The 144,179-nt window shown below is 39.3% G+C and overlaps 5 protein-coding genes and 1 long non-coding RNA gene across 6 annotated transcripts; 1 reads left to right on the top strand and 5 right to left on the bottom strand.

Annotated features, from left to right (window-relative positions):
• Window positions 1-27,540: 27,540 nt before the first annotated feature.
• On the bottom strand, window positions 27,541-39,786 carry MMP27 (matrix metallopeptidase 27). Its single transcript, XM_037504355.2, has 10 exons — window positions 39,671-39,786; window positions 38,588-38,826; window positions 37,002-37,150; window positions 36,787-36,915; window positions 32,266-32,427; window positions 31,969-32,089; window positions 30,627-30,757; window positions 29,679-29,838; window positions 28,803-28,906; window positions 27,541-27,862 (listed from the first exon to the last, which is right to left on the bottom strand). The coding sequence occupies exons 1-10, from the start codon at window positions 39,770-39,772 to the stop codon at window positions 27,621-27,623; spliced, it is 1,539 nt and encodes a 512-aa protein (XP_037360252.1). The 5' UTR covers window positions 39,773-39,786; the 3' UTR covers window positions 27,541-27,620.
• Window positions 39,787-46,862: 7,076 nt separating this feature from the next.
• MMP8 (matrix metallopeptidase 8) lies at window positions 46,863-57,675 on the bottom strand. Its single transcript, XM_037505717.1, has 10 exons — window positions 57,556-57,675; window positions 55,717-55,961; window positions 54,803-54,951; window positions 54,589-54,714; window positions 51,534-51,695; window positions 49,533-49,650; window positions 48,694-48,827; window positions 47,998-48,151; window positions 47,161-47,264; window positions 46,863-47,021 (listed from the first exon to the last, which is right to left on the bottom strand). The coding sequence occupies exons 1-10, from the start codon at window positions 57,664-57,666 to the stop codon at window positions 46,912-46,914; spliced, it is 1,413 nt and encodes a 470-aa protein (XP_037361614.1). The 5' UTR covers window positions 57,667-57,675; the 3' UTR covers window positions 46,863-46,911.
• On the top strand, window positions 55,664-119,147 carry LOC129145479 (uncharacterized). The gene is made up of 3 exons (XR_008551099.1): window positions 55,664-55,727; window positions 57,594-57,729; window positions 118,339-119,147. It is a non-coding gene; the product is annotated as an uncharacterized LOC129145479 (long non-coding RNA).
• On the bottom strand, window positions 74,628-81,381 carry MMP1 (matrix metallopeptidase 1). The gene is made up of 10 exons (XM_037505716.2): window positions 81,201-81,381; window positions 80,259-80,503; window positions 80,023-80,171; window positions 79,663-79,788; window positions 78,768-78,923; window positions 78,519-78,636; window positions 77,773-77,906; window positions 75,821-75,983; window positions 75,354-75,457; window positions 74,628-75,174 (listed from the first exon to the last, which is right to left on the bottom strand). The coding sequence occupies exons 1-10, from the start codon at window positions 81,297-81,299 to the stop codon at window positions 75,071-75,073; spliced, it is 1,398 nt and encodes a 465-aa protein (XP_037361613.1). The 5' UTR covers window positions 81,300-81,381; the 3' UTR covers window positions 74,628-75,070.
• On the bottom strand, window positions 104,734-114,118 carry MMP10 (matrix metallopeptidase 10). Its single transcript, XM_037505718.1, has 10 exons — window positions 114,014-114,118; window positions 113,018-113,262; window positions 112,775-112,923; window positions 112,537-112,662; window positions 110,824-110,988; window positions 110,493-110,637; window positions 108,660-108,793; window positions 108,224-108,383; window positions 107,045-107,148; window positions 104,734-104,834 (listed from the first exon to the last, which is right to left on the bottom strand). Exons 1-10 carry the CDS (start codon window positions 114,116-114,118, stop codon window positions 104,734-104,736), a joined length of 1,434 nt encoding a protein of 477 aa, XP_037361615.1.
• A 4,423-nt stretch (window positions 119,148-123,570) lies between the features above and the next one.
• MMP12 (matrix metallopeptidase 12) lies at window positions 123,571-134,350 on the bottom strand. The gene is made up of 10 exons (XM_037504354.2): window positions 134,216-134,350; window positions 132,383-132,630; window positions 131,647-131,795; window positions 131,441-131,566; window positions 127,991-128,152; window positions 127,416-127,539; window positions 126,303-126,436; window positions 125,491-125,650; window positions 124,674-124,777; window positions 123,571-123,795 (listed from the first exon to the last, which is right to left on the bottom strand). The coding sequence occupies exons 1-10, from the start codon at window positions 134,318-134,320 to the stop codon at window positions 123,707-123,709; spliced, it is 1,401 nt and encodes a 466-aa protein (XP_037360251.1). The 5' UTR covers window positions 134,321-134,350; the 3' UTR covers window positions 123,571-123,706.
• Between the last annotated feature and the right edge of the window lie 9,829 nt (window positions 134,351-144,179).

The raw sequence follows: 144,179 nt of genomic DNA, 5'->3' as shown, positions 1-144,179 counted from the left end.
GGAGAACTTGGGAAGTTTCTCGCAAGCAAGGGGATACAAGAGCTCTCTGTTGTAACTGTGAAGTATCTGACATTCCTATGGTGGTTTCATGTAGGTAGTGGAATTGAATTTGGAGTTAGGGAAAGCCTGAGACTGGAGGCATAAATTTGGGAGGCATTAAATATAGGTGACAGCTGGGGGAAATAAATCCTCTAGTTCAGAAGCTTCTAGACATTATGCCACGTGTCCACCTTGTCTACAAACACTATGGCCTAGGTGGTTTGGATTCAGTTAGCCCTGAGTCTATTGGTGGACTGGGTATTTTTCTTTCTTTTTTTTTTTTTGGTGGGACCCTCGCCGGTGGCCGGGGAACTAACCGGCGCTGCAGAGACTGCAGGCAGCCTCGCAGCCCAGTGCTCAACTGCTGTGCCACCAGGGAGGCCCCTGGGAATCTTCTAGTCTCCAGTGGCCATAAAAGGGGATATGTGGGAGGCTTTCCAGCAGGAAACTAAATCCAGCATTTTCATTGGACATGATGATAGTACAGAAACCAAAACAAAATCCTTCAATTTGGTTTTGGGTGGGTAGGGCCTTTTTCCTTTGAGTTAGTTATGAAGGCAGAAGGCAGAACACTGGAAGCTATTAGTCAACTGAACATTTTTGTGTGAGGAGACAAAGGGAGCTGGGTCATTTGGTGGCAGAACCATGAACCGTGATTTCTATGAGGGAGAACAGCGTGGAATGCAGTGAAGCTTTTACTGTGAACAGAATTTTAACAAACACTTTAGATAATTTTTTTCTAAAAGCCTTTCAGTTTTATTGTTCATTTAATTTTATTGTTTGTTGTTCATAGTGTGCCCATTATATTTAGTGTTTCAGTCCAAAGAATAAAAAGGTTTTAAATATCCTGAAATCCTGCAAATGCAGTCATTATAGAAGCTTCAGACACAGGATTCTAAGAGAATTGAGAAGTCACTAAATATAAAGACTTGCATTTTCAGATAATGAAAATGATGAATGAAGTACCATGTGGATAGCAGTGATTTAAAAGAAGTGTATAAATAAAGTCTAGTTGTCCTTAACCACATAATCACAGTAATTCAGGAACACACAATAAAACAACCACAGTGCTTCCTGCTCAGCATTTCCAGCAATTTAAAATGTACTTTGACAGTAAAGTGGCAGCCTACAAAGTTAATATACAAAAATACATGGCTTTTTCTATTGGCAAATAACAAACTGTGAGGAAAACATTCCCATTTATAATTATACCGAACAAAATTAAATACCTTGGAATAAATTTAACAAAACACTGAAAACTACAATGGATTGGAAGAATAAATGTTGTTAAAATGGCCATCTTATCAAAAGCAAAATACAGATTTAATGCAATCCCTATCAAAATCCTAACAGCATTCTTCACAGAAATAGGCCGTGAAATCTATTTGGAACAGTAGAAGTTCTCAAGTAGTAAAACACTCCTGAGAAAAAAGAACAAAAATAAAAGTTTCACCAACTTCAAACTATACTGAAAACCAAAGGTAATTAAAATACATGGTATTGGAAGAAATACCAACACACAGATCAGTGGCACAAAATTGAGAACCTGGAAATAAAAGCACACATATATGGACAACTAATCTACACAATGAGTCAAGAGATTACAATGGAACTGCAAAAGCATCTTCAATGGTGCTAAGAAGACTGGACTGCCACATGCAAAAGAATGAAAACTAGACCACTGTTTAACCCCATGCACAAAAATTAGCTCAAAATGGATTAATGACTTGCATATATGACATGGAAACATAAAACACTAGGAAGAAAACATAGGCCATATGCTCCCTGACATCAGCCTTAGAGATTTATTTGGAGATTTGACTCCAAGGGCAAGGGAAACAAAAGCAGAAAGCAACAAATGGGAGAACATCAAACTAAAAAGCTTCTGCACAAGAAAAGCAAATATCAAAGTGAAAAAACATCTTGCTGGATGGGAGAAAATATTTACACACATCCAACAAGAGATTAATATCTAAACTATACAAGAACTCATATAACCCAGTCATAAAAAATCAACCCTGGGCCTCCCCTGGTGGCGCAGTGGTTGAGCGCTGGGCTGCAAAGCTGCCCGCAGCCTCTGCAGTGCCGGTTCGATCCCCGACCTCTGGCAAGGGTCCCACATGGCGCGCAGACCTCTCCTGCCGCGCCCACTGCTCCCCTCAGCAGTGTACTTCGTCACTCTGCCTGTTCTGCTCCCCACTCTGGCTCTGGTGAATTCTCTTACCCTTCTGCGCTTCTGACTGTACCCAGTGCTTGTATAAATAAATAAATCTTTTTTTTTTTTTTAAAAAAAGACAGTAGTTTAGTAAGCAGTTTTAAAAACACCTACTGTTTGGACAACTTTTTATGCATGGTGATAGGAAATTTCAGTTAATTAAGTTACTAATTTCTTTGATTACTTGCATATGTAGGCAAGATAAGTAGTACTACAGTATGGCTGTGTGATCTTGGGCAAGTTCATTAACTTTTCTAAGTTTTAGTTTCTTCATTTATGAGATAAGATATTAAAATTTACTATATACTATGTTATGTGTACTAAATGAAATGGTGTGTGTAAATGCTTGACACAATTCCTGGACTATAGAAAGCACTGGATAAATGTTTATTATTATATTGCATTATATATTATGTGTATTATTGCATGCAATTATAGTTCAATATAAGATAATGTATATACAAAGCCTCTTACTATCACTCCCCTGCGAATCAGATCCCATCAAACATGCTTAGAACTGCTAAATAAATGTGTGATATTTAATGAATGGTTATGAGTATCTTCTGTTTCTTTTCTGTTTCATGCTTTTCTCCTTCAGATATTTTAAACATATCCTAAATTAACCTACTCAACCCCTGCCCAACCTCTTCACAATTGAAAAAAACTTTCTCTTTGAGGAAACAGTGCTCACAGTGGACTTCTTCCCTCCCCCTCCCTTCCTGCCTTCTTTCCTTCTTCTTCTTCTTATTGTTTTGTTTTGTTTTTCTGGTCATCCTACAGTTCCTAGAATGTTGCTTAGGAAAGGTTTTTTTTTTTTTTTTTTTACCAGCAAGTGTTGCAAGAACAGCTGATTGAAGTTCACAAATATCACACTATTCACTTACCAAATGGCTACATGCCCACCGCCAGTGATATTGTACTAACATGACCCAGCTTTGTCTTTCAGGAGCTCACTCTCTGGTCTAAGACAAAGTCTAACAGAGCAATTAGAAAACTGGGCTTAGAATGGATGTACGGTGCCCATGCTGTGGGATTATCACAGAGGTCAGGGAGCTCTACTTGGTTGTGATGGGCTGGGCAGCAGAGAACAGGGAAAAGGAAAGAGAGAAGGCACCTTAGCAGTTGGGACACTGTGAGGATGGTCTGGTTTTGTGCAGGAATATGAGAAGCAAGCATCCCTGCAGAGCCAGCAAATTGGCTGAAGAGAAGAGGCTGGTGGGACCAGATCTCAGTGTGTATTCTGTACCCCAATAAGTGCCTGACTTATATATGTCTTGTAGACATATATGAGGACTTTTGACCCATCTGCTCTTTCAACTCTAACTTCCTGCCTTTTCTTTTTTAACATACTTTGCTTTATTTACTTTTTCTATTGATTCAAAAAATGGAATCTTATCGAACTTTGATTATACAGTAGAATCCCCATACCTTACCTTACATACTTCTTCCATCTGGATGCTCATCTGTATCCTTTATCATACACTCTTGTAAAAACAAAACAAAACAAAACACACAACACAAAACAACCAGTAATCCAGTTAAAAAAAAAAAAAAGTGGAATATTGGCTTACACCAAAACGTACATTCCTGAGAAACTGGAGCCCACGGAGAACAGAAAGAAGCTGCTGGCATATTCCATTGTCTCCCACATCGAAGTCTGAGTCTACAGCTCATTATTGGGTTCTCCCTAGGCAGGATGGTTTCTTTTGAGTCATTCAGGTGAATTTTCGCTTTTTACCATCTGTCATCTTTTTTTTTTCTCTCCTCAAATGAGAAGTGTCTAGATTTTATTCACATGTCTCATTTTCTTTATTGCTGCTTTAAAAGAAAATTTCTGATCTTTAAATATGATTATTTTATTATGATAGTGAGAAAAGCAATCACTTGAGCAGATTTATTTACCATAAGGTAGTGTTTCTCTCCCATAGATACTGCAAAAACTATGCATTGGACATGAGCTACAATTAAACATTCATTTAATAGGTTCCCTTCCTTCCTTCCTTCCTTCCTTCCTTTCTTCCTTCCTTCCTTCCTGTTGGAGATTGAAGTCAAGAGAAATTTTATCTTTGTTAATACTTTTGTTTTTCATTTTGTCATTGCAGTTGGTTTCGTTTAGCTCAGAACTGGTCAGTCTGGCACATTTTATGTTAGACTCATTTCACAGTCTTTTCTATAGTTTTTAAAAGAGGTATTCCTCTTTCCTTGGCACATTGAATTTTAAAAAGATTCTGGCAGATGTCATTTAAAATTAAGTTTTCCCACTTCCCTACTCCCAAGTTTTATTAAAGAGAAATGAGTGAAAAGTGAAATGAGAAAGAAAGGATACCATAAGTGATTTCTGGATAGTGTTATTTCACACATTAATTATCACTCACAGTATTAATTGGGAAAGCAAACAACTGTGTTTGCAGATTATTAACACTTTTTTTTTTCTCCAGGAAGTTTTAGTATTTTGGTAAAAGAAGCAGAGATTAGCAGCATCCACAAGCAGTGGAAATAAGAGTGGTCACCTTGTGGGGTCTTCATCTCAAGGTCAAACTTACAGTGCTGGACATTGCACCACAACTTAGAAAGGGGGCAGAATGAGTTGAAGCATTTGTATTGGTTGCTGCCCAAGACATAATCCCCAAATCAAAGCTATTCTGTACCTCCATCTGGTCATTACCCTATTATAATTTCATTCTGTCTCTTTGATGTTCATCTTAACCTGATTTCATCTGAGTAAAACTGTAGCACCGAGGCCGCAGGGAGCTCAGCTCCCTAACAGTTGACTTTTCCTGGGGTATTTTGCATCTTCTAACTATATTTGACCCTTAAATTGTGAGGTCACATTTTCACTGACTCCACAAAATAATCTTACATCCAAACTGGCAGCCTGCATGGAGTTATCCTTCAACTTTGGTTCATAGCCTTATTCTTTCTCTCGTTTGGCATTATCTATTTTTGTAGCTTTGCTGTTTATCTCCACAGGGCTGAGTTCATACAGTTACATGTTTTCATAAGAAGGATACCAGGATGTAATAATACTATAAAGGAGATGCGTAACATTTGTGGTGACTATACTTTTCCATGTCTTAAATAAGAATTTATTAGATAGCATTTTTATATAACTCCATGTCAGAACTCATCTCATTTTATTTATTTATATTTATTTATATTTATTTATTTATGCATACAAGAGCTGGGGTACAGGCCAGAGATGCAGGGGGGATGAGAGAATACACCAGAGACAAAGCGGGAAGAACAGGCAGACAGATCGAAATACACTGCTGAGGGCAGCAGCGGGCAAGATAGGAGAGGTCTGCTTCACCATGTGGGTTTCTCTCTGCCTGGCCGGGGATGGAACTCGTGCTGCAGAGGCTGCAGAATGCTTCATAGTGTGGTGCTTAACCCCTTGCATCATTTTATTTGGTCTATTTATTATATATTTTCTTTACCCTGGACTAGATTATGAGTTCTCTAAAAGCAGAAATCATCATTCACCATCTTTGATTTCCATCTCCATCAGCTCTAATTAATATGAACTTCAGAGAGCAGTTCAATAAATATTAGTTATATCAAATAAATTATAACAGCTGCAAAATATTGACTTGGAACTAGACTCATGTTCTGATTTCAGAAATGTTTGCTTTTTTCTTTTCCTTGAGAACCCATGGTCATTTTTTTTAAAAGTTAATTTGCAGTTTGAAGCTGTTTAGGTGAAAACTACAAGAAGCAGCAGCAAAAGAGACGAAGCAGGCACTTTCGGATATTATAATTACACCTAAGGTTTGTTTTTATTATAGTTCTTCAGGTTTAATCATGCTCTTGATTCCATGAAATGTCATAGAATCACAGGACCGAGGAAGTCTCAAAAGGTCTTTTGGTCTCTGTCTCTAAGGAGATAGGAGTTTAAAATTTTGCAAACATTTGCTTACTCTGTAGTTTTCTTTTAAAATATCCAGGAAGGGAAGGACACATAAAGGTTCAAATATTTATTTTTGGAATAAATGATGCATGCGTGTGTGCAAGTGCACGTATTTTTGGTATTTTTATTGCGGTAGCAATGGTTTGCAACACTGTGTATGATTTGGGGGTACAGGTTCATACTTTTCAGATATATGTTACCACACCATGGCCACCACCAAAAGCTGCCCAATTTCCTCCACTGCAGTCCACTGATCCTCTCCTCCTTCCACCCAACCCCGCCCCTTCCTCAATTCAACAGTTGGATTTCTAGGTTTGTTTTGGTTTTGCGTTTCTGTTCCTTTGTTTTGTTTCTCTACAGTGGAATAAATAGTACATTATTTAAGCCTTTTTTTGGTTATGGTTCAACTATCTGATACATTGTCATCAGTAGTTCTTCCTTTTCTTGCCACTTATGGGAGTTTTCTTTTTCTGATCTCTTTTTTTCTTTTTAAATCCCTCACTTCTGTACTCTATAGAACAACTTAGCAATCAGTTTTTGTTTCTTGAGCATGCAACTACAAAATGTGGGCAATGCTCACCTTTGCCAGTAGTGGTTAATCAAGACGTTTATTCCAGGGAAAATAAAGTGCTTTTCTTATAGGGATTAGGTGATTGAGATTTTGCTTCATCTCACTCCATTTTCATGTAATCTTAAATATAATCTTAAATAAATGGCACCATTCCTTTATTTATTTGTTTGTTTGTTTATTTATTTCAACACAGAGCTTCCTTCTCAGAAATACAGTGCAATCTTGTTTCCTCTCATTTTCATCCTTTGCTCAGGTCAACATCCATAGTGTAGGTTGATTACAGGGTCCTGAAAAAGGCCAGATTGCTTCAACTGTAGCATTCATGGTGGGCAGTGCTGGTGACTCAATCCCTGCCACCATTTTTAATGCAACTGATATTACTGTCATCATCATCATTGTTTTAAAATCTTCATTTGTTTCCTTTCAGATATCTAGGTTTTCCATCATAGTTATTTTGTTCTGCTCTTAGACTCAGTAGAATAAGGCTTTTCTTTTTTTTTCTTCAACGTGAAGGGATTCTAATAACATGAATGGTGGTTGTCTAATTTTCTTCCAACACTTCAAGGCATATTGATTGTACTAATTGTGATCATTTGGTTGCAGACTTCCTGGCCTGCTATCTTGATAAAGAGTTTTGATAAATATGATGCTAGCAGTACCATTGAGTGTGCTAAGAAGCAGCATGGGAGGGGAAGTCTTCCCAGAGGAGGGGAACTATCGCTTGTGGCCTAAAGCATGAGGTCCAGATGAGGAGGACAAGATGGTAGAGGAAGAAGTTTCCAGAAAAGTAGAACATCAGTTGCAGAAGGGTGAAGGTGGAAGAGCACATGGCTGTGCTCAGGTAGAACAGTGCACATCCAGCAAGGCTTACACATCACATACAAGGCTGATGGGTAAAGAATGAAGATAAGACAACATATAGACTTTTGTCATATCAGTCTTGTAAGTCATTTGAGAAGGCTAGAGAGTGATGAAGAACCCCTTAAAGGTCTTCAGAAAGGGAATGGAGTTATTGATTGTTTTTCACTGGGCTTCCTGTGATCTTGGTGTGAAAGTTGGAGGCATTGAGATTCCACTACTGAACATAGCAATCACCTAACAAAGAGATGATGGTGCACTGAACTGAGGAGGGAAAAAAGTTAGATGAGCTTGAAAAATATAAGAAAGTAATGGACAAATTAGATGAAATATGTCACTACTCATATTTGCAACTAAAATTATACAGTAACACTTAACCCTCACCAGTGGAATTAGAGGTTGTGGCAAACTCTTGGAGCAGAAAGTCCTTGATTTATTTGTCATTTTGATTCTGAACAAGCACTGTCTTAAAGAAGGGTGATCATACAGGTCATGAGATTTCTGCCATTCATGTACAATTGACTCTTAAACACATGAGGGTGAGGGGCATTGACCCCCCCCCATGTACTTACCCCACATATGACTTTTTGACTCCCCCAAAACTTAACTATTGATAGCCTGATGTTGACCAGAAGTATTACCATAGCATAAATAATTGATTAACACATATTTTTAAGCTATATATTATTTACTGTATTATTATAACAAAATAAGCTAAAGAAAAGAAAATGTTATTAAGAAAACCATAAGGGAGGGAAAATACATTTACAGTACTCTGTTTATCATTACTATAAGTTTATGTTGTCTTCTTATTCATGGGTGAATGGTCATGGTTCATTCAAGGTCTAAAGTTCTGTAAGAACTTATATTTGGGTTCCTTGACTATTGTAGCTCCCAAGTTTGTTCTAAAGTCTCACAAATAATTCATAAGTGGCTCTAAATATTTCCCTTCCTATCGAATTCATCAGAATTCCTTTTCATGCTTGCAACTAAATACAGTGTCCTGAATGATAGTAACAACTTGGTTAATTTTATTAAAAATACAAGTAATAGATAAATTGAAGGATATTGTGGAGAAAGAATAAAAATATGAAGAGGTAAAAAAAATTGGAGAAAAATGATAAGAAAATAAAAGGTTAAATTAAAAAAAAAAAAACACTAATATCCAATTAAGAAGAGGTCCAGAAAAGGAGAACTGAGAAAATAGAGATGAAGAAATTATCAAAGAAATAGTATAGAAAATTTTCTTTCTTTTGAAGATTGAGAGTTTCTAAACTGAAAGGGCCTACTAACAATTACCTAGATAACAAATGCAAGAAGGTCCACATGAAGGTGTATTACCTTGAAATTTGGAAAAACATAGAGGAAAAGAGAATAAATCCAGGTCAAAAACCTAAGGACTTATGATTCAAATGGCCAGATTAGGGTCTAGAAGCTCTGGAAGATAATGTGGAGTGTCTTGAAAATTCCAAGGTTAAAAAAAAAATTACATTATATTTTTATTTTTTATTTATTTATTTTTTTAAAGATTTATTTATTTATTTATACAAGATTGATTGATTGATTTATACAAGCACTGGGTACAGTCAAAAGCACGGGAGGGTGAGAGAATTCACCAGAGCCAGAGCGGGGAGCAGAGCAGGCAGAAGGACCGAGGTACACTGCTGAGGGGAGCAGCGGGTGGCAGGAGAGGTCTGCGCGCCATGCGGGACCCTCCTCGGGTGGCTGGGAGCAGCCGGGGATCGAACCGGCGCTGCAGAGGCTGCGGGCAGCTTCACAACCCAGCGCTCAACCGCTGCGCCACCGGGGAGGCCCTACATTATATTTTTAGACCCAACCTATCTATCAATGAATATACAGATCAAGAAGTCAAAAATGAATTCCCACTATACCTTTTCTAAGGAAGTTACTGGAAAAAATTGTTCAATAAATGGGTAGGGTGAAAACAAGAAAGAGAAAAACATGGTGTCCAGAAGTCAGGAAGCTAGCTATACAGAAAAGAAATGAAGGGATGCTTCAGGATAAACAGCTGAGATCAGGACTGGAGATTTGGGATGGACAGGGAGGAAAATAAAACTAAATTAAAGGGTTGCATAATATTTGACTTGGATAATTATTGATAGACACATATCAAACTACGTGGAGCATTTGAAAAGACTTGGAATGGGTGTAGAAAACAAAGAATGAAAAAACAAAGCAATAAGTAACTTTTAAGAAGAAAAGAAAGTTGTATGTCAATGGAAGTTTAATTACCATAAATTACTTTGAGAATTAGATGATATTATTTACGTACTCAAAAATGTGACCCTGTTGACTTTGTTAAAAAATTTGTGGTATTAGTAAAGAGGGAATGTGAGAAGTAAAGGTGTGCAGGGTTGGGAGTATGACAAAGCTAAAGTCCATCTTAACAAAAGTCAGGAAATGTATAACATAGATAAACCAAGAAATAAATGCATAAGGACATTATTCAGGGAAATAAAGTTGAATATCAGAAGACACGATTAAATATGTTGCAGTAGATTTTTTTTTTTACACTGTACCACTCCAGACAGCAGTGGAATGGTTCTTCCAGGTCAATCTTTTTGCCTTGCCTAGTAGGTGAAGTCCTTATAAACATATCCTTAGCTCTAAACGTTAGAACTTAACATTGGAACTAAACATTCCAATAAAGTTTGTGTTCTTCCTCTCAGACAACTGTATAGCTAACAAAGTACTTTCACATAGATTGTTTTATTTTACCCACATTCTGAGCTGAGCTTGTGTATTTAGTATTTATTACATGCTAGTCACTCTAAAATATACTGACCATAGTCTTTCTAGGTGGGTATTATTATACCATTTATTGATGGAAAAACAAACTCAGAGAAATAAGCTTGCAAATGTCCATGAGTCAGTTGGTAAATAGCAGAACCAGAAGTGGAACTCAAACCTCTTGCAGGATACACTCAATGTTGCAGGACAAACATTGCAACTACCTTTAGGTTTCCAAACTTTGGAGCAAATTCCAGTCCTTTAGCCAAATACTTGGAATGTTGTTCAGTAGTTTTGACTCTTAAACTTCTACCTTTCTCTCTCTCTCTCTCTCTCTCTCTCTCTCTCTCTCTCTCTCTTCTCTCTTCCTCCCTCCTTCCCCCCAACCTCCACCTCCTTTATGTCTTTGAAACCTTACAAGTTTTCCTATTTGGTCAACCACATAATTTAATAGTCTTGCAATCACAATTATTTTTCTTCTGAGATCCAGTTTTCTTCCTCTTAGAAAGATCTGTATATATACCTGGAAAATAAATTCCCTGCAGTGATTCTGCTGACAGCAGCTGAGTGAGTATAACTGAAGGGTTTATAGAGCCTAACCTTATATTAACAAAGAATCAAGGAGAATAAATGTTCAGACAACCTTTCTTCATATTTTAGGACTCTGTCTTTGCCATATTATACCGAAAGCATTTGAATCCTTACTAGAAAGTTATGTTTTAAGATAGAAACCTGGTTATTATATCTAATTGTCTGTCTCTCTCACCTCTAGGTCTTCCAGTCAATTAATACCCAAGTCTTTTTTTTTTCTTCCTTACTTTTTATGCAAGCAAAATCTATAACAATACATTAAATTAAAACTGTTTTTTTTTTTCCTTTTAAAACATTCCTTTCCCAGACATATACTTCAATATCAAGCAGTAATCTAGGGGACAAGGAGGTAACATATGACTTTTCTCTTTTACGTATTTTATAATAAGAAAAAAAAGGTTACATAAGTATATTTTGCCTCAAACCATGCTTTTTAAAATGGTGATGACTATATCCATAGAAATAGAGATGTCATAGGCTATACTGAATCCATAATATTTTGATGTTAAACAAACATGTTATAACAGACATATAATGAACAAAGACATATAATGAAATGGATAGCAAAATTCAAATGAATTTTTTAAGAAAAAGCAGTTAATTTCAGAGGTACTTATGTTTGAAAATCAGGTTTCTGCCTCACGTGTAACTACTTCTCTGGCTATATACATTCTTTCCTTAGTGTACATTAGAAAAAAAATGTTTGATAAGCACTGAGGGTAAGCAGGAGCTGAAGTAATATCTGATAAGGCTGTTCGCAAGATGGTTTCTACCCTGACAGAAGGAGGAGTGATGAGCTCCGGGATTCCTATTACGTCTAAGTTCATAAAATCAGGCAGCACCTTGGAAAAAAGCAAGGAGGAACTTAAGAGTTCTAGATTCGAGGTGATTCCACCTCAAGGAAGATCATTTTCTAGCATTTATTCATATAGCAACTTATTTCTTTGCCATGTAGGATCAGGTCATCAATTAAATGATGCTTTCCGGGGGCAAAGTGCCCCTCCCCCAGTTGCTGCCAGAAGTTCAGCATGTTCCCTCACTGTCTAGGACACAGGTCAGCTCTCTAGTTATGCTCATGGAGGTCACGCCTGATATTAAGTCTCATATTCTTAACTCAGATCTATTTGGTTTTCCAGCCTTAACCCATCTTTTGCATCCCTGGAACCAGGTTTCCAAGGCTGCTCTCCAGTGAAGTCACACAGGGCACGTGCCAGTCTCACAGCAACATGGTTTGAGCGCAGTTGTGATGTGTAGTCAACCAGGGAAGCCTATTTGCAACTCAGTTCTTCAGGCTTTTATTGGGGCTGGTGACATGCTGCCTCTGTGGCCTCTGCCCAGTATGCATTCAAATTCCATGCTTTCAGGAGGAAAACAAGTGGTCAGTGTAATCCTTATTGTTTTTCACGGATAGTTTAGGCACAGGTAGCTAATTTTACCCATTATTTGTGGGAACTCTTCCAAAATCTAGGTTTCAAGGTTTCAAGGTCTGCCTTGCAAGCAGAGCTTTTGAGGAATGGCAGTGAAAGTTGCTATGTTAATTTTTTTCGGTACAGTGGTCTTCTAGACAATTTTTGAAGAAAGAGGTCTAATCTTGCTAGTGGTGAAAGGATGTCTGGACCTTCTTAGGTAGTTTTTGGAGTGAGCATAACTACTCTTCCATTCTTTCCTAAAGCAGAAAGATCAGGAATAATTACAGCAGGAGAATGAAGATTTTTTTTTTTTAATCCTTTAAATGGGACCAAATAAGTAGAGACTTGTCCACATGAGCATCACAGCTGGGCTCAAGAAAATAGCCCTAAAAGAGATGCCTCACCATAACCCAGCATCTGCCTTAAGTATGTGTTGGAGCAGGAAAATATACACGTGCAAAAGCCACAGTAAGCACTTAGAGGCACCCTGCTGGCTTACTGACTGGCTAAATGCTGATTTCAGGTTTAATACACAGTCATCACATTAAACAGTGTTTACTTGCCAGGATTGTCTTGTGTCTGCTGGTGCAGTGCCTTGCTGCCCTTCCCCTCCTCACCTGAAGGCCCCAGAGAGTCCTCTCCATGTCCCTGGGTCTACAATGTGTCTGCTCAGGTGCCCTCACTCCACTATCAGGAGGGTTGCCTCAGTTTCCTTCCTCTATTACCTATTAGTGTCTCAGGAAAACCGGACACTGCAGATTATCTAGTAAGGGAGCATTGGTGGAAGAAAGAAGTTGGTGGAGAATCACCTCTGAAAAGTTGAGTTCTAGATGGGGAATTGGTGAGAGGGCATCCTGGTGCCGCTTAATCTATGCTTTTTTTTTCTAACTTTTTTTTAAAGATTTATTTATTTTCATGCATACAAGAACTGGGGTACAGGCCAGAGGTGCGGATGGTGAGAGGATTCACCAGAGGCAGAGTGGGGAGCAGAACAGGCAGACTGAATGAAATACACTGCTGAGTGAGCAGCGGGCAGGGCGAGACAGGAAAGGGCTGCTGTGCCATGTGGGTTGCTCCCTGGCCAGGGATTGAACTCGTGCTGCAGTGGCTGCGGATACCTTCATAGTGCTGTGCTTAACCCCTTGCGCCACCAGGGAGGCCCTCTCTCTAACTTTTCACCATAATAAAGCATAGACTCTTTTTTTTTTTAAATAATAAATTTTATTTTTATATTCCCCCATACAATTGCAAACCCCCCATTCTGACCCCATCCCTCCCCTCCCGCCCCCCACCCCCCAAAAAGTGTCTCTGGTTCATAGTTTTTGTTGATTTTGATTTTCACTTTCTTATAGTTATTCATTTTCCTGGTCCCTTATTTAAGTTTTCTAGATTCCTGCTATGAGTGAGACCATCCGGTATTTTTCTTTTTCTTTTTGGCTTATTTCGCTGAGCATGATCCCTTCCAGCGCCATCCATCTTGCTGCAAATTGCATGTGTTTATCTTTTTTGAATGCTGAGTAATATTCCATGGTATATATATACCACATCTTCTTGATCCAGTCATCTATTCTTGGGCATTTGGGCTGTTTCCAAAGCTTAGCTATTGTAAATAGTGCTGCTATAAACACAGGGGTGCAGGTGTTCTTTGGAATGGATGTTTCTGTGTCATTTGGGTAAATACCTAGGAGTGGAATTGCTGGATCATATGGAAGCTCTAAAAGCATAGACTCTTAGCAGTCAGGGAACAGGATGGCATATCTTCTTATGCCTGAATAGCATTCCAGGCAGTTGCCCAAATTAGCATATAAATCAAAGCCCACCTATTCCTGGAATAAACAAACTTTAAAGTCCTTTTTATTTATAACTACGTACTTAATTTTCATCTCCATTCTCACAGATTGTAAAACCAACTAGTAGTTTTGTTTTGTGATGTGAACATTCCCAAATTATCTTTGTTAAGCAAAGTAAAAAAGAAAAATGTGATAAAGTGAAAATTTTCATTTGACAAATATTATAATGTACATGCTGTAGGGAATAAACATTGCCCCTGTTCTTCTGGAATTACATTGTGGAGCAGGGCGCTAGTAAGTAAATACACAAAAGAGAGGGCCATACAAATATCTGTGGGAAAGTGTACAGGAAGATGAGACAGTAAGTACAAAGTCTCTGGCAGAAGCAAACTTGGGTTAGTTGAGTGAATACTTCTGTGGAAAGGTACATGTTGTAAATGGCTCTTCTGGACTATCACATACCCTTTTCTCCCTCACTGAATTTGTTCAAAGGGCTCAGAGTTCCTTAGTTACTAGGTGGACAAATTCTCTCTGAGGGAGCACCTTGTTGGTTGGTGTGGTTCTAGGTTTGATTTGTAATGTGAAGGTGAGTCTTGGAGAAGCCTGGGGCTTTCACTTGTTTTGAACTCAAACACTGGGTGAGGAATGGCCATCTAGTGGCAAGAGAGGAAACACATAGGTAGTTGGGGAAGTGGGGGCGAAATCTTCAGCCTTCCATCCTTGGCTATAAAGTTATTCTGGAAATCTGTTCATTTCCCACTCTCACAAAGATCCAAGGGAGCCAAACAATTAACCCAAACTTTTTGTTTTCTGATAGAACACATGGTTTCTTTAACATCTACTTGGCATGTTACACATTTGCACATTTAATCTTTAATTGGGGGACATTTTGGTAGTTTTCACTTTTGGCCTATTACAAATAAAACTCTTATGAACAATCATTTATGTGAACATAACTTTTCATTTTTCTGCCATGTATAAATACCCAGGAGTATAATTGCTGAGTTGTAAACGTATATACTTTGTTTTTTAAAAAAACTACCAAACTCATTTCCCAGGCCCCATTATACATTCCTACTGGCAATGTACAAGCTGCCACTTTCTCCACATTGCCAACATGTATTGTCACTAATTTTCATTTTAGCTGTCATAGTGCAGTAATATCTCAGTTTGTCCTTCATTTGCTAATGACTACACTGAATATCTTTCCTGTGCTTATTTGCTGTCCACATATCCTCCTCTGAGAATTGTCTCTTCATATCTTTTGCCAAATCTAAAAATCTTTTAGATTTTTTTAAAATTTTTTTTTTATAGAGGCATGTTATTTATTTATTTATTTGTTTGTTTGTTTATACATGCACTGGGTACAGTCAGAAGCGCAGGAGGGTGAGAGAATTCACCAGAGCCAGAGCAGGGAGCAGAGCAGGCAGAAGGACCGAAGTACACTGCTGAGGGGAGCAGCGGGCGGCAGGAGAGATCTGCGCACCATGTGGGACCCTCCTCCGGTGGCCAGGGAGCAGGTGGGGATCGAACCAGCGCCGCAGAGGCCGCGGGCAGCTTCGCAACCCAGCGCTCAACCACTGTGCCACCGGGGAGGTCCTCTAATTAGATTTTTTTTTAATGAAGTCTTTTTTCAGATATGTGGTTTGCAGATATTTTCTCCCAGTCTATACCTTGTTTCTTCATTCTCTTTTAAGGGGCAAAAGTTTTTAATTTTGATGACGTTCTTAACGATTTTTTTGGTAACAGACTAGTTATGTTATTCTTATAATGGTTGCATTTTATTTATTTATTTAGTTTAGTCAGTTATTTAGTTTGGATATATAACAACTATATATAGCATAATAATATAATAACCAGTGTATATTTAGTTATTTTCATAATAGTGAAAAAGACACTGTAATATTTCTGTGAATATTCAACTTTATGCAAGTGTGCAAGTATATCTTTTTTTAATTTTATTTTTATATTCCCCATACAATTGCAGCCCCCTTATTTTGACCCCAATCTCTCCTTTCCCCGCCCCCCCCATAGTGTGTCTCTGGTTCATAGTTGTTTTGTTGATTTTGATTTTTTCTTTTTTATAGCTATTCTTTTTCCTGGTCCCTTATTTAGGTTTTCTAGATTTCTGCTATGAGTGAGACCATATCTTTAGGGATAAATTCCTGGAAGTGGTTTTGAGTAGATCAAAGGATGCTAAATTGCCCATCAACTGCATTGCAAATGTTTACATCTATACTATTGGGATGTGAGAACTCTTTTTATCCTGTGTTCTCATCAGCATTATGTATTAGGACATTAAAAAGTAAACCAATTACTCTGAGGACCTGAGACACTCACAAATAGTATTTCAATGTTTTTATCTTTATTTTTTAATATTATCTTACTATCAATTTTATCTTTATGTTTCTTATCTGTCTTTTTATATTTCTTCAGTTGTGAGTGAGATTGAACATAAATAAGCCCTCCTGTCACTGGATCATTTTTCTATTGAGTTGATGGTCATTTTCTTATTGATATTAAAAGAGTTTTTCAATATAAAAAAGAAAACAATCCCTTTCCATATGCAAACATTTTTCCTATTTCCTATTGTTTGTAGTATTTTTTGCCAGGGAGAAATTTAGATTTTTATGTGTTCCATTTCATAGTTCTTCCATTGTGATATCTTCCATTTTGACTTATATAGGAAGGGAAAAATATTTTAAGAAATTCTTCCATATTTTCTCTTGGAATTTGTAATTCTACAAATTAGCATTTGTAATGGTCCATTCAGGTGGGCTAGATCCTTTTACTCAAAATATTTGGAGACCCTCAGTATAGGCATGAACTCGAGCTCTTTAGAAACAAAGAATATTGGGCTTCACCCAAGGTTATTTTGCACCAGAATCTGCATTTTACAAGGCTGGCTGGATGATTCATATGCACACTGAAATTTGTGAAATACCAGGGTAGGTTATGTTTGTTTGTGTAGGGGTGGAGAAGAAATTTTACCTGCCCCTACAGGTTCTTCTCAGGCTGGTCAAGCAATCAAATTAACATCAGACAAATTAGTGGAAGAAAAGAACAAATTTCATTATATATACAATTCATGTAGATGTAAATTCTAAAGTAAACAGGGCTGAGTTAAGGAATGGGATGGCGCCTGTGGCTTCAGGAGAGAGGTGGGAGCTACTCAGTGCCTACATGTTTGCCCTGCCAAACACATAGATTTTTCTCTATAGAAAGGTTATTTCTGGAGATAACCCTAAATCTGGGTAACATCCCCAATTTTCTTTTAGTATATGAAGGGAGTAGTAAAAGTTCCTTGTAAGCCTGTGAGGCCATTGGCTTCAGGTCAAAGTAATCTACCTGCCAAAGCATGATGTCTTGAGAAGGCCTATTTTGGACACTGGGGGAGAACTCTCATATATTTGCATTTTTCCCTTGATTGAGACCCTAGAGGATAGATGAAACAGCACATTTTTTTAAAGATTTTTTTATTTATGCATACAACAGTTGGGGTACAGGCCAAAGATGTGGTGGGTGAGAGGATTCACCAGAGACAGAGTAAGGAATGGAACAGGCAGACTGACCGAAATACACTGCTGAGGAGAGCAGTGGGAGAGACAGGAGAGGTCTGCCTTGCCATGTGGGTTGCTCCCTGGCTGGTCTGGGATCGAACTCGTGCTGCAGAGGCTGTGGAATGCTTCACAGTGCATTGCTTAACCCCTTGCGCCACCAGGGAGGCCCAAAACAGCACACTTTAAACTCTTTATTTTCAGTGAAGTTTTCACTAGGTGGCGGATGGAGAATTTTAAACAATGGTTAAGATTTGAATATTTAACTTCAGAAAATTGTGAAAGCTAGATGTGACAGTGTGGGTCCACTCAGCTACAGAGTTAAAGAGATTAAGAGAAAGCTCATCCCAGTTTGAATGTCCTCTCACTGCCCAAACCTGATGTTTTCTTGATAATAGCTCTGTAGAGATATAGGTGATGTGGTTTTTGGAGTTATTGCGGGGTCCTTGGGTTCAGTCTGGGAAAGGTTTCACCAGAGCTCCCGTTTTAGCGGCGAGTGGCGAATTCCCCAGATGAGTTTCTCCATGAGACAGAGATGTTAGTGATATTTAAAGGGCAGGTTTATTAGGGAAAGGGACAAAGAAAGGCCACTCGCATAGACACAAGAGGGCAGGAGAACTGTCCCAGAAGGGACAGGTTTGCTAAGAGAGGCCTGCATGGTGTTGTTACAGGGCAGGGAGAGGGGCACTCCAGACCCCCAAACCTGCCTGCTCTAAACGGGTTCTGCCATCCGCCACATCAACACAAAACATATGAGACTATAATGGGAAGGAACTTTAATACAATTAGGAAACAATACAGAAAAGACAAATAATATAGTTTCTAAATCAAGCACCCAAAGTTACTCATCCCCTCGTGGGTAAAAGTCCATCCAAATGGGATTGGCCCAGAGCAAGGCCCCAAAGCCTGCCCCAAGTCGAAAGCATCTTCCAGTGGGGACCCACAGAAAAGGATCAGAAACAAGCAGACTAGTCTGGATGGAAAAGAGCAAAATAAACATCAAGACAAAAAACGTCATTGTCACCTCCCCAGGGGTCTCTCACCCACATCTGTGTCACCCAGTCCACGACCAAAAGGCAAGTGTAGTTTCTTCACATGTTTCTCTGTTCTATGTGCCTCTTCCATGTCTCTTTCTGGCTCTCCAACCTGCTTCCTTCCTTCCTCAGTCTCCTCTGAAGCTTCTTCTCTCTGCTCAGCTCCACCCTCTCTTGGGTGGGGCAGGAAACCTGGAGCCTCCCCCTTCCCTGGGACCACCCTATTACAGTTGCAGGTGGGGGGCCTTGGCAGGTCACCGGCAGGCAGGAAGGCTGCTGCCCTGCAGAGGGAAAGAGTTGGTGAAAAGAGGCACCTGCATAGTCACAGGTGGGCAGAGGGAGTGCTGCCTGTGCAGAAACTGCATTGATATAGTCCTTTTCTCTTTGGGAGGAGTCACTCCTCCATGGAGTGGCCTGCCTGTTGCTGATGTTTGGTAACAGGCAAAACTAGAAAGGGACCAGAGATTCCAGGATGGGCCCAATCTCCATATCTTTACCCTCAGATCTGTGCTCCACTCCCTATAGCATCTGATCATGTTTGGGTCTCATGCCTGTGATAAGGCACTGGCGGCTAAGGGTCCAACCTCAACAGCTAGGTTAATGGTCATGTTATTCCCCTTGACCCCCATCTCCTTGTGTGAGTCAGGTTTTAGTCTTGTGAGGCCTCCTTTCTAGTTTTTCTATTCTTGTCCTCCATCATATGGACTTGTTTGGTTGTTGTGAAGCTCTAGAAATGGGGGTTTTGACATCCCTTGACAAATCACTCTCCTTAGTAATGCCCTGACTGAGGCTAGTTACTCTTAGGGCCTGAGTTGTTCCGGATACTGGAGTTGTATTTGCTTTGTCCTCTCTTATTTTTCCTCAGAGCCTTGGGGTGAACATGGAAGACATGATTAAGTACAGTCCTTCTGGGGCAAGAAGAATAAATCAGGACTTCTCTCACCTGCAGGGACTTTACCAGCTAGTTTTGTATCACCACAGAAGGAAAAACATGCCTGTCCCCAGACTATGTTTGTGAGCAAGTTACTTTTCAAAAACTTGTCAAGTTGATTTACTAGGGGTCCTGCTGCTTCAACCAGATCCCTGAGCTCTCAGAGTTCAGGTGGGTGTCAGTGTTTTCTGGAAATATTTTCCCCCTTAAATTGTATTATCTTTATTGAGGTAACATTAGTTTACAACACCGCATATGTTTTAGGGGTACAGGTTCACACCTCTTCAGATGTATGTTTCCACACCACACCCACCATTCAAGCACTAGCAATCCTCACCCTTGCCCATTGGGCCCCCTCCCTATTGGACTCTCACCCACCACTCTCCCCCTCTGATAGCCTCAATTCTGCAGTCACACAAAAACTGACTTTTATTACTCATTCCAATGCTCCAAACCCTCCAAGTCAGTCAAGGAAATTGCCTATTGTTATTGGGGATTTTGGTTGCTTAGTAGGAAACCTGAGTGGAGGTGAGGGTGACTGTTGTTTGGTGAACATGCAGCCCATAGTCTGCAGGCCAGGCACTAGAACCAAGCATGAGAGGGGTTGAGTATCAGTGTGGGCTCTCCTAAAGGCTAGTGAAGAGAGGCCCAGTTCAGGGGAGAAGGGAAGTTCCTATCGAGAGGACTTTAAGATTGTCTCCCTCGTCTAGATGGTGTGTGAAACTGACTTGCAGCCTCCAAAGCAGCCATCCAACCTTGGGCATTTAGGCAACAAACTGTGTGTATGTATGTGTTGTCCTAAGGTAGCTGCCACTGTGATTTTGTGAACAGCTGCTCCCTCTGTTTCCAGTGTCTTATAGTCCAGGGGGGTACTGGCAGTTATGTCTTGGCGGGGGGGGGGGGGGGGTTAAATTTTAAATTTACTGAATGCTCCTCTTCTTTGGATTATGCAAGGCGGTGCATTGGGTTTCAATATCCCCCAAACCTCCACTGCTACCTGAGGCTTGTAATGTGGAGAATGTGAAAACCCAAACAAGACCATGGAAGTATGACCAGGAGGTCTTCAATTTAATACACTCGCCTCGAAGCCTCTTGGGTATTGGACACCACACTGAATATAAGAATGACTAAAGTACTGTCCCTACATTAAGGAAGGGTATTGAAAGGTCCATGCAGGAGGCCAGAAAGCAAAACCCACCAGCTAGCCCACCTGGGAACAGGAATGCGGAAGCCTGCCTAGAGGACTCACCATGAACCTCCCCATCCCTACACATCTTTTCTCAGACAAAGAAACTCCCCCCCAATCCCCCCCAACAAACTTTTTCCCACCTTAGGAGCCCAGTCTCCCACCTGACGTCTCCTCACCCTATAAAACCCTGCTTCTCCCTGACAAAGTGCGCGGCTTCACTGACCCCCACCTTGGGTCCGTGAGGTCTGCCCGGGGCGCAGTAAATTTTCCCTTCCTTTGAGAAATTTAGCCTGGCTCTCCTTTTCTTTACCGCACGGAACCTTTCAGGTATCAGTTAAGTCTAAAGCCATCGGGGATTCAGATCAACACGGCGGCGGGGAAACGCTGAGAGTGAGTCCTCCGATTAAAAAAAAAAAAGTTAATAGGGAGGAAAAGCGGCAGGTCCCTGCGAAAACCAGGACGTGGAAGATAAACGGGTGACTCTGGCAAACTGCCCGAAGAGAAAGACACCATAAAAGAGGGCGAAAAGAGAGGAAAGCTCAGAACCCTGGTACCCTCCCCCCCCCACAGAGCCGGCACCCTCCGGCCGACAGAAAGAAAAACAGCAACAACAGTGAGTACAAACTTCAGCTCGAGCGGGACAGTGAGTGGAAAGGAACTATTTCAGGCACTGCACCCCGTGAACTGGAGCTCTGGGGAACTCTGCAGGAATCGCCACGCAGGTGAGCGAAGGGCTCCAGGCGCCGGGAGAGGAAGACTAGTGGCGGAAACCTACAAATAGCCCCAGGCCAGCCGGTAAGCTGGGTGGAAAAGCGCGCGTGCTGGAAAAGCATACACAGATTGCGGCTGCCCAGGTCCCCGCGCCCGCGACCTATGTTCCTGGTGAGACACGTGGGGACTGTCACTGAGGTGAATGACCCTTACCGAGTAATCAAAAGCCAGGTGCTCGGGCACGGGAGCGGGGTGCAAAAGGTGCCATTTCTGGGGACACTGAACTGGGCTACCGCCATGTCCCGGATCTGAGAGCTTTGAACTGAGATCTGGGGCTTGAAATTTGGGGCGTGGGATCCCCACGACACGGGGCACAAGGGGCAGACACAGCACCCCGGTGCCATGAGCCATTCCATGCCACCCTCACTCAGTTGCCCCGGAGACCCACGGGAAAAAGCACAGCTCTGGAAGGATACTAGGAAAGATATCTGGCGCCACCTAGTGATCAGAACAAAATCACCAACTTCCTAATAGTTGGAAGCCAGGGTTTCCCAAAGCACCTTTGGGATCTAAGAGGGCTTGGGCCGTGCAAATGGGGGTAAGATGGGAAACAAGGCGTGGAGCAATACCCCATTCTGGAACTGAGAGCTAGGATTCGGAGTTGGAGACACGCCATGACAGTGGGCACTGCACAGGGTGACAGCTGTCGTTTTGGATCTGAAACCCTGAGATTGAGAACTAGAGCACAGAATTCAGGGCACGGGATCTACACAGCTGCGGGCACAGCACCAGGTGAACACAGGACAGACACAGCACCCAGCGTGAGCAATAGATCCCTGTGTCGAGGTGTGCCCCTCCCCACTTCGTTTCTCAGAGAACTACAGGGGAAAAGCACAGGTTGGCAAGTACAAGTCTCTAGCACTACCTAGTGAACAGAGCAAAATCACCAACTAAGTGATTCCCTGATGGCACTGAGTAAATACGGAGGGAGGGAACTGTAAGAGATAGTGCCCAGCAACACAGTCACAGCATCAACTCCCTGGTGGAGTTTTGGCCTACCAGTGCTGGTCTCAGTCTAGTAGACAGTTTTCAACACACCTGAAGGAGCAATCCAAGGAGATGCCTGCCAACTCCAGTGGCACAACGTCCCAATGCATAGAACAAATTAGAAAGAAAACAGCAGGGAGAAGGAAAAATACAAATAACCAAGCAAGCCCACAGGAGAAGGACATACCACAAAAAGAAAATCAGTCACCAGAGCTCAACAATGACATGGAAGAACTTCTCTTCCTGTCAGGTAGAGAATTAATAATCATCATGATTAAAATGTGTAATGAGATGAGACAAATAATCAATGAACTGAAGAATGAAAATGAGACCTTAAGAAAGGAAATAAAAATGTCTAAAACCATCAATAACGAGGGATGAGGAATGTTATATAGCAAAGAACACAGATCTGCTAGCCAGGGTATCTAGATATGAATTTTATCTTTGTTAGCAGCTTATTGTGTCTTTGGGCAAAAATGGGTAAAATGGATGTATCATTACGAACATTTTCTTCCTTATCTGTGGTGTGATCTCGAGAACCAAAACAAGATTATGGCTGTGTAAATACATGGTGAAATACAAACTTTCAGTTGTAGCTACTGCCATTCTTTGCTTATGTATTGCTATGCAGATAATTGACAGCTAATATTTTAAGTTATTTTTATTACTGTGAAATAAGGGAGCTGCAGGCTGAGAGGCTGGATTGCTGAGATATAGTTGAGTTCCCAGAGCCTCTCTGACAATTACTCCTGCAGGAATGTTCTTGTGGATGGAGACAGGCTCCACTGAGTGTGGCATAACCTGGGTTCCTACCAGTTGTCACTTGGTATGTTAATGGGGTTGCTTAATGGGGAATGTGCTGTGTTCCTTCTTTTTCCTGTACACACATTGAGAAAATAAACCACAACAATCATGAAATCAGAACTTTGGTGAAACTTATTGCAGAAGAACTAGGAAATACAGTGCAATGGAGCCTGGTGGGTGATGCTACAGGGCTGGGTGTGGACAGTAGAGGCAGGTTATTTATTTATTTTTTAAAAGTATGTCAGTATATTTTTTAAAGATTTTATTTATTTTTGTGAAGAACTGGGATATAAGCCAGAGGTGTGGGGGCAGAGGTGGTGGTGGTGAGAGGATTCACCGGAGAGAGAGTGGGGAGCAGAACAGGCAGATCTATTGAAATATACTGCTAAGGGGAGCAGTGGGTGAGACAAGAGAGGTCTGTTTCACCATGTAGGTTAGCTCCTGGCTGGAGATTGAACTCAGGCTTAGCTGAGGGCTGTCACTGTCACTACAGTGGTAGTGCTGAGACTTAACCCTACTCTACCATGGAGGCCCGAGAGGTAGGTTATTATAGGTGAACTGATAACAGTTAGAGGAAATTCTGTTTTGAGTGGTGGGGAGTACGGGGCATGATGGAGTGTTAGAACATTCTTATTTCTGGAGAAAATGGAAAATGTGAATATGTGAATAGAATTTGGAGCCTAACATTCATCATGTGATATAGGACAAAGACTAATAATCTCTCTAAACCTCATTTCTTCGTTTATAAAGTGCAACAATGCCCACTCTTATAGGATTGTTATGAGGATAAATGAGATTCCATAAAGTAACTGGTCAGTGTTCAGTAGAAAATGGTCACTATTATTGTGATTACCTGAAGAGTTCTTTTAGAACTAACTGGGGCACAAACTATCTTTAACAGTGAAGATAGGGCTTAAAAATATAGGAATTTATTTTCCCCATGAGAATCCTTTCCAAACAGGGTCAGTACTCATTCTGTGCTATTCTTGCAATCAGGTGTTAGGTTCAAAGCACGTTGTTTTTCTATTTTAATAATGCAATGTCTGAGGCAATTCAGCGAGTTTCAGAAATACTGTCTCTCACTTTAAAATTTTGAATTCTTTTTGTTTTGTCTTAAAATAAGTTCCATTCTTATAGAAAAAAATCTGTTAGTGTTTAAAATGCCTAATAATATATAATCTTAATAACCCACCACCCCACTTGTGTGAGGGAGCGTTTAGCAAGGTGGTGGGCCAAGTCTCCTACATTGTAGGCAGTATCTTTCTTCAGACAATGGACCTTTTCTCATTTTGTAAATATTTACACATTAATGAAAAAATTGTGATCTTTTGTATATTTACTAAATAAAACCATGATGTGCACTGTTAACATAGATAAATCATGTGCTTTCAAGAGTTCGCCTTTGTTTAAATCTGAGATGTTAGGGGCTCATGCGCTTGTGCCCTCCATCTGCATCCCACAAGACATGCCCATACTTTGATTTGGAGAATCTCCAAAAATGAATAACTATTGTCAATACAGTCTTTCTTTGCTTGTTTCTAAAGCTGTTTCTTTCTTTCAAGACCTGATCACAGGCTCTTGAGAAAACCAGAAAGAGCAAAGCAAACTGGCACAAAGTTTGCTGTTCTAGTTATTTGGATTTCAGTAAGTGTATAGGGCACAGTTACTGGAAAGGGAAAGAATTGGTCCATGTTTTATTCCAATTTTGAGTAAATGAGCTTGGCTTTTAGTATTTCCAGTTGTTTATACTTTTTTTTTCCTTCTTCTTTTTAATTTTCTTACATAATTTTTCATTTTTATACAATAATTGGTTTCTCCCCTTAGGTGTAGAGCCCATAGTTTGTACCTTTGGATAAATTGCTTAACTTACCTAGTTGTACTAATGACAGCTCACAGTTTCAGAGTGCTTAGTATGCCTGACCTACTGATTCTGTGTGCTGTACATCACCTGTTGTCCAGGCACTGAGCAACTCTATGAGCCTGGATCTCTTACTGCTGTCATTTCACGAGTGGAGAAACAGGCACATAGAGGTCAGTAACTGGTCCCAGATTCCACTGCTGTCAATGGAGGAGCTGGGTGATACCCTTAAGAAGTCTGGCTCTAGAGCACATCTTATCCACCCTCCAAGCTAGGAAGAGGAAAGTAAAATCTCTCTTCATGAAGCAATACAAGGCTAACGTGTATTTTGATGCTCTCCTCTAGGAAAACAAATGCCTCATTAAACTTTTTCTAAGAAAGGGGAGCTCCTAATGGTATACTTAAAGGAGACAATAAAACAAATATATAGCTTAATTGCTTTACAATTAAAAAGAAAAAATAAGAACTTGGGTTCCTTATATAGAAACTTGGGTTCCTGACCCATCCTCTGCTTCCTATATATAAAGCTGGTGGCCATTGGATCAGACAGAAGAGCAGGAGGCTGGAGTCTGGGGAGAATGACAGGGGAGATGACTTGGAAAGTGAACTGGCTAAAAGACATTTAGAATAAGAATGTTGTTGTCTTCTAGTTGCTTGGTGAACATACTTAGAATCCCCAAGTGATTCTGGGAGTCCAATTTATGTAAATCTCAAAAGGATGAGTGATGTTGACTAACCCATAGATCACAGTGAAAATCTTTAACATAGCTCTAGTAGTCAATATATGTTCCTTAAACATTGTTTTTAGATGTTACATTGGGATCTAAATATTAATACTTTTATAATTATATCTTGTCCTCCTGTATGCATCAATTTTTTTTCTTGAAAATTAAGGAAAAAGTAGCAGATCTGTGTGTAATCTCACAACACTCTCCAAGTTGTAATATCACAGCCATTTATGCCACAGAACTAGAGCAGATGCAAGGAAACAAATCAAGCTTGAACAACATTTAAGAGTCTATTTCATGTTAAATACTTCTCACACTATTTTTTTTGAGGTTAGTTTATTACCAGCCTTGAGGTAACATTAGTTTAAAACACTGTATAGGATTCAGGGGTAAATTTCTCACCTCAGCAACTATCTTTTTCACCCCACACCATCACTAAATGTTGAATCACCATTCATCACCATCTAGTCCCTCCCTTCTTCTTCCCCTTTGGTAACCACCAATTGTCAGAGTCTAAGCGTTTGCTTTTGCTTTTGTTCTGTTTGTTTAATTGTTTTTGCTTTCCTTTATATTCCATAGATGAGTGATATCTTACGATATTTGTCATACTCCTTTTGACTTATTTCACTTACCATGATCCCCTCAAAGCTGATCCATGTTGTCATAATAGACAATATTTCATCTTTTCATGGTGAAGTCGTATTTCATCATGTAGATATACCACATCTGTTAATCTACTCATCTGTTGTTGGGTACTTTGACTGTTTCCATATCTTGACTGTTGTGAATAGTGCTGAATGAACATAAGAGTGTGTATATATTTTCAAATGATTGTTTTCATATTCTTCAGGTAAATAAACTTCCAGAAGTGGGGTTACGGGATCATATGCAATTTCTATTTTCGATTTTTTGAGGAAGCTCCATACTGTTTTCCATGGTGGCTATTCCTATTTATATTCTCACCCACAGTGCATGAGGGTCCTTTTCCTCCCTTTCATCACTAACACTAATATCATTTCTTTTTTTTTATAATTGTCATTCTAATGTTTATAAGGTTAAATCTTATTGTTATTTTGATTCCCACTTCCCTGATGATAAGTGATGTAGAATATCTTTTCATGTAAGCCACTCTACTTTTTAACTGATGAGTAAGTATATCTCACTCTAGAATTTGATATTAGGAAACTAGCTTGCACATAGATGCATTGCATACTTATTAGGCTCCAGTATAAGCCATATCAATAATATAGGTGATAATTGCTCTCTTACCTCTATGCTCATTCTCAGAGGGTGAGGACATGGGTAGGGAAGAGAATGTAGTATATTGGGTCTCTCCAGCTCCAAAGGCTTAGACAAAATAGAATGCTCAAGAATGCTTTAATAATAAGACACAGGCTTACTTCTTCAAGTCCACAGAACAAAATGGGCTAAAGTACAGTGAGAATTTCGCTTTTATATAAAAATTTCCTGTTAAAAAAAAAATCCAGCAGCTCAAAATGGCTGTTCAGTCTTTATCTTGTAGGTACTTAGAACTAGGACTGGAAACTTCATGCTAAAGAATAATTCTCTTCTACTTTTTAGCAGACTTCAGATTAAAAGATCTCTTGAGGCTTATTGTGGGTCTATGAACTTACTGGTAATTGTAGATTTTTTTCAGCACATGAACAATACTGAAAACAAGCATGTTTACATTCTTATAAGACATTGACACTCCTCCAGAATGTACTTTTTCCTCACTGATACTAAAATCAGATGAGGAGTTTAATGGTTCTTTACACTGAAACCAAGTATTGGTTTTCATCCTGCGGGTAACATTCTTTGCCTTAGGGTCATATTCAAATTGCTTTGATCCACGGAAGAAATAGAAGAATCCTGGGGAGAAGGCACATGATCATGATTAATTTCCTTGTACAGCTGTAGCATTGCTTCCACACTGTTTAATTTCACAAATAGAGAATAAAATAATTGAAGATTGTGGGAGAAAAAAGAAACTTAAGTAATATGTAGATACATTTTATCTGTTACCGTCATATGAGAAATCGTATTGTTTTTATTTCTCTGAGGAAGATGTCAGGGAATAAAATGTGAGTTTCAAGGGGCTCACTACTTTTCTAGGCAGGCTGTGGTTTAGTGTCAGAGGTTTTCAAGCAAAGTTTCAAAAGAGTGACTAGTTGAGAAGGAGGCCCTTGTGGGTATGACCTTGGACTCAACATCCTCATTTTCTTTGAGCTGTTCTGCTTTATCTGTTTCAGGTGTTGAGGTTCTGTGTTAGGTTTTATTGGAATAAAAATGTGTCACTCAAAAACAATTTTAGGTGCCTGCTGATTCCGTGTCTAGGTTGCTGTCTTTGAAGACAGCAGCTGGACTGATTGGTCCGTTACCTTACCGGAGGTTCTTTTAACACTATAGCTTCCCAGATCTGACCTGCACTTCTACCTCAGAAATGGAAGGATTTGTAGCTTTCACACACAAACTTAAGCTGTGCATATTAAACTACATACTCTGTAGTTTGAGAATCACCCTTTAGTTGATGCAATTAGTCACCTAAAATGCTTTTATGGGGTTTCTTGGATCAATGATAGGTAAGACTAATCTCTGCATTTTTTTAAAAATAGATTTGAAATAGTTTAACTGAGAATACAATTCAGGACTTAAGGATTCAGTTTGCCATAATGCCTGCAGGGTTATAGTTTATGATTACATATACTCAAGAGTAGTAAATTACATTTAAATGGAAATGTTTAAGATTTTGTGCTGTCTTCTTCACAGTCAATAAAGTCTGAATCCTGATAGCTTTGGCATGGATGCTTACCTTTATGATGGAAAGCAGCATCAACTCGGAGGCCAATTCCAGGAAAATATTTTACCACCCGCTGTGGGAACCCTTTGTCCATGGTTGCCGTCACTTCGTCATACCTGGGTACATGAATTGGCAAGATTTGCAGGGGATCTTTGTTTGGGGAAACTTTTTACTTCTGCCTAACTTGGAGTCAAGTGGGCATGTGGAGGAAGAAATAGGCCTAGCAGATAAAAACTAGTTGCATCAATGGAAAATATGGCTAAGGTTATGTTTCATTGAATCACTGATAGTCTCTTCTAAGCCAGAAATGAAGGGGAAAGCTACATCATTATTCAGATTGATGCTCTTTTTTTTTTTTAAGATTTATTTATTTATACAAGCACTGGGTACAGTCAGAAGCACAGGAGGGTAAGAGAATTCACCAGAGGCAGAGTGGGGAACAGAACAGGCAGAAGGACTGAAGTACACTGCTGAGGGGAGCAGCCGGGGATCGAACCGGCGCTGCAGAGGCTGCGGGCAGCTTCGCAGCCCAGCACTCAATCGCTGCGCCACCGGGGAGGCCCCAGATTGATGCTCTTTGAGGAAATATTAAATCAAAGTAAGGGCTCAGCCTGACGTTTGACTGGATTCATTTGTGTCATTGGCAATTTAGTTGCCATTGTCAGCTTTATTATTTTAGCTAAATCTTTATTATTTACATTGGAGAAAGATAACTGGACTCATTGGAATGTTCTTTGATTTGGTGAATGTTATCCACCTAAGTCTCTCTCATCATAATTTGCTTTAAGAAAATTATAGGTCATTTTAGTTTTTTTCCTGTGTGAAAGTGATGCAATGTGTATATTTTCCAATACATAAAACAAGGGAATCAATTGTCTGTAAACTTACCTCCAGCACCAAATGCCCACAAAGAAGTAGGTTTTTTTGGTGTTGTGGTCACAGACAGCTGCATCAATTTTCTTCACATATCTTGGAAAGCCAAGCATATTGATAGATTTGGGGTAATCTGGCAAGACAGCATAGCCTCTGATTACCCAGAACTTGTCATCTGGGAAGAAAGAAAGTGATTATTGCCTGCTCTGTTTCCTACAGGGAGAAATGGATGTGTTAAGAAGTTTGAAAATATGGAGATTTTTATTTCCTCCCCAGTTCAATGCTTTGAGATTTAGTATCTTAGTTCTCTATTTATTTTTACCACCTCTTTAGTTGCTTATATCAAATTTTGAATATACATTTAATAACTTGCACACTCATATCAATTGGTATCCACTGCTTTTTCTAACTTTGATAAAACAGTCAAGTCTGTTTGGCCATGTTCTTTTAAATTTCAGTTCCTGAGTGTTCTCAAAGGCAAGCAATTTGATGAAATCTATATAAAGTTAGGTTGCTAGATTAAGATAGCAGTTAAATTTGAATACCAAATAAACAGTAACTAACTTTGGTATAAGTATATGCAAAATATTGCAAGGGACATAGCTGTACTAAAAATTATTTGTTGTTTGTATGAAACTCAAAGCATCCTGTGTTTTCATTTGCCAAATCTGGCAACCTTAGTGAAATGGCAATATAAAAGAAAGAGGAGTTATCTTTATTTGAAATTATCTTTATTTAATTTATCATAAGGGTTTCTTTTAGCTCCTGTGCTTTTGGGAAGGCATTTATCCTCATAAGCACAGGCAATCCCTGGATAGCTGTTCTTTATGACAGGAATCTAAAACTAGCACAGTAGACCTTTCTATTTAGTTCATGCATGAAAATTATATTCCCTGCATCAAAATATCCACTTACCAGATCATACAGCCACAGGGAGAGAGAAATAATGGTGGGCAAAGTTACCTTTAAAAATCAGAATCCTATCTTTGGGATTCTCATATGCAGCTTGAATATCAGCAGGCAGAGATGGCCAGAAGGAAGAGGTTAATTCAAATTCAACATCGGTAATATCAAAATAGATCCTCCATAGATGCCTGTGTTAACAAAAATACTTTACACATACAGTCTACATGTATCTATATCAGTGAAAATATTGCAGCCTTAGTGTTGTCTTTTATTTAATTTCTTGGTATTTTTCTCAAATAATTGAGAGTGTTAACACAGTTTCCATCAGCAAATTTAGGTGGTTGTGTGTACAGTTCTACCTTTGGACCATCAAGGGCATGCCTTTGTGTCCACTGCTTTGGGTACACATTGAAGCCCCATAGGTAGTTCTGAGTGGCCACAGTAGCAATACTAAACATGCTAAGGCAACACCCTGGTTTGCCAGAAGAACTTTGGGTCTGGTGTTTGCTAGAATTAAGAATGTTATCGTTAGCATGCCAAAATATTTCCTCAGATGCTCCCTTCTGGCTGTAAACTTCTGAGTGTATGAATGAAACTTGAAAAGTCCTTACCTGCATCTTCTGACCCGTGTTGCTCCCCACCTACCCACCTAGCCCCCTGACAAGTGATCTCCCAGCCCCTGCTGTTAGGAGCACAGTAGTGACAGTGTCACACAGGACTGTAGAGCTATTGGAGAGAGTTTGATTTCAAATAGTCACCCTTGTTGTCCATATATCCTTGTCAGATGGTATATGTCCTGATAGTTCATTCTGAAAATAATGTCACAACCTATACATAACTGATACATCATATATCATAATTTAAGTCCAAAAATCCTGTGTGTGGTGAAAGAAAAGATTTCCTATCAAAGCAACACTGAGGAATGTCTGCTGATACATGTTTAACAATCTGGCTCTCCAAGTAGGTAAAAGGCCATTTTTATCGCTTGCTCATTTCCATGGGATACATATTCTTACATGGCCAATTTCCAGCTACTGAAATGATGTGAACTATGTTACAAAATTCCTGAAACTCCATCAATTGTTTCCTGAAATGGTATAAGTCAGTCCAACTGGCATTGGTGTATTATGTTAGCCAGGAAGCCACTGAAATTAGACTCTACTTCACTTTCTTATGCAATGACAATTTAAAACACTGCTTAAAAATTAATTGATTAAACAAGTAAGAGGTATATGCATATAGAAAAAACAGTCAAATAGCATGGGCAATTAGAAGAATTTCAAGATGAAAAGTAAAAGGCGTACATTCTCACTACCCCCCCATCTCCCTCTTTATCCCCAAATCTCTTGTAAAGATACATCTTCATAGAAAGTTGAGGTGCTTAAGGGAGTAGGTTTACCTGCCCTTAAAGAACATCACTTCTCTGCGGAATGTGGTGATAGCATCAAATGTCAAGTCAGGGTCACAGGCATGAGGTATAGGGGGTCCCTTTGGTTTAGCAGGTGCCTTAGGCAGACCTCCTTTGATGAGAAAAGAAATACCACAGTGAACTAGGGTGGTGTCTGGAAATATACCTACAGAGGATCTTAGCCAAGTGAGTATTTCATGATAATATTTCAAGAAGTAATTTTCTCAGCTTCCTTCCTGAAAGCTTCCTATCTAGTTCACATGTATTCAGATTAATGAAGTTGCTCACCATAGATGGATTGTATTCCGTTGATATCATCTTGAGAAAGTGGATATTTGTTAGGATCCAGGGAGACATAATTTGGGAACATCAAGGCTGTCTGATCATTGGAGTGAGAGAGCCCCAGTGAATGACCAAATTCATGGGCAGCCACGAGGAATAAGTTGAATCCTTCACAAAGAATAGGGAAAATATGAGTCTGTGAATCCACTAAAATTTTGTGGTTACATCCAAGATTAGGAAGTAACTAAGGGAAAAGAAAAAAGATTTGCTAAATGTATGTCATTCTTATAACAAGGTGCCATTGTTTATTTGGGCAATATTTGCACACTAATTTGGTATTATTCACATCATGGGGAGCTACACCTATAGTAAGCACATGGTAGGCAACAAATGTCTCAGAAATGGATCCTCTTAAAAAAATTTGTCATCATTTTTTGATGTTGCTAGGCTGTACTAACAGGGGTAGTTTCTCCCTATTTTCAGAGCTTCTTCACTGACTGTAAGATAAAGTCCAGTGACCTTAACATGGCCCTATGTGATCTAGTCTCTACCTTTTGTCCAGCCCTATCTTACTTTTATATTCCTGAAGCTAGACATATTGGATCATTTGTATTTCTTATCTTGCCTTGTTCTTTCAAATCTGTGTGTCTTGATATCTTCATCTCACCTGCCCAGATTATTTTCTCTGCTACCCTCTTTTGCCTAACTAGCTTATTCCTCAGGGATCCCCTTTAGAGTCATTTCCTTCACCAGGCTTACCTTATCCCCCCAGTTCTATCCAGATTGAGTTAAGTGCATCTCTTTGAGCTTCCATAGACTTAATTCAGCCATAGCACAAAGGAACTGTTTGTTCCTTTCACCCAGTTGTGTATCCTTTCATCACAGGGACCACCATCTTTTATTCTTGGTGACTGCTAAGCTGCTTATCAACAGTGGGTGTTTAGTCACGGTTGCTGTTGCTGGTTATCCATGTGTTTATTTGTGTAAAAGAATTGTTAGATGCACCTTCTACACAGGACCAGAGTACCCTGCATTTATCCTTACCAGAGTCTTACCAGGCTGCTGGAATTTTGCCCCTTTTTTCTCGGTCTTTCCCACTAGTCTGTAAGGTTCTAAACATAAAAAAGACTTCTAGATTTGCAAGGACAGAGCCTATGGATCCTAAGGAAAAGACTGAGCCTTTCATGGTGGAGACTTGCCCGATGATATGTGCACAAAGCAAACAAGGAATGGCAGAGGATTATCTTACAGTCTTTCATGCTTTTCTCCTCTGGCCTTTGCTCACTGGATGTGCTTCCAGACAAGTTAAAGGACAAATGATTCTTGGAAAAAATATTTCAAATGCAAATCTTCTAAGTGAAGTCCAGACTTTCATCCTGACTTTCAAGACTCTTTACAGTTGGAATCCTATTTGCCATTTTAACTCTCTTCTGACATGATTCTAATACTTGAGTTGGCTGGGTCACTCTGTCTAGAACACTCTTTAGTGCCCTCTTCACTCAGCTTTGCCTTCTGTGTTGCTGCTGAGCTTTTAGGTCAGTGTGTGGGTTTGCATTCCTTTCATGTGCTCCTACTGCACAGCTCTAATTGCCTTAATCCCAGCATTAATAAGACTGGTTTTAATTGCCATTTGATTGATTATGTGCACCCCCTTGAAGGGAAGCATCTGAGTCTCATTTCCTCCATTATCTTCCACTATCATATCCTCCATTTCGGTCATAGAGCCTGCATTATTGGAATGTGGAATCTACTCTGAACGATTGCTGAATGACTTTATTTACCAAATATTTGTGGAGTACTTTCATATGATTACAATATTATAGGTCCAATGACACTGTAGAAAAGATGCTTTGACTGCCTTGGAGAGATAACTAAGTGGACGATGCATTATACATCCTTGTGAATATTTTTCCCTCTGCCTGGAAATCACTAATTATCATCAACCACACTAATAATTACCAACCATCAATGTCAAACATTTTCTGAATGTGCACTATGGGCAAGTGCTTTGCAAGGTGTCTTCATTTTTATTCCTGGTAACCTGCATCATCTTCCTGCAAGCGGGGCATTAGTATCTGTGTTTTGTAAATTGAGAAACAGAGAATAAAACAAATCAGTGAACTTGCCCAGGATTCCTCAGTTTGTAAATTGAAAAGACCCAAAGAAATCCGATCTTCAGGGACTACACCTAACAGGAGAATGATTATGTAATAAAATAAATAAATTTTATAGAAACCAAAAGCCAAACCTGTCAAACTGTGGGCCTTTGTCTTTCCACATCACAACTTCTGTACACCTGCAGTCACTTGAAAGGCCTGTTTCTGTTGTTTAAGTACATGCGTGTGTGCAGCACACGTGCAAATGCAGGCTTGACCCTGGGAGGTTCTCAGGGAACTCTCCACATGTGCCTCAACCCATCCAGCATTATTATGTAGTCACTTGTTCTTCCTCAGAAGGAAGTCACTGGTGTTAGCAGGTGATTATTGTATGTTGTTCCCAAGCAGATCACACTAAGACGTTTTTGCCCTTTTTCCAGAGCGAGTCTACCTACTCCAACTAAGGACATTGTCTATATATTATAAATTATTGGCAACTTTCCTATTTAAAAATCCCAGTTTAGGGCCTCTCTGGTGGCACAAGGAGTTACGTCTCTGCACTATGAAGCTATCTGCAGCCAGTGTAGCATGAGTTCTATCCCCGGCCAGGGAGGTGACCCACATGGCGCAGAAGACCTCTCCTGCCTTGCCTGCTGCTCCCCTCAGCAGTGTACTTCAATCTGCCTGTTCTGTGCCCCACTCTGTTTCTGGTGAATCCTCTAACCCCCCTCCCCCGGCCTGTACCACAGTTCTTATATGCATAAATAAATCTTTAAAAAAAGGTAAAAATAAAATAAAATTCCCAGTTGATTGGAGGTTTTATTTGCTTGAAGTTTCATGTTTTTATTAGAGAGTACAGGGAGATATGTTTGCTTTTATGTCAGTGAGCAAAGAGCTATGATTGGGTGTCACCCAAGGCCAAAATTTTGACCCTAAGGAGATATATTAAAACAAATAAGAAGACACCCCTTTTGAAACTGCTCTTTGAACCTGGCTGAGGCCTCTGTGAATTCCTTCTCTTGCTCAAGTAAGTTTTGCTGACTCGGGGCCCAGAACTCTCTGAACTTTGTAATAACCCACCTTATACATCCCACTGGCAGAGGGCTTGTAGTAATGTGGGTTATAGTAACTACTATTAAGTATTGGGTTTTGTAGGATGAAAGGACAGTGAAATACTTGACTAATCTCTGCCTCCATCTATGAAAGGAAAGTCTGTCAAGGGAGGGGAGTCCTCTTGATTTTGGTAAGCATGAAGGTATTTCCTAAACTGAACATTTCTTCTGCCTGATCGGATTGGCATGTAGCCCAAATCCACGGAAATTTTAGGACACGACTCAGCAGAGGATACATAGCAGACATGATCCATTCAACTTTTTGGTCGTCTTCCTATGATGCCACCTTCCCTTCTTCATCCTCATGTCAGTGATGCTCATTCACACAGTGATGGTCCTGGAGCCTGAAGCACAGCCAGCGCTGACATTTTTACCCTCTTTGTTCACTAGCACTTTGAAAAACAGTCACATCGCATGGCCAAACTTAGCCACGAGTAGCCATGGGTCATTTAGAATCACTGATTTTCTGCTTTTGCAGAAAATATAAAACTGACCCACAGACTATCTTGGATTCACTTGTGTAGGACTGTGCTGTGATCTCGTGGGCCATCCATTAACAGAATCACAGGCTTTGCTTTCCAGGGATCCTGACAACCAAACACCAGACCTGAGATAAGAGAGTCTACTGAAACAGCTGTTTTTTGATGCACAAAATAATAAAATACCAGGCAGGCCAATTAAGAAAAATAAAATCAATCCATTTAGTCTGAAGGAATAGGTCAAATGCAAAGACAGGGGTCTTATTCCTTGGCACAGGGGCAAGAATTAGAAAAGGAAGTTCATGCTACAAGTAGACCTCTGTGGGCCATGAACCCACATCCAACCCCTAACACACAATTACTACCTCTCAGCATCTTCTGTCAGCTCTCAAGCCACAGATGGCCTCTGTCATGGGTAATGCATGGGACACACTCAGTCTTGCATAGTGGTATGAGAGTTCAGGCCTTATACACCACACAGGTAATCAACCTCCAAAGAACCAGAGATTTCTGGTATGACTTTGTGATCCATACCACACCTTGCATAGTTGAAGGCACCTAGAGTACCTCCCCACATGGTGGGTGTATGAGTGAATGTGTAAGTAAGTGAAGAATGCCCTGATTAAAACAGAATGAGAGGCTTCACAAGGGTGTTGTGTGTACATGGCTCTGAACTGGACAGGCACAATCATCTGAATAGATACTGAATACACCTTGGAAAACAGAAATTATGGAACATGTGGGCAAATTGGCAAGTGAAAAATAGCAAACTGAAAAGCTGTTCTTTCCAGTGATACTCTAGACTAATACCATTTTGCTCATAGAGAAAATTTGGCTCACCTGCTGCATCCTTGGACCAATTTTCATCCTCATCGAAGTGAGTATCTCCACCCAGGCCTGGACCTGGAGGAAAGGCATGGCCGAGGACTCCCAAGGGGCCATCAAAATAGCGAGGACACCAACCATGGACTGGGAGACAATGCATGGGGAAAAAATGATCAGCTTCTTCAAATCTCCTAAGATGAAAATAACTTTTATTTCTGTTGAAATCTTACCTCGGGTCCTAAAGGCAATCATGATGTCTGCGACCCCCTTGGAAATTTTGGTGAATATTAGGGGAGTAACTTTGCTCCATACTTCCAAACCTTTTTGAATAGCCTCATCCACATCAGCTTGTGCCATATCTGGGGTATAATTCATAATTCTTAAAAATGAACAGAAATATATCAATTACATGTATGCATACACATCCTGCAAAAAGATCATTTCTATCTTATCAGCTGTATGCTGTGTATTAACTGGATATGGTGCTGTTTTTACACTTGCACAATGCTTAGCTATGTAAATAAGGCACCTATATATGCTATGCAGTTCAATTCTCTTATCCATCAGGTAGTAGTCTAACCCTTACAAATGGACTCAAAGAGGGGCCTCCCCGGTGGCGCAGCGGTTGAGCGCTGGGTTGTGAAGCTGCCCGCGGCCTCTGCGACGCCGGTTCGATCCCCGGCTGCTCCCCGGCCACCGGAGGAGGGTCCCACATGGCGCGCAGACCTCTCCTGCCGCCCGCTGCTCCCCTCAGCAGTGTACTTCGGTCCTTCTGCCTGCTCTGCTCCCCGCTCTGGCTCTGGTGAATTCTCTCACCCTCCCGCGCTTCTGACTGTACCCAGTGCATGTATAAACAAACAAATAAATAAATAAACATGCCTCTAAAAAAAGAAATAATAAAAAAAAAATAAAAAAATAAAAATTAAAAAAAAAAAAATGGACTCAAAGAGGTTAAATGACTTCCTTGAGATCATACCTAAATGGGAGAGCATTCAACTCATGTGTTTGCTGAATTTATGAACACATTATAAATATATCCTAAAACGAATTGAGATTTATTTTCTCAAATGGTTTGTGGAAACCAGATTTAGGCATATATCTCAGTTGAGAGCCACAAACAGTTAATTACACAGGAAAAAAATTTTCCTTTTGTTTATATTCTGTATCTTACTAAACTTATTTTTATCTCATTTCCTTTACTTCAGGCAACTTCAGGAAACTATCAGAAAGACTCTTTAGGGCCAGACAGAGGATTCGTGGGTAGTGGTCAAGGCACACTTGAACCTCTTTCTCAGGTCAGGCACACTTGAACGTCTTTCTGCCCATTAGGCAGCTCCCTTTCTTTCAATGTCTGAGGCAAACACTTCACCTCCCCTGGGATCCATCTGTGAGTTGCCACCTGTAACTCACACGTGTCTCTCATGTGAACTGGCTGTGCTGCAGGGTCTTCCTGTTTCTCTTGAGCACACTCAATCTGAGCCTTCAAGCATCTGCCATGAGAGGGCAGTGCTTATACTCCACACCTATACAGAAGTGTGTGGCCAAAGCTAGAGATCAGTGTGTCTGCCAGTGCTTGGCTGTGGGAAGAGTATGTAACCTTGACTATAGTTAGGAACCTTTAGTTCCTCTGTGTTTAAGGTAGCAATTATAGAGGTGCCTGTCTCACAGGTTTTTGGTTGATTGGAGTATAGGGTATCCATGAAGTGCCAGGTACACAGGAAGTGCTTGACAAAATGAACTGTTATTATTTTTGTTCCCTAGAGATTATATTCATGTTCTTTTGGGTTAGGGGGAAATATGTTGACACAAACATTACCTGTATGTGAGGTTGTACTTTCTCCACCCTGGGAGAGTGTAGCCATACTGACCCACATCAGGTACTCCACATCTGGGGGTCTTCATGATCTCAATAGTGCTAGAGTCCAGTCTTCCAGTCACTGTCAATCCAAAAAATGCTTGCATTTCCCGAATTTTACCATCTATGAGACTCCTGTTCCTGCTTTGAACCAGATAGCTTCCCTCTAGCTCAAGAGAGTAGAACTGGTTGAGATAAGCCTGACCAAAAAGACAAAAAAGGCATAGACTACAGGAGAGAAAATATCCATCTCAAAATAAAACAAATTGCCTGAAAAGCCTTTTGGCTGTTGGCAGAAGGGAAAGGGAATAAGGAGTGAGGCAAAGGAAGGAACAACGGATAAAAGAAGAAAGGGAGGAAGCAAAGAGGAGAGAATAGAGTCACCCTGTTTTTTCAGTTTTCAAGAGGTGGTTGAACCATGTGTGACCACAGTTGGCCCAAGCACAGTTTGGGGTGCAGTTTGGCGGCTTGGAGCCCATAGAATTCCAAGCCCTGGGGAGAGTCAGGCTGCTACGTGTCACATGATCACATGTCTTACATCTGCTGTTACTTTTATTTTGGTGTTTCTTTGAAACAAATTCTAGAAGAGATCAGTAAATATTCAATTTTCAAATTTATTTGATTTGTCTGAATAAAGCAAATTGACTGATTTTTAGAGGGAATATCCAAAGAAACGTTATGTTTCACACATGCAGGGATAAACGTCAGATTGCAGTGGGTTCTCCTAGTTGGGTTTGAAATGCTTTTATAGAGAGCTGCACTTTTTGCAGGGTGATCCTTCTTTTCCTCCCACTCTCTCTTCATTTATAGCAGATCCTGCCTCTCACTCCCCACTCCCGCTGCCCCCCCCCACCCCGACCCTGCTCACCACCCCTCATACAATTCCCAATGTCCTTGGAACTTGGGGAATGAAAGACAGCTCCTTCTCACAAGAAAATCCAGGACTCAGAATTTGTAGGAATTTGCTCTCTTTTTAGGTCCTAACACAATCAATAGAGTGAACTTTTTATGGATAGTCATTAATAATGTTTATTGACACAGTACCTGAGCCAGTTGCATGTTTTCTTCATTTTCTGTCTTTCGGTCTGTAGGAAATGCAGAAGAAAATGTTATAAAGAGCAAAAACAGAAGCAGAAAGCTCTTCATTCCTCTTTCTTTAGCTGAAGACTGGCTCTGTTTGCATAGAATTTAGAGAATAATAGTGAGACGTGGCATGAATTGGCTTTTGTATGATCATTTAATTAATAACAGAAAAGGACATTTGCCATGAAGTGTTTCATGATAGACTTTTTTTCTTAGGTTGACTGGATTTTGCAATCGTGATTTTCATTTGTTTAGTCAACACAGTCAATGTTCATTACAGTGCTGTGTTGGTCAAGAGGGAGGGTAGTTCCCAAAGACTGTACCTTAGAGCCTGCCTAGGTGTGTGGTGGGCTGTACCATTTAGGTTTGTGTGATCTCACTCTAGGGTTTATGCACAGTGACAGAATTGCCTAGTGATGCAGTTCTCAGAATGTATCCCTGACTTACTGAATTGAATATAGTATGAAGTCCTTCTTCAAATTACATTTGTCCTTGCAGTTGGAGGCTTTCCTAAGCATGCGTTCTTGAATGTTTACACAATAATTTTATTTTGAATGAAACTCCAAAATATCTTGGTTAGCATGATATGTCATGAAAACAAAATTGAATCAGCAACAGATTTTCCTTATTAAGCAGGGCAAACACCAAATGTTTGTTGAGCATTTTAATGTCACTTTTAAGCAAACATGAGTAAGGTAACATTCCAATCTTGTTGGAGAATTCAGACACATACAGAGACTAATATCAGACAAAAATGACTCTAGAGACTGAGAAGGGCCCGCAGGTTGAGATAATGCAAGTGTGCTGGAAGTGAGATATAGGAAATCTGGCTGAACAAATACATGCATCCTGCTGTTTTCTTCTGCTATTTTTTTTAAATCCCCTCCCTGTCTTTTCACAAATTTAACTCCTTAACTCATAGTCCTTTCCAAATATTCTTATCTCTATCCTCAATAAAATTTCTGTGACATAGCCAAAGAAATTACTATAAATCCTAAGTTAGATATACTTCTTTTGTATGTAAAACTTATCCCGATAATACATCCTCTTTAGGAAATACTATTTATTGACTTACTGAACATGTATATATAGTGTTAAAAATCTATTTGGTCTCTAGGGAGAAAAGCATAGTGCAAACATGAAAACATTTGTCTTATAGCAGTAATAACGGTAATGATTTATTTTTCTAAGGTGGGTGCCATTACAAGTGTGTTCATTATATTATTCTTCTGTGTTTTTTAAACTCTAAAATACTTCTGAGCAAATGGTGCAAATAACAGAATTACCCCCTCCCCTCCAAAAAGAGAGAAATATCAAATGGTATTTGTTTATAATGAAAAACAGCTTTCCTCTGCCACATTTCATGCCTTTTAAATCTTCCTCATCAGAGATAAGTTCTTTAAATTTTTATAGCTTTTTTCCTGATGCTGAATTTCACATTTATAAATACTATGCTTTTCCTACTATTTGTTGACTTTTCAATGTTAATTGTTATTATAATCTGTTTATAGAAGAGGACCCTGCCTGTTATTTTCTCCTAAGTTTTTAGAGAAGTTAGCAATTGGTATTCATGCAATTGTGACTAGGAAAACATTCTCAAGAGAGCCTTAGAATGTTCTGTGATCTCATCTCCCTTCTTGTACACTGCACCCCACCCCTAGCCCTTTGAAGCCGATAGTTTAGTTTTATTTGCAGATTCTTCCCCAATTCTCCAATAGTCTCAAATTAATCAAACATAATAGGAAAGCTAGCAATACCATTTTGTTTGAAGTCATTCCTCCAAGACTTTTTGACAGTTTGGACCCATTGTAAAACTGTCCTAGTGACATCAGCCAGTTTGGTAATCTTTTTTTCCCCATCCTCTTGCTTTTTTTGGAATGCATCTCTGTTGGACCTCCTGGATTGAATCTCTGTGTTTCTAATATATTTCTTACTATTTTTCATCAATTTTATTTTTAACTCACCTATTGAGTTTTTAATATGTATCTAATTTCTAACAATTCTTTCACATTCTCTGGGTATCCTTTTATTTTAGTTTCTAACATTGCATTCTGTGAGAGTTCTTTTGTTTTTTGTTTTTTTAAATATTTTATTTTATATAATTCTTACATCATTTTTCATCTTTGCACAATGTTTGCATTTTTCATTATAGTTATATTCCCCATACAATTGCACCCCCCCCTATTTTGACTCTAGTCTTTCTTCTCCCCACCCCTCCTTCCCTGCCCCCCACTGTAGTGTGTCTCTGGTTTATAGTTGCTTGTTTTTTGTTTTTTTTTTTTAAAGATTTATTTATTTATACAAGCACTGGGAGGGTGAGAGAATTCAGCAGAGCCAGAGCGAGGAGCAGAGCAGGCAGAAGGACCGAAGTACACTGCTGAGGGGAGCAGCGGGCGGCAGGGGAGGTCTGCGCGCCATGTGGGACCCTCCTCCAGTGGCCGGGGAGCAGCCGGGGATCGAACCGGCACTGCAGAGGCTGCAGGCAGCTTCGCAACCCAGCGCTCAACCGCTGCGCCACTGGGGAGGCCCTATAGTTGCTTGTTGATTTTGATTTTTAGTTTGTCTTGATTAGTCTTTTTCCAGTCTCTTATTTAAATTTTCTAAATTCCTTCTATGAGTGAGACCATCTGGTATTTTTCTTTTTCTTTCTGACTTATTTTGCTGAGCATGATCCCTTCTAGCTCCATCCATGTTGTGTGCAAACTGCATGTGTTTATCTTTTTTGGTTGCTGAGTAATATTCCATTGTGTATATGTATGACATCTTCTTGCTCCAGTCATCTATTTTTGGGCATTTGGGTTGTTCCCATAGCTTAGCAGTTCTTTTGGATAGAAAATATGTCTTCATAGTTTTTGAGAATGTTAAATATTTTTTAGTTTTTTTGGCTAAATTTCCTTTGCTCTCATGATTATTTGAAGTATCTTTTTTGGAGCTTTCTTTCCAAAAGTCTGGCAGTGTGCTCTGCAGTCTGTTTGAGAACCAGTCAAGAAAGCTGAGTGGAAGCAGTGTGTGCCTAGGCTGACATGTCAATGGGTGACTTCATTGTTGGGGGTTAGAGTGGGTCCCTGACACTTCATGTGATGAAGTGTCAACGAGACTTGAATATTACAGAAAAAAATCAATTAACAGATGAGCAAAACAACAGAAATATTTCTCCCTCACACAAGTCCAGATCTGTTAGTCCAGGGCTTGTGAGACAGCAGCACATCATCACAGGTGCAGGCGCCTTTTCCCTGCTCCCCCACCCCACTCAATGTGATGCTCGTGGCTCAGGTCACTTCTCAGGCTCCAGTGAAGATTGTATCTGTTCCCAGGCAGCAGGAGGAAGGACGCAGAGAAAGTAAATTCCTAGTGAAAAGCTCAGGTCATATTCTGCTTACACATTTTGGCAATGCATTTCTAAACTTAGGGCCACATCTAGCTGTAAGTGAGGTTATATAATATAACTGGTTACATTGCTACCTCAATAAAATCATTGCAGAAGAATGATGCTAACATAGGCAGCTAGTGGCTTCTGCCACACTGAGATTTCAAACCCAGTATGAGTATCTGTATATCTTTTTTCTTGGCCTAGTAAATTTCTCAAGAGAAGATTCCTCCAGTGTCCCATTATTTTAACCTCCCAGCAACAAATATAGGAGGTGCCTCTGGTGTCCTCTGTTACACTCCCTCTGAATACCTCTGATTGTGGTTGTTGTTGGTGGACAGGTGTGTGTGACTCACCTTGCTCTGACAAAGTCCAGCCTTAACAAGTATATACTGTGTATCATTTTGTTTTCTGCCTAGGCATGATGAGATGCCAGAGTCACCCAGTGCAGGAGAGAACTGGAGGAGGTTATTCCAACCTTTTATTACCTGGCAATTGAACAATTGCAAGAGGTTCTGTAGGCTTCTCAGAAGTCTGGTGGAATTGAGCCTCAGTTGCCCAGAGCAGAGCCCTCAACACCACACCCTTATCATCTCCTTCTTCCCTGTCTGCCTCTGCTTGCTTCCTAGGACCTTGTCTCCAATAAAAGAACCACACCAAAGTCTTCATTTAGACTTTGCTTTTGAAGATACTCATTCTAAAATAAAAAGTAATTTGTTTAAGTTGTAAATGTGGATTCCAACATCTCTTGTACTCACCTAAAACTTTAAGATAATAGCCAGAAAGTATATATCAAGAAGAGAACTTTTCAAAAGGATAAATTTTTGAATGATTGCACTTTGCCGTCACTTCCTAGGACTCTTTGAAATATGGATAAAGAAATAACATGAACTCAGTCCTCATCTCAAAAATGTACAGATGAGGTTTGAGCTAAAACTATCATAAGTAGCTAGCACAACTTGTAGGTGTCCTGAGAAGAGGAATCCTCGTGTCTATATAAATTGGTATCACAAGAGGTTTTAGAAAATAAGACATTTATTCTGTTAAAAATAAAACACTCGTTCTTGCAGGTCCTCTGGCACTTGCTAAATTGATGCAATGGATGATTTACACATCTCTCTAACCCTCCAGCATCACACCTGGGACATGTAGATGGTTTATTATTGTTGAATAATTGAACAAGTGCAATTATAGTATGTATTAGTTTGTTTTCACATATTGTAAAATAAATTAAGATATTTCAGGCAATTTTTTAAAAGATTTTATTTATTTATACAAGAACCGGGGTACAGGTCAGAAGCGCAGGAGGGTGAGAGAATTCACCAGAGATAGAGCGGGAAGCAGAACAGGTAGACAGACCAAAGACACTGCTGAGGGGAGCAGCGGGCAAGGCAGGCTCCATGTGGGTTTCTCACCGGCTGGCCAGGAATTGAACTGGTGCTGCATTGGCTGCAGACAGCTTTACAGCGCTGCGCTCAACCCGCTGCACCACTGGGGAGGCCCTATTTCAGGGAATTTTTAATGACACTGAATATTATAAGACATTTCATGAACTGTGAAGCAGTATTTAACAGATTAATGTAATATAATTTTGACAGGGTATAAATCACTACAAGTGTATCAAAATTTACTACTCATTTTTACAGCTCAAATAAATTGCCTGGTGGTATTGTAAGAAATTATAGGTAGACATATCAGTTGTTAAAAATCAAATTTTTCTTTGAACTCATTTAATAGATAATTTAAAAACCATAATAAGGTGCCCATTTATATTAAATTATCTGTGGGACTTAAAAACTTTAACAGAAAAAGAAAGTTGGATGTGCTAGTGAGAAATATATTTCAAAATACTCATTTATTGTATAATCAGCTGCATTACATTCAACAATTGCAAATGTGACATTGTAAAAATTTTGATATTTGACTAGCCGTTATGGTCCCCAAAATCCTATAGTTCATAATAGAAAAAAGTCATTAGCAAATATAAGCACCTAAGCTTGGTTTAATTCAATTTCATGAGATTTGTTGAATTTTATGCCTACCACTGTTCCTTGTGCAGCACCCCTGGTTATCTGTAGTGCTCCCTCCCCATCTAACACCCCACCCCCTGCCCCAGCATCCCAGATTAAAAAAAAAAAACAGTGAACAAAAGACAAAACTAGCCCATTTGCTTGGACTCTAGAAAGAGAAAACAGGGAGAAGGTAAGAAAGGAATGGGTACCCATTATATTTGTGCATTCCCAGGAAGATGCCAGTAACCTTACTCAGGGGAAGCCAACATTATCATTCTGTGTTGGTACGTTTTCTTAATTACCGCTGTACTGTATTAACTTCTAAGGGCTACTGTAACAAAGTACCACAAACTTGGTAGCTTAAAACAGGAGAAGTGCATTCTCTCCAAAGCCCAAAGTCAAGGTTGACACTCAGGAGGGTTGTGCTCTTCTCTCTGGAGGGTCTGGGTGGAGATCCCTCCTGGCCCTTCCTGACTGGTGGTTGCCAGTCAGCCTTGGCATGTAGCTCCCTCACTCCATCGCTGCATTTGTGTTCACATGGTCTTCTCCACCGTACCTGTGTTTCTCCTCTTCTTAGGCCAATTCTTAGGCCTGTCCAAATCCAGTATAACCGCTTTTTAACTAATTACATATGCAAACTCTAGTCCAAGTGAGGTACATTCACAGGTACCTGGAGTTAGGACTTCAACATATTTGGGTGGATGAGAGGGCACTCAGCTCCATCCCCACAACATGTGTCAACATTTCTTTCCCAGAGTGGAAGATAGCACCACATTTTCTTTCTTTTTTTTTTTTTTGATTTTTTTTAATAATAATATTTTTTAATTTTATATTCCCCATACAATTGCAACCCCCTTATTTTGACCCCAATCCCTCCCCTCCCACCCCCTACCCCCATAGAGTATCTCTGGTTCATAGTTTTTTGTTGATTTTGATTTTCACTTTCTTATAGTTATTCATTTTCCTGGTCCCTTATTTAAGTTTTTTAGATTCCTGCTATGAGTGAGACCATCCGGCATTTTTCTTTTTCTTTCTGGCTTATTTCGCTGAGCATGATCCTTTCCAGCACCATCCATGTTGCTGCAAATTGCATGTGTTTATCTTTTTTGAATGCTGAGTAATATTCCATGGTATATATGTACCACATCTTCTTGATCCAGTCATCTATTTTTGGGCATTTGGGTTGTTTCCAAAGCTTAGCTATTGTAAACAGTGCTGCTATAAACATAGGAACGCCACATTTTCTTCAAAGGCAAGGGTTGTTGTCTGTGTTGTTCATAATCCTTACTTCTCACCAGTGCCCAGCATTCAATAGCATGTGGCAGATACACCCAAGACATGTTTACAGAGATTCAGAAATATTTCAGCAGTCAGGCAAACAGGTAATGAAATAGTGAATACTGAGATGATAAAAAATAGCTTAATCCACTTTCTCCCTGGGATGGCTTTCACTACCTGTTTCATTTGTTATCAGTTGATTATAACAACCAAGCAAGTTGATGGATGGAAAGAGAATACCTGCTGACACGGAATAAAATGACATTGAGGACCTGGATTTGTTACATGTTCTTTTGTTTAAAGTTGAAGTTTCCGAGAATCTATGAATGATGTTAAGCGAGCACTTACTGTAGATAAAACTAAATCAGCTTTTGCAAATAGTGGAATACTCCAAATGTATATTTTGAGCAGGACAGGGCCAATAAGTACAGTGGCACATTATTTATTGTTTAGAAAAGTACAAATAGGATCTAATATAATAGATATGTGAGTTAGACTTTCCTTCTCTATTCAGAAAATCTGTGAAAACACATTCTGATTTTGCATCACTTTTGTCTGCAGTTAAGCCATTTATTGCTTCTGTCAACCCTGGTCACAGTGCGAGTATTAAGATTAAATGCGTAGTATCTTGGTCCACTGAAGAAGAGGAAGAACTCTGTAAAAAAATAAGAGGTAAGTTATTGAATTAGCTTGAGAAGACAGACCTCAGATGTTTTAAACGTATACTTCTTTCCCAATATACCACTGAAATGCAAATGTGCAAGTAAAATTATTAATAGTTTTATTCTACTTACCATCCTGCTGGAAAACTGCATCTATTTTATTTTCAATTCCTTGAAAGGTACTTGCTATGCTTTTGGGATAGCCTGGATCCATGGATTGTCTTTGGTTATCATATCTGATAAGAAAACAAAAGTCATGTTTTTTAAGACCAATGTAATATAGAATAATAACTTTACTAAATTGCATGTACGTTACAAAGTGCCTTCATACAAATTTTCTCATTCATTTTCACAATGATCTATTTATTGGGACTGAGAATGGATAATTCTCTACCTCTAAGGTGATAGTGTCTACATAGTGAATGCCTCACTGTTGTCAGGGGAGGCCACAGGCATGACCAACATGACTACATTTTACCGCTAAGGGTAGATATTTTTATAACATATATGGGTATCATTAATACTAAAATAAGCTCCTGACTGCTGGCACAGTGTTGTTTTTAAAAAATGAAAGCTTATATTTTCCAAGACTGTAACTTAATTACTAAGAGTGTTTCTCTTTCTCTGACTAAATGTAAATTGTAAGTTCAACTTGGACATCAAATTCCAATGCTTATCTGGATAACATTTGAGTGTATTAGAAGTGAATTCATTAGAAGTAGCCTCTTTGCATTCCTCCCTAGTGTTTATTAGAATTTTCCCTTTCATGATAGGGAATCTTAACACCATTGTACAGGCATTTTAATGTTTAAAAATACCATTTTCAAAATTCATGGCAAACCATTCATCCTGTGACCTATCAAGTTCCATTCAGAGTTTTAAAACCTTTAGATGCTTGATCATTAGTAGTTTGTACACAGGGTAAAGAAATGGATTTTAGTCTCCAGTTGGAAAAATAGTTTGCCTTACCTCCAGAATTGGTCTTTTACAAAGAAGTATGTTTTTTTCCTGTAGGAAACAGCGGCATCAATTGCTTGGACACTGAGTGGGAAGCCGTAGTTTGATATGTCCTTGGGATAACCTTGCTGAATGTCATAGCCATTCAGAGCCCAGTATTGGCTTCCTGCCAATGATTCAGGTTCTATGTTAGATAAGTCCTTCCATTCCTACAAAATCTATATCACTTCTTAGTTTTGACACAAATTCATCATAGCAATGGAATAAAGGTGCCAAACTTAAGTTCATGGGGTTTTGAGAGCACTAGTGGGGACCCACATGTATAAAAATTCACACTTCTTAGGCTAGCATTCATGGACACACAGTTTGATGGCAGGTCTTATATGACTTCTATTCAGAGAATAAATTGCAGCATTGAGGTATCTTTGAAAATTTTATCTGGGAAGAGGGTGAAGGGATACCAAAGGAGGTCTAATAAGATTTACTCATGTTGTAGCTGAGAAAACTGAGACCTGAAGAGGCTACAACCTGCTAAGGGTCACACAGCATCAGAGATAGAGAAGGGACCCACCCCAAGTCCCCTGACGAAAGCCGAGCTGACATAACACTCACCAGCTTGCCTGTTGTGAACCTGGAAGGGAGCACAAAGAAGCAGTGCCCCCTTCCTTCAAGCAGAATTCAAATGAGTCAAAAACCTTAGGCAGTTACCTTTAAATAGGAAAACAAGGTCCCTGTCCACATCCTCATAGGCAGCCTGTATGCCATTGGGCAGGGATGGCCAGAAGAGAGAAATAAAATTGAGTTCAACTCTTCGTAGCTGAGGATGCCTTCTCCAGAAGTATCTAAAGGAACCAAACCACACATACACCTCAGTCTAAGCAGGCAGTTTCTGTGGGACCTGGGCTAGAATTGCTGGGAGGATGGGTCACTATAGTGAATGCAGGCTTTCTAGCATAGTGGCCAGCACATAGCTAGTGCTTTGTGATGAGTGCCTCACCATCATCAGGGGAGGCCACAGGCATGACCTGACTTGTATACATTTTACACTGTGCTCCTCCTCAACATTAACAAATTTTATCTTGTTAGTTTCTTCCATTACCACTTATACAAATTGACGAGACTATTTAGAATATTCCAGCAAAAACAATACAAGTACACTCAGCCTATGACAACACATTCACAAAACAGTCAATGGGAAAATGAAAAATTTTCATTAATTAGATGATTTCCCTTGCAGCTGGTTAAATGACAGTTTCCGTTGACTGTGTTAGGGTGGAACAGAGTGCTATATTTTGATAAACTCAACTCTGGGGTCTCCAACGAAACAGAGCTCATGGCCACTTACATCACAAACATCTGAACACTTATAATGTTTTAGCTTTTTGGTTTCTTTTCCTAGATGTTTTGAGTTGTAAGTTCCAATAGGATGCATTTGGGTAGAATTCGAAAAAAAAGCTGAGTATTGTGCGATGTGGGACTTAATTAGAAACCAATTTTAAGTTATGCCCATAAAAGTAGTCAAAGTAAAGAATAGTTCAATCTTATACTTGTCTTTAAAAAAAAATATTTCTCCACGGAGTGTGGTGATAGCATCAAAGGTCAGTCTGGGGTCACAGGTTGAGGGTGTGCTTGGTCCAGTTGGTTGCACCGGATTGTTTGAAAGTCCTGGGGGAAAGAGAAAGCCTTTTATAGGTGAAATCTTGCCATTTGCAGTAACATGGATGGAACTGGAGGGGAGGATGGTAAGTGAAATAAGTCAGAAGGAAAAAGACAAATACCAGATCAGGTGATTTCACGCATGTATGGAATATAAAGAAACAAAACTCAACCAAAACAAACCCTAGAAATCTTACTGCAGAATTGAGGCTATGAGAGGGAGAAAGCGGGTCTCAGGAGCAAAGAGAGAAAGGTGCTAATGAACTGGCGATGGAGGACTATGGTTGCCTTGCTAGTGGGTGTGGTGTGGTGACATACACTATACCTCTGAATCAATACTTCCGAAAGTATTTGCATTGGTGTGTTTTCTCATTATAAGGTGAAGGGTTATACTGGCAGTTTAGAGAATTTAAAACATGGTGAACAGGGGAAGGAGGTGTTTTTTAGGGGAAAGGGGATGGGAGTAGAGGCAAGCAGAGTAGGTCTGGCCATTCTGCAAATTCTGTTTTCGTGAGAACACACCACACCCTGGATTACTTGGTTTTGTGATGCTCCCACAAGGAAGGAAGAATGCGTTCCCATTTTCACTCTGCTCCACTCCGCACTTCTAAGAGCCTCTAACCTCTTCTCTGATTTCTCATTCTTCCTTATGGCCACAAGTGGTCAGGAGGGCAAGAAAGAGCAGAGAGGGCTTCCCCTGGTGGTGCAGCGGTTGAGCACTGGGCTGTGAAGCTGCCCACAGCTTCTGCAGCACCAGTTCCATCCCCAGCCACCAGTGAGGGTCCCACATGGCGTGCAGTCCTCTCCTGCTGCGCCCGCTGTTCCCCTCAGCAGTGTATTTCATCAGTCTGCCTGCTCTGCTCCCCGCTCTGGCTCTGGTGAATTCTCTCACCCTCCCATGCTTCTGACTGTACCCAGTGCTTGTATAAATAAATAAATAAATCTTTAAAAAAAAAAAAAAGCAGAGATCTAGCACATGGTCTTACCCAAACCATACTTAGATCAAACTGCAGGTACACAGACCCCTATATCCCACCCCAGAAAGTATAAATCATGTCTTTTAAAAAAAGTTTTTTTCTCTTTACTCCATTTCCATTGCTCTCCTTCCCCCAATAGATAACAATTTTAGTATGTTCAGTAGTTCAGTAGTCACCTTATTCATCTTATTAACATGTTTCTTGAAAATGCCTTGCTTTGTCTATATTCATTTATATTTATTATTATTTTCCTATATGCATTTTGAATTTATGGAGATTCTTATATTGTGTAATTGACAGCTTGTGTATATATTATTTTGCTTCTTTCTCATGAAGCACAGTGTTTTAAAGACTCCTCCATGGCTTTGCCTCGTGTTCACCTAATTTGCTACTTCTAACCACTGCATGTAACTCTGGAGCCGCACCTACCACCTGTTACCTGTATCTTCTCCTCCTTGGAGACTCCTGGCTTCCCTCCAAATTGCACCACCACAGACAAAGCTGTAATGGACACCCTTGCCATGACATGCACATGTCCCCTCATAGACCTATGTGAGAATTTTCTGGGTAAATAGATCTAAGATTGCTGTATGAAAGGGGTAGTTATGTCTTTTTAAACATATATAAACTTTGAAAACATTCTAAAAAGGAAGGAGGACATCCTTCCTGGACACCATCCAGTCCATGGATATCTGCCAGGAATTGTTGTGGTTCATTTCTCCCTGACCTTTCCCCAAGGGCAGCAGCAGAGCCTCTGCTCCCAGGCTCCTCTGCTAATGCTGTACTGTGGACTAGCCACCTGCAGAGTTCAGTTGGACTTGCCCAAGGGACACATCTGAGAGATGTGCAGAGGGGGAGGTGCTCAAGTCCCCAGGCCTACTCCCAGGTCCCGCCATGATCTTCTGGTGCCCTTACCATAGATGGCCTGAATGCCGTTGATGTCATCTTGCGGGAGCACATAGGTGCTGGGCTCACTGAAAGCGTAATTGGGATACATCAAGGCCCCAGGGTCAGAGGAGTGAGAAAGCCCCAAGGAATGGCCAAATTCATGGGCAGCTACCAGAAACAAGTTGTAATCTGAAAAAAAAAGCACGTGTGATGAATGGCTGCAAATGAATCAAAAAGTCTATTTGGATATCAAGCATCGCCACTCCAAAACCAAAAAAGTAGCCCAGCCTTTTTCCATTCTCCTTTCAGATTGGAAGGAATCGAGCCAGGAGATGATATAGATGGGTATTCCTCATCAAATCTGAGAACCAAGAGAAACTGCCTTTATTTGTATTTTCACACTTCATGGATGTGGACCTGAGGCTTAGGACATGGTGGCACAGCCAGTGCAGATCTCATGGCACACAGAAGCCCACATACTTGCCCCTCACCAGTCTCCTGGGACCTTAACTTCATTAGTCAAGTTGCAGTGAACAGATAGAAGCCTGCCACCTGTGGGACTCATTCGCTTGGCTCTGAATCACCCACAGGCACACACCACCTCCTCTGGATTCAGAACTCTCCAAGTAGCTCCAGAAATTCTGCCCAAGGAGACAGCTGCTGCCTCTCAGTGCTCCCTCCCCACCTTGTACCTTCCTGGAGCTTCATGCCCCATGACTGGGAACTGCAGGGCTTCCAAAGCTTCCCTTCCTGTCACAGGAAGTCCAAGCTCCTTGCCTGGCCTCCATGACTTCCCTGCTGGGCTCCAGCAGGTACCTGGGGATTTGACTTCTGATGCAAATCCTTCACTCCTGCCAGACTACTTGCCATCTCACAAACACTGCATTTTCCTACATACTTACTTTTGTTAAAATCATAGTTGTAGAGTACTCCCTGTATGCTAGACTGTGTAATATTATTTAATTCTCCCAACATTTTAATGAAGTACTCTTGGAAATGCTTTTACAGTAAAGGAATGGAAGCGCAAAGATTTTGAGTATCTTGTTACTGGTCTTGTGATAATAAGTGAGTAATGCAGGTGTTGAGCCCAAGTGAAGGGCAGCACCCAAGTTCTTACCACCACAGTCAACTTCCTGTGGGTCGCTAGCCTAGTAAAATTCTACCCATGCTCTGTGGACTAATTTCCTGGATCATCATATCCTTCCAGTTTTGTTTTCATGAGTAGATTTAAAAAAATCAGAGTGCCTGGAATACTATATGAGGTGCTTTGGGGGATTTGTCATGGTGCATAGTGTGAAAGGGGGGAAGGTGAATGGATAGAACAATGAGGAGAGCAGTTAGACAAGGAGAAACAAAGGCTGTTGGGATTCTGAGACTAATGGCCTCAATTCCAGCTGAAAGTTAAGAGGGGCGTGACATCTGACACAGCATAGGCAGAGAGAGATTTTGAATGTTGGAACTTGGGGCATGGGAAGGGGCATTTTAAGGAAGAGGAAGCATTGCAAGCAAATATAAGGGAGTAGAAAGCACACCATGGATGTAATCTAAGAAAAGTGAATATATAATGTGACTTGTGGCTGTGAAATATGAGGATGAGCCATGACGGGGCTGGAAGATTACCAAGAACTTTAATGCTAAGTGATAGTATTGGGATATTATTTGGTCCAGAATAGGTAAAAACAGAGTTTTAAGTAGGAGGGTGATGTGATCTAAGATGGGCTTTCCAAAGACAAACCATAGGGCCATATTGGGGGAAATTAGAGGGAGTAGAGACTGGAGGTAGACAGTCCAGGTGGGAATCTGAATCACTTAGTTCATATAAGAGGGAATGACCATCTGAACTAGAGAGAAGGGCAGTAGGAATGCGAACACAGCTACTAGCACAGGGATTTATGTTGAGAATATGGTAGGAGGAACAGGTCCTAAGCAAAGGTAAAAGGTTCCTTTCCTATTATTTTCTAGAAAGTGTTCTGTGGCATATTATTGCCCTATAGCCTTGTGAAGTACCATATAGATTTAAAGTCCCTGTCCTTACCCTCTTTTCTTCCCCTCAGGTGCCCTAATTCCTCTTACTCTCAGTCTTTTGAAAAGGATGACTTGCTAAATATCTCCATGCCGTTGAGAAAGCAATCCATGAAGCTGAAATAACTAGATAAAAAGAAGATGACTGTCCTTTCTCAGGAAGGACAATTTTCTAAATGAACCAAATTATTTCTGAAATTTCCAAATATAGGGCTCTTTTCCAAACACCATTATGTTTCAGAATGTTAAAAGAAAGATATGTCCTCAAGCAGTGGTCAACAAACTCTTTTGTATAGGGTCAGATAGTAAATATTTTAGGCTCCAAGAGCCAGATGGTCACTGTCTGAATTACTCAGTTCTGCCTTTCCAGTGTAAAAACTGCCACAGGTAATGCAGAAACAAATGACTGTGGCCCTGTTCCCCCAAAACTATTTTTATATGAATAAGCCTTGGTAGGATTTAGGAATGGTCTGTAACTTCCCAATTCCTATCCTAGAAATAAGGTAGGTAGTTAGTTTCAGGATTTTTTAAAAATTTATTTCATTTATTATTTATTTTTTTTTTATAGAGGCATGGGTTTTTTTAATTTATTTTATTTATTTGTTTGTTTGTTTTGTTTATACATGTACTAGGTATAGTCAGAAGCGCAGGAGGGTGAGAGAATTCACCAGAGCCAGAGCGGGGAGCAGAGCAGGCAGAAGGACTGAAGTACACTGCTGAGGGGAGCAGCGGGCGGCAGGAGAGGTCTGCGTGCCATGTGGGACCCTCCTCCGGTGGCCGGGGAGCAGCCGGGGATCGATCCGGCGCCGCAGAGGCCGCGGGCAGCTTCGCAGCCCAGCGCTCAACTGCTGCGCCACCGGGGAGGCCCAGTTTCAGGATTTTTTTTAAACCTATGTTAACTTACTATCTTGAGGTAGAAATAATTTAGATGGTCAGATTGTGTTTTGAAATATTACATTAACTTGAATGTGCGTGTGTGTGTGTGTGGTGGGGGCATTGAGAATTCTAACAGAAAAAGTTAATCAGATGCTGCATATGGACATAACCTTGGCGAACTTACTTCTAGAAGTCTTGGTCCATATTTCTTCTGCATCAAAATGAGCATCTCCTCCAATGCCTGGGCCTGGCTGAAAGGCATGAGCAAGGATGCCATTGGGCCCATCAAATGGAGAATTGTCACCATGATCTGAAATGAAACCATTAATATTAGGTCCTTGTCAAATCTGTTGAGCCAAGAAAGGCAAGTGCAATTGAGCATAACCTCTTTGGCCTACCTCTTTGGACAAAAGCGATCATGATATCTGCTTCTCCCTGGGAGAGCTTGGTGAAGGTCAGCCGTGTTGCACCACTCCAGACTTGAAAGGCTTTCTCAATTGCTGTTTCTACATCAGTCTTTGACAATTGTGGGGTATAGTCAATGATCCTTTAAAATGAGGAGATTCATTATTGTTTATCACAGCATTTCATTAACAGATTAAGTTCTCCTTTAATTTTTATGTATTTTTAAAATTATATTTATTGAGGTAATGTTGCTTTACAACACTGTATATATTGGGGTACAGGTTGACACTTCTAGAAATGTTTGTTATCACACCACACCCACCACCAAAGCGCCAGTGATCCTTTACCATATGAGTTCTTCTATTTTGGAGCAAGTTGCTTAAGTGATGAGAGGTTAGAAAGAGTAAGTGCAGGATTCTGGGTTGAAGACAAATGTATGTGCTGCACAAGTTAGTACATGTCTTGAGACTCAGTTTCCTCATTCATGAAATGAGACTCACATAGTGTGCCTTTCACAGGGTTATTGTGGGGTTTAAATACATACAAATGCTTATAAAGCATTAGTTCACTACTTGGCAATATTCAAATATCCAATAGATACTGGTCATCATCATCATCATCAATATCATCATCATCATCAAGATACATTAAAGGTGAGGCTAGATTTCCCCCACCAATGATTAAGTATTTGGGGGGTTTTACTGCGAGTCTTGGCAAGACATTGCCGCAAGCTTCTTTAGATTGCTAGAGAAGGAAGACAAAAATGGCAGGCTTTGGATTGAAAGAACCTGTGGGATCATTACCTATTAATTCTCATATTTGTTCACCAGAATCTGCACCTGCTACATCACAAGAACTCAGTAAATAATGGTTGAATGAATGAATGGTGAAACTCTAGAAATATCACCTGTAGGTCAGGTTAGTATGTTTCCACTTGGGGCTTCCTGGGGTCAACATAAAACCAGCACTATCAGGCACTCCACAGCGAGGCTTTTCCATCATCTCTAGAGTTTCCTCATCTGGCTTCCCCGTCACCTTCAACCCAAAGAACTGCTGCATTTCTTTCAGCTTTTCAACAATCACACTAGTGCTTTTCTTCTTTTCCAACTGGAATCTGTCCTTTGGTAACTGATAGAAGTTCTCTAGGTATCTCTGGGCAAAGAGAGACATATAAGGGAACTTGCTGTGAAATTCCCTCCCATTCTCTAAGGGAATTTTACCTTTCTTCTAAGTTACTGCAGAGGCCAAACCAGGATTAAAACCAATAGCAACAGGAACAAAAGCACTGACTCGGAAAGAATAGTACCTATTGCAAAAACTAGTACTCTAGGCACTATTCCTGTTAAGGTTTATGCATCAATATGGGTGTTTCCCAAGGAATGTAGAATGAGGCATCATGCAAAATGCTTGTATATAGTCAGGAGACTGACTTATTTTTATGAGAAACTTAGCACTGGAATTTATTGACTTCTGGAGGTCCTAGCTGCATCAGTGCTCTTTAAATCCTCTTTTCACTATTGTAGAGATTTAATTATCCCAAGACATGGAGGTGCAGAGAAGAAACTTGCCAAGGTGACAGTTCAGTCCCAGCTTACCATGTTGCTTCTACAATGAGAACTGGCAATTTCAAAAGCACTCCAATCAGCACCACTGCTGATAGCATTTTATCCACTAAATAAGTCCTGAGAAGGGGCCAGCACTCACAGAAAATAAAGGTTCTGTGGGTATTAACAAGCCAATCCTGAAACATCTTTCTTTCACCTTTGGCACCCTTGAGCCCTGTCCAGGACAGAATGTTTTGTGCTCCCACAGGCTTTGGGGTCAGACCTTACTTTTGCTGTGTATTAACTGAGTCCATGGGCATGTAACTTCACTGATCTAAGATTAACTTTAGTCTCTTAAGTGGCAATAACAGTCTCGCCTCATTATGTCCCTCTCTCTCCCGGCCCCAGGCCCCTCCCCCCAACATCCACACTATTGTGAGCAGGCAACAAGATGGTGTTTGGTAGCTCTTAGCAAAGCACCCTGTACAGAACAAGCACTCAGTGACCTCTAGTTATTAATTCCTGGGGACTGTTAGCATTGTAAAAGTTATCAAAAAATAAGAGAAAAAGCAGCTTTTCTAAAACTGTAATGCTAAGAAAATTGCACTTGATAAATTTGTAACAGATTTATCTTCTAGTTAGTTCTTAAAATTTGGCCTTTCATGCCATGGAACAAGGGGAAAATGTTACTGGTTCTGCTTTTATAGTGCTTCCAAGAGTTATCAAATGACTCCATCATCTTATGTTAAGAGGTCTGATTACACTATGAACTGATTTCTAGTTCCTTGTAATTTCCTATCCTCAAGCTCTCCTCCACACCTGCAATCTAACTACAGAGACAAGTGCGTATAGGAAGTACCAGGCATGTAGCTGTAGGGTCTGGGTTGCAGATGTTCTGGAAGGGAACAGCTTAGGTCAGGGAGAAAGGAAAGCATTTAATTTGTAATTAAAACCATTCCTTCTATGTGGGTTCCTGGCTGGAGACAGCTGGGGAGTTGTCTTTTCTAGGCTTTGTTTCATGCCAGTTTTTACAGGTCCGAGGCCTGGCCAGCTTGGAAGCCTCTACATCCCTGAAATAAGATATGCGTCCACATACTACCCAGGGAATTTCTTTAATGCTGTTTGAACTGAAAAGAGAAAGCAATCCACCAAATTCCTAACAGCCAGCACATCAACCACCCACCTGCTGAGAGTCAATTTACCTGAACAACTTTTATGTCTTTTTCTCCTGGGGATTCAGAAGATATCGGAAAGGCCCTGGAAAGCTGCATGTGGAGCAAGAGCACAAGTGGAAGTGGCTTCAGACTGAACATGGCTCTGTCTCCAAGTAGGCCCTCTCCTGCCCTCCGCTGTGCTCCCACTGGGCCCTTCCTTCGGTGAGTGCCCTGGCTTCACAGTGTCCCTCTAGGTGCTGTCTGGGTCCCTTATAAAGCGGTGTCTTCAAGAATTGCTGCATCAGGAATGTGAAGCAATGCAAGTTAATTACACTCTGACAGTTTTGCAATGTCATAATGTGATTTAGTACCCAAAATGGCAGACAACAGAAAAAAAGTGCAATTTATATTCTTTTCTTTTTGATTTTTTAATTAAGAGATTTACTTTTGCAAAAATTATCTGATCAAGAAAAAAGAAAAAGGTTCTGATACTGAAGTTAAGTAACACCAGTTATCTAAGAGTTTACATTTCTTCTGATGCCAAGGCTGCACTGATTTTATGCAGGGGAACACGATTAGACAACCACTGGGTATTTACGCTGGTATTTGGGACAAAGGAGCTTTATCAGAGCATCTCTGTACTTACCTGCCCTGCTATGGGTGAGGCGCATGAGTCATCTTGTGTGCAGGATTTCTGTGGGGGTTTTGGGGTAGCTTCTGAAGGATGTGGTTTTGACATCAGTGTAGTAGAAAATCCCCAATCTGCCAGCGGGATTTTCCACAGGAGAGACAAAGAGAACAATATGGATATGGATTATGACACACATTTGCTGAATATTTATGTGTTCCAGACATCACCCTGTGCGTACATTGCCTCAGTCCTTCCTCACCAGCCTTGGGAGGTAGATGCTATTATGACCTGCTTTTTATAGAGCTGTTAGCTGACTCGTGTAGGCTAAAGTGTGGAAGGACCAGGATTCAACCCCAGGTGGCATGTTTAGAGAGACCCAACTGACAGTACCCCAATAACCCCCAGGCTGTGTAGTTTCCCACTGCTGCTGAAGATGGAGTAATAGTTCCTGGATGCAACAAGTGTGATGCCCTGGCTCATGTTTTTGGAGGAAGAGTTGAGGGAGAGGGAAAATGAGGTGGTTTGCATATTTCTCAAGGAAAAAGACAATGAGAGAGGATTTTCAGACAGTGTGACTCCTACAGGGGCCCTTGAGCATTCTTTTCAAGACATGCCTCCTGATCCCATTCATTCTGAGTCCGTGGGCATGTACATCATACACCATACGGTCTCCATGTGCAGTGGTCCCTCCATGTCCATGGGCCCTGCTTTCAGACTTGAACTATGGAGTTAGCATGGTTGCATCTGTACTAAACATGTACAGACTTTCTTTTCTCACCATTATTCCCTAAAAATACAATATAACAAACTATTAATATAGCATTTAAATTGCATTAGGTGTTATAAGCAAACTACATTTCATTTAAAGCATAGGTTATTTGCAAATGCTCTGTGCATAGGTTATTTGCAAATACTATGCTATTTTGTTTAAAGGAATTGAGTGTCCATGGATTATGGAATCTGCTGAGATTCTAGAACCAATTCCTCATGGATACTGAAGGATGACTGTATCATTTACATATACCTTTATATACTCAGTAAATGCAGGTATTCCTATGTATAAAATGTATTATGGATAATGTATAACATGTCATTAAGTAAATAATGTCTTTGTTGAGATGTTATGGTAAGTAGTTCAGTTCCCTCCTGTTATCACTTGCAAGTTCTGTAAGCAAACCAAAGAAATTGTCTTTCATCAGACCATATTTGGACAGCAGAAAAATATTCATGATGTAGATTTCTGCATTTACTCATTATACCTTTCCTATCAACTACCATATGTCAGGTGCTGTGGTGGGTATTCAATTATTGGAGGTAAGTTAATAGTAGTTCAGATGGAATCAAGGAATACTTCCTGAAGGAGGCAGAACCTGAACTAGGCCACGAAGGGGAAGTAGAAGATGGACCTGCAGGGATGTGGTAATCCTTTCTTTGTACACGGATGATAGCTTACCCCCAAGTTGTCAAGCCCTCTCAGGTCCTGATCATGTGAACCCTTAAGCACAAGACTTAGTCATGAGGTGGCTGTTCCCACATTAGGTCTTTAGTGAAGGTGCCTTTCATTAATATTGGTGTGCCATATATTATTTTGATATTACTTGTTGACAAGTCTTATTAACAAACTTTTTTATGAACATAGTAAGTGATTTGGATAAAAATACCAGTCTTTGGCAAGCCAGCTCTCTGGCATTTGGGTAAATGTATTAATTAACAGGACTGTAGGTTCTGGATCCCCAACACAGATCTCATTCCAGTGCGTAGTACTAGCCAGGCCCCGGCTTCTGCCTTTGAATCCTTTCTCCACCTGACCACTGCCTGTCTCCATGTCATCTGTGCCTCGTCCCTTCTGGTGCCTAGAATCCAAAATTCTCTCAGGTTCTCCCTCTTTGGAATACCTGCTTCATTTATACATCAGTGTGAACTTAGGTGCTTAGAACTTAGTTTTTTTCTAGTAAAACCAAACAAACAAGTACATACCTTTTTAAAAGTGAAAGCTTTGTTGCCTATAATATAAATTTCAGAGTAAGTACGAGATGGAGGAAGTTTAGTTTTGGATAGAGATGATGCAAACCAAAGGAGGGTCTTTCTGTCTCCTCAGTGCCATCACTGTAGGCAGCAACCTTGTCTGATCATCTGATGTGCTTGCTGTTCCATGCAGAGACAGCAAGTTGGAACTGTATAGCTCAATTTTGCTGTTCAGAGATGGAAGTGGTTGCAGACATACAGGTCATTTTCTCTTTAGTTAGAAACAAAAGAGGAGAAGAAAGAAGAGGAAGGGGTGAAGGTGGTGGAGGAGGAGAAAGGATAGAAGGAAGAGAAGGATAAGGAGACTAGAAAAAGAATGGCTCCAGCCAGCTGAGCTGGGCGTAGGCAGCAGAGAAAGGTGCCTGGAGACGTTGATGCGTGCTTGAATTCTGACGATGACTAGGAGTTGGCCAGTAGGGGATGTGACCTAATAGAGACCCCATAGCATGGGGTAAACGTAGCTGTATATCCAGTGAAGCAGATGGTTAATTTGGTTCATAAGCCAAGGCAAAATATCCTCTGTGTCATGCATTTATGAACTCTGATGATCAGGATGGAGGTCTGCCCTCATCAAATTAACAGGTTAATTGTTGGAGTCCTTTGTGGTGAAGGTTTCATTGGACTTACAATTATACTAACTGGGCGTAAGCTGTAATTCTGCCACTTCCTATTTATGCAACTTTTAGCAAATCACCTAAGTTCTTCTGAGACTCAGTTTCCACATCTACAACATTGGGACATTAACATTTCCCTCATTCAGCATCATAAGAACTAGTCGAGAGAGTGTGTGTAAGCTCATGTAAACTGCCCAGTGTGGTGTCCTTTTTGTATCATGAATGTGATGAAGTCATGGCTATGCTTGTTTGAGTGTCCACTCTGTGAAAAGTGTAGGCAATGTTGAAAAGATCCTCTTCTCCAGAAAGAGAAGTGCTTCAAAGTTATGCCACTGAGTGATGAAGTAACTTCCTTACAGCTTCTTTCAGTGCAGTCAGGAAACATGTCCTTTACAGCCTTTGCACAGAATAAAAATGGTTAAGTTAAAGCCACACAAACCATTATGTATTAAACACTACAGCTGGTGGTCTTTACTACCAAGCAAGGGAAACATATATTAAGTATCCATACTCTGTAGGACTTAAATGTTCAGTTGTATCTATAATTCAGTTTCTATAATCTCCCTTAAGCTTCATAACAACCCTGAATGTCCCACTTTAAGGGTTTCAAAGAAGGAATGATCATATCCCATTGGGAGATAAACAAAACCTGCATGGTGAGAATGACCTCAAGATGAATTTCAAATAGTAAATTGAACTTCAGTGTTGAGATTGGGGTGAATAAGGGTGGGAATGGAAGAAGAGCAAAGGCAGATAGATGGGACAACTTGGATTATGTGTTAGAATCAGCAAGGTACTGGGTAAGTAAGCATAGAATTTATCAAAAGAAGTAGTTTGGGGGGCTTTCCTGGTGACCTAGGGGTTAAGTCTCAGGACTATCACCTTATAGCCTGAGCTCAATCCCTGGCCAGTTTGCTTACCCACATGGAGCCGCAGACCTCTCCTGCCTCTCTTGCTGCCCCCTTCATCAGTGTATTTCAGTAGATATAACCGTTCTGCTCCCCACTCTGCCGCTAGTGAATCCTCTTCTCACCCCCCACACCTCTGGCCTACATCCCAGTTCTTCTATTCAAAAAAAGAAGTAGGTTGGTTTCATAACTTTGACTCTAAAACTTGCTGTTAAAGCTCAACAGTCATAGACTGGAGTATACCTTCCATCTTAGTAGCTTCTTTAGTTCAGATGTTACACAAAAGTCATTATAGAAATATTCTGACATTTCCTTCCACCAAAGTCTACAATAGTTGTTTCCTGTACAAGAGGACAGAAGTAGAACTTCAGAGGAACCTGAAATAGTGAGCCTGAGTGCCACAAGAGCAGCAGGTTGCTTTTGCATGTGGAGTGGAAAGTCTGAGACTGGGGTTTGACCCTTCTCTGCCCTTTACTTGATCTTGAACAAGTTCCTTCATCTCTGTGTGTCTTAATTTTACATCCATGATTGGTCATTTATGCTGTGGCTTCTGAGTAGCCCATTTCATATCCCTAAACCTCAGTTTCTCCATGTGTGAAATGGTGGTGACACACCCACATCATAGATAAGCAGGGGAAGTGTTTAGCACACAAACTAGTTGATGATGTAACATATTAGATGAGACTCTCTGACATTTCTGTCAGTTTTGACAATTGGATATGAAAATACCTCACATGATAGCTGTTGGCTCTAGGGAGGTCATGGGTGAAAAACAGTTTATAAATGATGAAGTTCTGTTCAAAAGATTTATTTTATTTTTAAAATAATTTATTTTAAAACATTGCAATAAATTATTTTTTCCTGTTTGTTTAAAAAAATTCAAACACTCAGAAATATGAAAATAAAATGTGGAGTTCCCTAAGCCCCCTTCCTCACTTCATTCCCCTCCTCTATAGGTGACCACTGTTAACATTCTGATGGCTCCATCCAGATATTTTTTCATGTCTTAATGCCAAGGGTGAAAAATTGTCATTAGTTATAGAAGAATCCAGGATTTCTCTTCTTTAGTGTGTTCCCAGTGCTCCAAGTCTAGGCTGGCGCAGGGAAGAAGCAAACCATATGCAAATGGATCATGGCAGTTTTGAGAACCTGTCCCTCTTGGCCAAGTTGCTGCTGATCATGCTCTTTTAAAACCGGTAGAGGGCGCCGAGAGCTATTTGATCAGGTCAAAGTTAAATAGAAAAGTAAACATAGATGGCCATTATCCTAGTTAGTGAGGATGAACGAAATTTGAATAAGACAGGTTATTTGGAGAACTGGACATCAGAGAAGATGTCACGACCTGCTAAAATGGATAGCTTGATATATAGAGTGAGTCATTCCAGAGTGTTCACTAAGTCCCCACACACAAAATTTTGTCCTGCATTAACAGAAGAACACCTTCTTAATGTCATATGCTGGGTAGCAGTTTTAGAGAGTCATTGATTGGGCCTTTCATAAATGTTTACATAGTGTCTTATATGAGCATGCTTCAGATATGGCTTGTTTTATGACTGCTCGGATTGGTCTTGATGCAACAAAATGACCCACTGATGCATGAAGCTTTCTCAGTTGAAGAGACATTCTGAATAAATTCAGTGGATGAGGGATTGGAGATGAATCTGACATGCAAAGAGGGAGGGATTAGAGATGAATATGACATGCAGAGAGGGTGCTCCCCAGAGCCCAGTCATGCCACAATTTACAGTGGAGCATGATAGAAGGAAAAATGTCAAGTCTGCCAAAAACAGTTGAAGACTTGATGACAACCTACTAGCAATGGTAGAACATGAAAGAAAGAACATGAAAGAAATTGATATTTGTGCAGAGAATAAAAGGAAACATGGAAAAGTCTTCCATCATGTATGTTCTCTGCTACTCCCATAGTCTGAACCACATTCATCTCTTGCTAGGACAATAGACATTCTTTTTTCTGTTCTTGTTATTTTACCATATATCCTTAATATAGCGGTGATTTCTTTGCTCAAAATGCTGCAAAGGTTTCCAATGTTGTTTTTATCCAGAATGAGGGTGAAAATGCTTACATTGGCCTAATATCACTCCTCTTATGAGTGTTAGTGCAATTCTGGCCCTTGTTTTCTCTTGTTTCTCACACTGGCCACCTAGTTTTCCTTGAACCCATCATACATGCCCTATCTTAGTTCCTCTGCCTTGGCTGTTATTTAGTAAGTACTTTTTCTAATAATATCATCATATTTGCTAAATGAAAAAAACAAGTTCCACATCCATATTGTATAAAAATTTCTAGAGACTCATGCATTCTTAAGAAGTGGGAAATAAGATCTTTATGTTTCCCAAGGAGTGATTTTTATCAGCAGGTTTAACTGAAAAGGGAAGTAACCTCTAAGATTAGCACCAGTTCTCATTACTGTTTTTATGACAATTATTATCACTACTATTTTCTGTAGGCTTCATTTACATTAAAAAAAATTTAAGTGACATGGTACCTGTCACTTAATATATGCCAATATTTTTACCTTGATCAGTAAAAACTTTATTTTTATGTAATTTTAAATTATTATTGTGTAATTTGGCAAGTAATCACAACGTCAGCTAAAGAACAGAGAATTCCTGCAGTCCTAAATCCCAAGGCTATATCTGACAGCATCAGGGGCTACTGGTGGGTAGAATTAGGCTCCTGAGGGGTCAGACAAGGCCTGGTGACTGAAGGAGAACAGGTCCCAGGCTGTCCTCAAAGGAAGAGTCGTCCTCTATGCAGCAGGAGGTGTGGAAAAAGTGTAGAGGGCTTCTGAGAGTGATTACACTCTCAGAAAAAGTCTCCAAGGCCACAGTCAAGACCCACACTTGCCCTCTCTATGAAGCTGCCCAACCAGATAGATGGTTGGTTTGTAGGCCCATCTGAGATCAGAGTCATTTTCAGCTCCTGCACATACATTTGTTACTGGCTACAGATCTGCATGACTATCTCTGTATTTCTATATATGTGTATCTGCATATATGTGTGTACTCTCTCACTTTGTGTATGTGCATATGTATGTGTATTAAATCTATACACATACATTCATGCATACATTTTTTTAATTTTGTGGAGAATATATTAATTGAAAGTAAAATAGGGTAATTTATTGAGATATTAGCCTGCCTTCTTTTGCCCTGTAATTTCCCCTACCTTTGTCATTTCTAGACTCATAGTACCTTTCAGCATGGAAAGTAAAGCTCCTTTGAGTCAATCTGTCGCTGCCTCTGTAAAATTCAGAAGCACCTGAGGACCCAGTGCTCCAAGTCTGTTTCAGGAGTGGGAGGAGAAGCTTTGGAGGGAGTATCAGAGGAGGAGCATTCATTTAGTCTGGAGAACCATGCTCAACTTCAGACTGTGGCAACACATGTGGGGAATCAGAATACCTAAGCACTTTTGTGACCTGGTGAGAGGGGCCAGTCCCTCACAGAACCCCTAGAGAGGAGGTACCATTTGGTTTCTGGCAGGTAAAGAAAAATTGAGGTTTACCTTATCCTCCCATCACACTCCATAAAACTGATAAGGGACTGATCACAAAAATCTACAAATAGCTCATATGACTCAACAAAAAAGGTAAATAATCCAGTCAAAAAAATGGTCAGAATAGCTAAACAGACACTTCTCCAAAGAGGAAATGCAAATGGCCAACAGGTATATGATAAATTGTTCAGCATCACTTATAATCAGGGAAATGCAAATCAAAACCACAACGAGATACCACCTTACACCAGTGAGAATGGCACATATTAAAAAAACTAGCAACAACAAATGTTGGCGAGCTTGTGGAGAAAAAGGAACTCTCCTCCAATGCTGGTGGGAGTGCAAACTGGTCCAACCATTACGGAAAGCTGTGTGGAGGAACATCAAATTACAAAAATTGGAGCTACCATATAACCCAGGAATCCCACTCCTAGGAATCTACCTAAAGGACACAAAAACATTAATTCAAAAGGATTATTACCCCTATATTTATTGCAGCACTATTTACAATAGCTAAGCTATAGAAACAACCTAAATGCCCAAAAATAGATGACTGGATTGAGAAGATGTGGTCTATATACACAATGGAATACTGTTCAGCAGTCAAAAAAGATAAACTCATGCCATTTGCAGGAACATGGATGGAGCTAGCAGAGATTATGCTCAGTGAAATAAGCCAGAAGGAAAAAGAAAAATATCAGATGGATAATTTTTCTCCACTTACAGGAGGAGTATAAGGGAACCAAATAAGGGATGAGAAAAAAATAATAATAAATAAAAAACCAAAAGTAGGAGGGAACTATATAAATCAGAGGCATTTTGCAGGGGAGAGGGAAGGAGAAGGGGAGGGAAGAGCACAAGGGACTATGATGATGGTGCACGGGTGAATTGGTGGTGAGAATTTTGTGGGGACTACACCTGAGAGGAGAAAGCAAACACTGTACAAAAATGAACAATGATGTAAAATACATATAAATAAATAAATTTAATTAAAAAAAACCCCACCTAACCAAATTCTGTCACAGGAGAGAGAGATGGGAAAACTGAGATCCAGAAAAGCTGAGTTGCTTTAATTCTTAGAAAGAAAGCAATTAGGAAATGATTCATGGGACTAGCTGAGATCATTCAAGCGGATTTCCAACTCTTATAGGACTTGTGACTCTTGAGGAAGTTCCTTCTGTATAACGAGACAAAACAAAGAAAAAAGTATTTTCTGATAAAATCACATTGTAAACTACACAATGAATCATCTCTTTAGTAAATCTGGGAGCCTTGCCTAAGAGATAGCCATATGATATGTGCTCCTTCATCATCATTATCCTGATGAGTTAACTATGATTCTAAGAATAATTGCTAAAATGGCATGTTTCCAGGATAGATAAATTGTGTGCTAAAATCATGTATCTTTCATAACCAAATTTTTGGCTTAGCTGATTTCCCACCCTGCTGATCTTGTTGGGACAGCCTTATATAATCATTTACAATTTAGCTTCTGGACATCAACTCATCTCTTCCTTGCCAGGTTCATGCTCCAGGAAGCGTGTTCCCAAGAACTGTGATTCCTACTAACCTTGTAGGCATCAAGTCTGTAGGAGTCCTTCAGTGTCTCGTGGCACATAAAAAAATCACCCTCATTTTTTTTTATTCCACCGTCTTGGACCTTTGAGAGGTGTGTCCTTTCCTCTTTTGTAAACTAGGTGGGTTCTATTATTACTTGGATCATTAAAATAAGGCAAAAATAATGTAGGGAATGGCAACCTTTACTTTCAGTCTCAGGTCACTTGCTCTTGGAGTCCTGAGTCGCAATGTACAAGATCTTTTTGCTGAGGCTGCCCAGGCCACCCAGATGGAAAGGCTGAAGGGAGGGGCCCTTCCATGCTGTTTTTGCTTTTTCAGCAGGCGCCAGCCCGAGAGTTGAGAAGCTGCAGTGTTTCTAGCAACCACTGATGACAAAGGCTGAAGAGCCTGAAGAACAGTCCAGATGTAAACAGTCAATCCACAGAACCAGGGGATAGCCATTTTACGCCACTAAGTTTGAAGTGGCTTATTCCTAAGTGGCAATAAATAACCAGAAAATGTCCCTTGATTGAACCTATGGGAGATTAAGTCATTCTCTCCCCCACCCACTTGCTGAAATAGTGTTTATCTGCTGAGTTGCTGAAAAAATTTAGTATACACATCATCGCAGAGGGGGGTGCAGTTTGCTGTCTAACAAACCGAGCACATAATTTTGACATTTACAACCTGTCTGCTTCAGAAATGGATTTGATGCTGTGATTGGATAGTTATTGAAAGAATAATTGAATAAATAAATGTACAGGGTATATTGACCCTTCAGAACATAGGTGAGGTTAGATTTGAACTTCATAGAGATATTTAACTCAGTTACTTCATTTATGGAATAAAATGTCATGCTCTTAATTATAAGTTGACAAGCAGAATGTTTCATCATTTCTCTCCAAAACAAACATAGAAAGTACCTGTTCTTTTCTCTTTTTTTAATTTAAATTTTATTTTTATATCCCCATACAATTACAACCCCCTTATTTTGACCCCAAGCCCTCCTTTCCCCGCCCCCCACCCCCCATAGAATGTCTCTGGTTCATAGTTGTTTGCTGATTTTGATATTTTCTTTCTTATAGTTATTCATTTTCCTGGTCCCTTATTTAAGTTTTTTAGATTCCTGCTATGAGTGAGACCATCCGGTATTTTTCTTTTTCTTTTTGGCTTATTTCGCTGAGCATGATCCCTTCCAGTGCCATCCATGTTGCTGCAAATTGCATGTGTATATCTTTTTTGAATGCTGAGTAATATTCCATGGTGTATATGGACCACATCTTCTTGATCCAGTCATCTGTTTTTGGGCATTTTGGTTGTTTCCAAAGCTTAGCTATTGTAAATAGTGCTGCTATAAACATAGGCATGCAGGTGCTCTTTGGAATTGATGTTTCGGTGTCCTTTGGGTAAATACCTAGGAGTGGAATTGCTGGATCATATGGAAGCTCTATGTTTAGTAGATCAAGAAATCTCCACACAGCTCTCCATAGTGGTTGGACCAGTTTGCACTCCCACCAACAGTGCAGGAGAGTTCCTTTTTCTCCACAACCTCGCCAACATTTGTTGTTGCTAGTTTTTTTAATATGTGCCATTCTCACTGGTGTGAGATGGTATCTTATTGTAGTTTTGATTTGCATTTCCCTGATTACAAGTGATGTTGAACATTTTTTCATATGCCTGTTGGCCATTTGCATTTCCTCTTCAGAGAAATTTCTTTTTAGCTCTTCTGCCCATTTTTTGACTGGATTATTTTCTTTGTTTTTGTTGAGTCTCATCAGCTCTTTGTAGATTTTTGCGATCAGTCCTTTATCATTAGTGTTGGGTGCTAAAAGTTCTCCCAGTCAGTGGGGTTTCTCTTTGTTTTTGTTATTGTCTCTTTTGCTGTGCAGAAGCTTTTTAATTTGATGTAGTCCCAGCTGTTGACCTTTGCCTTCACCATCACTGCTTTGGGTGATGTGTCTGTAAAGATGTCTTTGATGTGCATATCATGGAGTGTTTCGCCTATATTTCCTTCTATGTATTTTATGGTTTCAGGTCTTATGTCTAGTTCTTTAATCCATTTTGAGTTGGTTTTTGTGCATGGTGTTAGGTAGTAGTCAAGCTTCATTCTTTTGCATGTAGCAACCCAGTTTTCCCAGCACTATTTATTGAACAAACTTTCTTTGCTCCAATGCATATTCTTTGCTCCTTTGTTAAAGATTAGTTGGCCATAAATCTGTGGGTTTATTTCTGGATTTTCTATTCGATTCCATTGGTCTGTGTGTCTGTTCTTTTTCCAATACCATGCAGTTTTAATGATTATGGCTTTGTAGTATAGTTTGAAGTCTGGGCATGTGATGCCTCCATTCCCTTCTATTTTTTTCAGGAGAACTTTGGCTATTTGGGGTTTTTGGTGATTCCATATGAATTTCATCAATAATAGTTCTATTTCTTTGAAGAATGACATTGAAATTTTGATTGGAATCACATTGAATCTGTATATTGCTTTTGGTAGGATGGCCATTTTAATAATGTTTATTCTTCCAATCCATGAGCAGGGGATGTCTTTCCATTTCTTTGTGTCTTCTTCTATTTCCTTTAACAGTGTTTTATAGTTTTCTTTGTATTGGTCCTTTACCTCTTTTGTTAGATTTATTCCCAAGTATTTGATTTTTTTTGTTTCGATAATAAAAGGGATTTTTTTTATTTCTTCTTGTTCACATTTATTTTTTGTGTATAGGAAGGCTACTGACTTTTACGTATTGATTTTGTATCCTTCCACTTTACTGAACTGATTGATTAGTTGAATTAATTTTTCTGTGGAGTTTTTGGGGTTCTCTATGTATATTATCATATCATCTGCAAATAGTGATAGTTTGACTTCTTCTTTTCCTATTTGGATTCCTTGGATGTCTTTCTTTTGTCTTATTGCTCTGGGTATGATTTCCAGTATTATATTGAAAAGCAGTGGTGAGAGTGGACATCCTTGTCTTGTTCCAGATCTTAATGGAAATGCTTTCAGCTTTTCATCATTGAGAATGATACTGGCTGTTGGCTTGTCGTATATGGCCTTTATGATGTTGAGGTATGTTCCTTGTATCCCAAGAATTTCAAGGGCTTTTATCATGAATGGGTGTTGCACTTTGTCGAAAGCTTTCTTGGCATCTATTGATATTATCATATGGTTTTTATATTTCTTTTTGTTTATGTGTTGGATAACGTTGATTAATTTTCGGATGTTGAACCATCCTTGTGTCCCTGGAATGAATCCTACTTGGTCGTGGTGAATTATCTTATGGATACATTGTTGGATTCTGACAGCTAAAATTTTATTGAGGATTTTTGCATCAGTGTTCATTAGGGAGATTGGTCTGTAGTTTTCTTTTTTTGTGTCGTCCTTGTTCGGTTTTGGTATTAGTGTAATGTTGGCTTCATAGAATGTGTTTGGTATTATCCCTTCTTTCTCAATTTTTTCCCTCAGGACCCTACACATGGCCTGTCATCTAACATCTCCATGCCACTGCTCATGTGGCTCCCTGTTCTTAAAAAGCCCTTCCTCTCCAGACCTGTGGAGTTGACAACTTCCACTCATACTTTACTCTAAGGTCAAACATTACTTCCATGCTAGGCTTAGGGACCCATTTATCCATTAATTTAAGCATCCTTTATTGAACATCCTCATCATGCTAATTACTGTGCCCTTGAGTCAGTTACAGTGGCATGTGGCAGCCACTCAAGGAAGTGGCAGCCTGATTTGGGTAACTTGGAGGTAATCGTTACAGTAGAGTGTGACAAGTATTTTGGGAGCACAAGGGCATGTCTGCAGACCATCTGAGAGAACAGAGTGTCTCAGAAAAGTGGTTCCTGAGCTGAGTCCTGAAGTGCCTGGAAAACTAGGGCAAGGAGGTGTGGAGATGCTTTTGTGGTTTGTTTGATTTTCTGTTTGTTTTTAATCAGGTCAACTGAACTGGTTCAGTCATTTGGCTAATGATAAACTTTTGTTGCTCTCACACTTGCCTGATAGACCTTATGTCTACATCCTGTCAACTCTTTTTCTATATCCCTGGGCTTCCTAATCTGCCCCATTGTCTGCACCTCTGTTGGTCTCTCTCTGTTGGTGTTTGGATATATGACCCAGGGACCAACTGTCCTGAGAGCCTTTATATATCTGGGTAGTTGAATAACTACAGTCTTCTTCATAATCAGAAAGTTTGAAGTTAGAGGAAGCTAGAGGGGTGGGGGATTTCATTCATGAAAGGAAATAATTTCCTGAATTAGGCTCCGTACTATTTCCTCCTATTGTACCCTACCTCCAGTATTGGTCCTCTGGAGAGAAGTATGTTTTCTTCTTTTCCTTATCAGAAATGGCTGCATCAATTTTCTTTACAGTTGGGGGAAAACAAAGGGTAGCTTTGGATAAGTTTGGTTGCCTCTTGGATAACCTACTCGTACCTCATTTTCTCTGACAGCCCAGAACTGATCTCTTGAAAAAAGAAACACCCAAAATTTCTAATGAAACCTTTGGCTTTATATATGATTTTTTTAGTGCATTGCTATGGCAAGGAGGAAGTTTTAGTTTTCATTCCAACCACTAACCCAATACCAAGTTCATAGCTGGCATTAATAAATACTTCTTGAAAGAGTGAATGAATGAACAAATAAATGAGTGGATAACTGATATTCTGCCTTTTCTGAGTCTTATATTTATTAACTGTAAATTATAATGGTTAGTCCCAGTTATTTCTTACAATAGCTGGTGAATTCATAATCTACATTTCTTACCTATACCTGTCAAGCTTCACATCAATAAATCAGTTGGTTACTGGACACTTTCTCTTGGATACTTTATGATTGATCACCAAACCCAGTCTGTGCTTCTGACTCTCTTAGGAATCTACCCACATTTGAATGAATTTGGGTAATGGAATCCTGTCAGTTTCTCTGCTTTTATTTTATTACATCATGCCCTCCCACACCAGGCCTGAATTCTTTCCTTACATCACAGTCAGCTTAACTATTCTAAAATGCTAGTCAGTTGTGTATCTTTCTTGCTTCACCTGAATTGAGTGACTTTTACTTGTCCAAACAGTTCCAGATACACTCTTACTTGTGTATACACAATTCCTTCTGCCTTAAAGAACTTTCCATTCCCTGTTTACCCAGCTGCTCTCTACACAGCAGAGTCCTTGAAGACTCATATATAAGATAACATTTCTTTGCTGAGCTTGGATATGGGTAAGGTGCTCTTCCTCTGGGCCTCTGGGCCCCTGGCTCTCCTCATTGCTAGTGTGAATCAGACAGTCAGCTGATGACTTCATTTCTGCTGCCCTTTCTACAACAGAGCCCCTTTAGCATGGTTCTCAGCATACTGCAAGTGATAAATACAGGTTAGATAAATGAATGGATAATAGTAGCACTTTAGAGTTATATAATCTTTTACTAATGCAATTTCTTGTTATTTCATTAATTCTCATAAAAATGGGATCCTAAGAAATACATGTTTTAAAAATTCCCACATAGTGTGGCATTTAAAATTACTCCCAAGTAACTTATGAGTCAAGAAAAAATTAAAAATGGAAATTTTAAATACTTAAAAATGAACAAAATGAAAATACTATGTATCAACACTGTGGGATGAGCAAAAGTTGGGAAGAAAGGGATATTTGCTGCCCAAAAATAGATGACTGGATCAAGAAGATGTGGTACATATACACCATGGAATATTACTCAGCATTCAAAAAAGATAAACACATGCAATTTGCAGCAACATGGATGGCGCTGGAAGGGATCATGCTCAGCGAAATAAGCCAGAAAGAAAAAGAAAAATACTGGATGGTCTCACCCATAGCAGGAATCTAGAAAACTTAAATAAGGGACCAGGAAAATGAATAACTATAAGAAAGTGAAAATCAAAATCAACAAAAAACTATGAACCAGAGACACTCTATGGGGGTAGGGGGCGGGAGGGGAGGGATTGGGGTCAAAATAAGGGGGTTGCAATTGTATGGGGAATATAAAAATAAAATTTATTATAAAAAAAAGAAAGGGATATTTGTAAGCATAGACATATATTAGCAAAGAAGAAAGGCTATAATAAGAGAAGGATCAAACTTCTAAAAATCACAATGAATTCAAAGAAAACAAAATTTAGGGCAATAATAAGGATATGGATTGAAACTAAATAGAAAATCAAAATACAAGAGAGTGTATCAACACAGCAAAGAGTAGTTCTTAATAGAAGATTTAAAAAAATTCTTTAATATCTTTCATTATCCTATCAAATTAATGGAGAAAGCACAAAGATTCAATATTAGGGAAGAAAAAGGGAAAATATCATTAGCAGTAATTAAAATGACAACAAAATCATATTCCAAAAATTTTATACCAGCTGATTTGGAAGCAGACACAGTTGAAAAATTCCTAGGAAAACACTAACAAAACAGACCCAAAACATAATAAAAGCTCAAATAATATACTATCAGTAGAACACTATGAAACAATAGTTTATGAAAACAGTGGTTTGCAAAGGAGCCAACAGTTCTGAATAGTTCCATTAGTTATCAGTTTCTGCACTGGCACATCATCTTTTCTATCAATAGTTAAGCTTTATGAAGTGGGATATTTTTCCTCATTCTCTCCAGGAACATCCTGGCTATTCTTGGCCTTTCTTCTTCCTTTACCTCAAGGTGGGGTCAACCATGGTTCAATTTTTGCTCCCTATCTCCTTGCCCATGAGATCAGGGCTGTCTCTGTCTGAGACCACATTCTAGACCTGCTTTAAAATGTCTTCCTCTTCTCATAAAAACATTCCTCACCAAGGAATTCCAGTTTCAGCCTCTGATCCTAGTGAACTGGACTGAGGCTAAGGTGAGCAGTGATGGGGGTGGGCTCCGCCGTGTTGGTCTGGATATTGTCAACTTTGGCATCATTCAGTGATATGAACAGTGACAATGAGTGAGCCATTCTCTCTACTTATATTACACTTTGGTCTAAAAATAATGATGAGAGAGAAAAGACTTGCCCAAAGGAGAGGTTCAGGGCTTTCCAAATTCTTGATTTAAGAACTGCCTGTCTCAAAATCAGTATCTCAAACTATTTTCAAATCTCTATGTATTTTGAAAGTCTGCACAGACACTATTGAGCATGCTGTGAAGTCCTTATAAAACAAACTTGTGGAACTTGAAAGCCACCCACAGGACTCCTACTAACATTAACATCCTCCCAAATCAGTCAGGATCAGCTGGATAATGCTTGTTTAGATAAACCGGATAGCGCTAACAATAGCTAGCATCTCAGTGGCTTTTCCAATAAAGCTCATTTCTTGTTGAAGCCAAATCTGCTGAAGCTTGGAAGGGAGGCAAATATCTTTTCGAAACTCTTCATCAGATTACTACAGTCACTGCAGCAAAGGGGAGAACACGGGACAGTTTACACCAGCAGTCTATGTTTCCATCTGGAAGTGATATTGGCCTCCTCTGGACACAACCCATTGGCCAGGATGAGTCATAAGCCACTGCCCACCATTCATTGGACTGCCAGAAATGTAACCCTCCCCTGGGCTCAGAAAAGAAGATGAATATGCCCTTGAAAAACTCTACCCTGCCATCCCTGCTCTTGTAGGAGCAGTTTGGGAATCCTTGCATGGACATGGGAAGTAGGTCCCTCCTCCCTGTCTTTCTGTGGGATGTCAGTTCCATGAGAATAGAGAATGTTTGAACTTTTTCTATATCCTAATTTCCCCTATGAATATTTTGAATATTTATCTGCTTCCCATTTCAGATATGGGAGTTGATCTCTCTAAGTTGTGACTTCATAACCAGGAAGTAACAATAGACTGTAACAGATTTAAAACTAAAATTATAAGAGAGCATAGACAAGGATGGCTTTATTCCAAAGATAAAACACTTTATTTTCTGTAATAGAAGCTGTCCCTTGCATGTTAGGATGATACGAGTGGCTGCTTACATGTTCTTGAAAGGCTTTTCCTCAGGTGAAGATTCTTATCTCTCATCTCTTTTTTCTTGAAAGAGATGTTTATCATTAAGGCTGCTCCCAGGACTAATGTCTGAGACTTAGACGTTGGAAAGAAGCTTCTCTCTTTGCAAAACTGGCCCATGTGACTAAACAAGTAATGAATTTCTTCACCCTCATTTGTGGAACTGAATTATAGCAGTACATAGCAAATTACAATCTCAATTGTGAAAAGCGTGCAGAATGAAATACAATAATATTATACTTAAAGACTATTGTATTTGAATGCATGGCTCTTCAAGAAAACACTTTCTTGGGCTGTTGAAATATATTTTTCTGTTCACTATGTGATGGTCAATTATTATCTGCAGTTGAACCAGCTGTTTGTTTTCAGGAGAGTCAAAATTCTCTTAGTTTTAGGATCAAATTTGTATTGTCTTGTTCCATGAAAGAAATAGAAAAATCCTAGAAATAAAACAAAAGAGACTTACTACATTATACAAATGATTTCTAGGTTTATCTTGGATTCTTGAAGAACCCAAGTTATTTGTACGAACAAATATTTTTGGCACTTGTTTTTCCAAATGAAAACATTGATGTTCCTATAGCAACAAAATAGAGTAAATACATATATGTTCATTTACCATCTTTCTTGAAGACAGCATCAACTTTGTTGCCTATTCCAGGAAAGTCTTCCACTATCATTTTGGGATAGCCTGCATCCATGGAGCGTTTATATTCATCATACCTGGTAAAAAAAAAAAAAAGTGTTAGAATCATTTGTTAAACTGTTACGTCTATGGATCATGGGAAAATGGGGTGGGGAGTGTGGATAAGGGAGAGTAAGAGGCTGGGTCCCTCTGAACCCCAGCAAGGATTCTAATTCTCCATACACTGCCCTGTTAAGGTCACTGTAATGACCGGTAAGTTGCTGTTGGTTGAAGTTACTCTATGAAACTGTGTACCTTCTTTTTACATCCTTTTCAAATTCAGCCCTGTGTTCTCCTCTGATTCTCAGCATAAGTGTTGCATCGTGATGACTGATAATTAGACGTGGAAGCTAGACTGACTACAGGCTTCACATGAAATATTTTCTGCATTTGGCCTTTACCTCCAGTACTGGTTAGCAACAAAGAAGTATGTTTTTCCAGTTTCTTCCTCAGAAACAGCAGCATCAATGTGTTTCACACTTCTTGGGAAGCCGAAGGAGCTGTAGATGTCCTTGGGGTATCCGTATAATGCGTCCTGCCCCTGAACTGCCCAGTACTTGTTACCTGTCAATTAATAAACAGGGATGAAAACATTTGCCCAGGATGCCGGTAGACAGGAAGCAGATTCCCTGCTCAGCATTTTGTCTTATAGGCAGCAGCAATGTCCTGGCTGTACAATTCATTTATCTGGGAAGCTTTTTGAATGTACTGATGCCAGTATCCTACCCTAGACTGATTAAGTCAGTAGACATTTTAAGGTTTACTAGATTATTCTAATCTGTGGCAAACTTTGTGAATGGTTAGTTTATGGGATTAAGGGCATCTTTGCAAAGCTAGATATTCAGATGACTAAGGAGTTTCCTTCTGGAAGCTCAGCCTTATAAAGTTCATTCCTCCAGGTTGTGCAGGGGCTGTGGAAGTTCACACCAATGATATCCTAATGGCTGGAGTGTTGTAATGACTCACCATCTCTGATGGCTTGCAACCCCAGGTAAAAATCATTGCATCTGCAGAACACAGTTCCAAATAATTGACTTTATGTGGTTTCCAGAGTTTATATGTTTATACCTCGTAAGCCCCACATCATATAAAACCACTGATTTTTCTTGAAGTCAGGTTTGGTTTCATGGCACAAATGGTTTTTTTTTAACCCCTTTTGAAAAAGCAATTTGAAGCTTGGTTTGTCTAAAATCATGGGGGATTTCATGAAATAGAAAGTCTGTTTCAAGGTTTTGTGTCCCGCCAAAGTGCATTCAGTTCATTGCCTTGAATATAAGACTGTGTCACATGTCTTAACATTTGGACTTTGCCACAAATGTCTTTGCAGAAATACTAGTGTTGGGTATAGTGTCTTCTAAACTAAAAGCTGATCATTTTTTGTATTTCATCATGATAAAATCAAAGAAATTACCATTCAATTCATGGCAATTCAGGACTTATACTTTCATATACATACAAGTTGCTTGGAAATCTTTGTTAAAGTTCAGAAGGTGAGGTATAGGGGCTGACAATGTTGTTAGACCTTAAGGACATTATACTAAGTGAGATTCTTTATTCCTAATTGCTGCTGGTCTGAGGACCCTATGTTTACAGCAAGCCTGCTGTATGTTTATACCTAGTAAGCCTGCCCACTGGAGACCTATCCTCACTCAGAAGAGTCATTTGTATTAATACAGGTTCTCAGAAATCACATGATTCAAATGTTAAGTTATATCCTCTTTATGGTGTTGAACCAAGTCTCTCAATTTTATTCCTGTGCACCCCAGGAGTGTAGAGAGGACTTATAATACACAAGTAAATACTTTTCTAAGTCCAGACTCATAAATAGATCAGAAAATGTCTATTTCCATCCACTCTTACACTTTTTATTTATTTTTTAAATTTTATTTTTAGATTGATTTATTTATTTATACAAGAACCCTGGGGTACAGGCCAGATGTGGGGGTGGGTGAGAGGATTCACCAGAGACAGAGCGGGGAACAGAGCAGGCAGACTGACTGAAATACACTGCTGAGAGAAGCAGCAGGTGAGACAGGAGAGGTCTGCTGCGCCATGTGGGACCCTCACAGGCCGGCTGGGATTGAACCCACGCTGCAAAGGCTGCGGACAGCTTCACAGCGCTGTGCTCAACAACCTGCGCCACTAGGGGAGGCCCTACACTTTTTATTTAAAATAACTCAGAGGTGCTCTGTGCAATTCTTACTTAAGGTGATAGACTCTTTTTGATTGGTAGATGAAACTGTTAGCTTCTCAGAAGCCCATGGAGAGAAAGTAGTTAGTACTCTCATATCTCAGCCCCAAAACAGATGAAAAATTAATTCATACCAAAATGAAAGGGAAATGGAAATATTACCTTTGAAAAACCGGACTTCATCTCTATAGACAACTTCGTAAGCAGCTTGAAATCCTTTTGGCAAATGTGGCCAGAAAACAGAAATGAGGTTGAGCTCAACTTCTGGATAGTAGGAATTTGTACGCATATAGAATCTGATTTGTAAAAAAGGAAAAGATTTTGATCTAAGTGACGACAATTTCTGGTTGACATCCAGTTCCTTATTGCTGGCACTTGTGATGTACTGGTAAATATTTAACATCTGGCTCTCCCAGATGGGGGTGGGCGGAGACTTAGTTTATAGCGTTTGCTTAATTTTGTGTGGAAATACAGGTCAAGGCAGATTTCAGTAGTGCACCTTTGTATTTCCAGCATACACAAACATCAGACATAAACAATCTCAAGAGCTTAAAGAAATAGTAAACTGTAGCAAAATAATTTCAAAAGATGATTTTTGATTATTTTTATGCCCTGAAAGGTTCTCTTTTCTCTGCCTTACTTTACTGATCTGTAAAATGGAATTATATTGACTGATTTTTTTTTTCCTTTGATGGTATATTTTCCTGGGGCTCAAATAGAATACGCATGGGGAACCAAATTTGCTGTTTTTCATCTTGTGGAAATGCAAGCAATTGCTGCCATACTGTGAGGTATATTAATATGTGTAAGATAAATGCATGTCAAGCGCAGTGGTGGCCCACAGAGACCCAGAGTGGTGAATGTTGTCATTCTTACAAATGCAAAACACAAAGAACCTGAGGTCTCACCTGTCTTTGAAGAACATCATTTCTCCCCGAATTGTAGTTATAGCATCAAAAGTGAGCTTGTTATCACACACTTTTGGGGTTTGTGGGACATTTGGCTGGATAGGATTTTCGGAAGGTCCTAAAGAAAAAAAAGATCTGGAATTAGTTTTGGCATTAGAAAACTACATAGACAACAAATGACAGCTCCTTCCAGGTTGTAGCTAATGGCGGTGTCAGTGACCCCATGGCCCACATTTTCCTTATTCTCACCGTATATGGCCTGGATGCCATTGATGTCATCCTGATTTAGCTCAACATCATCACTGAAGATGTAATTGGGGTACATCAAAGCCCCAATATCAGTAGAGTGAGAGAGTCCAAGGGAATGACCCAATTCATGAGCCGCAACACGATACAAGTTGTAATCTAAATGGGCCAATAAAGTTGTTTGCAATTATTTGAAATGTTTTCATCTTTCAGAGACATTTAATTAAAAAACCACATACCACCCCACAAAAGGCAATCCTCATATTTCCTTGATAATGTTTGGAAATATTTTTAAAACTTTTTCTGAAGGCTGGAGGAGTGCATTTATTAATAGTTAAAAAAATAGGTGCAAGCCTAAACTCTATATGATGACACTGAGTAAAGGAAAAACTCAGCTGTGTTTCTAACACAAATTGGTCAATCATATCAGTGAGTCAATGGGACATATTATTTCAGAGAGGCAATAGAGTTCAATAAATATATTTCCTCCTACATACAAATCTGACACTGGTGTACTGCTAGAAATTTTAGAAAACACAACCTCCTCTCTTTTAATTCCCACATAGTCTTACAATTTCCATAGTGTTACTACCAGTGTTAAATTGTGGTATGTCTTTTTAGTAAAAAACAAACTCTACGAGATTCCTACAAATAGAACATTACAAGTTCCAACATCTTTTAAACAGAAATTTGAGAGTGGCTTATTTGTAGGCAATATATTGTTAATAACAGAAATATCCTTCTCTTACATGTTTCTCAATGTAGCATTAATTTTCTCAGTAGCAGCAGAAATGTGCATACTTCTATTAAACATGCATTCTTTCGGTTAAATATACCAGTATCACAATGAACCATGAAGGAGAGGAGGAACTGAGATTGGCAAAATTCATTGACTCACTTCTGGAATCACTGGTCCATGTTTCATCTTCATCAAAATGAACATCACCTCCAATTCCTGGGCCTGGTTGAAAAGCATGGGCAAGGATTCCATCAGGTCCATAAAAGGGATTGTTGTCATAGTGATCTGCAAGAAACAATTCAAGCAGTGTCCTTCATGATTCTGTTTAGACTGACCCAGCAGGACAAACATTAGCTTTCTAAGAGACCAACAGAACTCACAGAACATGATATATAGCGCCCCTCCTTAAACCTGTGAGGTTGACATTCCCCTTAAAGAATTCCAGGTGCAAAGCTGAAGAGATTTAGGAGCAAGGTGAAGTTAAGGTGAGACTATTCTCATGTGACAGGAAGGGCTTACCTCCCCACACAAAGGAGAGCATTATGTCTGCCTGACCCTGAAAGACCCTTCTGAAAGTCAGGGGAGAGACTTTGCTCCAGAGTTGAAAGGCTTTCTCGATGGCGTGGTCCACATCTGCTCTTGGCAAATCTGGTGTGTAGTTTTCGATCCTTAAAATGAAATAAAAATACACATCAGATCTGTATTCTTACGACTTTGAGGGAAAACATTCTCACATTGGTGCTCATCCTGGTTACCTGTAGGTCAGGTGTGTGTGCTCCCATCGAGGGTTCCCTGGAGTGAGTTTAAAGCGGAGGGTCACATCGGACACCCCACATCTGGGCTGCTTCATCTTTTTCAGAGTTTCAGCATCTGGCTTCCCAGTCACCTTCAGCCCAAAAAATTCCTGCATTTGCTTCAGCTTTTCAGCAAGTGGATCATGGCTTCTCTGCTTTTTTTGCATCCCATCAATCTTTAGGTTGTAGTAGTTTTCCAGATATTTCTAAGATAAAATTATTGAGATAGTGGATGGAAAATCATTCTCATTTATCTAAAAATGGACAGTATAATGTTTAAGCTGAAACAGAGAACAACTCAAGTTTGTGTTTAGATTTTTTTTTTAAAGATTTATTTATCTATACAAGCACTGGGTACAGTCAGAAGCGCAGGAGGGTGAGTGGATTCACCAGAGCCAGAACAGGGAGCAGAACAGGCAAACTGACTGAAATACACTGCCGAAGGGAGCAGCAGGGTGGCAGGGTGGCAGGAGGGGTCTGAGCGCCAAGTGGGACTCTCGCTGGCAGCCGGGGATAGAACCAGCGCTGCAAAAGTTGTGGGCAGCCTCACAGCCCAACACTCAACTGCTGTGCCACTGAGGAGGCCCCTGTGCTTAGATTTTATGGTTCTTATTGTCCTATTAATTCAAATATAATTTCAGAGTTGAATTTTCCCTGCCATTGATTACTTTGAAGTCGGAATTACACTTTGTAGAACCGCATCAGCACACTGTCTGTTGATTTCTCTCTCACCTCTAGTTGGAAAAAGAGACAACTGGCTGAATACATTTTCAGAAAAAAATTTCTTAATGTATGAAATCCTCCCTTAAATAAAGTCCATTATACTACTATCACTGTTATACTGTAGAAGAAAAGTGAAAAAAAAGGCTTTTGTGTTTCTGGCATGTATAAGGCAGCTTTTACCTGGACCATCTCCATATCTTGTTCTTGTGTGTCGGATGTTGCTGGGAAGCCCTGAGAGCCCAGGGCCCAGAGCAGCAGCAGCAGAGGAAGGCTGGACATGCTGGCTCTTTCTTCTCAGCCGAAGGAAATCACCTGCCAGCTGCTTTAATAACTCAACTAGGAAGCTCCTTTATATGCAGAGTCTTTGTACTCCTGGAGAGCCAGAGGCTGTCTGACTCACGTTTCACAACATCCTCTTGATTAGCAATGAATAGCCTGAGCAATCATAAGAAAGGGTGACTCTGAGCAGATTATTTGGGTTTGCTTAGTGTTGCAATATTATGATTAATATCAAATAGTACCTGTGTGAAGGAGACACATTCCTTGGGGTAAGCACTCGTTTTCTCCATTTCATTTCTATTGATATCCTATTTGAGAAGAGCCTGTTATATACCCTGATCAAAGAGTACTTTGTGACCTTTTTAAAAATGGGCTTTGCTGCTTGATTCTGCCTGTTGCAAGGTACTCTGGGTTTTGCACCCACCTTGCCCCCAGGGTAGAGGGCACACATTGGCACTGTGTAACCTGTAGCTGTTCAGCATCTGTACTGACCAAAATTCAACTCTGCAGGCATTCATCTTGGGGCAGCTCTCCCAAGTTCAGCAGGATTCCCTTCTGCCTTTACTTAGTTGCCTGTAACACTATTTCCATAACACCATGATTTTGCCATCTTCGTCCAGGCCCAGGATTTGAGAGTCTTGGCTGAGAAGACCCCTGTCTTCAGTAGAGTATGAGATAACTCCCTACTCCATGCAGACCCTGTCCATCAGTATCATGGGACAAATAGGGTCCTTCTTTGAAACCTTGTACTGGGTAGAGGTTGAGGTAGAGGCTGACAAAATGACTAGGTGACGCAGGGCCTGGCAAAGACCAAGTAGGAGTCTAGGGTCTTATTTTTAATCCTCCTGATTCCCTTTGATGTGAGCATATCTTGCTCCCCAAGGCTAGACAGCAATTGTTTATTCTTCATAGACATTCCCTCACCTATGTAAACATTCATTCAGAAGATCTTATTTAGCTATCTTCTTTGCTATAGGAGGGAGCAAATTAGTAAGCACATCTGATGGGACCTTAAGATGACTTTCACAGAGTCTATTTAAAGTTGCACATATTAGTTTTAGTAGAAGGTACTGTGACAGAAGAGACTGGAGCTGTCTAGCCCAAAATTTCCTGAGGTACCTTCATCCTCCAACCTCCATCATATTTTTTGCCAAACCTTAGTGCTACCTCTTGTATTAGATTTATTTTTATTTTAATGTACTTTAAAAGTGTTGTCTCATTATAAGCAATTGATGGAGATTAAGAGTAGAAAAACTGAAAAGGAGGCACCACAAAACCAGAAACCTGGCTCAGGCAATGCTGGGAGCTGGAGGTAGGGGTCAAAGTGATTAACATAGTCGTTAAACCAGCTTTAGAAATGAAAAATCCTTAGGTGCCAACTGCTATAGCAAGTATCAGAACAGAGAGTATCACAAGGTGCAGACCAGACATGGGGAAATGGAAATCGAGGGTCATTGTAGAGAATCACTGGTCCTTACAAATCAACCCAGTACAAGGGACAACCCCCTCCCTCCACAAAAGAAAGAGGATATGGAGATTGAGGACCATCAGAGATTCTCTCTGGTCCTTTTCAAATTCTGCATAGTTATTCAAAATTAACAAAAATGAACCACTCCACAAAGGAATGACCCCTCCCAAGGAGACGATAGCTATGTAAGTGCAATCTCTGCACTGGTGGGGGGCAGCAGCCCTTCTGCCCACCTGTGACTATGCAGGTGTTTCTCTTGGCCAAACTTTTCCTTTTGCAAAGCAAAGGGAAAAATCACCATGTCAGTGCTTCTCTTTACCGACTTCCGGCAGAGCAGCAGAGGCAGCTCTCCTCCCAAGCTGCCCACCTGTGACCATGCAGGCCTCCTTTTTTAGCAAACCTTTCCCTTTCAGCGGCAGCCCTTTCTGCCCACTTGTGTCTATGCAAGTGTCCTTTATTATTCTCTCCATTTTATAATAAACAGGCCCTTTTGGATACTATTAACTTCTCTGCCTTGTGGAGAAACTCACCTGGCAAACTCCCCAGTCCCGCTAAAAGGGGAGCTCTGGTGAAACTTTTCCCAGAGTTAATCCAAGGAATCCACTCTCCAAGCCCAAAACCTTCAAAACTGACTTCACAATCATATTTGTAAAATCATAGTTTAATGGGCTATTTTTTTTTTCCCTAACGGAATTTGTGTACTGAAGGTAAGAGGAGGCAAGCAATGTAAAAATCAGAAGCCTATCTGGCTTGAATTGACTTTTCTTTCTTTTCTGTTCAAAAGGGGTTGGATTGCATTTGTGCCTTTTCTAAGGTCCTGGTTTGCTAGTGAAATCCTTATAGGGAGGATGCCATTGGGCGATTCTTTAAGGCACCCTCCCTGCAGGAGCACTCTTAGGGAGCAGGAGTATTGCTCCTGGCTGCCTGCTTCTTTCCTTTCTGCTCATGTGTACTGCCGAATAGTCATTGTACATGACAGTGAGCCCAGCTGATGCAGTGAAACAGGTCAGGTCTCTCTTCCTGTCCCCTCAGATAAGCATTCCTATCTGTTACATTTAACAAGTTTGTCTTCTTGCAGTCTGAGGAAAAAGAAGGATATCCCAAAGAGGATAATAAGGATGTTAAATATCAGGTGTTAACAAAGCAGGCTGGTGCCCACCTGAAAACTCCATATGCCTGCATCAAAAGGATGTGCTGACCCTTGCCCGTCTCCCTTTTGTTTGACTCCTTTGTATAAATGCCCCTGCCCTCTGCCAAAGAGCAGGACGGTGGTGTTTCAGAACAAGTCTGCTGCCCTCCTCAGTTTGTCAACAAATTAAATTACTTTCCTTCTCCTCAAACTCTGTTTCCTTTTATTGGCCGAGGGAAACTGAGACCGGCGTTCGGTGTCACAGGCACCAGGATCAAGGGACACTGGAAGCCCACCTGCCATCTCGGCACTATTTTGAGTCCTTTTGTAACAGGGTGGTCCCCAGGAAAGGGGGAGGTTCCCTGCCCCACACAAGAGAGGGTGGAGCTGAGCAGGAATAGAAGAGGAGAAGCTGCAGAAGAGACTGAGGAAGGAAGCAGGATGGAGCCAGGAGACCTGGAGGAGGCGCATGGAGCCTAGAGACACGTGAAGAAACTGCGCTTGTCTTTTGGTCGTGGACTGTGTGACACAGATGTGGGTGAGACCCGTGGGGAGGTGACCATGGCAGCTTTTATCTTGATGTTGATTTTGCTCTTTTCCTTCCGGGCTTGTCCGGTTGTTTGTGACCCTTTGCTGTGGGTCCCCACTGGAAGATGCTTTAGACTTGAGGCAGGCTTTGGGGCCCTGCTCTGGGCCGATCCCATATGGATGGACTTTTACCCACGAGGGGATGGGTAACTTTGGGTGCTTCATTTAGAAACTAGACTCTTTGCCTTCCCTGTGTTGTTTCCTAGTTTAATTAAAGTTCCTTCCCATTAAAGTCTCCTATGTTTTGTGTTGATGCGGCGGATGGCAGAACCCATTTAGAATAGGCAGGTTTGCGGGGTTTGGGCTGCCCCTCTCCCTGTCCTATAACACTTTGTCAATTTGTCTCAAGCCAGAGGATCTTTTTGATAGTCCAAGATCCAAGGAACTCCTTTTCCTTGAATATGCTCAGGCCCTCCTTTGTTAATAAGCCTTTTTACCCCAGCGAGTCTATGAACCATTACCAGCACTGTTTCCATGGCATGGGCCACGTGAGAAGGCATTTTGGGGAGGGAGGTCCATTGAAACCTTGGCCAGGAAAAGAATTTGTACAAATGGAAAAATCCACATTCCTGGTCCAGAGTGCCTTGGATGCCACTGGTGGTATCCATTCCACTGTTGGTGAGAAAACTGCTCTAAAGCTGTAGCTTCTCTACTCACGCTCCATGATCCTTCCTTGAAAGTGTTTAGATGAAACTTAAAGTTAAGAAACACTTGTTTATCTTCTTCAACACCTTCCCTAGAATGCCACATTTCCTTTCTCAGGTTTTCTCTTTCCTTCTTGATTTCTGCTTTTCTATTCTAACAACATCTTTGTGTTTAAATGTTCCTTTAACATATACTGCCTTGATTTGAAAGAGCTTGTTTACTCCCTAAATTTTTAGCCACAGCTTCCTCATCTGTGAGTTCACAGGGTAAGAGGAAATAGAGGTTCTCATGAAAATAAAATGGTTTCCTTCTTGTGGACAGATGGGATGGACAGCAGAGAACATGAGCAACTGAAGGAACTTCTGTGCAGGCAAGGGGAAGAAATGAAAGGTATTCTTCATAATCAAGGTTTAGCGCAATCTATGTTTTTAAAACCAAGGGGTCGACTAACAAGAAATCTGGTCAATGCAAACAGTTTGCTCCCCACAGCTCCATGAGGGCGTGGGAAACAAGGGTCATAAGGGTTTAACTCAAGGGAACAGCATTGTGACCATTTGGGGTTGAGCAAGAAATTACACAAGATACCACCCTGCAAGAATCTCATGAAATGTTCACTCTAGCAAGACTCTATGTATCCTTCAGTTTTAGAGTTCTCAAATACTTGTGAAATACTGTATCCTTACTTAAACAGAATCCCTTTTGGAAAATCTGCATATAAACCAGATGAAAGCAGAAGTGCTGAGATGGAAGTGGTAACAAGGGCTGTGAGTGCTTCACTTTCACTTTGTCCTCTGAGCCCTTTCTCTAGCCAAGTTCCTAATTCCTAAGGAACAGTGAGGGTTCAATGGATTGAAGCTCAAAAACATGGCCTAGGGGCTTCATTTACCAGATTAAAGAAACTAAAGATCAGAGACACTGCCTTCAGGCCAGGGGAGTGCACCTCCATCTGGATTAGAGGGCAGGAGTGGGAAAAAAGGCAGATAGAGCTTTAGGAAAAAAGATAGATTAAAAAAAAGGCAGATAGAGCTTTAGGAAAAAAGGCAGATAGAGTGCACCTCCATCTGGATTAGAGGGCAGGAGTGGGAAAAAAGGCAGATAGAGCTTGAACTAACACCACAGTCTTTTGGCTTGAGTCCAAAGCTCTTGATCTAAAAATTTCATTACAACTTCAAGAATGCTGACATGGATTGGAAACTGGTTATTTCAAACAGTGTTTTATTAAATTTATTCCTAAAATAACAAATAATTTAAAATTAAGTTTTGGTTAAACAGGATGCCTGGTCCTGAATCATGAGATTTCCAGTTAGATATTCATAGCAGCATGCATGTAACCTCTGGCCTAGTGCTAGTGGATGATCTATTGGTGAGTAAAAGAGAAAACAAAAAAATCTAGACTAAACAGGGATTAAGTTCTACTCAAATCCTAGCAATGCCTGAAGTTAGCAGTTTCCAAGAAACTCAAAACATGTTAACATTTTATTGACCTACACATAATTTTGTGGAAATTATCCCACTACCCTTTATCCCCTGGGAGAATGAAAGCTTAAGAGGGCTCTCATAAGTGTGGCTGCATCAGCCGACTCCTGACCCTTTCCAAACAAGCATGTTTTCCCACGGTTTTCTTGGTCACTTCATGGTGGCTGCTCTGTGTAAAGAAGCAAATGTTTGCATTTTTCCATATTGAATTCAATCTTGGAACTCAGACTTGCTTTCTATTTTTTTTTGTGCTTGGAAATACATCTTTTACAATTCTATAATTCAATTTGTGTGTCACTTTTTTTCAATTTTTTTCTCTTGAAATGGTCTTTAATCAGAAACTTTAGGTATTTAAATATTAAACTAAAATTTAAAGTTTTGGAAGTAACATGAGTTTTGTCCCACCCCATATACACACTCTATATATGGCCACATGGTAGCTTCATGGACAACCAAAGACTTATCAGACACTCTGCACCTGCTGGCATTTCAGTCTTCATGGTTACCTTCCAGATAGAAATGAGTGACACATCAACCCTGAATCACTTACTGTGCATGGGTCTGGACTCCAGCGCAACCCCTAGCTGGCTTCATGGTGCTCCCATCACCAGACAGGACACAAACACACTCCAGGTACAGAGACAACATGTTGTGAGACTCTGGGACGTGGTTCCCTTAATTCCATGATGTCTACAATAATGTCTCCATGCCACCCTCCTGTCCTTCAGGCCAGAAAGAATCTTCCTTTTCAAGCTTACCAAAATTTATGAAATTGCAGTTTGTAGATACTACTTCAATTTAGTTTAGTAAGTGTTTATGATGATTAATGAGCAAATGAGACCATAAATAAAGAGATGCCATATCACACCTAAAAGTGATCATATCATTTCTCCTTAGCCTCAGTTGTCTTCAAGCAGTTTATTGTCCATCTTTAGATTTTTATTTCTTTTACTCTCCTAAGATTAAAGTTATTTTGAATAGGAGTAGTTTGGATATGGCCATTAGTCTTTGCTCATTATTTTAAGCATTTTATTAATTTTTTGATAACATTCTCCCTGGTGGATAGATTATTAGACACTTTGGAAAATGCTTATAGGGAACATATCCTTGAGACATGCCTACAGACATTTGCAGCTGTAGCTTTCCTTGAAGGAAGTTCAAATGAAGGCCCCTGGTAGGAATGAGTGTGCTTGTATCATGGTTCAGCCCAGTCATGTTATAACCTTTCTATCTTATTCTTCATGTCTTTACCTGTAGATTTGAGATGCATAAGGAAGTTTAGGGCATCCTTATGAGATTTTGATAACGTGGCAATGTCTAGAATCTGACTTGCTTGGGGATCTGTGATGTACACATACATACTGCTTTTTCAGCATAGACCTTTTGTTCCTATGAATAGGTCCTCAAATTATATTCTATTATTACAGACTTTTTCTATGTTTTTGACAAAGCAGAATCACTTTGGAAGGGAATTTAGTAATCATTTTATCCAGTTCTTTAAAATTTCTCTCAATTACTCATGTCCCAGCGATAAAACATTATGATGAAATCTGGGTTGTTCAGCTGGTTTTGAGTTCGTCAACACTTAGGACTGTTGGGTGAAAGAAATAACAATTGGCAGTCACTGGGTCCTCGTCACCTTTAACATGCATGACTATTTTGCCCTCACAATAATCATGTGAAATAGTTAGGGCAAATACTATTATTTATGTTTCGTATTTGAAGAAACTCAAAAGTTTCTATGGTTTTCAAGTTTATCTCACTATCAAGTGGTAGAGCTAGAAACTTGAAATTAGGTTTTTAGTTATAAAGCCATATGACTTAGCTCTTAATACAAAAGGTTAAACCATGACAATATCTTTATATATTTGAGGTTGGAATGCAATTATTAGTTCTAGTAGAAAATTACTGTTGAAACAACTAGTGAGACAGCATGGTCCCTATTTGCTTAAATAGATGTCTCCCCCTGTAATCTCAGCCTTTCTCTTTTCCAAAAAATTTTTCCTTTATAAAGATATTTTCTCTCATCCTGTGAACATGTCTTCCCTATGAAATGGATTAATGACCTCAATGACAACTATCATTTCAGTCCATTATTCCTCAAGCATCTCTCTTCTCTTTACCATCAGTCTTACTGCTTAACCTTTTACCTAGACTTTAACCCCTTGTACTGTTCTCTCAAAAGCTGCTATTAACTCCCACCACCAAGTCAAATGGCCTTTTTTCAGTTCACGTTCTCATTGATCCTTTATCGCACTTAATGCTCAGTCTTGGAAATCATTTTTTGCTTGGTTTGGGAATTCCTGTACTTTTTTTTTGTCCCTGTACCTTCCTGATTATTTCTCTTCTTTGCTGGCATTTCTTCCTTTCTCCTCCTCCTGAACATCAAGGTCCTGCTCTGAGTACTCATTTTTGATCTCTGGCCACTATTTTCTGGGACTGTCTCATCACTATTTCCTGGGACTGTCTTCAGTCAACATCCTTACAAAAATTGCTCCCTCAATTCTAACCTTAGTCTTTTCCAGAATTCCTATCTCAGTTTCAGCTGCTCCCAGGGCATCACCTAGATGTATTTGATTTCATTTCCCTTTAAGCCAGGATTAATTTTTCCTTACTTTTCTACTTGCTTTCTAGCACAGAGCTTCTTATACTGCAGTTTGGATTCCTATACAAGCTCTGTCAATGGTTAATCAAATGACCATTTTCTCACCTAAATTGTGTAAGAAGCAATTTAGGTGGGTTAGGGGTTTTCTGAGACTGAAATAAGATAATACATGAATACAACTATAATATGTTGGTACAATGACCAGATCATAGCGAGCACACACAAAATACTTGTAATTATTTTTATGATTAAAATCCTTCAGTGATTCCCATTTCTGAAACAACTATTAACTAATGGTAGCATTCAATATCTCACATGGTCAGTTCTAAAAATGACTTCCCCATCTTACATCCTAAGCTTCCAGACAATTTGAATTGCATTGTTTTGCAAATGTGTCTTGCATCTTGTTTTTCTACCTTGTCATACTTTTTATTCCTCTACTTAATATTTCTACTTAATACAATTCTGTAAGATCTAGTTTAAATGTTATTTCATTCACAGAGATTCTATTTCCTCCTATGAAATAGGTCTACTTTTTTAATTAAAAAAATACACTTTCTTAAAGCACTTCTATTTTCTTTACCTTAATTTCACTCTCATAATGTAAAGTGATTTGTTGAAAGGAGGGCTAATATCTTCTTTATGTGCGCGTCCCTCTCTATTTTCCAGGGCTTACCAGCCTTATATTCATTTGCTTGATATGGAAACTGTAAGGTTATAATTCAGTAGAATGGAAAAGTCATCCATTAACACTTCTGATAGTATATGTCTCTGCTTTCTGAAAGTGTTTTTTCAGCTGGTAAGACCAAGAGGGAACATAGTCACTATGAGTGCTGAAATGGTTAAATCCAAGGAATAGTAGTGAACTCTCAAAGAAATTAAAACTATCAAATTGCAATAATGTATCTGGACAAGAAGAAGTTAGGTAAGTATTTCCTAAAATTTTGTATTCAAAAATTTGAATGCATATAGACTTAACTCATACCCATTTATTAAATGGGTATGATATATAAGACATTGGGATACATGCGATGAATTATAAAAATAATGAGGCACTGATTTTGTTCTCAAAAGTTAATTTCTCATGAAACAGTTTCAGCCTGATTCATGTATAAATGATCATTTCTTCAAATAGCTGTTAAAATCTTATATGCCAATATAGGCATATATCTCTAAATTTCATTATGGAAGACAATACGAAAAACAAGATGCAAGCTGTAAGTGTGTGCTTTCCAGACATTTTATCTAGAACTAATTTAATGGTCAAAGCAAATTTAATTAGTCCTCTTTGTCTACACATGTAAGTGTGACTCTTTTAGTTCTGGCACTTCTAAGTCCTGATAGCAGATTTTGGCATATTGACATAAATAACATCATTTAATGTGTTAGAGAGGTAAGTAGAGAGAGACTTAGAAGAGCTGTGTGGTTAGAGAGTTGTCTGGACTATCTTTCAATAAACTCTCCTTGTAGGGTCTTCTGTTTGGTTCTGGGGGCTGTTGAAAATAGAGGGTTCTCAAAACATGAGTATTCATTAGGATTTGGTGTAGGGGTAAGGACATGTTACTAGTCAATTTCAGAATCACATAATACATGTGGAGGCTTTTAGAAAGTCATTGCATTTCAGAAAGGGGAAAAGTTACTGAATGTTTGAATTGCCTCATAAAATAATTTTATCTTCACAACCAGTTGAAAAGAAAATCAACTTTTACTTCCCTATTTCATATTAGTGTTCTTTGACATTGGGTAACATTATTTTTGAAATTTAATTAGAAGAGTTTCTGGCACACAATAACAGTAGAAGAAACATCCTTGGTTTTTTGTTTGTATTACTGTTTTATTGTTTTTATTACTGTTTCTCCTTTACCAGCTAAATTCAGTGAAGAGGTAGTACAGAGATAGCCACTAGTATGCTACTTCAACCATATTCCATGGTGGCCCAGGCCGGGCATGGATCCCAAATGGAAGTTCATAAAAGATGATGTCCTCCCCTCAGGCACAAGCCCAATTTTCCTCCATGGTTTTGGCAAATGAAACTAGATTTCCAGGTCACACACCCTTCAAAAGAAGAATGCTTATGATGGAGCAGGAGAATGTATACAGAGAGAATGATTGGGATATATGTTTTTTTTTAATTTTTATTTTTTTAGATTTATTTATTCATGCATACAAGAACTGGGGTACAGGCCAGATGCATGGGAGGGTGAGAGGGGAGAACAGAACAGGCAGATTGACTGAAATACACTGAGGGGAGCAGCAAGCAAGACAGGAGAGGTCTGCCGCACCATGTGGGATTCTCACCTGCCGGCCAGGATCAAACCTGTGCTGCAGAAGCTGTGGACAGCTTCACAGAGCTGTGCTCAACCGCCTGTGCCACCAGGGGAGGCCCGGGATATATGGTTTTAAGAGAAAGCTTCTCTCAGGTTTAGAGCCAGACCCCTCAGAAGACTCTAGCTAGCTTCAAAACTAGAGAGTATTTTCTTCCCTGGCCTTGCAGCTTACCCTGAGGTCTTAGAGTACTGTCAAATATCCTAGAGTCCTGTTTCATTTCAGAGTCCTGATGTTAAGTTTATAAGAACAAATGCATATATTCACATATACTAAGGGCTTAGCATATTTTCTGTACAAAAAGAACCAATGTGTAATGCATATGAAGCTTCGTGACTCAATATCTGCAAATATAAATACATAAATGTACATAACAATGTACCTATAAAAGAATATATGCACACAGTTCTATAGCAAAAACTACATATTTAACATATATTACCATCATATGTAATGTGAGACATGAGTGTTTTTATGCTCCATAATTTCTCCTAACCTTGTGAGGAGGTCACATCAGGTATCTTTAATGAAGAGAAGAAAGGAATCAGGGTTGAGGAAAACACGAGATAGGAGCAGTTTCCTTAAACTGAGAATATTTAGGTAGTTCCCACCAGACATAAACACCTAGATTGCCCTTAGGCTCCCTGAAGCTCCTGAGGAGATGTGAGGGGGGTCTAGGAAGGCAGCGTTCCTTACAGCTGGATCCTTCTGTAATAATAGTGAGGAAAAAATAGACACACATTATCTTCTCCAAGGTACCCATAGGTGGCAGAGTGGAGATTGAAGCCCAGGGCTGTCTGTTTCCAAAGTTAATAATGTGCATTGCCATGTCAGTGGTTTATGTACAAAACTGTGACTTTCTAATACTAGTGAGTGAAGATAGTTATCAGTACATGAGCAGTGGGTATTTAGGAGGAAGCTCTTTCAAGTACCCTTTAAAGGGTGTGGTAGTATAACAGAATTTTGAATCATTTGACTTAGTTTTGAATCACAGCTGAGCAATCTTGGAGTTATCTGCAAAAAGGAAATTCTAATGCCTAGCCCATTTGTTTATGATATAATTGAACTTTGTAAACCAGATGACTTCAAGTTGTAATTAAATTACCTTCTGACCTTTACAACTGTCCTGTGATCAGGGACTAAAGAGCAATGCCATGTAGACAGATTCAGAGATATGAAGTCCATCTTCTTGGTCGACAGTTAGTATGTCCCTAGAATATTAATCTAAGAACCACACAGAATTATAGTACTGGAACCAGCATTGTGACTTGTAATAAATTTGAATTTTATAAAGCAGATTTAGATTCAAAATTCAGTTTTGCCACCAGGGAAATGCATATAAAAACTACAAAGATATCTTATCTCATATCTGGTACAATGATTATTATAAAAAAAGCAAGTAATAAGTGTTGGAGGAGATTTAAAGGAAAAGGAAATCATGGTGTGTGCACTGCTGGTGGCAATGCAAATTGGTTCAACCATTATGGAAAACAATATGGAGGTCCTCAAAATATTAAAATATGATATAGCAATTTCAATTCTGGAAAGAATTTATCTGTAGAAAAGGAAAACACTAACTGAAAAAGATGTCGGTACCTGCATGTTCATTGTAGCATAATTTATAGAAGCTAAGATATGGAAACAAGCTAAGTGTCCTTTGATGGATGAATGATGACTGATAAAGAAAATATGATACACACACACTAATGTTCACCCATAAAAAAGAAGGAAATCCTGTCATTTGCAATAATATGGATGGACCTTGAAGGTTTATGCCTAGTAAAATAAGTCAGACAAGGATATGCAAACACCATATGATCTCACTTACATGTGGATCTGAAAAAAAAAAAAAAAAAAGCACATTGATACAGAGAACAGATTGGTGGTTGCTACAAGTGGGGGTGGAGTGAGTATTGGAGTTGTGGGGTGGGCAAAATGGGTGAAGGGGATCAAAAGGCACAAATTCAGGTATAAATTAAATCTTGGTGTATAATGTACAGCATGCTGACTATGCATGGTGATGGGTGATAGCTAGAGTACTGTAATGGTCATTTCACAACATATCCAAACATGGAAGACTTATGTTGTACACCTGAATGAATATAGTGTTACAAATGAATATAGTGTTATATGTCAGTCATACTTCCATTAAAAAAACAAACAAACTCAACTTTGCATTTCTTTAGACCTGTGACCGTAGGCATGCTCTGATGTTTTATTTTCTCACATCATGATGGAATATTAAGTTTATCATGACAGTTTGGAGGATAGTTATATCCTCAAATGCAATATGCATCATGCTTATTGCTAATAGCTGCTCAAAGAGCATCAATAATTCTTAGATTGGAAACACACAATCACTTAATTTAACCCTCTTGCATTAGAGATGAAGCTGTTGAGCCCCTAAATTTTCATTTGCTCTCATTTACTGAAAGCAAAATTCTTTGGATATGACTCAGACATCTTAAGAAGGGTGTATCAATATGTTAAATATTGATAATAAATTATCATCTGTAATGTGAATTAGCTGTGATTCCTGAGGAAATTTTCTTTATGCAAGGCAGTAGAACAAGTCAACTATATTCTCAATGAGAATATAGTTATTGTCATAAACCAACACCATGAGTTACCACCTTCATTAATTTTGGAACCTTGCCCATGAAGCAGCCATGCTGTGAGGTATTCTATCATCTATATACCTGCATTGCCATGAGCTGAAGATGATTCTAAGAATTGTCAAGGCATCACGTTTCTTAGTTGCATGAATCATAGCCAGGAAGTCATGTGTCACACCTACTAACCTTTAGTTTTATCTTAGGAAAGTGAAACACCCTTTGCTCTTCATCTTGTTTAGGAGCTTTTATTGATACAGGTAGTTAAGAATTAGTTATTATGCATGATGTCAAAATGGATTAAAGAACTAGACATAAGACCTGAAACCATAAAATACATAGAAGGAAATATAGGCGAAACACTCCATGATATGCACATCAAAGACATCTTTACAGACACATCACCCAAAGCAGTGAGAGTGAAGGCAAAGATCAACAGCTGGGACTACATCAAATTAAAGAGCTTCTGCACAGCAAAAGAGACAATAACAAAAACAAAGAGAAACCCCACCAATTGGGAGAAAATTTTTGCACACAACATTAATGATAAAGGACTGATCACAAAAATCTGCAAAGAGCTGATGAGACTCAACAAAAACAAAGAAAATAATCTAGTCAAAAAATGGGCAGAAGAGCTAAAAAGAAATTTCTCTGAAGAGGAAATGCAAATGACCAACAGGCATATGAAAAAATGTTCAACATCACTTGTAATCAGGGAAATGTAAATCAAAAGTACAATAAGATACCATCTCACACCAGTGAGAATGGCACATATTAAAAAAACTAGCAACAACAAATGTTGGCGAGCTTGTGGAGAAAAAGGAACTCTCCTGCACTGCTGGTGGAAGTGCAAACTGGTCCAACCACTATGGAGAGCTGTGTGGAGATTTCTTGATCTACTAAACATAGAGCTTCCATATGATGCAGCAATTCCACTCCTAGGTATTTACCCAAAGGACACAGAAACATCAATTCCAAAGAGCACCTGCACCCCTATGTTTATAGCAGCACTATTTACAATAGCTAAGCTTTGGAAACAACCAAAATGCCCAAAAACAGATGACTGGATCAAGAAGATGTGGTCCATATACACCATGGAATATTACTCAGCATTCAAAAAAGATAAACACATGCAATTTGCAGCAACATGGATGGAGCTGAAAGGGATCATGCTCAGCGAAATAAGCCAGAAAGAAAGAAAAATACCGGATGGTCTCACTCATAGCAGGAATCTAGAAAACTTAAATAAGGGACCAGGAAAAAGAATAACTATAAGAAAGAAAATATCAAAATCAACAAACAACTATGAACCAGAGACACTCTATGGGGGTTGGGGGGTGGGGAAAGGAGGGCTTGGGGTCAAAATAAGGGGGTTGCAATTGTATGGGGAATATAAAAAATAAAATGTGAAAAAAATTAAATAAAAAAAGAATTACTTATTATTCTGTGGTCTGTCATTTACCAGGACCTTTCCATGGTAGACTTTCCCCAAAGCAGCTCTTTCCTTCTGACCTATAAGAATTAAGTGACTAATGTGGATTCTCAAGTACCTCTCTTTTGTAAGTCTGTGGAAGGCCAAGGTGCTCTTCTCCCGGTATACTTTGCCCCTCTCTGAAGCATGTTTAACTTGCTTCAAGGATCTTAAGACAGTTAGCTAAGTAAATTAATAGTTTAACTTATTTATAGTCTGTTTCCAAAATGGACTTGCTGCTGAATTATTCGCTGAATTTGTTAACTAATATGCTTTCGGAAGAATTTTCTCAGTTGTTACATTTAATAAATGAAATTTAATATTATTAATTTAATGTATAGCAAGTTGAATATTTATTATTCTTCCCTCTACAATATTACTCAGAAAAAAAGAGTCAAACCAACTCTGTGATTCTGCAGATATGGTAGCTTCTCTCACTTGCTCATACCCTGCACATGCTGTGCCCTGCTCTGTACACCTCACCTGTGGTTATTCGTATCTGTGGCCAAGCATTGCTTTCTTCCCAAACCTGTCCATTCATTCATTCCATAAAAATTTAATAAGCAATAATTAAATGACAGGAATAGCACTGAGTCCAAATGAGAGAGTTTATTTGAAAGACTCAAGGAATCTTGTGGAATCTGTTAATGAGATGATGTGATGCAGGAGGTTAGAAAATAGAATCAGAATCCTTCAACCCACCCACCATCTTTTCTCAGTGATCCCATTTCTTCCCCTGAGAACACCATCACTCCCATATGCCACCCATAAGGCTGGGCTTCAATTGTTGCTGTTAAGCCAGTTATGTGATTTTAACTTCTGGAGGTATCTTTATGACCTATTGTGAATAACAGGGTATCAGGACTTCTTCCAACAAGGTTATTTACTATTTTCACATATTTTCAGTTAGAAAACCTGTACTGTCATATGTCCCAGTCCTCATAGATTTTAGATGACAAGGCATAACCAACAACTTCAGACACCTTTACTTTGCAACTCAAGACTTTTGCCTTCAGGGAGCACATGACTTGAGTTTCAGGACATAGTTTAATACAGGTGGTGATCAACCAGCAGCTTCCTTCCTCTCCTTGTAGACTCCTGACTTCTTGAAAAGACATTTTCCTCAGTAGTCTGAAACTCTGTGGCTTGCCCCACTCCCATATCATGTCTAAGACAGGAATCATTTTGTTGGAAAGTTAATTATAATGGATATATAAGGAACTTGAGGAATGTCTTGAAATCCCATCTCAGTATAGCCTTTCTGAGAAATGAAAGATTCTTAGTGAGTGCTCTGTCTCTCTGTGTGTCTCTTTCTCCCTCATGTTTATAGACTTAGCTTGAGTGTTTGCTTTTGTTCTCTGTCAACCAGCTATGCAGCATGTGGATGCTCCCCTATATCAGCAGCCTGTGTATGACTTTGATATGCCCTGGCCCCAATTCTGGTTACAGCTCTCTAGATCTGGTCTGCAACATGGTATCACCCTGTGTTCTAGGTCTATTGTGTCTCATTATGGGAGAGAACCCTAGCAAGCTCTATTTTATTCTTGGGTCCTTCTCTAATCCACTGAGTGGTGGGCAAACCTGTGCAAACTTCATGGTTATTTAGCCAACCACATCCTAAACAGTGTCCTCCCAAACACTGGGACTTTGGCAGGACATGAGGAGAGAAGTAAAAAACCAGGTAGACATAGCAAACATGTCATCCACTGTGTTCCAGGTGGAGGATACCTTGAACTTAAGGGCTGGAGGAGACAGAGAACATGGCACATATAAAGAAGTTCAAGTAAGGCCTCACTGTAGCATTTAGGGTGGGACACAATCAGATATAACAGAGAAAGAAATAGTGCTGAAATTATGAAGGCCCTGATGCCATGCTAAGGAGTAGAAGGAGACAAATAGCCAAAGTCTCTCCCTTCAGGCCTTTGCAGGTACATGTTCCTCCTCCCTGGAGGGGACAGTATGCCTCCTCACCTACACTTACTAAGTATTTGCCCACTAAATATTCAGTTTAGGCGCACCTCCACCAAAATCCTCATGGTTTCATTGCTGATAATAGTGTCCTTGCTGGGCTTAAATATATTGTACACACCCAATCCCAGGATTCTTCAATCCAGGTGTTCTCTGTGCCTGGAGTGCTCTCCTCTGATGTGCTTGGCAAGCTCTCTCTAGGTATCACTTTCTCTGTGAGGCTCCTTGACCACACATTTCATACTGTAAACCATCACCACCCCAGCCCTCTTCACCTCCAATCCCCTCACTCGCCTTTTTCCTTTTTTCCCATAGCACTCCCTTCTAACATATATTTATTTGTTACAATGTATTTTTATTTTTATTTTTTTAAGATTTTATTTATTTATACAAATACTGGGTACAGTAAGAAGCACGGGAGGGTGAGAGAATTCACCAGAGCCAGAGCGGGGAGCAGAACAGGCAGACTGATGAAATACACTGCTGAGGGGAGCAGTGGGCACAGCAGGAGAGGTCTGCGCGCCATGTGGGACCCTTGCCAGTGGCCGGGGATGGAACCGGTGCTGCAGAGGCTGTGGGCAGCCCTCAACTGCTGCGCCACCAGGGGAGGCCCTAAATGTATTTTTAGTCTGCCTTCCTTGCGTGAATTTAAGCTCTAAGAGGGCAAAAATCTTTGCTGATTTAGCCAAAGTCTTATCAGTATGCTTGGCATATAGGGAGAGCTTAGTAAATATTGGCAAAAGAATGAATATATGAAGAGCTGAATAAACTATCTCCTATCCTGTTTGCCCTTATGTTTTTGTACCTATCAGCAGCATCATTCCCAATTTGTGAGCTCAAAAAGGAAAGGAAGCATTTCCTTGCCCAGCAGAGCAGAATTTTGACCTGAATTTCCTCACATTGTAGTCTGAGGAGTTGTGACACACCTCATAAGTTTATCACTCACTGATGAGGATGCAATTTGCATCTGATTAATCATAAGACTTTTGTGGTCAGAGGGCATAGAGACAAATAACTTACCCACTTTGGAGTCAAATTATAACATATTAGTGGGAATTTATTTGTGGGAAAACAAATTCAGAACAACTTAACATACAGAAAATTATAAGTATTCAACTGTCATTTTCAGATGTACAACTTACCACATTAATTTGATGTGCTGTAACAGATCTGTAAAATATTTTTATGCCTTTGAAAATCTATTCATGATCTCATGTGTCACATGTTGTCCTAGGATTGTGGAAGCTCTCCAGGATTGTGGAAGCTCTCCACGATGTTCTGAGTCACCCACACCCCTTTCCTGTTGTATCAGATTTTACAGTAGTTTCTTAGTGGATCTATATCAACTGACAAATCATCAGATACTCTTGAATTTTGAAGAGTTAGTTTATTAAGTAACTTTATTAATAACAGATACTTTTGGTTATTAATAAAAGATACTTAGATACACATAAAACAAACATCTATGTGTATACTAAATTATTTATATTTACCTTTAAAAATCTAATGTCTATCCTTCACCATACAATTGACCCCCTTTACTCCTCTTACCCACTTCCTTTGCCCCTTCCCTGCTGGTAACCTCTATTTTATTGTTATAGTCTAAAAGTTTGTTTTTGTTTTGTTTGTTCATTACTTTTGTTTCTCCCTCTTCCACATATGAGTGAAATCATGCCTTGTCTTATTTTACTTAGCATAATATCATCTAGGTGAACCCATGGAAATAGCTTTTCGAAATGGAAAAATAATATAAAATCACACTTGCTGGAACTATTATGTTCCTGTAAGTGTCATGAGTCCTTCACTTGTGAATATCCCCATTCTTAAGTCACACAAACTTGTTCCTTTTTATGCATCATGCTACTAAGAGACAATCTTGTTCCCCATCTCTTTCCAACTTCTGTCTTATCATGTCAGTCCATCTTTTCTTTGCTCTACAGCATTTACTGTTTATCACATTTGTAGAGCAATTCATGCCAACTCTAGGTGTAGGGTTGATGAACTGCAGAGTGGATGAACATAAACTTGGTGTCAGGATGCTTACATCTCTGACTCTGCTATTTATTATCTCCATGACCTTGAGAATGTTGCTTAACCATGCAGAGCAACAACAATCTCTATATTTGTAAAACTGGTATAATATCACCACTTCTGAAGTGACAATTAAATGAGATAATGTATGTAAACTATTTGTTTCCTTTCTGCTTTAAAATAAGACCTGTGATATATGTCAGCTTTTCAATTTGATTTGCTAATATCTGAGGGGAGCTACATACCTAAAAATACTTAGTAGTTTACTTGTATTATCACTAATAGTCAATGAGGAAAAACTTAAACCTCAACTTTTCTTAAGACTTTAAATTTAGTGTTCTAATCTTGTTAATCTTAATTAACCTATAAATATGTATAAAAATAAGTACAATCACTTTCATTAGCTGTTTGATTAATGTAATTGATTTGTACAGTTAAAATATTGAATTATCCTTAAACATTTAATACTATTTGAATTCATATGTAGCATTTTAATTAATACTTCAAATTAAGATTTTAAAATAGCCAGTTCTATTGTGTGGACTTTTTTTTTTTAAAGATTTATTTATTTATACAAGAACCAGGGTACAGGCCAGATGTGCGGGAGGGTGAGAGGATTCACCAGAGACAGAGCGGGGAACAGAACAGGCAGAATGACGAAATACACTGCTGAGGGGAGCAGCTGGTGAGACAGGAGAGGTCTGCTGAGCCAAGTGGGATTTTCGCTGGCTGGCAGGGATTGAACCCGCGCTGCAGAGGCTGCAGACAGCTTCACGGTGTGGTGCTCAACCACCTGAGCCACTAGGGAGGCCCTATTGTGCAGACTTAAATCTCAACAAATGGGGTATGTCTAAGCATGTAAGTAACCCTTATTAATCTAATAAAACAAAAAATTGAATGCCTTAAATGAAATTCTCATACAGTTTTCAAACATCTTAAAAACAGAGAAAACCTATTCAGAACAGGATGACCACCAATCACAGAGTAATAGTATAATTAAAAGTCTCAATATAGGGTCTCCCCGGTGGCTCAGCCGTTGAGTGCTGGCTTGCAAAGCTGCCTGCAGCCTCTACAGTGCCGGTTCGATCCCTGGCTGCTCCCCGGCCACCGGAGCAGGGCCCCGCATGGCGCGTAGACCTCTCCTGCCACCTGCTGCTCCCCTCAGCAGTGTACTGCGGTCCTTCTGCTTGCTCTGCTTCCCACTCTGGCTCTGGTGAATTCTCTCACCCTCCTGCGCTTCTGACTGTACCCAGTGCTTGTATAAATAAATAAATAAATCTTTAAAAATAAATAAATAAAAGTCTCAATATAGTATGCATTTTTATTGTCTCTAAGCATATACATACCTTCCTTCTAGAACTAGTTAATTTTTTCACCAACCAAAGGGAAGGTAACTACTGTTTTAAGTTCAGTACAGCCACTGATTATTATCAGTGATTATAAATCAAGGCAAAGGACTTGTGTACTACTTCCAGTATAATTCTATTCACAAGCAAGTTTAGCACTTATAGCAATTAAGGCTGCCACCTTCTTCAATTTTATAGAAAAATGCTTTCACAAATTATTCCGGTACTATTTGGGTGCAGCATATTCTTTCCACTGTTTGTCTATACAGTGGGGTCCCAGAGAATCTCCATGTTGCTTGATTTTTGATGGTGGATATCTTAAATGTTTCTTAGTTCATCACTCATCTCTTCACTGACTGATGAAGTTCAGTACTGTCTTCATCTTTGAAATAAAAGATGTCAAAATAAAATATGTCAAATCCACCATTCTGTTGGTTTATTGCCAACTTCTAACCTGATTCCCAGGTTCTGCTTTCTTTCCTCTCCCCCCAAATTAGTACCTACTGGATCACTTCCTGTAAATGCAAACATATTCCAAATTTCCAAGACTAAACATGCCCAAGGCAAGAGGAATTGAACCAGTTCTTGAACATCATTCTGGGATTCAGCATCACGTCACCCTTAGGGCTAAACTCGTCCTGACATGGGCAGCACATCGGGTCCTTAGTGCTTGGCTTCTGGTCTGTATCAAGAAATGTGGATGAATGGCTTGTCAGCACACAAACACACACCAGTCTTCCTGGAACAAAGTTTCTTGGGGCAATTTATATCTTAAAATCTTCCATATGCTCTCTTTCATATTCCTGGTTTTTAAGAACAATTTAAATGCTGAACAATCCCACATATTTATATCCTCTTTTTTTTAAATTGAGATGTAATTGAAATATAACAATGTGTTGGTTTTAGGTATATAGCATAATGATTTGATATGTGTATACATTTTTTAAAGATTATTTATTTGTGCATACAAGTTCTGGAGTACAGGCCAGAGATGTGGGGGGTGAGAGGATTCACCAGAGACAGAGTGGGGAGCAGGCAAACTCACTGAAAAACACTGCTGAGGAGAGCAGCGGGTGAGACAGGAGAGGTCTGCTGCATCATGTGGGTAGCTCCCTGGCCGGGGATCGAACTTGTGCTGCAGAGGCTGCAGATAGCTTCACAGTGTTGTGCTTACCAGGGAGGCCCTGATATATGTGTACATTGTAAATGATTATAAATGATGAAGCTGGGTTTTTTGGCCCCTTGGAAAGCTAGATTCTGAACTACAAGAAATGTCTTTACACAGAGAACTGAGTATTTGAGATGCCATTAAAGGGTTGGTGGGATAGATACCCCCAAAAAGCTGGCTCCCCAAATGGCAGGAGTGCTGGGATTATCTAAGGGGAGAAGGAATGTGAGGGGAGTATAGAACTTCATATTTCCAGACCCCAGGAGGTGCTAGGTGACATGAGTCAGGGTGTTTGACTTTCCCAGCAGGGTGTTTTCTCAGCAACCAGCATCTGTTTGTGTCTGAGACCACTGTCAACCCCAGAGGGGCACAGAGAATTTTAGTAGGGACATCATATAATCAGTTTCCAAGTACCCAGGAATGCAGGTGAGAGCAGTTAGTGATTAATCATGAGGGTAGTTAATCAAAAAAGGTGATTAGAGTTTAATTCTACCACATATTCCTAATTTTTAGTTAAAGGGAAGCTTCCCCCCCACCAAAAGTAGAGGGGAATCAGATTCATTTACCTCATGACAGACTTCAATTCTCATAGACTTTTCAAAAGCTTGGCAAAACTAAGCAATTATTCTTTTTTTTTTTTTAATAAATTTTATTTTTATATTCCCCATACAATTGCAACCCCCTTATTTTGACCCCAATTCCCCTCCCACCCCCCACCCCCCATAGAGTGTCTCTGGTTCATAGTTGTTTGTTGATTTTGATTTTCACTTTCTTATAGTTATTCATCTTCCTGGTCCCTTATTTAAGTTTTCTAGATTCCTGCTATGAGTGAGACCAAACCTGCTTCTCTCCAAATCCTCCTCTGTCAGTAAGTGCTGTCACCATCAAATCTTACACTCAAGGGCTTCCCCGGTGGCGGTGGCGCAGCGGTTGAGCGCTGGGTTGCGAAGCTGCCCGCTGCCTCTGCAGCGCCTGTTCCATCCCTGGCTGCTCCCCGACCACCAGAGGAGGGTCCCACATGGCGCGCTGACCTCTCCTGCCGCCCGCTGCTCCCCTCAGCAGTGTACTTCGGTCCTTCTGCCTGCTCTGCTCCCCGCTCTGGCTCTGGTGAATTCTCTCACCCTCCCGCGCTTCTGACTGTACCCAGTGCTTGTATAAATAAATAAATAAAATAAATCTTTAAAAAAAAAAAAATCTTACACTCAAGGAAGATATCTCAGAATTTTTCCAGACACTTCCCTCTGTTTTAGACTGCATATCTTCTCTAACACAGAGTTATGTTTTCTATTATGTATATATAATAGAATACTTATTACATATCTATTCTGTTTTTGTCTGTTATCACTTTAGTCCAAATCATTATCTCCTCACCCAGTTTCCATATCTCCCTTCAAAATCACCTCCAATGCCATTCCTTCAAAAGTTCTTCAAAAACCACCTAATTAAAAGCAGATCTTCCTATTGTTGTATCAAAGAAGTCTGTTTTTCCTTTATAACTCTTACTCAAATTACAATACATATTCATGATTGTCCTTATTTGCATACCGAGTTTCTTGTTGGATTAATCTCAATAAAGTTGGAGCTGTCCCCATTTTCTCAAAGTCCAATGACTACTACCTAGCACAGTGCATGGCACATGGAATATGATTAATAAATTATTCTCAAGTGAACATATAAGTTGAAGGGTGAACGGGCTTTTATTGTGGTGTGGCTGTTGCACTAGACACAGTCCTTGGTGGTGCTAAATCTGTTTTAGGGTCAGCACTTACCCATGGACTTTGGGCATGGCCAGACACAAAATGAGTACAAGGAGATTTTTTTATATTTGAATAGGGTATATATGAGCACTTTTGTTTGCTAGGGCAGGAAAATGAGTCTTTTGAAGGAATTCATAAGAAAAGGAATACTTGAAGAGCATGTTTGAGTCCAACTCCTCTCCCCCAGAAATGAGGTGTCTGAACTAGGTGATTTGTTATAATTGTAGGATTATACTCCAAATTCCACCTCCTCCCAAAGTCTGTCCTACAAGATCGCAAGTCCCTAGATCTATTTCCTAGGTGGTCAGGTACTTATGGGATGTCTGGGTGGTGGAAATATGCCTCCTGTTTGGCAGGGCACTTAGGGGGGACAAGTGGTACATGGTCTTCCATCTGGTTGAGCCCATCGTGAAGGCCCAGACACAGGGACCTTCACCTGCTCCTCTACTGGCTGAGAATGTCAGGTTGACTCCTGTCCAAGGATGTGCCCTAGATTGTAAGGATGACTGACTTATTTTGGAACAAACAAACAAAGAAGTAAAGTATAATCACTGTTTATTAAATATCAAGCAAATACCAAGTAAATAGTCTCTGTACAGTCATTGGTTTGCAACTGAGTGCGCCCCCTTCTCCTGTAGACGGCAATAAGTGCAAACTCCCCGTCGCTTGGAATGCCCTGTAACACATGAAAGTGACTGGCAAGACCCTCAGTTCCCACACTTCACACTCAGATTTTAATCACCACACATGCAAGAGAAGATGAACTGTTTCAATGCCCAAAGACTTAGGTGAAGAATTTTTCACTTAATTTAAAATGTCCATGTTATGTCTTCTTAGTTTCTCTCCTAACAGTTAAACCAGCTGTTACTCTTCAAAATATGTATCACTTTCTTTGCATTTGGGTCAAATTGCATCTGTGAAGATCCACTGAAGAAATAGAAAAACCCTGCAAATATAGACAAGGGAAAATAGTGAGAGAGTTTACCACATATGTGCATTTGGCAGAATATTCAACTCAGTAACAGACAACTGAAAATTGAAAATAGTGTGTATAATTTTAACTACGTGCCAGGAACTATGCTAAGCTTTTTATATGTTTTTCTCCCATTTATTTCTGCAAAGATCCAGTGAGGAAAATATATCTAATTCCATTTTGTTGATAAACACGTTGAGGCTCAGACAGACTTACATGCTGTGTAAGGTCACTTGACAAGGAGACAGCACTCCCTTCCAGCTCCATCTGATGGCAAAACCTGGTTCTGGCTATTGGCTATTATTCTTCTTCTAATGAATTAGAATTCTCTGCTTCTTTGGAAACTTTTGATCTCTTTGCTTTCTTTCCAGCTAACACACCTTACCCTCCTTCCCCTACCACAGCATGAGGGGCATTTCTGACCTCAGAGAAACACACTAATTCTGTAGAACACCAGAGGACCCTGTGTAGCTCTGTCAGCCTGGTGCTCAGGTTACCTTTCCAAAAATATCAGCCGTGACCACCTGCCCTTGAGTAGGAAAAACACTTTTTTTTATTTATTTCTGTTTGTGAAAACAATTTATTAAAATTTATTTTTAAAGTATTTCTTTTATTGTGGTATGTTGGTTTAAGCACTGTATTTATTTTGCTAGCATGATCCCTTATAGCTCCATCCATGTTGCTGCAAATTGCATGAGCTTATCTTTTTTGATTGCTGAGTAATATTCCATCATGTATATATACCATATCTTCTTGATACAGTCATCTATTTTTGGGCATTTGGGTTGTTTCCATAGATTAGCTATTTTAAATAGTGCTGCTATAAACATAGGGGTGCAGGTGCCCTTTTGAATTAATGTTTCTGTGTCCTTTGGGTAAATACCTAGGAGTGGAATTGCTGGATCATATGGAAGCTCTGTCTTTAGGAGCTGGAAGGGATCATGCTTAGCAAAATAAGCCAGAAAGAAAAAGAAAAATACTGGATGGTCTCACTCATAGCAGGAATTTAGAAAAACTAAATAAGGGACCAGGAAAAAAGACTAATTATAATAAATAAAAAATCAAAATCAACAAGCAACTATGAACCAGGGACACACTATGGGGGAGCAGAGGAGAGGAGGGATTAGGGTCAAAATGAGGGGGGTGGGAATTGTATGGGGAATATAACCAAAATGAAAATGCATACATTGTGCAAAAATGAAAGTGATGTAAGAATTATATAAAATATATATTTAAAAAAACTATATAACTGGGGTAGCGGTTCACACCTCTTCAGATATAACATACATCTGAATGTAACATACATACATAAATACATACATAACATGTAACATACATACATAAATACATACATAACATGTAACATACATAACATACATACTGGTCCACACACACCACCAAGGTACCTATAATCCTCTACCATAGATTTTTTGAGCTTCTCCACCTCCCCTTTATTCCCCACTCACATTTCCCCCCCCTCTGTTAAGTTCTGCACTCAGGTTTCTAGGATTTGTTTTGGTTTAACTTTGTTAGTACCTTTGTTTTGTTTCTCTGTATTCCACATGTGAGTAAAATTATCCAATATCTGTATTTTTCTTTATGACTTATTGCACTTAGCATAATCTCAATCCAGTTCCATCTATGTTGTTGCAAATGGCAAGATTTCATATTTTTTATGGCAGCATAGCATTCCATTGTATACATAGATCACATATTAACCTTTGGCACATGGAAAAGTAAGCATTTGCAACTTACTGTTATGGACAATGACTAATTACTCAGGAAGGACAGAGAAAACTCTCCCTGGGTATTTGAAGCAATGGGATGGATTAGAAGAAATAGAGAGGAGAAAGTCAACCAATATTAAATGTGACCACAGCACTTGAGAAGAGTTTTATATTGACACAGTAATCTGAAAAGTAATAGATATATATATAAGGGAGTAACACTGGGCGTGTTCGATTTAATGCATGCGTACAATAGGAAGAATTATGTTATCTTTATTATTCTATTATGTGAAGTAGTAATATAATTGATACAAAATTGGTAGTTTGATATTTGGGGGAAGAAGGAGAGAACTGGTTAAAGAAAACTTGTTAGTCAGAATTATTTCAATTCTCTGCCCTCTGATACCAAAGAATGCTCCTAATGCCTTATTGGCAACAAAATAAATGTCCTCTTACCAAATGCTTCAAAAACAGCATCAACTTTTGGGCCGATCCCTGGAAACTCTTCAGTTATTAGCTTAGGGAAGCCTGGATCCATGGACCCTCTCCTCTCATCAAATCTGTACCAAGTAAGATACACACAGCTCAGTATTACCAAGAGAGCACATTACCAAAAGTTCTAAATCATGCTAGCTTAATGTGTTATTTTAGTGAACTTTCCACATAGTGCCCATAAATGTCAAATGTTTATACCACCAAAACATGGGACTTTAATGGCTCTGCATTTAAACTTAACTCTTAAAATGGTACCTCTGTCAGAAACTGAGGCTACATCCTGATCTAGCAGTTGTTATCATATTTCTTAAGCATGGACAGAGAGAACCTCAGTCATTTCTGTCACAAAGACAGATGGTATGAACAGACAGGTAAAGTGAATTGAATAATTCATCTCAAATACAAATTTCAAGTTCTCTACCATAGTTGGCTCATTTATGCCCTCCCCATCCTGTACACCTGGATTTCCCATGGCACCGTCCTAAGGAAAGGGTTTGGGGTCAGAAGCAAAACAGAAAAAATGCGTATTCAACTGTGCCTCCATTGGTCTGCCCAGATGTTGCAGAGTCTGGGCAGATGGTCAGGAATCAGCCTCTCTGTGTGCCCCTGGGTTCTAACCATGAACCTGGACTGCTATGGCTTGCCATCCTCTTAAGCAGGCAGAGGATGAGTGGCTGAAGTTAAGGGGCATGCTTAAGAATCATAAATTTGAGAAGACCAGACAAATACCCACTGAGACCCTGGGTAGCCTTTTAAGACCATGGAAAGAAATGCTAAATTGTGTCCTGGTTTCTCAGGGCATCTTCCTTTAAGGCAAAAAAAGTCCAGTCAGGTTAGAGTCCAGCAGGAACCATCCATGAAAGATGGGTGGGAATTGGTGGGTGGAGAGAAGAAGATACCCTAGGCAGGTGGGGAGGAAAGGTCCAGCCGATAGCATGTGGACTCAAAACAGGAGAGCCTAGGAAACACCTGTGAGGAGCACCCACATTTGATAGTCAGCACTAGCCATATTTGTCTAAAGCCTATACCCTTCCCACTGAGAGAGAAGTAAGTTAAGATGAGGTAGGGGATTTGCAGTGAAAGAAAAAAAAAAAAAAACCCCTAAAAGACTCCACATACTATCATCCTATTGCATCCTACCTCCAGTATTTGTCCTCTGTGAAGAAGTAAGTTTTCTTCTTTTCCTTATCAGAAATAGCAGCATCTATTTTGCTTATGGTTGAAGGAAAACCCAGGGTGTGAATTCCTTTTGGATAACCTGCTTGTGCCTCATTTCCTCTAATAGCCCAGAACTGTTTTCCTGTTAAAAAATAATTCAGTCATAATGAATTTATAACAGTTAAGTCTTTGGGTTTTAGAAATACTTTTTAGTACTTCTGGTTTTTATGGTAAAAAGGAAGCAGAATCTGCATTTATCATTTGTAATAAAAATAAAATAATATATTTCTTAGTTATTGCTTCATTACTTAGAGTAGTAAAGTTGCCAAAGTTTGTCATAGTAAACAAAATTAAAGAGATATTCAGTTTTCCTGTAAGAGGGTTTATTTTGACAACTTAAAGAAATGATAGTACTTACCTTTAAAAATGAAAACAGTATCCCTGCTGGTCACTTCATATGCAGCGTCAATGCCCGAAGGGAGGGATGGCCAAAATGTAGAGATGGAATGAAATTCAGGTTCAGGTACACTCAGTTGTATGCGCCAAAAATGCCTGCAATATGTGTACAAAGAAATATAACCTGAAATATAGTCTTCCACCTTTAGCATCTTTTCCTCATTGCCCTGCCTCACCATCTTCCCCCATTCCTCTTCCTCTAGGCACCAGGGCAGACAGAAATCAGGTATATCACAGAGGGGGATATTTTTTTTCTTCACCTGACTGCACCTGACCTCCTCCTATAGGATTCCAGAGTAATGTCTCCCGTGAAAGGGAAGTTAGCCTAGAGTGCAAATTTATTATCCCAGTTATCCTACAGTGCAAATTAATTAGCCAAATATCTATAAATCATGCAAAACAGTGTGCATGTTATACCATTATCTACATTTTTAAACAGTCAGTTGTGTGTGTGTGCATGTATGTGTGTGTATGAACTGTGTAGTATATCCTTACTTATGCATGAACTATTCTGGAAGTATATAGAAGAGTCCCTGACTATAGATAATATGAGGAGAACTAAGGAGCCAAGATTCAGTAAGGTGTGGGACACTTGCTTTGAACTTCTCATTTTTGTAGTTTAAATATTCTGCTTTTGCATGTTCATCCAGCAGTGAATTATTGATTAAATACAAAGCTTATCCTGCTGTCATTTGTAAAGGAGGTAAAGATAAATTCTGATTCTGAAGTTCTACTTGCGCCTTTTGTAAGGCCACCATGATGGTGACTTAAAACATTCGGGAACAATAATTAGAGGACAAGTTTCAAATCTTTCCAAGTCATTGAAAATGAACTTGATAATTTTAGGAAAAGGTGGGAAGTGGAGCACTGGTTCTAAAGGATTTCAAGTTCATCTACTACATTGCTGGTGGGAGTGCAAACTGGTCCAACCACTATGGAAAGCTGTCTGGAGGTTCCTCAGTCTACTAAAAATGGAGCTACCATATGACTCAGCAATTCCACTTCTAGGGATCTACCCAAAGGACACAAAAATATTGATTCAAAAGAACACCTGTACACCTATGTTTATTGCAGCACTATTTACAATAGGTAAAACCTAGAAACAATTCAAATGCCCAAAAATTAATGGCTGGATCAAGAAGATGTGGTACATATTCACAATGGAATATTATTCAGCAATCAAAAAAGATAAACTCATACTATTTGCAGCAACGTGGATGGAGCTAGAAGGAATCATGCTTAGTGAAAAAGCCAGAAGGAAAAAGAAAAATATAGGATGGTTTCACTTATAGCAGGAATATAGGGGAACCAAATAAGACATCAGTGTAAAAAAATAATAACAGTACAAAGCAAAAACAGACAATTATAAATCAGAGACATCCTGCAGGGGAGGAGCAGGGAGAGGGATCAGAGGGAGGGAGGGAGGAGCACAGGGGACTGTGGTGATGGTGCACGGGTGCATTGGGAAGGAAATTCTATGGGGACTATAACTGGGGGGTGGGAGTGGGGAGCAAATATTGTTTAAAAATGAACAATGATATAAAAAATTAAGTATTAAATGAGAGGTGGGAAAAGAAATCAATTTAGCACAATAATAAGAAAAGCTAATGGTGGTCAGGACTGTATTGCAGCAGCCTAATTAAAATGATTTGTAACTACCAAAAAAAAGAAAGGATTTCAAGTTCAAAGGAAACATTTTTGTTTTGTTTACAAATATCAAGTTTTCTGTTAATTTCCCTTTCTAGGCATTGCACATCAAAAGAATAAATAGGAAATTATAATTTTCCAGTATAACCTGTCTTTGAAGAATAGGATCTCTCCCCTCAGTGTGCTGATGGCATCGAAGGACCAAGCAGGGTCACACATGGCTGGAGTCCTAGGTCCTGGAGGCACAGATTCTGTGGGCACCACAGGGTCAGCAGGTTTAGCAGGGGGAGGCCCTAAAGGGAACAGATGCAGTGATGCCAACATTAGGAGAAATGTGATGCTCTTCTCAGTTTATGTGGTTTTCAAACATTCTGTGAATGCTTTGAATTGCATCAAAAATGCTCTGTGCAGCATTTTAAAGCTTTCCTGAAAACTGCAAGTACAAAGCTACCATGTCTGATTTTTCCCGGATCACTCACCATACAGAGACTGGATGCCCTTCACATCATCCTGAGACAGGTGGAACTGATTCAGGTCTGTGAAAGCGTTGTAGAGTGGGTACATCAAAGCTTCTGGGTTGGCTGAGTGATAGAGACCCAGGGAATGGCCAAGCTCATGAGCAGCAACGAGGAATAAATTGGTACCTATTTAAGAAATCATAGATAATAGTAACTCATTTCTTAAAAACAGCTGCATACATATCACGCAGTTCAGTTGTGTATTATATTGATTCCTAGAAGCACCCAGGATTTATTTTGTCTTGCTTTTTGGTTGATCAGTGAATTGACTAATTACACACTTAACAGAAAACCAAGTGTTTTTCAAGGCTCATAATTGAAATGAGTCTTTGAGACAGTGTCCAATCATATCCAACTACTCCCCTCTACAGCACCAAGAGCCTATTATCTATGTGAGAACCAGGTTCCTTGTACTCATAAACCATGTTGTTGACACATCAATAAATATTTTTCTTCATTTGTCAATAAAAAGCTAAACACTGTTTCAGTGTATTTAACACTTATCAGTTAGTCTCAGTTCAATGAATCACAGTTTATTCAACTCAATTCTGAAATCCTCTGACAATCAGACGCCTGTTAAACCTCCCACCCTTCCACCTCTAGGTTCTTGCCAACCTAATTCTTCAGCCTCACTGTCAACAAATACTTATTGGGTCCAAAATTATCAACAATGATAGATGTCAGGATTTGTAAGATTGAATTGAAACATAAGATGCCCAGAAGTTGTCACAAAAGATGTTTAGGCTGCACAAACATTAGCCATATTCAGAATATTTTTTCATATTTAAAAAAAAAAAAACAACCCAGAATGCTGAAACTGGAAGGCAGTGGGTGATTTAATATAGCAAGTAAGAGTTAATTCCGTGAGTCTTTTTTGTGTAGCTAGTGATCCTAGTAGAATTTTCACTTGAGACTTTGTAGGAAGGTTCTTTCGCAGGCAAAAACTGTTAGTTCAGTTAAACCAAGAGGTTTACCTAGAGCAATCCTTATATTTGTACTTTCTGTAGGGAGTCTGTTTGCATTTTGATTATAAATTCTAATTAAAATTCAGAAGCAGTGTTGTTTCAGTTTTTTGAAATTTTGGAAGCCATTCCTCAAAGTATCCAGTTATGAGTTTAGAAACATTGTTCTACCGAAAGTGTTTGTACATTGTATTTGGGGGTTAATCCTTTCCTTCAGAGAAAGTTCATAAACACTCTTCTTAACCTAAAGAGAGTAAAATGTTGGTGTAGCCAGAAAAACCTAAATAGGAGCCTCAGTTACTAGAATTTAATTCTTATTTTTGTTTTGAAGAGTAAAGAAGTAATTGGGGACAACTTCCCCTAATTGGATATAAGCAGTATTTAGGACACACATTAGTGTAGGTTCAGCTTAATATGCTAACCCTTGGATATCTGCAAAGAAATTGCTCTTAATGATAATCCTAAGAGCACACTGGAACCATTGTCATGAGAGAAATACTCAGTGATGACTCTAGTTGTGCTTACCAAGACAGATAATAAACTTTTTAGACTCCTGAAAATTTTTCAATAATGATAAAAACAGATATATATTCTACTGATCTTTGACCCATTGGGAAATCCAGAACGCCAATTTTCTTAAATAGTCTTAGTTTTTAAGAATTTCACAAATATAAGCAAAATCAGCCCAAGTCATTCTGAGTGTCTAACTGACCTGCTGTATCCTCTGTCCATTGTTCATCGTCATCAAAGTGAGCATCTCCCAAAAGTCCCAGTCCAGGTGCAAAGGCATGAGCCAAAACTTGTCCAGGCCCATCAAAAGGGATGAAGTCTCCATGTTCTGATAGAGAAAATGTTTATAGTGCAGAGACAGGTGTCAGGATCCCTTTAGAATCTTTTTCAGTAAAACAACACCCAATAACTGGATGCATTTTTATGGTTTTTGTTTTTACCTCTAACTGCAAAAGTGATCATGATATCAGCCTCTCCTTCATAAATCCTGGTGAATGTAAGTGGAGTCACCTCCTCCCAGACTCTCAGAGCTTTCTCAATGGCAGAATCAATAGCATCTCTTGACAAATCCGGTGTATAATTCACTATCCTGCATGGAGAAAATTGAAGATGATACTATTTTCTTCCTGTGATAGTAATGTATAAAATCTCAATGTATGTGAAAACCTCTTTGGACCCAGTACCTGTAAGTGAGGTCTGTTTTCCTCCACTTGGGGGAGCCAGGAAAGGTGCTGAAGTGGCCAACATCAGGGACTCCACATCTGGGCTTGTGCATCATCTCCAGTGTGTCAGAGTCCAGCTGCCCTGTCACCTTCAACCCCAGGAACCTCTGCATTTCTTGGATTTTTCTCACAACTGGACTACTGTCCTTTCTTTTAAAAAACTTTTCCACATCTTTTGCAAGGTTGTAGTAGTTTTCTAGGTATCTCTAATGGAATAATAATAAGTGTAGTTTTTAGATCATTGTTGTGATTTTTATCCACTTACAGTAAATTTGTACAGTTGCCTGCTGCCTCTATTTGAAGTATTTCTCTAGTTTGCTGAAATAAAAATAGATGTTATATTTTAATTCTTCAATTATAGTTGCCTTCTCACCATAGTGTACCTTTGTAACTAAATAATGTCTGCAGTTTACTACTAAAGTAATGAAAATGAAGTGGAAATTGAGATAAATAACCAGTGAATTTTAAGGAGAAAAGCAAAACAGACAAACATCTGTAGGAATAACTGTATTTATAGTACATTGATTCAACTTCATCACATGTCCATTTTATGTTTCTTGCTGAGACCTGGCTTAAGAAAAAAAAATATATATATATGCACATCCTTGCATCTAAACATGACCTTAGCAATTTAAATATCTAGCTAAAATAACATTGAACTAAAGTACCCCAAATAGTTCTATCCAAACTGGACATGGTCCATCCACTATTATCTATGTACTTTTATCTATGTGCCTCCACTGTGCTGTTGTGTGATCTGAGGCAAAGGCACTGCCTTCATTTCTTCTTGTATGAAAGGCAGTGTCTGAACAGCATGATAATGAGACTCTACACAACCCATCATTGAACTATCCCTACAAGGTAAGCTCAAACCATTCTGAGGGATTTATAATGGAAAACAGAGTTGGTTTCCCACTTGCCTCTGTCAAGGAGTGTGAGGGCCACCTCCTTAGTTACCTGAACAAAGCCCATGGTGCTGTCCTGGTCCCTTGCACCTCCAGCCAGTGGGTAGGCTGAGCACATCGCTGTACACAGCACTAGCAGAATTGGAAGAGTCTTCATTTCCACTGATATTACTCAGCTCTATGTTGTCTTGATGCCTTGCTCTCTGCCTGTCTCCTTCTAGGTCCACCCTCTAAACGCAGCTTTTATAGGGTGACAATGTTGATTTGCTTCACACACACCCCCACCCCCCCCCCCCCCCGCCCCAGCTTGACTCATGATTGCTTTCATCTGAATGGCAGGACCATGTCCAAAAATTCCAGCTCCAAAGTAGGACGATATAACCTACTTTACTAATTTCTCTCAACTGTCCCAATTTTGCAAGTCAGAACAGTGATTAAGCGCCAGGAAATGCTTCCTGTCCTGCTAAGGAGAAAACTGGAGTTTTTTTTCTTTTTTCCTCTGGAAAAATTAAGTTACTGGAATTTACTGGACAGTTTATGTTTGTGTGTTTAAGAAAAGTGGACTGACTTGGTAAAAAATCAGGATCATGTAGAACTTTTGCATGCAGTTTTGTTTTTTATTTTTTTTAAAGATTCATTTTTTATTTATGCAAACAAGAACTGGGGTGCAGGCCAGAAGTGTGGGGCGTGAGAGGATTCACCAGAGACTGTGGGGAACAGAACAGGCAGATTGACTGAAATACACTGCTGAGGGGAGCAGCGGGTAAATCAGGAGAGATCTGCTGTGCCATGTGGGTAGCTCCCTGGCCAGCAATCGAACTCCTGCTGCAGTGGCTACAGATAGCTTCATAGGTTGCGTCTTAACCCCTTGTGCCACCAGGGAGGCCCTGCATGCAGTTTTGTTTTAAGAACATATTTTAAAATCACCTGTGATAATATGTAAGTAAGTGAAAATCTGTACCTGTGTAACTACAGTGTTTACTAATTGATTCTATAAAAACAGATGAAATAATAAGTAGAATAAAATTGGAAGGAAGGGTTCAATTTTTGGACTCTGATTTTAAAAAACCAATTTTTGCTTTCTGGTTAGATTTGTTAGGCTTTAAGGAGGAAAAGCTGGCAGGCAGTTTCAAATAAAGATTGTCTATGAAGAAGAAAAGTGTAGCCATTCTTTTTTGTTGATCTTAATCAACAAAAGTATAGTGTAGTCAAATTTTTAATGGGTGATAGATGTATACTAACTGTGCCATAAATACTGGTAGGATAGAACTGAATTACATTGCTCACTGAACTGAAATTCTACTCTGTCTTTATCTTCTATACTTTTATTAGCCTTTCTCTATCTCTTCCTCCTCCCAAAATTTAAATTAGTATAAACTTTCAAGTATGAAGTGGAAAAAATTCCTCCTAAATACCCTATCCTATTTATCTTATCTTTTCCCTTTTCTCCCTTCCTTTCCTCTCTCTTCCTGTCCCCCCACCCCCACTTTAATTTGTTGCTCACATCAATTGTGTATAATAAGTGCTTATGGGAAAAACCCTAAACATTCCCAGAAGAAGAAACTTTATTAAATTTTTTACAGTCCTCTCCTCACCTTTCCATCTCCACCAACCTTTCCCCACCAACCTCACCTCCCTTACCCTTACAAAAATAAAGAAATAAAAAAGAATTAAAGAAAAATGATAGTGAAAGGCACACACATAGGAGGCAGCACAACTTGAACTTAATAAAAGTTCACTGAGCGCACAGCATTTTTATTCATCACCATGCTTTGTTGGGTTGCTTATTTGTTTACTAGAGAGCAAAACATTTTGGGACAATTCAGTAAAATGATGAATAAAATGCTGTGTACCGAGGGAGCATTTAGTAAGGGTAAGTTTTGCTCCCTCCCATTTGCAGCCTTCTTGCATTTCCTTATTTTTTATTTCCTTATTGTTCATTTGTTTCTTAATAAAATTGGCAAGTTCCACCCAATGTCTATAAAAGATGTAATGGGATTTCTAGTGGTCCTACATCCCTGTACCTGAGGGTGTCTGGGTCCTCAGACCACTTGGCGGAGGAAATTTGAGATCCGTGTTTAATCTTGACTTTGCCAAGAGGCATGTCAATACTCATGTTCTACATTTCTTTGGAGAAACACATATGTGTCTTAATTGAAACAGGGGGTAATCTATTCACTGATAGCTCAGGGGATGGTGTGGAAGCAGGGTCTGTGGCAGATATGATTCCAGCAAGGAACGAGAGTCAGGCAGAAAAGTCTTGATCAGATGCAAAGGAGCTGTGGCAGCCATGGACGTCAGTTTCTTCTGGGTTAAGGTTTTTGCTTTGTGAATGTTCTCTGGTGTCCTAACATATAAGACATATTTTTTGTTTAGAGGAAAGTCTGACAGACGTCATGTTTATTTTCCCTACTGTTCAAATGAGATTGGAAACATGAGTCGTTGCCCATGAAATAAACACAGAAGTCTGCCTCTGTGTTTGTCATCTCTTGAAACAAAGATCAAGTGACTTCTCTGAGCCTCCGGAAGATCTTCCCTTCTAAAAAGAGTTCATTATTTACTTTTTATGGCATCTTGGACCTGCCTCTGTTGCTGATTCCCCCCAAACTATAGTATAAATTGCTTACCTGTCACCCCCATATTACTGTAAATCTCTATAGAATAGGATCTGTGTCTCATTTATTTCGTACTTCTCATATTAACATATAGCAATACCCAAAGAATTGCTTAGAGAATTTATTAATATGTAGATTATTAAAGTCAAACATGAGAAAAAAATTTACAAGTCATACAGATGTCTTTTATTTCCCAAATCTTTCATGTTATATTTACCAAATACACCAGTAATTGATTTTTTCAAGGTTTTCTATATAATAGTCAAAGAGTCAAGCTATCATCTTAACTCTTTTTAATAATAAGAGAAAAATATGAAGGACTTATATACTCAAAATTCTCATTTCTGTGTTTGTCTAGTATCCAAACTAAAATTGCAGAATCAAGGAGTTTTCTGGCAATGAATGAGATAGTGAATTTTTGTTTTGTAGATTAAATTTTAGAAAGCTATGCATTTAATGACATGAAATATATATAAAGCATCTGAGTGAAAGAAGAAATGAGAGAAGGAAGGGAAAGAGAAGGAAAGAAAGGGAGGGAAGGAGAAAGGGAAAAGAAGGGAGAAATAAGAGGAAGTGAGAGTAAGTGCATGGAATGTAGAGGAGTTATGAACACTAGGGAAAAATGAAGTCTTTGTCTAGAAGTGAAAGTGTTCCACAAAATCATTTGTTAATGGCTACATATAGAAACTATAGTATAAATGATATGAAATTAAATAGTTTATTATTAAATTAAATATAAAAACAGATAAGGCCTGATTTTATAACTCTCACCTCTAAGGATTAGAGGCTTGGAACTAAACTTACATTCAACCTGATCAAAACTTGGACTGATAAGCTGACAGTGAGTCCAAGTCGTATTCTATCTGATAACTTATACATTGTCATCCTGTTTATGGTGCCTTCTGTGAGTAATCAGACAAGACAATGATGGTCCTTACTACCTTCAGCTGATATGTTCCTTCAGTTACATTCATTTCTCAAGTGTCTGAGTCTTAAATGCTTCAGAATATGCAAATAAAGGCATAGATTTGGAGATAATAGTTAAAAAGAGAAATCTGGAGAGCTACTTGAAACTAGGAAAGAAGAAAGATGAAAGGAATGTTGGTTGTAATTAATTATATTGGGAATCAAGAAAGAAGTTGTGCAGGAATTATGAGAGGGAAAGGGGTTTAGTTTGGAAAAAGCCCCCAGGTAAAGCCTCAGATACGTGTGCATGGAAGAAAATCCAGGAGCAGAATAAACAGCTATGCAGAATCAAGAGTGTTTAGAATGTGTGTGGGAAATGATAACAAGCTAATTTTTTATTGAAGTGAAAAGTGGGTGAAGAGAGTACTGAAAAATGAAAAAGTTGTAGGAATATGGTTGGAGGCCAATGGTAGATAGTTTTTTTCTGTGGATGATGGGATGCCATGTTCCTACAAACTATTTAAAATAAAATTTTACATTTTTCAATAAAGCTTTACATTTTTATTATAGAAATTTAGAATGTAGAAAAAAATGAAGAAGAAAATGAATCCTTTACAATCTTACCACAAGTAGAAAAACATTAACACTTCACTGTATTTCCATCTAGTTTTTTAATACCTGTATGGTCCTTTGTACATCATACTGACCAAGGGAAACTAATAAAATGTCATCTATTTTTTCCAAAATTCTGAATCTTACAAGCCAGATAGAAGTATGAATTAGGGGATATGTTCCCTCTAAACTGTGGGATAAAACATGTTGCTTAACGGACTTTTTCCCCTCTTTTTTTTCATAGTGGACAACTGATCATCTATGTTAATTTTTATGCCTATTTGCCACACAAACTTTGCAACTTTTTAGTTGAAAGATGAACCGGAAGAAAAAAAGGAATAAGGACAGATAAGATCTGCACGTGGTTGGCTCCATCTTTCTTCACTTGTAAAAGCATCATGACTCAAATCACTCAGCACAAGTGGTAAAAATGTTGAAACCCATCATTCAAATTCCTTTGCCCTGACAGTGGCCTTTATGGGACTCCAGGCTACTCTGATTTTATGGAAAGAAGGAAAACATTTTGTAATATTCTTGGCAAGTATTCCGGCTGTGCAAACCCAGTGACATCAATTAAGGTTCTTAGTGATACTCCAGCAGGTAGCATGTTCCTTCCTTTGGATTGAAAGTTGAAACATACTGTTTGAGAAACACTTATTCTCAGATGAAGATTAGAGTAGGAGCAGAAGGGGAGCACATGTGAGGCATAACTTGGACCAAAAATAACCCCAGACAAGCCTCCTGCCTATTTGAAAACTGGCTTTGTCAAGGAGAGTAGAGGTAGCTCCATTGTTGACTTTGGCAATTGTATATCATAAGTAATTTTTTTCCAAAACTGATTCAGTAGGGGGAGGTACTTATTTTAGCTTGTCTGAGCATCTCTTTTGTCAGCCTTTCCTGTTGGGGAGGGCTTGGATGGGTATGAAAGTGGAGGGTCACAATTTTTCCCTCGCTTCCAAAATCACCATTGAGTAGAGATATCGTTTCAATGTTTTCTAGTTGATAGAGAAATAAATGTTCTGGTTTCTGTGAGGTGCAAAATATCTTTCTAATTATTTCAGGTGACCAGTTTCCAAAGTTTCCTAAGATACAAATAGGCCTCCAAATCTTTTTTTTTCCCCAGTACGACTTCAATATCCCTTTAAACAGTGGGAAAATTCACTCAAAAATAGCAACTTCATTTCCAGTGTTGTATCTTTTTTCTTTTTCATTTTCTGTTTTGTAGTGCAAGTTTGGGAAAGACTGTTTCCATGGTTACTAGCCAATGTCTCCTTTTAAAAAAAGTTATACATAATGAAATTATGTATAACATATGCTACATATATATGCATGTATAGTATGTGTGTGTGTAATTTTCAAATTTCGATCTACTTGGAGTGCAAATTGAAACACAGTTTATTTATCTGTTCACCTATGGAAGGTATTTTAATTGCTCACAAGTTTTTGACAAAAAGGAATAAAGTTGCTCTAAACATTCATGTGCATCTTTTTGTGTAGAGATGTTTTCAATTCCTTTGGGTAAGTATCATAGAGTATGGTTGCTAGGTCTTTTGGTAAGAGTATGCTTTAGGAAATTATCTTCCAAAGCGATTGTGACTTTTTTTGCATTTCCATCCAGAAGTGAATGAGAGCTCAGGTTCCACATTCTCGCCAGTATTCTGTAGTGTTCTGGACTTTGGCTATCCTAATAGATGTGCAGTGGTACCTAATTCTTATTTTTAACTTGAATTTACCTGATGAGATGTGACAAGAGAGCATCTTTTATAGGTACTTACTTGCCATCTATGTATCTTCTTTGGTGAGGTGTTTGTTAAGATCTTGGCTTATTTTTTTTAATTGGGATATTTGTTTTCTTATTGTTGAGTTTTAAGAGCTCTTTGTATATTCTGGGTAACAATCCTTTATCAGATGTGTTTTTTGCAAATAATTTCCTGAAGCTTGTGATATGTCTTACTCTCTTGCCATTGTCTCTCATGGGGCAGGTAACAGGTTTTGACTTAATGAAATCTAGCTTATCATTTCTGTCTTTTGTGAAGTGTGAAGAAAACAATGCTGAATGGCTTATAGTCATCCAAATCAGCTGTAAAGGGAGGCTAGAGGACTGTAGATCTAAGTAAAAAGAATTGATAGAGTAAAAAGAGTTACAGATAGAAAAAGACAGATGGGATACAAAAGTTGTGGTGTGGCGTGGAGTTTTATCAATTGGATAGGACTGAAACAGTTACTTTACAGTTAGAACTGAGTTTCTTTCCTGGCTGGGCATATATTTGCCTGGTATGGAAATACATGAAGACCAGAGCTTGCTGTAGCTAAAGAGTCAACTACCATCCCTGTTTTGATGAGACTCACCAGGAGGCAGAGGAGTGGGAAACTTTAAACTAGAAATAAGGGAAGGATATCCTTATTGTGCTGTTAACATGGGAAAACTGCAGGTGGGTTATCTAGAAACAAGGCATCCTATGCTACTGTCTGGAGGTGTATATTAGTTTTTTTTTTTTTTTAACTGGTCCTGATTTTGACCTACATTACTGGTTAAAGGTCCATGTTAGGTGTTTTTTTTTTTTGTTTTGTTTTGTTTTTTTCTGATTGGTACTGGTCTGATCAAAACAAGGACAAACATTGGAGATTCTTAGTTACTAATCAAGCTCTGACCATTTTGGGCTCACTATCACAGAAATTATTGCTTAGCTTCCTTAATAGTCACTAGAATGAACTGGAAGGGATCAATTCTCAGTGAAATAAGACAGAAAAAAAAAAGAAAAATACTGGATGGTCTCACTCATAGCAGGAATTTAGAAAATCTAAATAAGGGATCAGGAAAAAGTCTAATTATAATAAAGTAAAGATTAAAATCAACAGGCAACTATAAACCAGAGACACACTACAGGGGGCGAGAAGAGAGTAGGCTCAAAACAAGGGGGGGTGGGAATTTTACAGGGACTATAACTAAGATGAAAATGCATACATTGTACAAAAATGAAAAACGATGTAAAAATATATAAAATAAAAAAAAATGTCACTTTCTCAAAAAAAAAAAAAATCTAGCTTCCTACAAGTCTGGCTTGTAACTGGCTGGCTGGCTGGCTTCCTGGTTATTTTTGAAAATAAGGGGATTGGTGACCTGAGTAGGATGAACTCTTATCTATGGTTTAGTCATTGTCCTTATATATTTATTCTCTCACTGGAAAAATTGCCTGTGTCCTTTTTAAATCTCTGTAGTAGATGAAAGTTTGGGATATTAGCCCTTGGCTGAATGACCTCTTCTTTTGCTATTCACATTATTCTTTGCTTAAATTCCGGAGTTTAGGTTTCTGGAGTTGGGTTTCTTCACATTTTTCTCACAAACTCATCACCAGTAATGCTTATTTCCCTCACAAATCTGTGGTAATGGTCCTAAGCTCAGGCCCGCACTGAGACCGCTCTTCTTTTTTTGGGTCATGATTTGTTACTATGGACCCATCTTTTGTGCTGTGTTGTAGTAATATTTAAAATTAAGGTTGGATGTATACCAAGACAGAAGTAATTCACACAGTCCCAGCAGAAATGGGTTGTATGCAGTTTGCTTTCCATTAAAACTGTATTGTCAGAAGAATGGAATCGGGGCCTGAACTTTTGTTATTTTTACATATTAATTAGGTAAGTCATGCCTCTCAGTTTTCTAAAAGTGTATAATATGGTCAAACAAAAATATATTCAGAACTGTCCATTAGGAAAGGAGAAAGCCATTACACATTGATCCTGTACTATGTACCCAGCATGTAACATATGAGGACTAATTTTTATACCCACTGTGCAAGGTTAAGATCAGTAACTCCATTTCACAAATGAAAAAAATGGACGCTCAGAAAACTTATAACATTTGTTCAGTTCCACAAACTCAGTGAAGTTGCACAGGTGGTGCAAATATTGTCCAAGCATAGGGAGAAAGAGTCACCAGATGGATTCCCTACGTCTCAACTATTTATGACACCGCATTCCATACCTCCTTCCCTCCAGGATGCTGGTCATCTGCTGTAGGTTCTATCAGGGTTGCATATAGTCTGGACAATGCTTCCTTGACTTCAGACCAAGAATTCAGGTCACTTTAGGAGGCCAAAACAGATGATTACCTTTTACTTTCCCCACTTGCCATGTTTCTATTCACCCCTTGGTTTTATTTAGGAGTGGACCAGAGTTAATTTCAAACTATACAACCCATTTTTCAGGAAAACATTCTTTTTGTTGTTGGTTTTATTTCATTCACTTTTTTGAAGTAACATTGATTTACAACACTGTATTTTTTAAGAGTATAGGTTAGGGAGGGAGGGGAAGGGAGAGGAAAGACTAGAGTCAAAATAAGTGGGGGTGCATTTGTATGGGGAATATAACCACAATGAAAATGCATACATTGTGCAAAGATGAAAAATGATGTTAGAATTATATAAAATAAAATCTTAAAAAAAAGAGTATAGGTTCATGCTTCCTTAAATGTACGTTACCAGCCAACAAATTGCCAATGACCCTCCACTATAGTCCATCAGTCTCTCTTTACCCTTGCTCACACCCCTCACTTCCCAGTGTTTGTTTTGGTTTTGTTTGTTCATTTGCTTTGTTCTTCATTATGCTTACAAAATTCTAATTTAAATTACCAAACCAGTGCCATTCTCTGTACTAGTGCTCCTATATATTATTCTTATTGACATAATAGAAATGAAGAAATAAATATCTAGCTTCAGATAATACAGATTGCATTGGAAAACTCAAGGACTTGAAGGAAGGTAGCTGAATTACAATTCTATACTTCTCTATTGAAATTTATTTTTTTTCAGTAAATCATTTTTTTTTTAAGATTTATTTATTTATTTATACAAGCACTGGGTACAGTCAGAAGCGCGAGAGGGTGAGAGAATTCACCAGAGCCAGAGCGGAGAGCAGAGCAGGCAGAAGGACCAAAGCACACTGCTGAGGGGAGCAGCGGGCGGCAGGAGAGGTTTGCGTGCCATGTGGGACCCTCCTCCGGTGGCCGGGGAGCAGCCGGGGATCGAACCAGCACCACAGAGGCTGCGGACAGCTTCGCAAGCCAGCGCTCAACCGCTGTGCCACCGGGGAGGCCCATTCAGTAAATCATTCTTAAAAGCCAAAAACTTTCTTTCAAATTTTTCTTTACACAAGATGTTAGGAAATCAGCACAACAGAATAAAATTACAGTATTGTAATTATATAATTTCCTTATAATTGCTTTTATTGTCATTTCATAAAGCTCTAGAAAGATTTTGTTTTTACTCCAAAAAGATGAAAACAATACCCTTGCTGAAACATTTAATGGTTGTAGAACTATTTTATTTGTAGCTAAGCCAGAGAAATAATTATACAATATTTCAAGTTGACATTAGAAATCAAAATATTCTCTTGACCTTTGAAGGTGTCTATAAGTAAAAATTGACAATAAGTTTTTAAAATTTGAAAAATCTTATGTTTTATAGAATCATTTATTTTTATAATCAGTTACCTATGACCTGAAGCATTATTTTATGATACATACCACTATGTAAAAGTACATTGGGCACATATCAAGTCAGCAATACATACTTATTAAGCCAAAGTAAATTGGCAAAACACCATTCATTAAATCGCTAACAACCAAGCTCACGTATTTTGGTGACACGATTATGTAGGACGTCGTATTCAAGTTGGTTAGATCCTTGAAAGAAATAGTACTGTCCTAAAAATGAAAACAAATTGAACAGTTTAATTCTACACTTGTGTTTCTTTTTAAAAAATGACAGAGATCTGTATTTTTATAGATTATCTAGACTAAACAAGGTCTGATTTGAGAATGTAAGTATTTAGTCCTTTTGGCTGGGTGTCTTCCCCCTGACTACTACTAGTTATTTCACCATTAAATATCATCCTTACTTTACTTGAGAAGGTTGTTTGGTCTTAAGTGATTTAAGCTGACTATTAAGATGCAAATGTTTTGGAATGGCACACTCAAGTAGAGAACTCAGAGTAGGGAGAGGAGATTGGGCCCAGGTAGGGATACAAACTTCACTGGGGGAGATAAAAAGACAAAAGGGCTGGAAATAAGATATCTGGACCTACTCAATAATTATACATAGGCTGAGCTTGCTTAAAGACAAACACAAACTCCTACACACTCAAGCTTCTCTCTCTGCTCCCACCACTCTCATATCCCCACCAGCTCTATTCCGTGGGAGCCCATAAAATATGAAGGGGGCTGAAAGGAAGGCAAAGAATGTGAGATATAAAATGGTAGAACAGATTCCAGTTTGCCTGAATCCTGGCTGCCATAAACTCACTCACATGCACATATTGATATAATTGGAGATTCCAACATACAGACCCATGGAAATGGCCTTTGGGTCTACCAGACCACCAGCATAGATGCCACATGGCTCATTCTTCTCACCTTTCTGAGGCACACATGCTGTGTTTTCCCTTCTGTGGCCATATGGAGAAATGAAGAGTCCTTTTCTTTCATAATTTAGAACCCTAATCTTTGGTCTTGGCTATGTTATAATTAGTTCAGTGTTTGAAGAAGGGAGTTGCAGTATATTCACAGTTTCCTAATCTACTTACTGTTATAGTAGTAGACTGCATCAATTTTAGGCCCAATGCCTAGGAAGTTCCTGGTAATCAATTTGGGATAACTAGGGTCCATGATTTGTCTTGTCTCATCATACCTGAGCAAAGAAACAACCAGCAGGAATTCAGTCAGAAAATGATTTTCATAACATAAAGGTTGACATTTCTTGACATGAACCATAACCTTATACCTTCCTTAAAGGCTCTTCTTGAAAGTATTCAAATGCACTGATAGACAAACCAAGAACCTAGATTTACTCCATGTTGCTATAGGACTCAAACACTAGACTTCCTGACTTCTATTCAAGCACTTTCCCCACTTCTCAAGATGCTTCCACCACTGCCCAGACCTGCTTTATAGAACCTAACTTGCTGTTAGTGAAGATTTTGCAGGATCTGCTCTTGCTTAGGGAATGGTTTCCTCATTTTTTTCTCATTAGGCCCAATGGTTATGGAAAGAAACTTTAAAAAAATCGTTATCTTCTTCAATCTGACTGTAAATTCTAGGTCTCCTACATCTATAACACTACCTTCTAATGTGTTTCTACTGTAATTAATATGTAACATTTTATTTAAAGTGTTCCTTAAAAAAAACACTTTATGTGTTATCTCATATAAAAAACAAAAAGTATACAGAAAAGAACTAAGTTGGTGATAAATATTCCAGTCCTATATTCTCTGGATCAAATGATCCAGGAAGGTCATGGAGCTTTAAAAATTTGCATGAAACACTATCTTCTGGAAAATCCCATTCCCTTCCATTTTTATAAGTCTTCAGGGTGAAATAAAATTACCAACCATTAAAACTCACCTCCAATATTGGTTATCTACAAAGAAGTACGTCTTATTGAAAAGTGGGTTAAAAACAGCAGCATCAATTTTTTGTACAAAGTCAGGGAAGCCCAAAGAATGTATGCTCTTAGGATAGTTTGACTGTGGTATTAAATTTCTGATCAACCAGTACTTATCATCTGTGAGGACAAAGAAAAAAGGGTACATTGAAATCCCACAGAAAGAAGGCCTTTCCTGGTGGTGCAGGCAGTTGAGCACAGTGCTGTGAAGCTGTCCGCAGCCTCTGCAGCGCTGGTTCGATCTTGGCCAGCCAGCGAGGGTCCCACAAGGCGCAGCAGACCTCTCCTGTCTCACCCTCTGCTCCCCTCAGCAGTGTATTTCATCAGTCTGCCTGTTCTGCTCCCCACTCTGTTTCTAGTGAATCCACTCACCCTCCCATGCATCCAGCCTATACCCCAGTTCTTGTATAAGTAAATAAATAAATCTTTAAAAAAAAAAAACAACTCACAGAAAGAGTCGTAGAGAGATACTGACTTCAGACAACTCCATTCTTTCCCATGTTTCCAAAATGTAACTGTTTCTTATTTTTAAACAAGGTCCATCCTCTATGGTTCTGTATGTTTTTTTTTTTTTTTAAAGTATTACCATCTTATATTTACAGACTTTCCCCTAAAGTTTATATGTTACCTAGGATTTTATACTATACTTCAGAGCTACCATTAATAAAATAGGGAGTGGTTAGTGGCCCATATTTAGAAAAGAAATAATATTTCCTTACTTTGTTCTCTTTCTTGAGGTAAACTTAATAGCAAAACTAATAATTGGAATTACCTTTAAAAAGAAAAACTTCATTTTTGTTTCCAATTTCATAAGCAGCTTGAATGCCTGATGGTAAAGTTGGCCATAAAGAAGAAATTAACCTAGCATTGCTCTTTGGACTCTCAGGAAGCTTCCACCAGAAGAACCTGACATGAAAAACATAAAAAAAAAAAATTTTTAAATCATCGAATACTCAGGAACCATGAAACATGCATGGAAAGAACCTGTGAAATGACTAATGTTTCTTTACATCATCTTCACTTCCTGTTCCCTGGATGTCTGTGTAGAACTATCCCGAAAGGAAAGGATTCTGTTTGAGTCCCTGATACTAACAATGATTTTAATAGGCAAATGGCATGTGGAAATCATCAGAACTTGGGCTTAAGAGATTTAGGTTCTAGTTAAGTCCCACAGTCCATTTGCCAATTTTGTAATCTTAAAGAAGTCACTTACCCTCAACTATCTCAGTTTTATAATCTCAAAAATAGAGAATATTTGCCTACCTACTATATAGTAATGTTCTCAAATATTTGCTTCAATCTGTATTCAAAAACAGAAACTGGGCCTCCCTGGTGGCCTAGGGGTTAAATCTTAGCACTTTCACCACTACAGCCTGAGTTTGATCAGCAGACCTCTTCTGTCTCACCTGCTGCTCCCCTTAGCAGTGTATTTTAGTAGATCCACCTACTCTGCTCCTGACTCTGTTTCTGGTGAATCCTCTCAACCCCCTCACCTCTTGCCTATAGGTCATCCTAGAATTCTCTTCTCTATAATTAATTGCCAAGTCTTTTGAACAGGTCCTGTTATAGCTTTAATCCAAAACTTCACTATTTTTTATGTATGATTAAAATTGTCTGGCTTCTCTGTTTCCTGTCTTATCTTTCTCCAACCCAGATTGCTACCAAAAATCCATTTTGAACATGCCAATTTTCTAATTAAAACACAAATATAATTACAATAATCTCCTGCTTCAAAATCTACAAGATTTATCCACTGCCTTCAGAATCAAGCCCAAGTCATTACACAAGTTATATTTTACTTCATTTTCCATTGTTTTCCACTATGCTCTAATAAAAAAAAAATCTGTCAGTCTTTACTGTTGATTAGATATAAAAATTATCCTACCTGTCTTTAAAGTAAAAGATTTTATCATCCACTGTAGTGATAGCATCAAAACTCAAATTGGGGTCACAGGTAACTGATTCTGTGTTGTCGAGTCCTGGTGAGGGATGGTATTTCTCTGGGCCTCCTGAAAATATATTTTAAGAAGCATTAGGAAAAAAAGGGAAAACTATTCTTCTTTAAACATTCAATTTTCTTGATGAAAAATAGGTTAAAAATTTCAAGTTTTCAAACATTCACAGAAAACATGCAATAAAGCTCTTTCCCCAGTGTGGTTGTAACATCATGGAGGAGAAAAATCTGATCACTGATTTTTCCTGTTAGGTTAGCCCCAGTTAGGTTATTTCTCTGTGTGCCTTCTTCAACAGACAGTGGTATGTTGGTTAGAAAGAAGACTCAGGTTCTGCCTTTGGTTCTGTCATTAGCATATTAGATATCATCTATTTATCTGTAAAATGAAAATTATATATATCCTACCTATCTCACAGTGTAAATGTTGAAATTTTATCCAAATGCAGAGATTCTGAGACCTTTCATGAGTATCTTCATAAGCAAAATGATCAAGAAATTTAACTCACCATAGAGAGACTGGATGCCACGTATGTCATCAGTAGACAGATGAAATGAGTTGGTGTTAACATAACTATAGGTGGGGAACATTATGGCCTTTGGATCTTTGGAATGATCAAGACCCAAGGAATGACCAAGCTCATGAACAGCAACTAGGAACAAGTTTGTACCTGTGAGGAAACCAACCATAAGGAGAAAGAACACTGAAATATATTGGCATCTAGAGGACAAATGACATAACACCTGGCACAATGGCAAGGGAAATCCTTGGGAACCCTTTATGACTCACCCCTCCCTCTTGCACAAGGTCTTTTAGCATTGTTACTGTTGGCACTATGTGCCGGATATTTCTTCGTTGTCAGGGTTTTCCTGTGCATTATAGATATTTAGAAATCTCTGGTTTTACCGTTAAGTTCAAAGATGAAGTTCCCCCCAGTTTTGACAATCATTGTCAAATATGCCTTTGGAGGCAAAATTGCCACTGGCTAAGGACCATTGCTGGGGCAGGCAACTGAAATATATTGTCATTTTTAGCATAACTCGTAACTGTATTCTGTAGTTGCTTCTAAGTCATATCCAATTTCCATGACTTCTTTGTGCTTTTTCCCTTGATCAGGCTTAAATAGCTATAGAAAAGTATTTAATGACTATCCTTAATAAGTTCCAAGTACTATGACTCACAGAAATATACCATTTTATGTCTATTCCTTACACAACTGCAAGGAAGCCACATGATCTCTAATCTTCTCTACTCTCATTTCTTCACAAAATATCTTTATTAATTTTCTTGAGAAGGTTGTCTGGGTTCTGTTTTCCACTAGATTGTGTGCTCTTCTGGGCCAGAACTATGCCTTTTTCATCTCTGTATTCAAACACTCAACACCATAAAAGAAACTCAGTAGATATGGTACTGGAACAAAAACAGACAGACCAGTGGAATCAAATAGAGAAACCAGAAACAAAGTCACACATATGTAGACAACTAATCTTTGACAAAGGAGCAAAGAATATGCAATGGAACAAGTTTGTTTAATAAATGGTGCTGGGAAAACTGGACCACCACATGCAAAAGAATGAAGGTAGAACTACTACTTCACACCACACACAAAAACCAACTCAAAATGGATAAAAGAATTGAACATAAGGCCTGAAAACATAAAATTATGTAGAACACAATATAGGTAAAACACTACATGTCATACATCGCAGTAACATCTTTAAAGACTCATCCCCCAAAGCAAAGAAAGTTAAAGAAAAGATAAACAGCTGGAATTACATCAAACTAAAAAGCTTCTTTATAGCAAAAGAAACATTAACCCAAATAAAGAGACACCCTACTGATTGGGGGAAATTTTTGCACTCCATACAACTGATAAGGGACTGATCACAAAGATCTACAAATAGCTGATGAGACTCAATAAAAAGAAAGTAAACACTCCAGTCAAAAATGGGCAGAAGAGCTAAAAAGACACTTCTCCAAAGAGGAAATGCAAATGGCCAATTGGTATATGAAAAAATGTTTAACATCACTTATGTCAGGTAAATGCAAATCAAAACCACAACAAGATACCACCTTACACCAGTGAGAATGGCACATATTTAAAAAAAAAAAAAAAAAAAACGCAACAACAAATGTTGGCGAGGATGTGGAGAAAAAGGAACTCTCCTACATTGCTGGTGGATGTGCAAACTGGTCCAACCACTATGGAAAGCTGTCTGGAGGTTCCTCAAACTACTAAAAATGGAGCTACCATATGACCCAAAAATCCCACTCTTAGGAATCTACCCAAAGAACACAAAAACCTTAATTCAAAAGGATACCTGCACCCCTATGTTTATTGCAGCACTATTTACAATAGGTAAGATAGGGAAACAACCCAAATGTCCAAAAATAGATGGCTGCATCAAGAAGATGTGGTCTGTATATGCTCAGTGAAATAAGTCAGAAGGGAAAAGTAAAGTATTAGATGGTTTCACTTACAAGAGGAATATAGGGGAACCAAATAAGAGATTAGGGGAAAAAAAATAAATCAGAGACATTCTGCAAGAGAGGCAGAGGGGGAGGGATCAAGACAGGGGAGGGAAAGAACAAGGGATGGTTCGCTTGTGAAATGGTGGAGGGAATTTGACGGGGCCTACACCTGAGATGAGAAAGCAAACATTGTACATAAATGAACAGTTATGTAAAATATATAGTAATTAGTAAAAATTTTTAAAAATTGCTATTCAATGCATGCAGTATCACCCAGAAGGAAGAGGGTGCTGAGTGGAACTTGTTCTTGATGACTTTCTCTTCATTTGCTTTCCATGAGTCAGTCATATAGTCTAGAATTTCCAATGTATAGATTTAGAAGACTTCTGCTATGATGGTTTAAACTCTTCAGAGGCTAGAGAGCTGTCCCAATAACAGGGAAGAGTAGTTATCCCCACCTCTCAGTGGTCTTAAGAGATAGTGGGTTACCAACCCTCTGTAAATGCACACGCAATTGGGTATTCTGAAACTTTTATCCCAGTCCTACATGGAACTACTGGGAGAAATAGCAGGATGAGGCAAGGGACACAAGGAGACATAGTGTCTCCACTATGGAGACATAGTGGAGAACAGAAAAGGCGGATGTATTGAAACAGACTACTAAGAGAAGCAGCAAGAAGGGTGAAGTCTGTGCCTGAAGGACTTGGGGTTTTTTTTAATAACCTGTTTTGTAGGTTTTGCGTGACTAGGGAGGGAGTGTGGACTGGTTAGTGCTGGGATGTCTGGTCTTGGGCATTGACCTTTGACGCAGAATATGTCCTGGCCCTGCTTCCACATTCATGATGGAAGTGTTCATGCTGATGGCCTGGTTTCCATGGCAACCTTATCAATTACTTTTTATCTCCTCAAGCCTCCTAAACCTTCCTACTGGGCAAGGGGTCCAGGCTTAGTTTTAACCTTATTAAATGATACCCTGACAACCACATAACCATACAACCTTGTATTTTTCTACAGAGATCTCTAACTTCTCTTTATCATTCTGTGTCAACATGAATTTAACCAATTGTCAGTATGTGATGGATCAAGCTGATGGTCATCCTGCCCTAAGGTTAGCAGCACACACAGAAAGGGTATCTGTGTTGGCTTGAGTTTATACACTACACCATAAAATGATATGTAAATAACAGCTTTTACTTTTCCATGCTATGGTTCTTGAGTTCATACTAATGAACTAGTCATCCTGAGATCTTAGAAGTGATCTCTAAGATAATCTAATCCAATGTCCTTGATTTGTAAAGGGTAAAATTAAGACACAGTGATAACTTTTATTAGGTGACAAAATTATAATCATAACAAGTTTTCCCATCTTATAACCCTTACGTGGAATGTAATCTTTCAATATTGGAACATCAGTTAGAATTTGCAAGGGTATTTTCCTGTGGTTTTATGTGTGTACCTGTTGGTTTTTGTTTATGTTTTTGCCTACCTTTGTAGGTTTTAGTCCAGATTTCAGCCTCATCAAAGTGTGTATCTCCTCCAATGTCAGGCCCAGGTCCAAAGGCATGGGCCAAGATTCCACCTTTGCCATCAAAAGGATTAAAATCTCCATGAGCTTTACAAGAAGGAAAGAAAATTAATCCTTCTATACAGGTCATGTCAGCGACACAAAAGAAGTAAGTCCAAGTTCTCTACCTCCAAATGCAAAGCGTATCATAATGTCAGCCTCCCCTATGTTAATCCTTCTGAATCTCAGGGGCGTCACATTACTCCATACTTGGAAAGCTTTCTGGATGACAGAGTCGACATCCTCACGTCTCATATCAGGAGTATAATTATTGATTCTTTATCAGGAAAATGAAAGAGAGAAAAATATATGCAAACTTATGTAATTGTTTATTATAATATATCACTTCTGTTCACATTATTGGTGAATGAATAATTTCATACATCAATAGTCCAGATAAGAAAGATTTGTTTATTCAACCACAAAAACATTTCTTCTTGGACAACTTCCTCCTTAAACAGAATCTGACTCAGTTTCTCCTCATTTATGATTGATAGGTCATCATTTTGAAGGATTTACATGCATAGAAACGTATGCCTTTTGCCCCTGCCCTCAGACTTCTCTTCATTTATCCATCTTGACTATAAAACTTTCTCTTGACGATAAAACTTTTTTTTATTCTTCCTAAATTCAGCTTCATTCTCCTGTTATTTACAGCCCTCCTTTCCTACCCTAGACTGACAACAAAACACTCCTTGAGATAAGGAACACTTCTAGAGATAAGCAATTTTAACATCAAGATAACCTTAGGTGAGAGAAACTTCTTATTTACTTCCAGATGCAGGTCTCTGTTATCTAAATGGTTCCAATTTCTAGAAATCAGACCTCTGGTAGAGTAGAAAAACACTGGGACTGCAGTGTTACCTGTAGGTGATAACACGTTTCTTCCACACTGGCCTCTGTGGAAATGTCCTGAAATCATGAACATCAGGCACTCCGCATCGAGGTGTGCGCATCATGTTCAGAGTAGAGTCATCGAGCTTCCCAGTCACTTTTAGCCCCAAGAACTGCTGCATTTCCTGGAGTTTATTCTCCATGATGTTCCCATGGACTTTTATTTTTGTTGCTTTGACATCGTCAATCTTGAGGTCATAAAAGCTTGCCAAGTACCTCTAGAAAAATAATGACACATTATCACACAGGGGAAGATTTCTGTTGACACCCTATATATTTGACTCCACTGTATGCAGATGCTTTTGAACTAAGTATGAAACAATTAATTATAATGAGAAAAGTGTCTTAATTTTCTTTTTTTAATTTTTTAATTTTTTATGAATTATTTTATTTTATATAATTCTTACATCATTTTTCATTTTTGCATAATGTATGCATTTTCATTTTGGTTATATTCCCCATACAATTCCCACCCCCTTTTTCTGACCCTAATCCCTCTTTTCCTCACCCCGCCCCCCACTGTAGTGTGTCTCTGATCTGTAGTTGTTTGTTGATTTTGATTTTTACTTTATTGCAATTAGTCTTTTTCCTGGTCCCTTATTTAGGTTTTCTAAATTCCTGCTATGAGTGAGACCATCCAGTATTTTTCTTTTACTCTGGCTTATTTCGCTGAGCATGATCCTTTCCAGCTCCATCCATTTTGCTGCAAATTGCATGAGTTTATCTTTTTTGATTGCTGAGTAATATTCCATTGTGTATATATACCACATCTTCTTGATCCAGTCTTAATTTTCAGTGCTGTCAAAGGCCTGTCATAAACTATTCAGAAGATTGATTCCTACAAGTCCACTGAAAACGCTTTATATCTCTACCTTTTCAGAATTGTCTTCACTTTTTAAAACCTATTTTAGCATCTAGCACATTATGTCATTCAGTAAGCCACAAAACTATTATTGTTAGAATACATAAGTTATTAAAGTTGGGGTGGAATTTTGTTGTTTGAAAATCCAAAAATACAACACAATGGACAACTGACAAAATCAGAGCTAAAAGTCTTAGAAAAACAGGGAGACCATCCAAACTCATAATTAAGGAAATAAATGAATTGGAAAAAAATTCTATTAAAAAATTACTTGTGAGGGCCTCCCTGGTGGTGCAAGTGGTTAAGACGCAACTTTTGAAGCTTCCACAGCCTCTGTAGCACGAGTTTGATCCCCCAGCCAACCAGGGAGCAACCCACATGGCGCAGCAGACCTCTCCTGACTCTCTGCTGTTCCCCTCAGCAGTGAATTTAAGTCATTCTGCCTGTTCTGTTCCCCACTCTGTCTCTGTGAATCCTCTCACACGCACCCCACCCCTCTGGCCTGTACCCCAGCTCTGTATGCAAAAATAAATAAATCTTTAAAAAAAGTTACTTGTGAATAAATAACTGAGATAAGTGCAGTTAAGTAGTATTATTTAATTACCATGGCATTCTTAAGTGATTAAATTATTCAAGCCATTGTGTAAATCTCAGATTTGTCATTAAATGATAAATGTAAATATATCCCAGTAGTAGAACTCCAGGCATTTTAGTAGAAGGGACAGATTCACTCACCAATGTAATATACTCCTTCAAAACCAACACCTCTTTTTTTACATTGCTTTTTGGCAAGTAAAAGTTCAGTGCTAAAAGCAAATAACCTTCTAAACCAGTTTTAAAAACCAGTTTTCAGCTAGTATTTCTCAAAGTAAAACTGGTCAGTACAATAAATCTTAAAGACAAAAATCAGGCTCGATAAGAGCTAAAGTGCTAATACTTACTTTAGCTAATGCCATGGCATTTTCTTCTGGGCTTGCATTGCTGGGCAGGGAAACTGCTCCAGAGGTAGTGACCTGCAGGACCAGTATCAATAGAAGTAACTTCATTCTAAACTTGTCTTGAGTGGTTTAACCTAATTAATTCTGTTCTTGTCAGTACAAGTTCCTTGAATGTCCTTCTTTATATAGCCCTTAGGACAGGCTCTGAGTAGGTAAAATCCTTAGAGTGACTCATAGCTGATATCATCACTCAATTTACATCAGAAGCATGCAAACACAGCACGACCTTACTGTAGAACCAGCAATAGGTCAGCTATTGATTGCATTTAACTCACAATTTACTGAGGCACCTCAGAATATTACTTCTTAGAAATGATAAATAAGCTCCTACTTCTGCCCACGCTGAAAAATGAACTCTTATGAAAAATACTGAGTGCTTTAAATATAAAGAGAACTTAGAAATGCATTTTAAGAAAGTTTATTATTTTCAATTATTTTTCACTATAAAACTTTCCTTGTAGTCATTACCAGTAAAACAATCTTTAGAAACAAAACTAAATAGAGATGTTAGAAAAACTCCTTTTGTCAGAATGAATTAATCCTCCCCAAGCTGAGACTGGCTTCCTCGAGAACTGTGATATAGTGATTTCATGTTCAACAAGGAAGGGTTCACATCATCATTCTCTCGTGTTTCATCTGTGGTTCAAGCTTAGATCCTGTTTCTATAATTTGAGATTTTCAGTTATCTGAACAGAGGGCCCATCCCATCAGCGTAGCTGGGGTAGAGTGATTCCAGAGGCACAAGTTCCCTACACCCCAAATTATCTGGAGTGGGCAGCATGAAGATCAACCCTTCAACTCAACTTTAGGAGATAGAAAAAAGTTTGCCTCTGGAATCTTTCCCTATCAGTTCAGCTCTTTTCCTCCTTAAACTAACTATCTCTTTAATATAGAATATGCCTTTTAATCAATATAAAGTATTTGAAGACTGAAAACATTTAAAAGTCATGAAATAATACTCCAAAGTTGTAAGTGCACACAGTGGGGCTGCCTCGTGACTCTACAAGAAAAACCTGGTAGTGAGGAGGCAACAAAGTAGTGTGTTATAATTAAGATACAGCACAATGCACCTCCTAGACCTGGGAAATGAGGTCTGCTCCCCAGCATAGCCCTGAGACTGGGGATCCAGTAGAATGGTTTCCTTGTCAGGGAGGAAGAAGGAAAGAAGTCCTCTCCATTGTACCTGGCATCCATTTCCAAACTGCCTTTTTCAAACTCTGTGATTGGACCTCAGGGACCTTCTAGTATTTCATTGAAAAGGAGGATAACATTTGATTCCTTTCTTTTGTGATAATTAAATGAGGCACAGCAGTCTAAACACCATGTGCCATCACTGCTCACTGATATTCATTCCCTTTCCCTTGGCCAGAAAGGAGAACATCATACAGCTTAAGTTTGCAGCTAGGTAGAGATATTGGATTCATGAAGAAAGTCACATAGAAGTAGAAGATAATCATTTCAAATGCTGAGGAATGTGACAATTTGGCTAGAAAGCAGGAAATATGGGGTTTATGAGAAAATACGAGAAGGGCTGGTTTTCCAGGAGAAGTTTGTACCATCTGGGTTGTGTACCACTGTATTCCTGGTGCCCCAAAACTACCTTGAAGCAAGGAGTTGCTCGATAAATATGTGTGAATGAATCTCGTTGGACAGAAGGGCCTGAAGGACATGTGTACTAAATTTCCTTTGTGAGAAAAACCATTACACTGAGGGTGTCTTCTTAAATCTCACTCAATGCTTACAGAAGCTGATCTTCTGTGCAGCCAGTAGGAATCTGGTAATTGGAAGACTTTCAAGCAGTATCTGGAAAGTCTACATTGTAAGACACAAGTCAGCACTGCACAGGACACAAAGGAAGTAAAGGAAAGTCCTTGCTGGAATTTTTCTAAAAACAGAAAACTACATCCAGATGTTAATGGTCTCTGGGTCTTGTCTCACCAGGAGCCCCCAGTGGGTTGAGTATGAGGCAACAAGTGAGTTTAGGAGCTAGAAGATATTATAGTTCTTGTACATATAGGTTCAGAGTCGACTTGCTTAGAATCTTAGTTCCATCATTTAACCAATGCCTGACACACCTAATAATTGCTTTCTTCATTCCTTTGCTTCATTCTTACATGACACATTTGAAAGAGGCTGGTGTAGGGGATGTGAAGGGATAAGAAGTATAAGTCCAGACTTCTGTCCTGTGACAGAGATACAAAAAGATGATGTAGACTCAGACTGACAGCCGAGGTTTCCAGCACAGACATGGCTTCCCAAGGTCACACCAGGGGACATGAGAGCTAACTATGTGAAAAGCATGTCAATAAAAGTGTGGAAAGTAGTAAGATCAGAGTTTCTTATGAGGGATGATTTGTGCCAAGTAGAATCACTTTATTAAAAAGAAGAGTTTATAGTACAAATTTTCTTAAACTTCCAAGGCTCCATTCCATTGTTCACTTGCTGAAACAGACACCAGGACATTCAGCAGTGCCCTGCGTAGAATCGTCTTGGCTAGCTGTGATGTCCTTCACAAGGATGCAGAAGAAATAGGAACAGGGAAATCAGCAAGGCCCAGGAAGAAGAAGTACTCCCAATTATACAAAGAAATCTGTTAGCCAACCCCATTCACCAAGAGCTTTTTTATGGAGGAAGTAAACTTCAGCTAGGTAGCCCACTCCTTTTATGGATGAAGAAATGGGAATCCAAAAAGAGAAGTGAATTGCCTAAGGAAACTTCTGGCAGGACTCCTGACTCTGATCTGTCTTGTTGCTATAACACATTTCATTTCATCATGTACCACTTTCATTCAGATTTGTCTCCCCGTGGGTGTCTCACTACCAGAAACCCTACAAAAACAGAACTATGAGACCCTCTAGCCTTTAGTTAAAGTCATGTTATCCCCTTGGCTGTTGGGGAACAGGAGTACCCAGACAGTCCTGGGAATGGACGGTGCATCTGGATCCCCGGTAGGGGGGTGGTGGGGGGCAGTGGTACTTGTAGGTTCTCTGAGGATGACCTGTGTACTTCTTTTTTTTTTAATAATAAATTTTATTTTTATATTCCCCATACAATTGCAACCCCCCCATTCTGACCCCAATCCCTCCCCTCCCCCCCACCCCCCAAAAAGTGTCTCTGGTTCATAGTTTTTTGTTGATTTTGATTTTCACTTTCTTATAGTTATTCATTTTCCTGATCCCTTATTTAAGTTTTCTAGATTCCTGCTATGAGTGAGACCATCCGGTATTTTTCTTTTTCTTTCTGGCTTATTTCGCTGAACATGATCCCTCCAGCGCCATCCATGTTGTTGCAAATTGCATGTGTTTATCTTTTTTGAATGCTGAGTAATATTCCATGGTGTATATGTACCACATCTTCTTGATCCAGTCATCTATTTTTGGGCATTTAGGTTGTTTCCAAAGCTTCTGTGTACTTCTTGCCTATCTGGCCTGCCTCCCGCTGCTGCTCAGGAACCTTTGCTACAAAGCTTCCCCAGGAACTGACCCAGAACTCCTCTGAAGAGCATGATGTTTAGAATCACCCTAGCCAGCTGTGGTGATTTAAACAAGTTAGTTTTTCCATGCCTCATTTTCCTCATATGTAAAATCAGAATGATACTGAGGTTTTGTTAAGAATAAATGACACACCTCATTGAAAGCACCAGCTTCCTATGAGAGGGCCTCAATCAATACCTGTTCGTTCATTGCCTTTTCCCTTTTCCTCTGTATGTGTGTGTTGATAATGGCATCGTTGGATTAAATCTGCTAATATTTCCCACCCAGGAGAAATGTTAACATAGTGAGAAGTCAAGTATTGAAAGACTTCTTTGGATATAGATTTTGCAAATGTGTAGGGAAGTGGAGCTTTTGTATAGTTCCTCAAATCTCTCTGTTTTCAACCAGAAGTTTATCTATACCCAGCAAGGAAACACACACCCCCTGCAGAGGAGGGGATATTGACGGTGAAGACCTCTAATGAAGTCCCCTCCCACCTTCTTCCAGAATGAACTGGAGCTTGACCCCACCTGGAGCCATTCAACAGTGCTTGCTGGTGGTCCCTAAGGAGAGAATGTCAGAGTAACTATTTAGATACCTATGGCCTTCCAGTCCTGTGCTCAGTTCAAAATTGTATTGTACTCATAGCAGGAATTTAGAAAACCTAAATAAGGGACCAGGAAAAAGACTAATTAATACAAAGTGAAAATCAAAATCAACAAGCAACTATAAACCAGAGACACACTATGGGGTGGGGGGAGGGGCGGGGAGAGGAAGGACTAGGGTCAAAATAAGGGGGGGGGTGCAATTGTATGGGGAATATAACCAAAATGAAAATGCATACATTGTGCAAAAATGAAAAATGATGTAAGAATTATATAAAATAAAATATTTAAAAAACAAAACCAAAACCAAAATTGTATTGTGGAGTTCTCTAACCACAAGACATTCTTCCCAGGGGAAATTGCAAAGCGCTATGGAAACCCTGGAATGCATAGGGTTTGGGAGTGATGGCAATCCCCCTGGGGGAACACAGAGAAAGGTAGAGGAAGGAAATAGCAAAGTGAAGTAGGTGGGTCTGTTTCTTGTTCATTTTCTTCCCTCACAAGGGCTCCTCTTCAAGCAACTATAAACAGACAAAAATGCAGCAGAGAGTTGATGTCCCCTGTCTACCTCCAGGTTAGAGGCAAGGTGACGGCACAGTTGTATGTTCGGCTAGTCGGTAGTCTATCTTCCTGTTCTTGCTCTCCAGTGGCAAGTGAATACCTGAGTGTAGAGATGATGACTCTGTGATCTCTGAACTGAGTTTGACTTTGCAACCTGGTTTAAGGGGAAGAACAAGGTTTTGGAAATAGACTCAGTCTCAAACCTCAGCTATGTTACCTATGAACAGTGTGGCTTTGAGCAAATTACTTCAGTTCAGTTTCCTCATTCATAAATGACTATTTGGGGGATTAAAAGAGGCGATGCATGAAACTGCTGGGCACTGTACCTGCAGGTAAACTCCCTGTCCGAAAGTGTGGACTCTCTTTTGTAGCCTAGAGCAATGTTGCTCCCAATGTTTCTTTCCTCATTGCTCCCTCCCCTCATAAAGGGACATTTTAGACATCCTCTTATGAAATTTTAATGCCACACATATACTAAATACCTGCTTAATGCTACATCATATCCAACTTTTATACTTAAGAATATAAGGTGTTTTTTGTACCCAGTAATCGTCTTTAACCATCTTGGTGTAATATTCCCCTAACTGAAAATGTATGTCCTGCAGCAGCATATTCTACATTGTTGGCTCAGTAAATGATCTCTGAGAGCAATTCTACCTGGTCCAATATGACATCTCTCCAGAGGGCTGATAAAAAGCAGAGCTTCTGAAAACAGCCATAACATCCAGGGAAATAAATTTCAGAGACACTCTTTGGATCACAGAAGGTGAGTCCATTGAATTTTGTGTCTTTAAAAAGGAGTAGTATTCTCATAGAGGATAGACCAGCTGCATTGATGAGTTAGATTGACTCAGAAAGAAAACAAATGGCTAGAGAGAGGACAATCAGAGAAAACCTACATAGTTCCCATCAAGAAAAAGGCAAAATAATTCTTAAATTGCTAAATTATTGTCCCAGTATTTCTTTCCTGTCTTCCAAGTGGCACTTAAGCTTCCAGTCAATTGTGTTTAGGCGACTATGTTTCTTGCCTCAATCACATTTCTGATTTCCTTCCCAAAGCCTAAATCCACTAAAATGAGCATGGTTTGAGAAGAGACGATTTTTCCTAAACTGAGCCAAGGCTGAGGTGGTGGGAAGCTTGTGAGTTCTAAATACTTTGAAGCACTATAGAGTCATTTTCAGAAATGGGGAGTTCCATGTTCCCTGCCTCACCTGAGGGTGGGAACTGAGCAGCCAGGTGAAGCTATATAACGTGAAAGGCAGGTGGGGTCTGGGCTCCCTTCTCCTGAGCCATTCCCCATCCAAACAAATCAAAGCCCTCAGAAAATTTTGTTTTGCTCTCAGCTGCCTTCCAACTAATACCTTATGCAAGCTATTGTCTAGTGACTCTTTAAAGAGCTACCTATATCATGGCCATTTCCACTGTCAGAGAATTCTAAAAGATGTGAAGAGCTTCAAAATATGATGGTAAAATCTCTACTGGAAAAATGTGGATGGTTATGACCCATCTCTCCTGGAAGACTCTGAACCATCACAGCTGCCTGGCGAGGGAGGAGGTTTTTGAGCAAGGGCTCTTCCAGTAAAGGCCCTCCTGTTATCCAAATTTGGGAATGCCTGCGTCTTGATCAAAAGCCAACCATGTGGAGTCTTGCTGGACAATCACATGATCCCAAAAGAAGAAAGAGAAGGACAGCAATCTAGGAAAGGGAAGGAGAAAAGAAGAACACAAACACACACACACACGCTTATTTAAGGAGAATAAAGCCACCTGGGCATTGCCTTATAAAATTGGAAGTGGAATTCTCTGCAGGATGGTCACCTAATGTCTCTCACATAGGATAAATATTAGAGGCCTTTTTTGAACGTAAAGGGAATTCATGAGCTCAAGTTTCACATCTTAGTTTCAATAAGAATAACAAAAATCTTGGGATTCTGTAATTCCATTTGGTCTTAAGAAGATCCAGTGTGTGGAGGCAGCAAGAAACTTCCTCTTTTCTAAAACCAAGTCCATCATGTGATTCAGCTCAGCAAGTAAGTGTGAATCATGCTTAGAATTCATAAATGCAAAGGATCTCAAAGTGAGCGCAAACAAGATTTGAACAACCATATTAGGGCATAATTTAAGGAAGTTCAAGGAATCCTTCATGTCTTTAGGCACGTACTGGTCTGCTCCTGGAAAGGTTCTGTGCTGCTTTCCACTAATCAAAGTGCAGCCTGCCCTCCAGGGCCTGCTCTGTGGCCACAGCTCTCATTCGCTCACTGATTTTCTTATGACCCTCTTTAAGCTGCTGTCAAGCGCCATGGGTTTTGCTTCAACATGTGTGACCCTGAGCAGATCACTTGCATTCTGACTTCTCTCCCAGATGCTAAATCCATTGAATGAAACCAGAATAAAGCAGCCTAAAATAAGCCTCTTTGGCATGAAAGTTATTTTGAACTGAAGATATTAATTAAAGAAGCAGCTAATTCAGGAAAGCTCCCCCTTCTCTGCAAACAGGCAAGATACAAACTTTCCTTTTAATGGAGATAGACTCTTAGCCCAGAGAAGGTGCCCAAGGAAGCTATAAACCTTAATTCATCAATTTCCTCCCACATATTTACCTTCCCATAGTTCGCTGCCCTGGAAGCCTAAGACTGGTTTTCTTTGTCTTGTTATTTCTCTACAAATATACTGTTCTTTGTTGAAGATACTGCATAAGCTGCAAGTCTAAGTCAACATTTTGAGTAACTTCTGCCAGGGTTTCTCCCAGGTGACGTCTGCTGCATGTGTTTGTTAAACTCTTTTCTCCTGTTAATTTAGCTTTTTCTTAAAGAGTTCCAGCTGAAACCTATGATGGACAGTGGTAAAGTTTTGACTTTCCAAAGCCACTAAAATGGATTTTATTCATCTCTTTCCTCTTACCTTCTAAACCACTGGATGGTGCCACCTACACTGATACCAATTCACTGGCCATATCTTTGTTGAAACTGCCCAAATAAGGTGCATGATATACAGACCACAATTTTTGTGCTTCCTATTTTTAATTTCTGATGATGACCTCATGGTCGCTGGAATTATACACTAACAATAAGAAATACCACTGGAAAAAACAAGAAAATATTTTCTTTTTCAACATAATGAAATGAAATTAAATTTTGTTATCTTATTATATAAATGGCACATGCCAGTCACAAAGAATTTGAACTACAAAAAATATAAGGAAGAGAGTAAAGAAACAACTTTGTAAAATATAAAGAATAGAATAAAATTAATATTCCACTCATGAGATAATCACCATTGTAGTTCCAATCCTTTTATACCTCCATGTATATATGCATATATAGCTAATTTTATATAAGTTAGTTCGTTTCACACATGCAATTTTTATTATGGACACCTTTCTTTTTCAACGTAGTGACTCTTTTTCTTGTTTACTAGTAGAAGGGAGGAAAAGCAATATCCCCCTTTATCCTTCCAGGTTCTTAGCTAAGGCATTCCCCACAATAAAAGACAGCTAAACTGGAGAAAAATTAATTACATAACTATGGGAGCCCCAAAGATATGACAGCCAAAAAGTAGCCCGAGCAAACAGCTTTTATACATTTTTTATTTTTTATTTTTTTTTTTTTTTTTTTTAAAGATTTATTTATTTATTATTTATTTATACAAGCACTGGGTACAGTCAGAAGCGCGGGAGGGTGAGAGAATTCACCAGAGCCAGAGCGGGGAGCAGAGCAGGCAGAAGGACCGAAGTACACTGCTGAGGGGAGCAGCGGGCGGCAGGAGAGGTCTGAGCGCCATGTGGGACCCTCCTCCGGTGACCGGGAGCAGCCGGGGATCAAACCAGCGCTGCAGAGGCTGCGGGCAGCTTCGCAACCCAGCGCTCAACCGCAGTGCCACCAGGGAGGCCCTATACATTTTTTAAAAGAAACAATAAACTTGTGAAGAGGTGACAAGAAAAAGAATTTTGGTTTTGGGTGGAAAGTAAGTAAAGTAGTAGCAGTGTTTATTTACACAGCCAGCTGGGCCCTGGCTTTTGTCTCTGGTGATCAGAATGTCTCTACCTCTTGTTCAGGGAAGGCATACTTCACAGGGGAGATTTATCTTTCTGGGTACAAAGGTGGCGTGCTCACTTTGGCAGCATATATACTAAACGGGTATGAAGGTGGGTCAGAGAACCCTTTTTGTGCCAGCTGTACTGTTTGGAGGTGGTTTACAAGCCCTAAACCTCATCATTATTTTGTTTGTTTCATATGCCCCTCCCTTTCCTTTTATCTCTCCACTGAATAGCTTATCATCATACTCTCTGGTTCCTCCTCATTAATAATCTGGAATATCGTCTTCTCTATTTTTCCTCCTTGCTCATATTATATGTCATGCACACCATATGCACGTATGTAAGGAGGTTGTCTGTTATGATTTGTTCTATTAAATGGGATTGTATTACATACATATCTCTGATTCTTGCTTTTCTCATTTAATGATCATATTATGGAAAAGCCTCTCTGAATCATCCCATATAGACTTTTGTTTATTCTTTTCTTTTTAAATTATTGTGGTAATATGGCTTACAACACTGTATATGATTCAGAGGTATAGGATCAAACTCCTTCAGATGTTGTTACCACCTCACCCCTACCATGAAGGCAACAATGATTTTCCCCATAGTCCGTTGGGTCCATCTTACACCCAGTCTGGCATTCTCTGTAAGAGCAGGGTTTAACCTGTCCCACTAGGACAACCTGAAATAATTATCTAATAAATTGAAGGACCTCCAACCATGAGAAGGGAGATCTAGGAAGGAGTCATCTTCACTACAGCTGGAGCTTCTGGGAGCTGGGTGGGTTTAAAGGGCCCCCTGGTACCCTGTACCTACGCATGCTTTCTATCCTCTCACTGTTCCAGTAATCTCAGGTCATCCTTTTGGATCCCTTCTGGTAGTTGCCAATGTGTTAACTGGAAATAAAGTCTCAATGAGAGTTAGACAAAGAGTTTATTAGATAATAAGAGTAAAGGTTCAAACCAGATTGCTAGTGGTTGTGCAGTGTGACAGAGCAAGATCATCTTCTTCCTTGTCATATAGACTCATAACTTTATTTGTCCCCGTTCTTCAGGATGCATTCTCAGGGTTTTGTGATTGGTATGGTGTTACCTATTCTACTAAAAAGAATATCAAGCAGATCCACAGAAGTACTCCTCAGTACACAAAACAGATGGGTTGGGAGTCACAGTATCTCCAAAGGTTCCTTATCTAGAGCACCACCCTTCCATGGGGGAACCAACAAAAA

This window comes from Talpa occidentalis, unplaced genomic scaffold, assembly GCF_014898055.3.
Source record: "Talpa occidentalis isolate TD23 unplaced genomic scaffold, MPIMG_talOcc4v2.1 talOcc4.12, whole genome shotgun sequence".
NCBI classification, from domain to species: domain Eukaryota; kingdom Metazoa; phylum Chordata; class Mammalia; order Eulipotyphla; family Talpidae; genus Talpa; species Talpa occidentalis.
The sequence above is the reverse complement of the archived record's forward strand: the minus strand, read 5'-3'. Positions and strand labels throughout refer to the sequence as shown.

What these genes read in the sequence shown, in the direction of transcription:
- MMP27 (XM_037504355.2), bottom strand. Translation starts at nt 39,772, where the DNA reads ATGAAGAGCTTTCTGCTTCTGTTTTTGCTCTTTATAACATTTTCTTCT. An exon ending in CGGAATACAATCCATCTATG is followed by an intron (nt 32,090 to 32,265) that starts GTGAGCAACTTC and finishes TTCTCATCAAAG; the next exon opens with GAGGTCTGCCTAAGGCACCT. An exon ending in TAGGATTCTGATTTTTAAAG is followed by an intron (nt 29,839 to 30,626) that starts GTAACTTTGCCC and finishes CTTTCTTCCCAG; the next exon opens with ATGACAAGTTCTGGGTAATC.
- MMP8 (XM_037505717.1), bottom strand. Translation starts at nt 57,666, where the DNA reads ATGTTCAGTCTGAAGCCACTTCCACTTGTGCTCTTGCTCCACATGCAG. An exon ending in ATGGACCAAGACTTCTAGAA is followed by an intron (nt 51,696 to 54,588) that starts GTAAGTTCGCCA and finishes TTTTTTTTTCAG; the next exon opens with ATTACAACTTGTTTCTGGTA. An exon ending in CGGCATTCAGGCCATCTATG is followed by an intron (nt 49,651 to 51,533) that starts GTAAGGGCACCA and finishes TCTTTCCCCCAG; the next exon opens with GACTTTCAAACAATCCGGTG.
- MMP1 (XM_037505716.2), bottom strand. Translation starts at nt 81,299, where the DNA reads ATGTCCAGCCTTCCTCTGCTGCTGCTGCTCTGGGCCCTGGGCTCTCAG. An exon ending in GCTCTCCTTTGTGTGGGGAG is followed by an intron (nt 79,789 to 80,022) that starts GTAAGCCCTTCC and finishes TGTTTCTTGCAG; the next exon opens with ATCACTATGACAACAATCCC. An exon ending in TGAAGTCCGGTTTTTCAAAG is followed by an intron (nt 75,984 to 77,772) that starts GTAATATTTCCA and finishes ATTAATTGACAG; the next exon opens with GTAACAAGTACTGGGCAGTT.
- MMP10 (XM_037505718.1), bottom strand. Translation starts at nt 114,118, where the DNA reads ATGAAGACTCTTCCAATTCTGCTAGTGCTGTGTACAGCGATGTGCTCA. An exon ending in GGGCATCCAGTCTCTGTATG is followed by an intron (nt 110,638 to 110,823) that starts GTGAGTGATCCG and finishes TGTTCCCTTTAG; the next exon opens with GGCCTCCCCCTGCTAAACCT. An exon ending in ATCCTATTCTTCAAAGACAG is followed by an intron (nt 108,794 to 110,492) that starts GTTATACTGGAA and finishes CACATATTGCAG; the next exon opens with GCATTTTTGGCGCATACAAC.
- MMP12 (XM_037504354.2), bottom strand. Translation starts at nt 134,320, where the DNA reads ATGAAGTTACTTCTATTGATACTGGTCCTGCAGGTCACTACCTCTGGA. An exon ending in AAACGTGTTATCACCTACAG is followed by an intron (nt 131,796 to 132,382) that starts GTAACACTGCAG and finishes TTCCTGATAAAG; the next exon opens with AATCAATAATTATACTCCTG. An exon ending in TGAAGTTTTTCTTTTTAAAG is followed by an intron (nt 125,651 to 126,302) that starts GTAATTCCAATT and finishes TTGTCCTCACAG; the next exon opens with ATGATAAGTACTGGTTGATC.